Raw genomic sequence first — 121896 nt, forward strand, 5'->3', positions numbered from 1 at the left:
CTGCCTCCTGAGTGCTGGGATTAAAGGGATACACCACCACACTCATACACAGCCCCTTTCTTATTAATGGTCTCTCTCTCTCTCTCTCTCTCTCTCTCTCTTTGTGTGTGTGTGTGTGTGTGTGTGTGTGTGTGTGTGTATCACAGGAGAACTTTCAGGAGTGGGAGAAATAGGACCTCTCCATTGACTCTGTGTGTTCCAGAGATTGACTTTAGACCCTCAATTAACTAAAAATAATTTAATTATTTGAAAATTTCATACATTTTGACCACATTCACTCCTGACTCGTTCCTTAACTCCTCCCAAATCTACTCTCCTCTCCCTAACCCACTAACTTTGTGCCCTCTTTCTATTTCTAAAAAAAGTAACCCATTGTGCTGACCATAAATGCCTTCAGCCATCCACTGGGGCATGGTTAATTTATGAGGATCCACATCCTAAAGAAAACTGACTCCTGCCAGAAGCCAGCCACTGTCCATACCTCCTCAATTAGAGGTGGGAGCTCAGGAACCCTTCCCCTTCCGAGCTAGAATGCTTACTAGCTTCATCACACGTGGCATGTAGCTGCTGTAAATTCATTAAAACAGGGACCTAAATTAACTCTGAAGAGGAGGCAATGGTGTGTCTTTGTTCTAGAAATCTCTCTAGATGGTAATTCTGTGGCCTTCCGGGTAGTTCAGAATGCCAGCTCTGCACTCAGGCCAGAGATCCCATTCTGTAGAGTCGCTATCTGAGACTTGAGGTTTCAGCACTTGGCTTTACAAGCTTCGGCTTGGAGTGAGTGACCTACAAGCCTGGGAGGTTATCTAACAAGACTTTAATTTTAAACATTTATTGATTGCAGGTGTGCATAATGGGGACAGGCAGATGTGCCACAACATGTGTGGAGGTCAGAGGACAACATTGCAGAGTGGATTCTCTCCTTCCACTTTTAGCATGGATTCCCCTGAACAACCTCAAGCCACCAGGCTTTTACAGTAGGCATCTTTACTTGATAAGGCATATTGATGATCTAAATAAAAAAAAAAAAAAACTTAAGCCAGGCACGGTAGTACAAGCCTTTAGTCCCATGGCTTAAGATGCAGAGGCAGGCGGATCTCTGAGTTCAAGATCAACTTGGTGTACATATAACAAGTTTCAGGCAAGCTATAGCTACATAGTGAGACCCTGATTCAAAAGATGTAAAACAGCAGCAGCAGCAGCAACAGACACACACCAAGTTTTAAATTCTTAATTGACAAGTAATAATTATATTTTCAATGTGTATATGTACATTGTGTGTGTGTGTGTTGTGAAGGTCAGAGAACAACTTGTGAGAATCCATTGTCTGTTCTTTCTTTCCACTATGTGGGTTTTGGGAATTGAACTCAGGTTGTCAGGCTTGGTTGTTAAATACTTTGACCTTCTGAGCCATCTCACAAGCCCTCCTCATTTTTTTTTTTAATTTATTTATTATATGTAAGTACACTGTAGCTGTCTTCAGACACTCCAGAAGAGGGTGCCAGATTTCATTACAGATGGTTGTGAGCCACCATGTGGTTGCTGGGATTTGAACTCTGGACCTTTGGAAGAGCAGTCGGGTGCTCTTACCCACTGAGCCATCTCACCAGCCTGCCTCCTCATTTTTTTAAAGATGAAAACATCTCACTGAACTTAGAACTGAGCTGGGCAGTAAGACACAGAAATCTTGACGCTGCCTCTCCAGTGCTGGGATTACCGTGGACCACCATACCTGGGTTCTTACATGGTTGCTGAGATCAGAACTAAAGTCCTCTTGCTTGTGTGGCAGGCACTTTCTTGATTGAGCTCTCTCTCTAGCCCCAGTGTTTTAATATGTGCATTCATTGTGGAACAATTTAAAAAACACAGTTAACATACTTGACATCTTGTAGGGGCTGGGTCTGATGCTCTTGATGGGGAATCTGCATGGGAACACTGAAGGTCCTGTTCCCCAATTGGTTCTTGATCGATCAATAAACATGCTGGTAACTGATGGCTGGGCAGATTAGGTGGGACTTCCAGTTTTCCTTCAGGCAGACTAGCAGACACAAGGGAAGAGAAAAGATTCACCATGCTTCAGAGGAAGAAAGAGATACCAGCCATGTGAGATCTAGGGTGGAGTGGCCACTGGCCGCTTCCCTGACTGGGCCTGGGGTAGCAGGTGGGATATTAGAAACATAATTAAGCTGAGGGTAGATTTAGAAGTCTTGTGCTGAGAGTGAAAAGAAGAGAGTGCTAGCCGAGGAAGGCTTAGAAGAGCCTGGTCATTGAGCTAAAGCATATCAAAAATAAGTTAATGTGTGTGTTTCTTTCATCCAAGCATCCAAGGGAACCCGGACGGGGTTGGCAGTGGGGTCTGCCTGGAGCTTAAAGCACAGTTGTAGGAACAACAGGCTACATCATCTCATAGTGTTGTGTGTGTGCTGAGAATATTTGATTGTTTTTCTCTTACCAACTTTGGAATGTACTTAATAGTGGGCTGAACATGGTGGTGTACATTTTTAATCTTTCAGGAGGCAGAGTCAGGCAGATATCTGTGAGTTCAAGGCCAGGCTCATCTACAGAGCAAGTCCCAGGACAGTTAGGACTACACAAAGAAATCTTGTCTCGAAAAACAAAACAAAACAAAACAAAACAAAAAGATATTATACTTAATAGGACTGGAAAGACAGCTCAGTGCTTATGAACATTCCAGAGGATCCAAATTAAATTCCTATCACCTACATTGAGGGGTTCACAACCACCTGTAACTTCAGCTCCAAGGAAAACCTGATGCTTCTGTCTTCCACAGGCACCTGCACTCATATGTGCACACACACACACACACACACACACACACACAAATAAAATAAACAAAAATAATGTACAGACAACGTCACAGCCTCCCCTTTCTGTGCAATAGATCACAAACATGATTCACCCCTTATGTCAGAAATGGACACTTTGATCTGTAACTCCCTAGTCCCTCTTACCCTGCCCCCCTCTAGCCTTTGGTCATTACTACATTTTTGGCTCTATAGGTTTAACTTTTTGAGATTATAAAGTAAGTGAAATCATTAAGTGTCTTCCTGTAACTGTTTTTTTGTTTTTGTTTTTTAAGGGACCATTCTACAGTTAGATGTTACTATCTTGAATATCAGATAGGAATTCTGAGTAGAGAGAGAAGGGGAGGATTTCCTTCCTCCCCCAGGAGATACTGGAGACAGCTCCTGGCTGACCCTGTGGGGAGCCTGACAGCTGGAGAATAGGCCTTCTCTCTGCTTGGGCTTTATCCAGTACTCAGGTCCTTTTAGGGGAGTCCCTTGGGGCCTGGGTGGGCAGCTGCTTTGCTTTGGTGCCACTTTCTGGGCAAAAGATTCAGTGTTTGGATTTTTATTAGCAATAAAGTTAAGGGGAAATGCTGGGGGGAAAAAATCCAAGCACACTGTTGTTACTCTTATGAATGAGTAACACAGCTCGCAACTAGACTATTAATGTCTAAATGGGTTTTCTGTGCTCCAAGCCAAAACACATTTCATAAAGTTACACAGAGATGGACTGCATCCCAGTTAATAAAAACAGTCGTGTGCAGAGGATGCCTGGGCCAACCAGAGGGGTGCTGGCTGCCAGAAGTTTGCAACAGTTACTGTTCCAACTGTGATTTGGTTTAACTTTTCAAAAACAAAAGATTTCATTAAATACTTGAACTTATTGTGCAAGTTATTGGAAATATATAGATGGGGTGTTTTTTGTTTTTGTGTTTTTGTTTTTGTTTTAAATGAATTACTTTAACTCTTTCCCAAGCAGGCCTCTAATTCTCTATGAACAGAGGATGATTTTGAACTTCTGGGCTTCCTATCTCTACTTACCAAGTTCTGGGATCACAAGAAGTGCCACCATGCCCAGTTTATGTGGTACCGGGATCAAACCCAGCAAGCACCCTCCCAAATGAGCAATAGCCCACCCCAATTTTCAATATTTCAATATTGTAAAATCAATCACAACCACATATTTGTAAATAGAGATATTTCTTTTTTCCCTTGTGCCCCCCACTCCTTTCTTTCTTTCTTTTTTTGGCAGGGTCTCACTGTGTATAGCTTTAGTTTGCCTACAACTCTTTTTGTAGACCAGGCTGGCCTTGAATTCAGAGATCCACCTGCCTCTGCCTTCTGAGAGCTGGGATTAAAGGCGAGTGCCACTAGGTGGATTTCTGTATATATATTTTTAATTTTGGAACTGAGGTAGGAAGATCCTTTGAGGCCAGCAGTTCAAGAGCACCCTAGACAGCATAACATGGCCCTATCTCAAAATAAAGAAATAAAATAAAAAAATAAGTAAATAACTAGTGGGGCCAAGGCTGCATATTTGTCTGTTTTGGGACTAATAACTACATTTTTCCTTCTTAGTTTTGCCTTTTGAAATAGGAATGTCTACCTAATGCTGCTTGCTCATTGTGTTTCAAAAGCAGATCATTTATTTCCCGGTTTCACAGATCCTCAGATGGAGAAAGATTTTGTCCAGGATATACTATGTCCTAAATCTCAGCCATCCTGATTTAGAGGATAAAGTTGAAAACTTTCTGAGTTGATATTTACATGAACTTGCAGTGGATATTGAAATAGCTTAAAAGACCTTGAGGAGAGGTGAATGTGTTCTGAGGGCAGGGGAATGGGGGAATTCTGCCTTTGTTTGTTTGGGTTTTTTTGTCTTTTGTTTTTGTTTTTGAGACAGATTTTCTTTGTGTAGCCTTGGCTGTCCTAGCACTCACTGATAGACCTGACTGGGTTTGAACTAAGGGATCCCCTTGTCTCTGCCTCGCTGATGCTGGTGTTAAAGGTGTATGCCATCACTGGCCTGCTTCTGCCTCTTCTAAGTACATCTATTCCAATTATTCATCTTGGGACTGGGAAATGACCACAGGATGAGTTTGGGGACCTACTGGACCTACTGTGAGTTGAATCTCAGCCAAAACTCCATTAATCACCTGACCTGAATAATCTGCAACCCCATATTAGCTGGAGGGCTACAATGCTTCTTGGGAGTCTCCTGGAATCAGTGTCAATTCTGAACCAGTATCCATTAGACCCAGAATATCTAACTGTTTCCTTTTCCCCAGTGTACAGTCACCCTTGTAAAAGGCTGTAGGATTCTCTGGGGGAAGGACTAGAGGAAGGCTAACAGCAAAACTCTTAGGCACTTATCAAAGTCCTTCTTCAAGAGGACCTGGAATTCCCTTAATTCAAGGGGCTCTGAATCTGAAAACTGGCTCAAGCCCCCTAGGAAACCAATATAGCTTTTATTTCATTCATCTGAGAACTTTTCATACACATATCAAACAAGAATGCAGTAGGCTTCTTATCTATTTCATGCCTAGAAACACCATCTCAGCTGGTACTAAGGGGCTATACAAGTCATACCACGATAAACATCAGTTTCCCTGTGCTGACCATTACAGGTCAGAGCATTACGGACATTGCTTTGTCTATGCTTCCCATTATTATAACTACAATCACCTTGTCTCTGTCAATTCAATGCTGTCACCTGACCACTGCTACTTTGGGGTCCAATTAAACTCATTCCGTTTAATTCATGCAACTGAGCAGTAACATCACCAACCCTAAAAGGTCTAGCACAAGGAAAGGGGCATGAACAAAACTCTTCAAGTGTGCTGGTGACCCTCTTACAGGATTGGTGAAGGGCATGACTTCAGGGTCTTCCCATTGTGGAGGATTAGGTTTTACAAAACATATCCACTCTAACACTGCAATTTCCCTGAGCCTCAAAATCTCTTCATCAACACTAAAACAAAGGATACTAGGCGTCTCCTTTTCAATAGGCCATCTTTAGGTAAATGCTTTAGCTAGCCATTCAAACAAACTTTTCACATCTGTCTGTCTATCTGTCTGTCTGTCTGTCTGTCTGTCTCTAACTGTGCAAGCTTCCATGTTAAACCTAGAATCTCCACTGAGCGGGTCTATGTTAATCAACTCAGCCTGGTCCAGCTTTATGTTTCTCCCACTGTTATACCCTGAAAATCCATCCCCACACACATTCCCCAGACTTCTGCTCAAATGAATTAGCAACCTCATTCAGCTTTATAGTGGTGTGGTGTACCTCCTCATGGACCACACTCTCTACCTCCGCTCTAAGAGCCTACTTAGCCTTATAGGTCTAGAGGCAACTATTGTTGGACCCTGAGGGACATCGCTATTGTCTTGCCTGACATTTTCTTTAGGTGGAGAGACCACTTCCTAAGTCAAGATAAACCCTTGAGGACCCAAGGGTTCAAAGCTCTCAGCCTTATTAGAGTCCTCCCACACACCTCCATCCTAAGTAACAGGACACCCAATTAATAGCCTTACTTTAGCCACTGACATCCTGAGGCTGGGACTTGAATTTTAGCTACAATTCAACCAACCTTATAATGAGGACTTCTGTTTGATTTTCTGCAACTTGAGCTCTGTGACTGCTGGAGAGGAGACTCTCTTCCAGGGCACACTCAGAAGGTTTTAGAATGTTTGTGTGCATCTGGAGCTGGCCAATGTTATCACTGAAGTCATTACTGTCCTTCACCATATTATGAGATGCAAGAAGTTGTTTAATTCTATTATGGAGCTCATTCTTTTCCTTATTCAGTTTATCCAGAGATGCTAGGAGTAACCAACCAGCAGCAGCATTTTCCTTATTTTTCTACAAACTGTCACAAATTTGATATACAGAATCATAAAGTTCCTTTCCTCTCATAATTGGTGAATCATGATAATCAAATGCATTGTCTTGATAAATTTGTGAAATATCTCATGCTATGGGCTTGCACTACTCTCCAAGCTTGAAGGAGAGACTTTAATAATTGTAGGTGTCAGCAGATTGTCAAACCTACTCCAAATACCTAAAAATAAAGAAAAAGTAAACTCGTCCTATACTTCTTTTATTCCAACCCCACGCCAATTACCAAAATCTGCATTAATCAGGGTTTTCCAGAGGAATAAACTGAAGGACAGATAAATATAAATAAATATCTATCTAGATACATAAAGGGGATTTATTAAAGTGGCTTTAAGGCTGTGGTCCTGATAGTCCAACAATAAAAGTCTACCGGTGGAGAGTCCTTTGTTGTTTAAGAATATAGTAGTTGTTCAGTCCACAAAATCACTATTAATAGATCTTTTGACTAGGAGACATGTCTGTTCCTGACAGTATCACCTTGACAGTTCAAAGAAGATATTGAGCATCATAACCTCATATAGAATTAATTGCTCCAATTGTGGCAAGGTAGCCTCTGGGCAAGAATTGCCCTAATTCATCTGCAATTAAAAAAAATACTGTCCAGGAAAAGACACAGAATGCAGGATAGTCGACATCTTAGCTCTGCCAAGACACAATAAGCTAGTCCTTCACAGTTCCTGCTTTACTTAGGGTCTGTTAGATGATTCTGGGCCAGAAGGCTGAACAGATGATCCAACATTTCAGGAATACTGGGACTGTCCAGGCAGTCAGTTTTCTCTACAAATTGTTTAAGTTTTAAAAGCTATGTTCAGGTTATATTTAATTCATTCTTGGATCTCTGATGGGGTTGAAGACTAGTTATAGTCTCATAATCAAACTTAAGTTGTTTTGCATTAAGGAAGATGATCTAGATCTGAAAGAATAGTTTTCAGATTGTAATATGGGTTAAAATCAAAACATAATTCAGGTATAGAATTGTAAACTTTTAAAGTTAGGATCAATGTTAGAATAATGTACCTAAATTGGCAAAATTGATGGACTGGACATCATTGGTGTATATCATACCTTACAGTTTACATAACTGCTATAACTATGTTCAATGTACATCTGAGAGAAAAAGGCCTTCTTAATGGACAAAAGGGTGAAATGTTGTGGATTTGATCTAATGCTTGTATTATGTTAATTGAATCCCCCAAATTGCATGAGAATCCACACATAAAACACTGAAGGTCCCTGCCCCCCAGTTGGTTTTGATTGGCAAATAAAGTTACTGGCAGCCAATGGCTGGGCAGGGAGACAGAGGCAGGACTTTTAGGATTCCTGGACAAGGGATGGGGGAGAAGGAAGGATTTAGCTGGGGAAGAAGAAGACACCAGGCCTGAGAGGTGCAGAAGAAAGAACATAGAAGTCATGTAAGAGTCAAGGATCCTGGCCCAGGAGGGCTACAGGTCTGGGCCCGGGGCAGCCAATATAAAATATAGGTTTTAGTGAGTGATAAATTGAGATTAACAAAAAGTACAGGAGGCTAGGAAGTGGCCTGGCCATTGAGCTGTCTAAGGCATATTAAAATATAAGGCTGCATGCGTGTCTTTTATTCAGGAACTCAAAACATTAGGGCGAGTAATGAGGAATGCTGCCACTACCAGGGTCGATTTGAGCAGTGGCTATTTGGGTTCTACTACACACAGGGCTGGATGTCTTTCCTGGTCTTCAGTATATAGTGGAATCTCAAAGAAGTACGCTCTAAGGACAACGAGGGAATGACTTGTCATTGAACACAATGGCAAGCAGGCAGAGACGAGCTTCCTTCTTCCATGTCCTTGCCACCAGAAAGTGTGACTCAGATTAAAGTTGGATCTTCCCACCTCAAAAGATCCAGATTAAAGGACGGTCTTCCCATTTCAAATGATTTAATTAAGAAATGATCCCAGACCAGTGATAGTGGCACACTGCTTTAATCCCAGCACTTGGGAGGCCGAGTCAGGTGGAAAAGTTCAGGTTGGAAAGCTCAAACTAGGGACAGGGTATGACAGATAGGGACTGAGGGATTCTGGGTGTGATGGTTTATATATGCTTGGTCCAGGGAGTGGCCCGATTTGGGTGTGGCCTTGTTGGAGTAGGTGTGTCACTGTGGGTGTGGGCTTTAATCCCCTTGTCCTAGCTACCTGGGAGTCAATATTCTCCTACTAGCCTTCAGATGAAGATGTAGAACTCTCAGCTCCTCCAGAGCCATGACTTCAGAGACACTACCATGCACCCACCTTGATGATACTGGACTGAACCTCTGAACCAGAAAGCCAGCCCCAATTAAATATTGTCTTTATAAGAGTTGCCTTGGTTCTGGTGTCTGTTCACAGCAGTAAAACTCTAACTAAGATGCTGGGAAAACCTGGAGGTCCGGTCTGCTTTGATATGTAAAGTATGCATCTCTGTCCTTTGTCCCAGGTTCCTAAACCAAACGTAGATGTGCTAGTGGATTGAAGTGCTCTATACACTAAAAAAGCACAGACACCGAAACACATAGATAAAAGGCCAACATTGAAAAAACCTTTCAAAATATTGTATTTTTACTCTTTATTCTTGGGTATGTGTGTGTGTGTGTTATGTGTAAGTGTGGTCTGGTGTGTGCAGATGCCTGAGGAGGCCAGGAGAGGGCATTAGATTCCTTGGAGCTGGAATTACAGGATTGTAATCTGCCAGATGTGGACACTGGGCTATGTCTTGCAAGAGCAGGACATGCTCTTAATTGCTGAGCCATCTCTCCAGTCCCTAATAAATTAATATTACTTTTTATTAATTTATTAAAATTGCTTACTTATACAAGAAAAGTCTTGAGAAGTATAATGTTGTATATCTTGTTTACTTGTTTGTATGTTTTTAAGACAATATCTGGCTATGTGGTTCAGGCTAGCCTGGAATTCACTGCTGCCAAGGCTGATCTGGAAGTCAAGGTGAGTGTCTTAGTTAAGGTTTCCCTTGCTGTGAAGAGACACCATGACCAAGAACATATAGTCGGGGCTGGCACACAGGTTCAGAAGTTCAATCCATTATCACCATGGCAGTGTCCAGGCAGGCATGGTGCTGGAGGAGCTGGGGGTTCTACATCTTGATCCAAAGGCACTGAGGAGAGACTGATTTCCAGGAAGTTAGGAGAAAGTTCTCAAAGATCACCCTGATAGTGATACTTTTTCTCCAACAAGGCCACACCTACTCCAACAAGGTCATACCTCCTAATAGTGTCACTCCCTGGGCCAAGCCTATTCAAACCACCACAGTGAGCCTTCTATTTCAGCCTTCCTTGTACTGTTATCATGGTGTGTGTGTGTGTGTGTGTGTGTGTGTGTGTGTGTGTGTGTGTTACAGGAGACCATTATGTGCCATTTTAAAATAACCTTTTCATTCTGGAATAACTTTACATTTATAGAAAAACTGCAAAGATAATACAGAGAGCTCTCTAGAGCCCTCCCTGCTGTGGGTGGGGCAGATGGCGCCTCCCCGCCACACAGACAGCTGTGATTCTGAGGAGAGAGTCCTGACTCTCTCTCCACTTAGATGGCAGAATGTCTGATTGATGATCTCCTACAGCCTTCTTTCCGCCTCAGTTTCTCATTTGAAAACAGGAACAAAATCATTGTGAAGATGGAGTAAGTTCTTGCCCTGTCCGGTGAGAGCTAACTAGCCCTGAAAAGACATTCAACTCTTAGAACACAGGCTCCTCATTGGTGAGGAGAGCAATGCCTTCCCTGGGAGGTCCGAGGGAAAGGGGAGTTGCTCCGGGCTTGGCTTTTGCATTTTCTGCTTTTCCTTTATTTACCTCTCTGCCATGTTTCCTTATGCTGAATTTTATTTGAGGTGTGCAAACAGTAGGTCAAATATCTGCATGGTGTGTGCAAATGTTCCACTAGAACTCGCTCACAGTTCCTGGCCTTGTGGGGGTGTGGAGGGGGGGGGATGGGCAGGGGGGAAAGGGGAAGAGAGAAAAGGGAAGGGTGAGAAGGAGGAGGGGTAAGAGCAATGATTGGTGACCCTTAAGCACTCCACAACCTTGAGATCCTCAGCATTCAGAGAAACAATATAAGCTGAATACTTTTCTGCTAGTTGTCCCTCGCTGTTTCTGGAAATTTCCAGGAGGCGGCTTCTCCAGTACATATGTCTGAGAAGAGCCGATTTGTTCTAAAACGAGCCAGTGTGTGGGTTGCTGCGCACCGCTGCTCTCAGCACTCTCCTGTCGCCTCCACTCCTCCCAGCCTGCTTCTTGCTCCTCGGGCAGTTTAGGGACTGCCACCGCTGCCTTCCCCAGGCTTCCTGGGACCTTTTCTTCTCCAGTTCCGTGATGGCAGAGACCATGGGGCACCGGTTTTAGAGCTGGGTTTCCCAGTCTTGTCTACACTTTACTTTACAATCTCTCCGGGGAGAGCTGAAATCCTTAGAAGTCCTGGTTGCTTTGAGACAGGCTAACATTGTGTATACCAAGCTGGCCTTGAACTTGCCACAGTCTTGGTGCGGGGATTACAGGCACTGCACTACCAAATCCAGCTAGCAAGTCTGATTTAATTGACCCAGAAAATACCAAAGCTTTTTTGAGAAGAGCTTTCCTGGGGATTCAAAAGTCCTAACCAGGATTGAGAACGACAGCTCTCAGCCACAGGCTTCCAGATCACTTCAGACAGAAGGCAGGAGTATCAACGCTTCCCCCAGCAGTACAGATATTTCTTGGATGAGTGAGCAGATTTGCTCATCAGAGCTCTAGAGAGGCCCTTGCAAGCTATGGAAGGTTGGAGAAAGATATCATCAATTTTAGAACTCTAGGCCCCATCTCTAGTTCTACTGGATCAGCTCCTGTTTATCTGTTAATATATATTATTATGAGGATGTTTGCTTGTTTGTTTGTTTTGTAATTTTTATTTACTTCTTTTTCAAGACAGGTTTTCTCTGTGTAGCCTTGGCTGTCCTAGAACTGGCTCTGTAGACCAGGCTGGCCTCAAACTCAAAGATCTGCCTACCTCTGCCTCCTGAGTGTTGGGATCAAAGGTGTGCAACCTCACCACCACTCAACTCTGTTAATATGATTTTAAATTAATTCCAAGTAAGATGTGTGCTATACTCTGGATCAAATATAGATGCATTTATTAATCGCAAGGTCCCCAGGTGATGTTTCTGGGAAGCTCTGATGCCTGTAAGAAGTCAGGGCCTGGTGTTGGTGCGATCTTTCTTTAGCCAGGGAGGAATGTGCTTTCGGGGGTGGGGGTGGGGGGTGGGGGTGGGGTGTCTGTCATTTCCTCTTCTCTTTCTCCTCACCAGAAGAGGTTAGCAGATTGCCATGCCACAGGCTTCCTGTCACTGTGGCAGGCACCCCTCCAGAGGTCTGCATGCAATGGGGCTGCCTGAGAATGGATCAGAATCTCCAAAACTATGTGCCCAGATAACACTTTTTTGTTGTTCTAGGGGCAGGAGCCACTGATGCTGACAGGAGGCTGAGCTCCATCAGCAAGGAAGGGATGTTTCTTCTCATATGCTACAGCAGCCCTAAAGAGTCAGGGAAAACTTCAACACATACTAATTACCAAGTCAGGTTGGGATTTGCTTGCTTGCTTGCTCTTTGATTTTTGAGAAAGGGGCGTGCTCTTTCCAGTGTAGCACTGGACTGCCTTGGAACTCTATTTGGGGACCAGGCAGGCCTTGAAATCACACAGCTCTTCCTGCCTCTGCCTCCTGACTGCTGGGATGAAAGGTATTTGCCACCATGCCTGGCCCACAAGTTAAAGTTTGCAATTCAGGAATGATTTTGGAGGGCTAGAGAGATGGCTTACTGGTTAAGAGCACTGGCTGCTCTTCCAGGGGCCCTGGGTTTGATTCCCAAATGACTGCTCACAAACTTAGCAACCCAGCCCCGTCTTCTGACCCGTAAGCACCAGGTGTGCATGTGGTACTCAGATATACAGGCAAGCAGAGACACTCCTGGATGAAAACAGACCTTAAAAAAATAATTCGGATAGTAATCTCTGAATTTGGGAGGCTGAGGTAGGATTGCTGTGAGTTCTGAGCTAACCTGGGTTACATCGTGTCTGCCAGCCCAGACTTCAAAAGCACCAGCAAAGAAAAGGGAATGCCTACATATATAAAATTATGGATTCAGTGAACCTTTTAGCCATGCCTATTCTCCCAGCAGACTTTATTTTTGGAAATTTTTAAATTTATAGACAAATTATGAAGACGGTTAAGGGACTTTCCACATATCCTGTCCTCAGTTTGCTCCTATCACAGAGGGCACGTCAGTGACAAACACATGTCAAAACTGATGAATCAGCACAGATACCCTAACCGAAGTCTGTACTTGTTGTTAGAGACACGGTCTGTACTCTCCTTGTCTTCTTCTTTTTTTTTTTTTTTAAGATTTATTTATTTATTATATGTGAGTACACTGTAGCTGTCTTAAGACACACCAGAAGAGGGCATCAGATCTCGTTACGGATGGTTGTGAGCCACCATGTGGTTGCTGGGATTTGAACTCTGGACCTTTGGAAGAGCACTCGGGTGCTCTTACCCACTGAGCCATCTCACCAGCCCTCTCCTTGTCTTCTTTTCCAGAAGCCTACAGTCATGGGTCCAAAGGCTCTTCTGCTTCCCCACCTTTCTCTCGTCTCCCCCTCTTTGTGACAAAGTTTGACCCTGTTAGTCCAGGTTGGCCTTGAACTTGGAATCGCCAGCCAGCATGTGGAACTATACCTGGCTCTCCTCCACTCCTTCCCCTGTTCCTTCTCACCCCATCATCCCTCCTGAGCCAGTTCTGTAAGTACGGTCCTCGGGTGGTTTTCCTGTGGGCTACAGTGCACTGCTCTTGAATGCCCGCTGCCTTCGCTGTGTTGGTGTTGGTGAGTGGGGACACTGCCGGTGGAGTTGCCATGTTCTGGAAAGGTTGCCACTCCCACCTCCTAGCTCACTGCCAATGCAAGATGGCACACATCCATCATAAGGATTTTATGCTACAGATATAACTGTTTAGAAAGACATTATTTTTTCTCAGAATAATTGAAGATTTAAAACAGTTATTGGAGAGGTGTATTAGGCTACTGGGGTTTGGCCAGCTTAAAAACTTTGTAAGTTTTTGTCATTCACTTTCTCTGTTAAAATAAATAACTATTTTATATTCAATCTAGTATTCATGACTCGGAATAATTTTCTTTAATAGAGTCTGCCCAACTGTAAAAGCATTAGGCCTTTAACTTTTCCCTTGGTGAGTCCCCAGTTTCCCCTGGCTGCATATGTAAGTTGAAATATGAAGTCTAGGTCTTCAATAGTGAATTGAGACAAAGGCAAAATTGGAGCAAAATGAAAGTCAGGCCATCAAGATGACCCAGTGGACAAAGGTGCCTGCTGCCAAGTGTGGTGACCCAAGTTTGCATCTCCTGCCCTACAGAGCAGAAGAAGACAACTGTCGAAAGTTCTCCTCTGACCTCTACACTTTCTCTGTGGTGTGTGCACTGACACACACACACACACACACACATGCATGAAGACTTGAACATACACACACTCTTGAACACACATACATACATACACACACTCAAATTCTTGAACACATACATACACTGAAATTCTGAACATACACACACACTCACACTCATGAACACACATACATACATACACACTCACACTCTTGAACATTCACACATATATATACATACACACACACACTCAAATTCTTGAATACATACACATTCTTCTTTTTTGTTGTTGTTTTTTGTTTTGTTTTGTTTTGTTTTGAGACAGGGTTTCTCTGTGTAGCCCTGGCTGTCCTGGAACTCACTCTGTAGACCAGGCTGGCCTCGAACTCAGAAATCAACCTGCCTCTGCCTCCCAAGTGCTGGGATTAAAGGCGTGCGCCACCACTGCCTGGCACACACACACACATACACATATACACTCAAACTCATGAACACACATACATACATAATACACACACACACAAGAAAGAAATTCATCAATCAATCAATGAAAATTTAACCATCTAGCTCAGTGCATGAGTCGGGACTTCTGATACTGATCCTTTGTAAACAGACCTTTGCCAAAAGTGTAGCTTCAGTTGTTATATGTCTTAGTCAGGGTTTCTATTCCTGCACAAATATCATGACCAAGAAGCAAGTTGAGAGGAAAGGGTTTATTTGGCTTACACTTCCATACTGCTGTTCATCACCAAGGAAGTCAGGACTGGAACTCAAGCAGGTCAGAAAGCAGGAGCTGATGCAGAAGGCATTGAGGGATGTTCTTTATTGGCTTGCCTCCCCTGGCTTGCTCAGCCTGCTCTCTTATAGAACCCAAGATTACCAGCCCAGAGTGATCCCACCCACAAGGGGCCTTTCCCCCTTGATCTCTAATTAAGAAAATGCCTTACAGTTGGATCTCATGGAGGCATTTCCTCAACTGAAGCTCCTTTCTCTGTGATAACTCCAGCTGTGTCAAGTTGACACAAAACTAGCCAGTACAATTGACCCCTTGTCAACTTGACACACAAACACATCACTAGTAAGCCTCAACCCTTACATTCTTATTCATCCCCAAGGTCTAAATAACTTTAAATGTCCCACAGTCTATATACATATTCTTAAAATTTCAATCTCTTTAAAATATCCATTTCTTTTAAAATCCAAAGTCTTTTTACAATTAAAAGTCTCTTAACTGTGGGCTCAACTAAAATAGTTTCTTCCTTCAAGAGGGAAAATATCAGGGCACAGTCACAATCAAAAGCAAAAATCAATCTCCAACCATCCAATGTCTGGGATCCAACTCACGATCTTCTGGGCTCCTCCAAGGGCTTGGGTCACTTCTCCAGACATGCCCTTTGTAGCACACGCGTCGTCCTCTAGGCTCCAGATGCCTGTACACCACTGCTACTGCTGCTCTTGGTGGTCATCTCATGGTACTGGCATCTCCAAAACACTGCATGACCCCTTCAGTCCTGGGCCGTTAATTACAACTGAGGCTGCACCTTCACCAATGGCCTTCCATGGCCTCTCACACTGCCGAGCCTCAGCTGCTCTTCATGACCCCTTCATGCCTTCAAAACCAGCACCACCTGGGTGACCCTTACATATTACCAAGTCCCGCAGCAGCAGGAGTACAACCTTGGCTATCTCTGGAACACAGCCTCTTTGTGCTTTCAGAAAACACTTCCCAGAAGATGTCACCTCAACGATGCTGGTCTCTTCTTAATCACCGCTAATTTCCTAGCTCCAGCTAACCAACATCAATAGTCCCAGTAATGCAAAGTTTTTGCTTTCGCAGTTCTGGTATCTTGTTAATCACAGCTGATTCTTCAGCCCCAGCTAACCAGAACCACAGAATCTTAACAATCAAAACAGCAATAGCCCTGAAAAGAGTCTTTAATTTTCCCTCTGAAATTTCACAAGCCAGACCTCCATCTTCTGCACTGTTCTCAACATTATCTTCCAAGTTCCTACACAACATCTGACAGAGTTCTTAACAACGAATGGATCTTCAAGCCCAAAGTTCCAAGGTCCTTCCACAGTCTTCCCCAAAACATGGTCAGGTTGTCACAGGAATACCCCACTATGCTGGTACCAATTTGTCTTAGTCAGGGTTTCTATTCCTGCACAAACATCATGACCAAGAAGCAAGTTGAGAGGAAAGGGTTTATTTAGCTTACACTTCTATACTGCTGTTCATCACCAAAGGAAGTCAGGACTGGAACTCAAGCGGGTAAGAAAGCAGGAGCTGATGCAGAGGCCATGGAGGGATGTTCTTTACTGGCTTGCTTCTCCTGGCTTGCTCAGCTTGCTTTCTTATAGAACCAAGATTACCAGCCCAGAGATGGTCTCACCCACAAGGGGCCTTTTCCCCTTGATCTCTAATTAAGAAAATGCCTTACAGTTGGATCTCATGGAGGCATTTCCTCAACTGAAGCTCCTTTCTCTGTGGTAACTCCAGCTGTGTCAAGTTGACACAAAACTAGCCAGTACATTATATTTATTTATTTTTAAAGATTTAAAAAATGTATGTGTATGAGTGTTTGCCTGCATGTATACATATGTACGATGTATGTACCGAGTGTCTTCAGAGGCCAAGAGAGTGCATCTTATCCCCTGGGACTGAGGTACAGTCAGCTGTAAGACATCACCATGTGGGCGCTGGAACCAAACCCAGGTCCTTTGCAAAAGCAGCCAGTGCTCTTAACAGCTGAGCCATCTCTCTAGATCCTTCCATTGTTTTATTTAGTATTTCAATAAGCACATGTTGTTGGTAGTTCCATCTGCGTGCTCAGTCACAGTGTTCTACATTATATTCATATTCCTGAGCACAGCTGGAAATAAAGCAAAACAAAGTCCCCAGCTCCAAGAAGCCTATGGTGAGGAGGGGCGTAAGTTAGGGTGACACAAATGGAGCGAGCGTGGCAGGACTCTGGGTCATTCTTCAGGAGCCTCAGGGGACCAGCACAGAGCAAAGGGGTACTTAAATTAAATCCTGACAGAGAAGTAGATGTTTGCAACACTGAGGAAGGATTGTGGTGGGGTAGGGAGTGGGGTGGGGCTCCATGAGGCAGGCTTAGGGTTGTAAAATGTCTTGAGGCAACCCTAGTTGTGAGGAACCCTAGGGAGGTCAAGGAACTCAAATTGTAACTAGGTTTACTTCACCATCCTTCCTTAGACTGTCCTTCCTGTCAGATTCCTGTCTGTCTGTGCAGTTCATAGCACATTTGGAATGAGCTTACGAGCATTTGCTGAGTTAAAGAGAGAAAGCACACACCCCTATTTTAATCTGACTTCTTCAAGTTATGGGAGTTTTTAAAGATGTAATTTTATTTATGTGTTTGTGAGCGCATCTCTGCATGTGCGTGCCGTCCGTGTGCAGGTGCCATTGAAGGCCAGCAGAGAGAGTCGGATCCCCTGGAGCTAGAGCTGGAGGCAGTTGTGAGCCCCCTGGGTGGATGCTGAGATCTGAACTCAGGTGCCTTAGAGGTGCAGCAGGGGCTCTTCCCTGCTAAACCATCTCTCCAGCACAAGTTATATGAATATTTGGACATGGAAATGCCCTCATAAAATTGCATATGATAGCAAAAGTCTCCAAAGAACTTAAGTATCCAACAAACATAGAATGGCTAGAAAGAACATTGTACATTTACTACTAAAGCCAAATTATTAATAATGATAAAGATTATTGTTATGAATTTATAAAGATTATATTGTAGTGTGACATGAGGAAATTACAAGACTAATTATGTAAAACATGAGGCATTTATGAATTGCACATAGACATACATATGAAATAGCTGGAGGGATTTTTACAAATAAGTTATGGGTTACTTCAATTTTATCCTTTTTTGACTATTTTTACTTTCCCCAATTTGTTCATCTATATGAAATGCACAACAGTAGAAATGTTTTTAGAAGACAAAAATTTTGTGTAAAGGTGTTTACTGAAAAGCAAAGTAATCAAATAGAGTTCCCTATCAGAATAGAAGTACCTCCTGTGTGAGTGTGTGTGAGACTGTGTGTGAGTGTGTGCATGTGAGCATGTGGGTGAGTATATGTGTAAGTGTGTGTATGAGTGTGTTGGGCACCGGGCATGGGGGAATAAAGGGAGTGGGAAGAAACCCGTGTCCTGTCAGAGTTCCGATGCTCTGGGCGGGTGGATGCAGGAGGACTGCTGCCCACTTTCCACGCGGCCCGGGTGGGTGTCTGGCTGTGGGAAGTCACGGAACCCAGCCTGTCAGGGGATGAATGAGGGGCAGCGTGAGGCCCAGAGATAACAGGTTCTCAGTATTGGGCATCTCAGATGCAGCTGGGTACCATGGAATTGCTGAGAACAAAATGGAGACCCCGGGGGCTGCTCAGTCATCCTCAGGGCCGAAGGGAGGAGAAGGCAGGGGGAGAGGGGGCACTGGGTGGTTCCTATGTGGGTGAGAGTCCTTGGTCTGATCCATGACTGGAGCACAGGAAGGCCTTCTGGAGGGAGGTTACACGGAGCTCTTTAGGGGAAAGCCTATCCCATCATTCAAGCACAGTGGGCCTTGATGAGCAGAGACAGTCTATGGTTTAGAGCTTTATTGTAGAAAGGTAGAGAGAAAGAGAGAAGGTAAAAGAAAGAGAGAGGCCGGCCATGGCCATATGGAGAGAAGGGGGAAGGGAGGGAGAGAGAAGGAGAGCTAGAGATGACAGTAAGAAAGGTGAGAGCTTAAAAAGAGAGGGGAGGAGCCAAGCAGCTCCTTTTATAGTGGGCTGGGCTACCTTGCTGTTGCTAGGTAACTGTGGGGCGAAGCATACCTGGCTATAGTCAGGTAACTGTGGGGGTGGAGTCTAGCCAGAATATCAGGAGCTTGGGGCTTTTTCTGCATGACTGATAGGCATAGTATTATGGAGTTGGGGGCTCTGCTATGTCAGGCACCTGTCTCTGAGAATGTGGCTCACATTCCGTCCCTTGTAGAGTTTTCTACTGGGTCTCCAGAACAAGCCTCATTCAACCAAAACAGGCTGCCTTTCATGGCCCCACATGAGTGTATGTGAGTGTGTGTGTCAGTGTGTCTGTGAGCATGTGAGTGAGTATGTGAATATATGTGTAAGTGTGTGTGAGTGTGTGTGTCTGTGTGTATGTATGTGTGTGTGTATATGTGAGACTGTGTGAGTGTATGTGTGTGTATCTGTGTATATGTGTGTGTACATATATGTGTGTGTATGTGTGTGTCTATACAGGCATGAGCATATGATACAGTCTATAGATATTTTAGTGCTTTATTGCTTCATATCAAGTGATTGTTTTCTAATTACCTCCTTTAACTCTCACGACGGTCCTAGAACATAAGAGAAAGAAGCATTTGAATATTGCGATCTGCGGCCCAGCACCCAAGTTCACACGAGGTCACTGGCCGGAGCCTGAAGTCATCCGAGGCCTCTGCACGCACTTCACGGACCAGAGTATTTTTCTTTCCTATCCTAGAGATTATCCTAAGGGAGGCAGACAGCCATAATAACATTTCAGGGCTTTTTCCTGACACCATAGCCTTTGGAGATGATAGCCCAAATGTCTACACAAATCCTTAAGTTAAAAAAAAAAAAGTGTGTTACAGAAGTCTGAATAATGTCAGTAAAAACTCATTGTCTGCATAAAAACATGCAAAGCACATGCACTGGGATGCATTGCCAAGCACAGAGCCACTCTTTGTAGTAAAGTCAGAATTTGTGTCTTCTTAGAAGCTCATGGGCCAGTGAGTCTGTAGTACACACAGTGAACCAGAAACAACAGGAGGACCCTGCCTCAAAACGAGGCAGAAAGAGAGCACTGACTTCAGAAAGTTGTCCCCTAACCACTGTGGCACAAGCATGTTTGTACACACATGCACACACATGTGCAAGCACACGTGCACACACACTCAAGCACACATGCTCACCACTCATGCACACACATACAATTAAAAGCTTTGGTTTTCTTAAGGGAATAAATTTGGGGCTGGCGATCGCTCAGTGGTTAAGGGAACTCTGTACTCTTTCAAAGGGCCCCAGCTCTGTTCCCAGCACTCACACTGAATGGCTCACAGCCATCTGTATCTGACACATGAGCCTCTACCAACACTTGCACTCTTGTACACACACCCATGTGTAGTAACATACACCTACATATAATTAAAACCAATACAAACTAAGATGGTGGTGGCAGCACATGTTATTTGTCCCAGTACATGGGAGGCAGAGGCAGGTGGATCCCTGCGTTTGAGGTAAGCCTGGCCTTCAGAGTGAGTTCCAGGACAGCCAGGGCTACACAGAGAGATTGTGTGTCAAAAAAAAAAAAAACCAAAATAAACAAACAAATAATTAAATGTAAACTAATAAAAACTGGATGTGGTGGTGCGTGGCTTCAAACCCAGAACTCAGGAGGCAGAGGCTTGTGGATTTCTGTGAGTTTAAGACCAGCCTGGTCTACTTAGAGGGTTTCAGACCAATCAGGCCCACGTCTCAAAACACACAAATAAACAAAAATAAGGAAAGTAAATCTATTATTATTATTAATAATTTGTATTTCAAGACAGGGTCTCAGTGTGTAGCCCTGGCTGGTCTGGAACTCACTAAGATAGACCAGGCTGACCTTGAACTCATAGAGATCTGCCTGCCTCTGCTTGCCCAAGTGCTGAAAATGAAGGCATGTGTCACTAGACCTAACTTTAAAAGTTTTTTTAAAGAAAAGAATTTGTGCCGGGTGGTAGTGGCACATACCTTCAGTTCCAGCACTTGGGAGTTAGAGGCAGGTGGATGCTTGAGTTTCGGGACAGGCTGGTCTACTGAGCAAGTTCCAGGACAGCCAGGGCTACATATGGAAACCCTCTCTCAGAAAAAAAGAAAACCACACATATACACAAAGGAGAGGAGGGGAGGGGAGGGGAGGGGAGGGGAGGGGAGGGGAGGGGAGGGGAGAGAGAGAGAGAGAGAGAGAGAGAGAGAGAGAGAGAGAGAGAGAGAGAGAGAGAGAATACTTGAGAAGCTGAGCTGAGGCAGAAAACTGAGTTTAAATCAAACCAGGGGCCCTAGAACGAAACTGTCTCAAACAAACAAACAAACATCTAATATTGGTCTAAACCCTAAAACTAAAACACGTTAAAATCTAATAAATATAACAAAATGCTCATTTTTGGGGGGCCAGTAAAGAACCAGGAGCACTTATCCCTTTCCTTTGGCACATCTGTATATTCTCAGGGTTTCACACATATAAGAAAGGAGTTATTTTGAAACAACTTTCAAGCACATTAGAGTCTTTCTATTTGTGGTTAGAAATTGTTGACTGAAATTTCCGAAGGGTTCCAGGACATCTTGTAGGCCCCTGTAAAAAGAAGCCCGGATTTCACCTGAAACTTGACTGCAGCTGCCTGCCAAGCTGCAGAGAGGCATTCTGGACCTGGTTTCCATTCCCACAATTCCCTCTGGAATTACAGTCGGCACACCACCCCACTCTAAACTGAAATCTGGTTTCCCATTTGAGGGCCATTCCTCTTCTGCCTCAGGCAGATCAGATAATGCATTTAAAACAAACAAACAAACAACAACTTGGGACACATCTACTTTAAAGGAAATGGAAGGAGTTCAAAGCCAAAGTCCAGAGTTACTCTCTGGGCTTTTAGCTCTTGAGTGGCTGTGAATTTAATGTATTTTTAACTCAATCCAAGCGCTTTTCCCTCGGGAGATGCTTGCCCGGTTTCTGGGCCGAGGTGCCTCGCGTTGTATCCGTGAAGTTTGGCTGGGTGTTTGTTGACACATTTTCTGGGCAAGGCTATTTGAGAAAAGCTGACATTTGCCTAACTTCCTCTCCAAGCAGAAGCTGGGTTTGTCTCCCGGGCCCCACTGGGGTTTCAGTCTCTTTCTTGGAAGGGAAGAGTCTGCTTTCGTGCTCACAAGCACGTTCCAATTTCTCCTTCCTTTATTTTCCTCTCCTGATTTGACTCAGCCCCGACGCTTCCAGCTATGCTGTCTCCCTGGGCATCGACTTCTCTGTACTCCCATCAGAAAAGGACCGCAGGGATCTTTTTAGTGGGTGAATCAGGAGTCATCTTTGTCACGTGATCACCCAACAGCTTCGTCTTCATTTTTCCCGTTTGTCAGTTTTCCATTCATTCATGAGGAAAGCAATTTTTTAAAACTTTTATTCTTCTTTCACACATTTTATAACGACCAGTTTCTCCTCCCTCCCCAACTTCTAGTCCCGCCCCTCCCCCCCTCAACAAACAAATAATTAGAACAGGTCTCCTGGGGATACCCACCAAACATGATACAGTAAGTAAGACTGGGCACAAACCCTCATATCAGGGCTGCAGGTAGTAACACAGTAGGAGGAAAAGCCATGCTCCTGGAACATTCTATCAAGGGCAGGCGCTCTATCCCCAGCCCCCAGTCCCTGTTTCTCTCTTCTGTCAGCCTTACTCTCCTGATTAAGTTCTTTCTTCAACCTGTTTTTCACTGGTATTCATAACGCTGAAGTTTCTCTCATTAAAAAGCCAAAACCTGACTCTTCTTTATCCTTAAATATTTCAAAGTATTTCTTAAAGATTTTAAAAGATTACCTGTATATGTGTTTGTCTGTGTGTGAGTATGTGCACATGAATCCAGAGGTATCAGATTCCATGGAAGTGGAGTTACTACAAAGGGTTGTGAGCCACCCCCGCCCCTCCCCCCTCTCCCTTTCGCCCTATGCCCTTCATGGGTCTGGAAAAGGAACTGGGGTCCTCTGCAAGGGCAGCAGGTGCTCTTAACCACCTAGCAAGCCTAGCCATCTCTTCAGTCCTGTCCCCCATAAGTGATCAGAATTAAGGAACTTTTTGTTAATATAATATTATCCACCCACAGAAGACTATAAATGGCTTATGAATTTTTCCAATAAGATCATTTATAGCAAAGAAATATTCTGGATCATGCTTTGTGTTTGGCTGTCATGTTCTAGTTTTTAATTTAAAACAGACCTTAGCTTACTTTATATTTCCTGTTTCTCTCTGTCTGTCTGTCTCTCTTCTTTTTTTCTCTGGTCATCTTCCTCCTCCTCATTCTTCTTCCTTTTTTTCCGAGACAAGGTTTCTCTGTATGGCCTTGGGTGTCTTGGAACTTGTTCTGTAAACCACACTGGCCTGACAGAGATCCACAGAGATCACACAGAAATCTACCTGCCTTTGCCTCCCTAGAGATGGGATTAAAGTTATGGGCTACCACTGCCCTACTAATTTCTTAACATTGACTTTGTTACAGAATAGAGGCCAAGTTGGCTTTGAACTCAGGATACTTTCTGCTTCAGCTTCTATGAGCCCAGTGTTTCTTTTTCTTTTCATTTCTTTCCTTCTCCCCCACCCCCTTCATTCTTCCCTCAGTTGGAGTGTGCCTGATGTTTTCTCATGAGAGGAAAATGTAATTTGACTTCAGTTTAGTAGAGTTGGGGAACTATACTATGTTTTCCTCAGTGCTTGTGTTAGGAGGTACCAGATGTTCATTTGTCTTATTAACTGTTAGTGTTATGAATTGAATACTCCCTGCACCTTTCATGTAGACATCCTAACAATCTCTGGTGGTTTGAATGAAAATGACCTCATAAACTTGTAGAGAGTGGCACTATTAGGAGGTGTGGCCTTGTTGGAGGAAGTATGTCACTATGGGGGTAGGCTTTGAAGTCCAGGCCTAGTGTCTCTCTTTTTCCTGCTGCCTGCAGATCAAGGTATAAAACTCTCAGTTACCTCTCCAGCACCATGCTGCCTGCATGCTTCCTGCAATGATGCAATGGACTAAACCTTTGAAACTATAAGCAAGCCACCAATTAAATGTTGTCCTTTATAAGAGTTGCTGTGGTCATGGTGTCTCTTCACAGCAATAAAAACCCTAACTAAGATAGAATTTGATACCAGGAGTAGGGTATTGTTTTGATAGGCCTGACCATGCTTTTGTTTGGAGGACTGTGGATTTTGGAACTTTGGATTTGGAAAGTAGTAGAATGCTTTAGATGGAGCTTAATGGGCCATCCTAGTAGGAATATGGAAAACATTGGTGCTGAGGGTGACTTGAACTCTGGGATCAAGATGTTTCAAAGAAGAATTTAGTATGTTGCCTAGAAATTATTCTTGTGATATTTTGGTGAAGAATGTGGCTGCTTTTTTGTCCTTGTCTGAAGAGTCTGCCTAAAGCTAAGGTAAAGAATTTTAGATTAATTGCAATCACAAAGAAAGTTTCAAAAAAGCCTAGTTTAGACTCTGTCCTGTGATTCACTCTTATGAAGAGTGTTTTGATCAAGCATAGCAAGCTTAGAAAGGAAAAATACAAAATGTATGGTTCAAAGAATAAAGGGGCACCAGAAAGTGTAATGGAGCTAAACCCTATTGTTTATGCCTTTGCAGTTGAATAAGGGTTAGCTATATCATGGTGCTTATTATGACCTGGTTATTGTTTTCATTTGGACATAAGGAAATACGATTCTGTATCAAATTGACTAGGGATGGATTATCATGGCTATTCTTGGTTGTCAGCATTACTATATCAGGAATGAACTACAATCCAGAACTTGTAAAGATTTTGGTAAAATGGTAAAAAGCTTAGGTACATTTCTTTAATCTCAGTATTCAGGAGATGGAGACATACAGATCTCTGAGTTCAAGATCTGTTTACAGAACAAGTTCCAGGACAGCCAAGCTTAGGCAGTGAAGGAGTTGGGAAACAGAAAGCTGGTAATGATGTAATAGAACAAGGGGGCCATGTTCCAGCCCCATCAAGCAGCAGAATTTGGCAGCTTCAGCCATGTGGCTCTGGATGTAGAGTTAAGAATAGAAGAGACTACTGGAACTTGATGCTGGTTAGCTGGAGCTAAGAAATTAGAGGTGATTAAGAAGAGACCAGCATCACTAAGGCAAAATCTTCTAGGAAGTGTATTCTGAGAGCACAAGAAGCTGTGTTCCAGAGATAGATATCATGCCAGACTTCAAAATGTATAAGAATCACTCAGGTGGTACTGGTTTTGAAGGTGTCATAGAGAGCAGCTGGGACTTGGCATTGTGAGAGACCAGAAAGGTCAGTTGCAGTTGATGGCCTAGGACTGAAGGGGCCATGCAAAGTAGTTGAGGCTTGGCACCATGACGAGAGCCTATGAGAGGCTATTAGAGAATCCCAGTTGCAACAGAAAACCCCAGCATATTGGAGATGTCAGTACCATGGGATGACCACCAAAAACAGCAGCAACAGTGAAGTAGAGTCAACCAGAGCCCAGAGTTCTACAGAGGGCAGAGCTGAAGATGTGATTCAAGCCCTTTGGAGGAACCTAGATCATTTTGGATCCCAGACATTGGAACCAGAAGCTATGTGGCTGAAGTTGCCTTGGATACCCCAAGATGTTAGAGATGACAGAGCTGAGGGATACCTGTTGTGGAAAGCTACTAACAGGGAGTAGAACAAGTCCAAGAGAAAGAAATGTGTTGCAGTCAACAAGTTGAAAGTAGTTGGACATCAGACATGGAGATGCAGAGTTTAGAGATTGCCCAGCTCATTTTTGGTCTTGTTTTGATCGTGTATTTCCTCAGAATGACATTTTACAGTAGTAATGTATATCCTGTGATGTTGGAACTATGTAATCTGTTTTTAAATTTTGATTGTATAGAAATTACAGTTAAGAGATTCCATGAGGGGCTGGAGAGATGGCTCAGTGGTTAAGAGCACTGACTGCTTTTCTGAAGGTCCTGAGTTCAAAGCCCAGCAACCACATGGTGGCTCACAACCATCTGTAATGAGATCTGACATCCTCTTCTGGTGTGTCTGAAGACAGCTACAGTGTACTTAGATATAATAATAAATAAATCTTTAAAAAAAGAGAGAGATTCCATAAATCTTAGAAGAGACTTTGAACTTTTAACATTTTTGAGACTGTCACATGCAGACTTTTTAAGTTGGACTAAATGTATTTTTCATTATGCTTGAATAAACCTATGGGGTCCAGGGAATAGAATGTGGTGGTTTGAATATGTTTTGTCCACAGGGAGTGACACTATTTATTAGGAGGTGTCTCCTTGTTGGAATAGGTGTTGCCTTGTTGGAGGAAGTATGTCATGGTGGGAATAGACTTTGAGGTCTATTAATACTCAAGTTTCACCCAGTGTGGAAGGGACCCTCTTCCTCGCTGCCTGTGGAAGCCAGTCTCCTTATCGCTGCCTTTGAGTCAAGATGCAGAACTCTCAGTTCCTCCAGAGCTGTGTCTGCCTGTCTGCTGCCATGCTTCCTGCAATGATGATAATGGACCGAACCTCGGAAACTCTAAGCCTGACCCAATTAAATGTTTGTGTTTATAAGAGTCAACTTAGTCATGGTGTCTCTTCATAGCAATGGAACTCTAAGTAAGACAGTCTTCTTCAGGACAACACAGGAAGAAGCCTTCCGAACACCACCATGGTGTACCCTGATCTCATACTTTCAAATTCCAGAATTACATAAATGTCAGCTTTCCATAATCTACCCAGGCCATAGTGTTTTGTTATAGAAACCAAGACAACCAGTGATCTTACACTACTTATGGCTGGCTCGATTTCCTACTATAAACATACCTCCGTGTCCATCATAACTAGTGAAGATGTTTGCTGAGTGACTTGTTAGAGTTTCTGTTACTGCAATGAAACACTATGACCAAAATGCAAGTTGGGGAGGAAAGGGTTTATTTAGCTTACACTTTTACAGAGCTGTTCATCCCAGGACAGGAACTCAAGCAGGGCAGGAACCTGGAGGCCTATGCAGAAGTCATGGAAGGTGCCACTTAATGGCTTGTTTCTTCATCTCTTGCTCAGCCTGCTTGCTTACTTGCTTTCCTTTTTTCTCTTCTCTTCTCTTCTCTTCTCTTCTCTTCTCTTCTCTTCTCTTCTCTTCTCTTCTCTTCTCTTCTCTCCTCTCTTCTCCTCTCTTCTCCTCTCCTCTCCTCTCCTCTCCTCTCCTCTCCTCTCCTCTCCTCTCCTCTCCTCTCCTCTCCTCTCCTCTCCTCTCCTCTCCTCTCCTCTCCTCTCCTCTCCTCTCCTCTCCTCTTTTCTTCCTTCCTTCCTTTCTTCCTTTCTTTCTTTCTTTTTCTTTCTTTCTTTCTTTCTTTCTTTCTTTCTTTCTTTCTTTCTTTCTTTCTTTCTTTCTTCCTTCCTTCCTTCCTTCCTTTCTTTCTTTCTTTCTTTCTTTCTTTCTTTCTTTCTTTCTTTCTCTCACTCCCCCCTCTCTCTCTCCCTCCCTCCCTCCCTCCTTCCCTCCCTTCTTCCCTTCCCTCCCTCTATCCCTCCCTCCTCTCTCTCTCTCTCTCTCTCCCTCTCTCTCTCTTTTTTTTTTTTTTTTTTTTTGATACAGGGTTTCTCTGTATAGTCCTGGCTGTCCTGGAACTCACTTTATAGACCAGGCTGGCCTTGAACTCAGAAATCCACCTGCCTCTGCCTCCCAAGTGCTGGGATTAAAGGCATGCCCCACCACTGCCCACCTCAGCCTGCTTTCTTATAGAACCTAGCACTAACAGCTCAAGAATGGGACCTCCCACAATGGTCGGGGTCCTCCCCAGTTAATCATTAATTGAGAACATGCTTTAACTGAGAAAAGGCATTTCCTCAACTGAGGCTCCTTCCTCTCTGATGACTGTAACTTGTGTCAAGTTGACACACAAAAGCATCTAGTACCAAGTTATTCTGAGACTTTAAAAATATCCTGTCAGCCCTCAAATTTTTCACTCAGTGTCTACTGACGATTCTTACTTTGGGTTAATTCTGCTATAATGGTGACTTTAAATCCTCATCCATTCTATGTTTATTTGTGATTTATTTACAAATACTTCACAATATTTATTTTATGTGCACAAGTATTTTGCCTGTATGCCTGTATGTGCACCATATATCAGTAGAGGTCAGAAAAGGGTAGGTGTCTCCTAAACTGGAGTTACAGACAGTATCCAGTTATCATGTGTGTGCTGGGAATAGAATCTGGGTCTTCAGGAAGAGCAGCCAGTACTCTTAACTGCTTATTAGTGACTTCAATATTTGTTCTCTAAATTTAAATGCTTTTTTAGCATCTAAAAAAAGGATGATATTATGTTCCCATTGATTTACGTATTCACTTTAGGCTGGCATATAAAGTAATAGATTCATCTCCCATACACATGCCACCCCACCCCAGCCCTCTACCCACTCCTTTGATTCCCTTTCTTTTCCAATTTAGCCCCCACCCCCTCTGCTTTCTTATGATATGTATTTTATGGCCTTGTTTCCCTCTCCTTTTAAGGTCTCTCCTTTCCTCCCACAGTCACCTTTCTGGTGTTCTAGTTTTGTGAGCTACAGGCACCTATGGTTAGGTGTTTTTATAGAACCTGGGGTTCAGGTATTCTATAGGTAGAGTTTGGTATTTGTCTTTCTGAGACTGGCTTATTTTACTGAAGATAATGATTGTGAGTTCTCTCCATTTTCCTGCATATGTCATGGTTTCATTTTTCTTTAGGGCTACATAACTGGGTTTTCTTCCTTCTTTATTATCAACATGTAAATTAGGATATGGAATGAATGTGATGCAGACTCTGGCTTCACTCCCTAGCCCACAATCTTAGCCCTTTAAATGACTTAAGAGATGTTTAAACATCTTAATGGACTAATCCATTGTAGCAGACATCTGTTGGGTTTGCCTCTTACCTCCCATCCCGTTCTGCATTTTAGTCCAAAGTGTCCTTGTGCAGATCTTCTTACACTCGCTCCCAAAACTGGAATTATAGGTGTGTGCCACCACACCCTGCTCAAGTCTTGCCTTAACAGCACCTCTTCTTTTGCCTTGGGTCAAACTACTCAGCCTATAGGGTCAGTTTGGAACTAACTCCACTTCTGTTTCAGTCTGGGCATGCAAATAAACACTGGGGGATCATTTTCCTAACCACAGCGATTGGTTTAGGGGTGGGCTGTAAGTCAAGTTAAGCCAATCAAGGAGCCTTAGCTCTAACACCTTTACTGCCATATTTCAGAAGAGGTAGTCTTTTTCTGTGGGATTTGGAGCTGTGAAAGTGTGAGCCCATGTTTTCTGGACCTATTGCTATGTATAACTCAGGCAGACACCGGTACAGTGAGACGCAGAGACTTCTGTGGTGGAGACACTAAGTTCTGGTAGTTATCTAAGCCTCTGCTGCTGAGACTGTCTCTCACCTCGAGCAATATGTCCTTCTCCCAAGAAGACTCCGAAAGACAAGCCACGCCCCCACAAGCCCTAAGCTAATTATTTGAAATAATGCTTTTGTTATAGGTAACATTCTGAGGTGAGTTTGTCTTTGCAGTACCAGCTGACAACACTGCTGTCCAGTGCTGTAATGAAATGTTCTTCAGGCAGAATGTATCAGGGGCTGATAAAAATGATCAGGTGATATTTAGTTGGGGAATGGGCTTTTTATTAAGCCCATGGGAGGAAAGTTATTTTATTCATTTATTTTTGCTATTTTTAGAAGTGGTCAGAAAAAACCAGTTCGTCTGCATGGGTATGGTGCGCTGTCTCAGCACGTTAATATCCTGTGTGTGACTCAGGCTGCGGAGGCTGACGGTTGGCTCCAACATTTAACATGTCTTTGCGATTTGAATGTTCAAAAATCTTCTTCTAGCTATTTTAAATAGCTGTAGTGCTTGTGACTAGAGTCACTGTTCTGTGGGGTAGAACACCAGAATGTTCCCCTTCTCTGACTACAATTTTGCATGTGTTTAACACTTAACCTGCCCTCACTGGCCTCTGGTAGATACCATTTCACCCTCTGTATCCATGAGTTCACTTTCTCAGAGTTCACATTATTAGTGAAAATCCTGTGTCATTTGGCTTTCTGTCTTGGGCTAATTCAGGTAACATTGTGATTTCCAGGTCCTACCAGTTAGAAAAAAAAAATACAAAATTTCATTTTTTTTAAAGAATGGCTGGAGCTGGTCAGGTGACCCAGAGGGTAAAGGTGCCTGCTACCAAGCTTGATGGCCAGGGTTTGATGCCTGGGACCCACGTGATAGAGATAACCAGCTCCTACAAGTTGTCTGACCTCTACACACACACACACACACACACACACACACACACACACACACACACGTACAAACAAATACACACACAAGAAATAGTTGAAAACCTGGTTAGATGGTGTTACATTATCTATTTATATCACACTTAAAAAACCTGTTCACCTGTCTCTGGACACCTCAGTTGAATTGATAGGAACAGGTACTTATAAAAACCAAAAAGAAGGTCAGCATTCACAATAGTGATGCCATCTGTATCTGTTGGAGTGGGGTGATGGGAAGCACGCCCCAACAGTTCTGTAGTATCCCCAACAAAGAATGCTGACCCTGAATCTAAGCATGAGAGTGTATCAGACAAGCCTAGCATAAGACTGGGAGTCTTAGCAACAGTAAGCCTGGGAGCGTCTTCCCCTGTGGGAGGCGAACCTCAGCAGAGTGTTTATGAGTGGTCGTCCTGCTACTTCTTCTGCTTCTCAGGGGCTTGAAGTTGTTACAACAAGAAGCCTGTAAGCAAAACGAAATATCCTTTATTCCTGCACTCAAAGTCCATGCTAGATGACATATCGCGTGATCACACACACAGTTACAACCCTTTCTATCAGTTCATATTAGGAAATATTTGTTATAATGACAGTTGAGAGTCATTTCAGATTATAATAAGATTCTGCACCTCCTATTAACAAAAAATAAGATTATATGCTAGCTGCTTGGCTAGATAATTTCAACAGTATATACCTTTCTTTTTCATTAAATGCATGGAAATTTAATTACAATGTCTGATGAAATTAAAAGGCTATTTTGGCTTTTTAAATGAATAACTTCATTGCATTATTCCCAAAAGCTCATCACCAAAATTCACAAGCCATGGGAACACCCATCAGTCAGAGAGATACCTTCCCTTTGGCCTCACCAGCCACATTAATAATTACTCATAGTCCAAAAGGCTGGAGATACAGATCAGGCTAAGTTCTCTGACTGTTCTTCCAGAAGACTAGGGTTCAAATCCCAGCCGTTATATATAGCTCACAACTGTATGCAGCTCCGATTCTAAAGGATCCGCTATATTTTGCTGACCACTGAAGTCAAAACACCCATACACATGAAATAAATTTTAAAAAATATAAAAAAATAATAACCCCCAATCCCAGCCCTTGGGAGGCAGAGGCAGGTGGATTTCTGAGTTTGAGGCCAGCCTGGTCTACAGAGTGAGTTCCAGGACAGCCAGGGTTATACAGAGAAACCCTGTCTCGAAAAACAAAAACAAAACAAAACAAAAACAACAACAACAACAAAAACCCCACAGCTTGAGGTTTTACAGTTTGGATAATTGTAATGAGTGCCCCCCACCCCCCGCATTGTTATCTTGTGTTGGAAACTTGATAGATCAATTATATTCCATCTGAATGGGGTTTGCCTGCTTTAGTAGTTTTATTTATTTCTAATATCTAACTGTGTGTTCTCTGAGCTCATTTGTGATCCTTCTGCCTCCTCTGTGTCCTGAATGCTGGTGTTACGTCAGTGCATGACAGTGTCCCACTCTTTTATAATATTTCCTGTGACAGATGATACAAAGTACACCATCCCACCTGACAACTCTACCCTCAGCTCCCTCTTTCTCCATCTCCTTGTTGCATGCTTTCCTCTGCCTGTAGGGCTCTCTCTAACTGGTCTTCCTCTGCCTGTAGGGCTCTCTCTAACTGGTCTTCCTGCTTACCCAGAAGCACCTCCTCTCTCACACACTTTTCCAGGCACTTCAAGAGCCAAGTTACCCCCTCTTTCCCTCAGAGAAATTCTTCGAGTTTGTGAGGGGGCCAGAGGTAACCTGCCCACCCCATGGGTAAACATCCCCTTCACCGTGTCTCACCTACTCTAAAACACAAATGTTGTGGGTTCAGCCTGCCACCAATAGACCATCCAGTCTCCTATCCAGCTCATTCCACTGGACACTCATTTCCCTTTGAGTCTCAGGAAAAGCAGCCATTGGCTGTCTAGAGCCAACCCTGAGCTAACATATAGAGTTTCATCTCTATGTCTTTCCTTTCCTTTTGTAAAACAATACACAGTCCAAGGCCATTCATTACCAGAGACTCTTGTGGAAATTTAACAGTGGAACTCTCAGACTCTTGTCTCTCTCTCTCTCTCTCTCTCTCTCTCTCTCTCTCTCTCTCTCTCTCTCTCTCACACACACACACACACACACACACACACACACACACACTAAAAGAAACTTTTAAAAAAAAATCCAAGAGGTGCCGGGTGGCGCATGCTTTTAATCCCAGCACTTGCAAGGCAGAGGCAGGCGGATTTCTGAGTTTGAGGCCAGCTTGGTCTACAGAGTGAGTTCCAGGACAGCCAAAGCTATACAGAGAAACCCTGTCTCTAAAAAACAAAAACAAAAACAAAAAAAAATTCAAGGGTCAGGGAAATCTGCTTAAGACACTAAGACAGGAACATAACAGTTTGACGATATGAGCAAGCCATCTTAGGTTATCGTAAGTATAATTTAGATGCAACTTTTAAAAGAAGATGATAAATTTGCTGTGTCTGTCTTACTATTTATCTGTCTCCTTAAAAAGCAGGAGGAAGGAAAGAGAGATTGGTAGGATGTGAGGATGTATTTTCAGTAAGAAATCTTAGAAGGACTATGCTGGGGCCTAGCAAACACAGAAGTGGATGCTCACAGTCAGCTATTGGATGGATCACAGGGCCCCCAATGGAGGAGCTAGAGAAAGTACCCAAGGAGCTAAAGGGGTCTGCAACCCTGTAGGTGCAACAACATTATGAACTAACCAGTACCCCGGAGCTCTTGTCTCTAGCTGCATATGTATCAAAAGATGGCCTAGTCGGCCATCAGTGGAAAGAGAGGCCCATTGGTCATGCAAACTTTATATGTCTCAGTACAGGGGAACTCCAGGGCCAAAAAGTGGGAGTGGGTGGGTAGGGGAGGTGGGGGGGGAGTATAGGGGACTTTTGGGATAGCATTGGAAATGTAAATGAGGAAAATACCTAATAAAAAATATTTAAAAAGAAAAAAAAAAAAAGAAAGCTTAGAAGGAAAGGATTTCATGGTACTGCATGCCTTTAGTCCTAGCCCTCATGAGGCAGAAGCAATGGATTCAGATGCGATTACAAGTCAGACAAAGCTGTGGTGAGAGCCTGAAAAAGAATAAACAATAAAGAAAGAAAGGAAAAGAAGGAGGGAAGGAAAAAGGGAGGAAGGAAGGAAGGAAGGAAGGAAGGAAGGAAGGAAGGAAGGAAGGAAGGAAGGAAAGAAAGAAAGAAGGAAGGAAAGAAGGAAGGAAGGAAGGAAGGAAGGAAGGAAGGAAGGAAGGAAGGAAGGAAGGAAGGAAGGAAGGAAGGACAACTATGCAGTAAAATTGATTTCTATCTTTAGGTGACTGATTTTTTGGCTCCCCTGCCCCCTCCCACCTCCCAGTGGGAAAGTAAAGATGGTGACAAACCGGAAGTCTCAGCACATCACAGGGTTGCAAAGGTAAAGCTTGGGCATGAGTAAAGATGACTAAAATCCCTAAGGTCAAATTCAGCTGGAGGTTATAAATCTAAAATCTAATTCTCTCTCTCTCTCTCTTGTGGTTTTTTGAGACAGGGTTTCTCTGTGTAGCCCTGGCTGTCCTGGAACTCACTCTGTAGACCAGGCTGGCCTCGAACTCAGAAATCTGCCTGCCTCTGCCTCCCGAGTGCTGGGATTAAAGGCATGCGCCACCACTGCCCGGCCCCAGAATTACAGTTTTTTGTTTCAACAGAAATGATGGGGGCTGGAGAGATGGCTCAGAGGTTAAGAGCACTGAGTGTTCTTCCAAAGGTCCTAAATTCAAATCCCAGTAACCACATGGTGGCTGACAACCATTTGTAATGAGATCTGACACCCTCTTCTGGGATGTCTGAAGACAGCTACAGTGTACTTACATATAATAAATAAATAAATAAATAAATAAATCTTTTTAAAAAATTAAAAAAAAAAACAAAATAAATGATGGAGGATCTAAGAGTTAAGAAATGGTACATTACTAAAAACAGTCTCTGAGGCTAGAGATACAGGTCAGTAACAGAGCACTTGTCCAATATGTGTGAAGTTTGGTTCCATCCCTACGACTAAGTAAACAATAAAAAATGTGTATGTGAATGTTGGCACATAACTTGAGGAGACATCCAATTCTGGAGTAGCATTACTGCTAAGCATATACACAGTGGGGCCGAAGAGATGGTTGGCTTAGTAGCTAAGAGCACTGGTTGCTGTCCCCGAGGATCTGGGTGCACTTCTCAGTACCCAGATGTTGCCTCACAACTGTAATCCTAGTTAAAGGGGATCTGATGTCCTCTTCTGACCTCTCTAGGCACCAGGTCCACAGACATACGTGAAGGCACCACACCACACGCACACGCACACGCACCACACACACACACACACACACACACACACACACACACAAGGAATGACACTATTGGGGGGTATGGCCTTGTTAGAATAGGTATAGCCTTGTTGGAAGAAATGTATCACTGTGGTGGTAGGCTTTAAGCCAATGCTTAAGCTCTACCGAGGGCAGAAGTGCCAGCCTGCTCCTAGCTGTCTTTGGATCAAGATGTAGAATACTCAGTTCCTCCCTTAACATGCTTACCTGGATGCTTCCGTGCTCCTGCCTTGAGGACAATGGAAACCCTAACTGAGAGAGAGAGAGAGAGAGAGAGAGAGAGAGAGAGAGAGAGAGAGAGAGAGAGAGAGAGAGAGAGATCTTTATGTCCCTTAGTAGTTATTTAACTGTGTTAGATAGGGTGAGCTGAACTGCTGTTATTTCTTAATTAGCCCTTGAGCATGTGGTGAATGAGAGGCCCAGACTTCTTCCATCTCAGAGCTCCACCACACTTGGGGTCTAGCCATCATCTATGGCCAAATGGAAAGACATATGGAGGAAGCACTCTTGCATCTTAATAACCCTCTACCATAGATAACACATCTTGTTTTTGCTTATCTTTAATTAGAGAGACGTGGATAACATGACCACTGTATCCATCTGGGTCCAAACTGGAGAAACCACAAAGTAACTTTCATGGATAAAGTTTCCATTTTGTTTTGTCTTCCAAGACAGGGTTTCTCTGTGTAGCCCTGGCTGTCCTGGAACTCACTCTGTAGACCAGGCTGGCCTCAAACTCAGAAGTCTGCCTGCCTCTGCCTCCCAAGTGCTGGGATTAAAGGCATGCACCACCACTGTCTGGCTATGGATAAAGTTTCATATGAAGACCTCCTAAGCTCCCAGAGACCTGAGAAGCAGAAGTGGCAGTCCCCAAGGCTAGGGGAAGCGGGGCTCAGAAGAGTTGCTGCAGCAGGGTGCTTGAGAAAAGTCTCCATATTGTTTTTCAAGACCCAGACTTTATTGGAGACATATATTTGAGGGTTAAAGGTCACCACTAGGTTCTGTGATTTATGAGAACGACTCAAAAAAACAAAACAAAACAAAGCAAAACAAAACAAAACAAAACAAAAAAGTTCTGTAACAGGCAGGGTTGGGCTTATTGAACTAAAAAGATACAGACTGAAGTTAGCAAAGGGGACAGGCAGATAGCACAATGTCTTGGGGACCAAGTACAAGGTTCCATTTGTCCTCTCCCTGTGGGGTCAAACAGCATTTAACTTTTTCAGCAATGATGTGTAGAAATGCTAATGAAGGGCTGCCCACCACAGAAATCTAGTGAGACACAATGTTCTGCCAGAGATTGGACTTAATCACATAGACATGGCTGGTTGTCCACATAACTGGCCTTAGCTATTGGTCTCTAGCTCCTCCAGAGACTGATTCTTGCCACCCCAGGAATCATACTGTCAGTAGAGATTCTTTGGTGCAGCCCAAGGTCTCCCGTGACTAAAGCCTATCTTATCACACAGGATATCCCAGGGGCTTAAAGGTTATTTTCCAGGAGCCAGGTAGGGGCTGAACCTTTGTGGAATGTGCCATGTTTAGACAATGCAGGATGAGTTAATCCTTTACTGCCAAGAGGGCAGGACTGAAGGCTAGAAGTGCTTTGCTAGTGGAATTTGCTAGCAGTCCACCATGTTGGGCATTGGGGGAAGCTGATCAATGAACTCTTGTTCTATAACTGCCAGGGAGGGAAGATTTGGGAGTTTCCAGACACTGCGCATGGCAGGAGCAGGCACTTGAGAGGCTGTGAGCTCTGCAGGAGTCAGAAGTACTGCGCTGCTCAAAATCTGTTGCTTTCTGAGCTCTGCAGCCGCCAGGCCTTGGAGAAGCTGGGCTACTTACTGCAGGCTCATGCACATAGGAAGTAAATCCCTTTTCTCTAATATCACTCTGGCATCTTATGCTGACAGAGACAGTCACTAGAGGAAAATGTTTGGAGGACTCAGAACAGTTTCAGAGATGAAAAAAAAAAAAAGATGGCGAATTTGAGTTGAGAAGTCATATATTAATAATAGGCACAGCTGCATTGTAAAGGATGCTGGGAAGTATACTGCAGTCATGTATCTGGCCACAGACCTACTACTAAAAGAACATAAGAAAATTAATCATGGTAGAGGCTATCTCCCTTTGGATATTTTCATGACTTACTCAAAATTCCTAATAGGAGCAGAGCTGACACTGAGTCCAGCTTCACCCTTGCAACAGACGAATGAAGAATTAACTCTCCCATTAATCTCACTGAAAGATTCATTTATGAAATTGTTTGTCAGAGTTGGTTATATATTTGAGTTTTTTGTTTTTGTTTTTTTTTTTTTGGTAAGTACAAATATATGGTCACAATCACTCAATACAACAGGATTTTTAAAATATAAAGCCTTGTCAAATAAATATATTTAATTTTAAAAAGATTTACTTTAAAAAATGTTATTCATGTGTGTAAGTGTACATATGGGACATGTGTTCAGGTGCTTGATGAAACCAGAAGAGGCAAAGCCCCTGAATTCCTCAACATCTCTGTGAACAATGATACACATTTACCAGGTTCACCAAGTTAGATATTTTGAAAAATATCTTTGAACGTTTTATTTATTTAATGAGTATATGGGGAATTTGCCTGCATCTCTGTGTGTGTGTGTGTGTGTGTGTGTGTGTGTGTGTGTGATGTATGTGCAGAATAGAGGGTCAAACCCCTGGGACTGGAGTTGCAGACAGTTGTGGGTGTTGGGAGTTGAACCCAACCAAGCCCTCTGCAAGAGCAGCAAGTGCTCTTACCAGTGGAGTCATCTCTTCAGCCCCTCAATTAGGAATTTCTGTTTTAGAGATAACACAGTTAGCCAGACAGATAAGTTCTGCTTTCATGGAGTTTATTCTCTGTTGGGAAAAACAATCAGCCAATCTTGCAAATGGGTGAATAATTAAACAGTGAGGCCCTCTACTTTAAAAAGCAGTAACTATGGAAAGCAGCAAACATGGGGTTGATTAATAAGTGTTCGAAAGAGTCATGGAATATCTTTTGTGGGTGAGGTGTGGTCACATGGAGGTTATGAGGGTTGAGGGTCAGGGATGGAGGTATCGTAACACTGCAGGGCCAAGGAGTGTCCAAGCTGGGGCAGGACAGTTAAGACAGACTTTGGGGCTTAGTTCAGTGAATGTTGATAGTGAGCGTGTAACAATTACCCAAATTAGAATTTGGACCATTATCCTACAGCACCATTGTGGCTTTCTGATTTCTATCATTATGCCCTAGTTGCATCTATTTGAGATTTCACACAAATAGAATTACACAATATTGTTGCCATTTATGTCTTTAGCTCAACTCTATTTTTAAGATTGACATGGTCCTCGGCGTGGTCTCTACCCACACTCTGTAGACTGAGCATCATTTGGCTGGGCAACCAGAACTTTTCTGTCCATGGGGATGCCATGAGCTTGAAAAAAAAATAATCACTTAGTACATTTTGGAAAGGAGGTTGGGGTGGGGCAAGAGAGGAGGAGATGAGGCCTACGTGCTGGCCCTAATAGCCCAGGGGGCTGAGTAACCAGACTGACTATGGAGACAGATCTGAGAGATTCTCAGGAGGTAAAATTAACAGATGTTGGTTCCTGTTCCTTTGTCTTGGCAGATGTCGTACCTGGCTTCATTTTGTGGTACCTTTATTCCCCAGGAAGTGTGGCAACTCCTTAAACATGGTCTGTGGAATAGCATGCAGTCATTAAAAATGGTATTGTGTAGCAATATTCTTTAAATCTAATTTTTAAAAATTTATTTATTTACTCTATGTATATGAGTGCTCTATCTGCATGTACATTTGCATGCCAGAAGAGGGCATCGATAACATGGTTGTGAGCTTATGGTTGCTAGGAACGGAACTAAGGGCCACTGGAAGAACAGCCAGTGCTCTTAACCACTGAGCCATCTCTCCAGCCCCATACTTTAAGTCTTTACATGTATGTATATATGTATTTATAGGTGTGTGCACAAGGGCACATGTGTCGAAGCACATCTATAGAAATCAAAGGATACCCTTGAGTGTTGGTTCAAACCTCTACCTTGCTGTGACTATCTTATCCTGCCCACCCTGTCCCCTGGCTTTTATGTCAGCTTTGCTGGGCCATGAGCTTCCAGAGATTTCCTCGTCTCTGCTGAGATTACAGAAGTATGTGATTCCATCCCCAACTTTTCATGATTTCTGGGAATTTGAACTCAGGTCTCAAGATTGTATGACAGATTTACCCACTGAGTCATCGCCCCGCCTATATTTTTGATATAGAAGGATTTTAAAATATTTTATTTAAGAAATGAATGAGCCACAAAACTATGTACAATGTAGTAATGGCCAATTTTTATGTTTTAAGAAGTTAACCAATGTGCCAATGTGGCGGTGATCACAGTCCACAGCGCACAGTGGAGGAGACAGTGAGAGCTTCTAGCCCAGGTGGGTTTTGGGAATTAACTCAGGCCATCAGGCTTGGCAGCAAGCGCCTTTCCTCCCCTGAGCCATCCTGCCAGCCCAAATTTGTGTATTTTAAAAATGGCACCTAGAAAGAAGCACACGGGTGTTAAATGCAACCCCTAATTTAAATATTCAAAGTAGTTTTCAATTTCAGTTCTAGATTTTTCAAAATTTCCACAATGAACATACGCTAATTCTAAAATACGAAGGTAATTAAAAAACATTTAATGTTCCTGTGATGGTTTGTATATCCTTGGACCAGGGAGTGGCATCATCTGGAGGTGTGGCCTTGTTGGAATAGGTGTGACCTGGTTGGAATGGGTGTGTCACTGTGGGTGTGGGCATAAGATCCTCACCCTAGTTGCCTGGAAGTCAGTCTTCCAGCCTTTGGAGGAAGATGTAGAACTCTCAGCTCTGCCTGCGCCATGCCTGCCAGGATACTGTCATGCTCCCGCCTTGATGATAATGGACAGAACTTCTGACTGAGCCTGTAAGCCAGCCCCAAGTAAATGTTGTTTTTATAAGACTTGCCTTGGTCATGGTGTCTGTTCACAGCAGTAAAACTCTAACTAAGACAGTTCCCAAAATAAGAATGTATCTTAAGAAAATAAAACAAGCATAAACATAACCCCAAAGCAGTGGGAAGGGGCTAGTGACAGCACCCACCCCTTCTTCCTTGGCAGTTTTTTTACTCTGAATTTGTGAGAATCTGACCGATCATTCGGATGTTATGCCTGGAGGGCAGGGTTTGCAAGAGGCTGAGTTCCTTTCAAGCCAAGATTTTGAAATCCATGGGGCTTCCTCTGGTCTTAAGTCCAACTTCGAATCCCCGCAGTCCTGAGCGGTTAGGTCTGCCATCCCATGCAAGTTAGCCCAGACTATTCTTGATACTCCAGTCCAGGGTCACACCGGAAGCATGTGGAGAACAGACCCCACCTTCCTCCGCCTCCCACACTTCCCAGGCCCTATTTCTCCAGTCTCCTTTGCGGATTCTTGTTTCTCCAATGTCTTGGAGTCATAGAGCAATTAAAGGTCCAGATCTCTACCCATGTTCCTTCCCCTGTGATTTCATTTCACCTCAGCTCTTTTTCTTCCAACAAATATATTTTTACTGGGTTATTTGGGAATTTCATATAATGCACCCCGATCATACATCCCTGGGCTCGCAGGTCTACTCTCTACCTTTGTGACGTCCCTCCCCTATCCCTCACAGGAGAGAGAGAGAGAGACCACATGTCCAGTTTGCATTGCCCAGCTAGAGCATGGTTAAACTCCCAGTGTCAGCCCCTTAAAGAGAACTGAGTCCTTCCCTACCCACACTCCTTCTAGAAGCCATCAACTGTTAGGGCTACACCTCTGCATCCCTATCACAGTTTTTGAGAGTTCTCTTCAATGGCTTCCTGTCTAGGCTGTTACATTTTTGAGGGGTAGGGGATTGGTACAGAAGCCTTCTATGACTCTATTTCTCAACTGTGAGTCTGCAGTCATAAATACCATGGCAAAAGTAGCTTCCTTGGCTTCTACAGGCAGTGAACGCATAGATCATGGACTTCTACATGGTTTCTGGGAAAAGCATGGATCACAGACATTCATATGGTCTCCAGCCTCAGTACATGGCAGTCTTAGCGATTAATACTCCCCCCCCACACACACACTTCCTCCTCCCTCCCTTTCTCTTCTCCTCTTCTTCTTCTTCTGGTTTTTCAAGACAGTTTCTCTGTGTAGCTAGCCCTGGCTGTCCTGGAACTCATTCTGTAGACCAGGCTGGCCTTGAACTCACAGAGACCTGCTGCCTCTGCCTCCTGAGTGCTGGGATTAAAGCTGTGTGCCACCACATCTGGCTTAGACTTCAAATTTCTATCCCCAGTTTGGAGTTCCCCTAAACTCCAGACCCAGCATCCCAGCTGATATTTTTTTCTAATTTAATTAGTTTATGTGTATGACTATTTTGCTTCTTTCTCTCTCCCTCTCCCTGTGTGTGTGTGTGTGTGTGTGTGTTTGTGTGTAAACTATGTGCATGCCTGGTGCCAGCCCCTTGCAACTGGAGTTGGAGACAGTTGCTAGGCACCACGTGAGTGCTGGGAATCGAACTCAAGTGCTGTGCAAGAGCAACAAGTGCGCTTCACCACGGAGCCAGCTCTGCAGTTCCCCACTGGATTTCTAACAGTTGCATAAGTAAAATATGCCTTGGGTGAAGGCCTGGTTTTCCCGTCACAAATCATTTCTCTTCTCGTTTCTTTGTTTCAGTTCACAGCAATGTCAACTTTCCTTGGCCCCAAACCTTGCAGCTGTAATTAAATCCTCTTTGCCCCAACAACTGCCCAAAGTTTATTAGGTCTGACTTAGCCCTGCCGCCTGGACTTTTGCAGCAGCCTAGGTTTGGTTTTCTTGCTTCCTTCCTTGCCCTCTCCTGTTCCTTTCACTTTTAGAAGTCAAAAGAACACTGTTTGCAGTGCACGACAGATGAGGTCACCTCTCAGCTCAGAAAAGTTAACCAGAACAAAGCAGACCCTGGGTCCCGAGAGCCTGTTCTGCCTAAGGTGGCATTGTCCTTGATCTCTCTGTTGTCCTAGCCCTTCCACAGATGCCCAGCCAGCTTCAGTTAAGCCGGTTTCAGACTCTAGTTTCTGATAAGTTATTTCTCCACTAGTGAAATAAGCCAATTCAAGTCAGGTTTGTGTGTGTGTGCATGTGCGTGTAGGTTTATTGGGAAGCTGTTCTCTGAGAAGTTCACTGGCCCAAAGGATAGAGGCCAGGGAAGTTGGGAAAGGGGGAGGAGGAGGGGGAGAGGAGGAGGTGAGAGGGGGAGGAAAGAGGGAGAGGGGGAGGGGGAGAGGGAGGGGAAGGGGGAGCTCATTCAGGGCATGGCGTCTTCTGTGTTGGCCACTAACACTGAGCAGACCTCTTCTGGGAGTCCTGATTCCATTCTGAAGGGGATACATCTCGGTCCCATCACTCAGTCAGGTGTCAGTTGTCACTTATGCGAAAGACAATTTGGCTGTGGGGAGAATCACAATGGAACCCACCCAGTCCCTAGGCAGCTCTCAGGCTACTGACAAAACATTTCTCTAGACTAGACACATAACACACTAACTGTCACCATCTGGCAAGAAACGGCATTCCATGGCAGGTGCTGCTCTGGGATGTGTGGCTGAGGGAAAGAAAGCCAATACAAATCTTTATGCTGTGGACCTTATGTGGCAGAAGGGACCAAAAGAACAAAAGGGTGGCATTTGCCAGAAGATGCTAGCTACTGTGGAAGGAGTGTGTGTGTGTGTGTCTGTGTGTGTGTGGGGGTTAGGGGTGCAGCTTTAAATCTTGAGGTTAAAGAAGGTCTCACAGTTGAGCCAGTTAAGCAAAGACTTGAAACTCTTGGTGCCACATGACTGGCAACCATCTTTGTTACGGGAAAGTTGTACCTTCACCGCAACTTCAACTTTATCCTTCTAAATTTTGTCTGTCTGTTTCAAATTATGAATGTGAAGTAGTCACTCCATGCTTGTTTCTATCTTAAGTACGTGAAAAATAAAAATGCTGTTTTGTTCTCCTGCCACCAGCTGCCTAGACTGAAAATTTACCTTTGGGCTTTCTAGCCACTAGATTTATTTAATGAGTTATCAAAACCACACCCCCATGTGTTCATGCTAAAAAAAAATTAAAAATATAGTATATTTAATAATCAACATATATATTTTCAAGGTTAAGCCTAGGTGCGTACCCTCTCTCTCCTCCTTCTTTCTTTGCACAAGCTCTCTTTTTCTCTTTTTCTTTCCCTTTCTCTCTCCATGGCAACTTCCCTGGCCTCTGTCCTTGGGGCCAGTGAACTTGTCAGAGAGCAGCTTCCCAATAAACCTGCACATGCATGCACATTCCATCCCCTGGGAACTATCCCCTGCCTTCTAGGCGTTCTAGGAAGTGGCACCTTACCTCATTGACCTAGGATGCTCTTCAAGATCCCATAGCTGGGGTCACAACCCACACACCCAACCTCCCAGAGTCCAGCTTGATTTTGTATGGTAGCCACTATGAACATTCTGAAGAGTAATTTTGGAGGCTGAGAGTCCTATTTTCATATTTGATTTCAACCAAGTGTTCCCATTTCAGAAAACTGTAAAGTGCTATCAAATGGTTAGCTGAGGACCACTGCCAAGGTCAACCGACTGAAGTCTGGCTGTCAGAGCCAGCTCTTCAACTGGAAGGACTACCGGAAGGCTAGACACTCAAGGGTCCCTTTCTAAATAGGGTCTATGTGTTTGTCAGAACCAGGATACAGCTGCTTGTCCACGTCCCACCATGGATCCCTCTATATGAAGCACAATATATTTACCAGAGAGAAGCAGTATTGCTTTTTAGCACTATATTGGATTTTCAGGACTCTTGCCACCCGACTTGGCTTGCATTTTTGAGACACAATATGCTCTACCTACCTGACTGCTTAGCAAATTACCTTTCCCAAAGCTCAACTGTCTTGAGTGTTTTTCTCCCACACTACCCAAGTCCCAGATGCATTACAATTTAGACTGTGAGCTCTGGCTTTCAAACCCGCTGTCTTTTCTCCTCATACATTTTCTTTGTCATCTAACAGCTGAATGGACATTGTTCCCCTAACCTGGCTCGTGAAAGAGGATACCATGAAGACACTTAACATTCTCTGGCTTCCTTACCCCAGCATCCAATACTAGCCAGGCCACAGTGTCAGGGGACCTCTGTCACGAGGCTAATGATCTGGGTCTGAGCCTAGGCTAGATAATGAGCCCGAGGAGAATAGTTTTATCGTAGTCAGGCACCCGAGGAGAGCCCCTTTGTCCCACACACCCTGCCTCTTTTCCCTGAGCAGCTTTTCTTCATCTGTCAAAGCTAATGGAGTTTTATGTGGCATTCATTCATCTCCCACGTCTCCATTCGAGCGGCTGTGTACCAATTCAGTCTTGGATGTTTCTACACTTTGGAACTTGTAGAACAGTGAGAGAAAGAGCAGATACCTTACAGAAAGCCTTCTGTTCCAGGCCCTACAAGGCTCCACTTTGTTTCTCTTCTGCAATAGGAGTCTCGAAAGCCCCAAGTTAAAGTGTGTAACAGGGATGAAACAGGAGCCCAGCACACAGGATGCTGCGCAACTCTGCCAAAGACTTCCATGTATCCGTTACATGGGATATATCCCCCCCCAGGAGCGGTGGACGCGGAGGGTAGATTATCTACTGCTACAGGCCCAGAAATAAAAAAAAAAAAAAAAAAAGAAACAAAGAAAAAGAGAGTCGGGCAGTAGTGGCGCACGCCTTTAATCCCAGCATTTGGGAGCCAGAGGCAGGCAGATTTCTGAGTTCGAGGTCAGCCTGGTCTAGAGTGAGTTCCAGGACAGCTAAGGCTACACAAAGAAATCCTGTCTCACAAAAGAAAGAAAGAAAGAAAGAAAGAAAGAAAGAAAGAAAGAAAGAAAGAAAGAAAGAAAGAAAGAAAGAAAAAAAGAAACAAACAAACTTGCTCTTTTGAGGAACCATCAAAAAAATATTTTCACTTGTCTAAAGCAAAACCTATTAGGAGAAAAACTCGGAAATGATCTTTGTGTTTAGCAGTTTTAAAATTATCAACCAAAGGGGCTGAGTTAGAAGAAAAGGAATCAAAAAAAGGTCTTGCCTAGTTAATCTTTTCACAGAATCCAAGGTTCAAGCAAAATCCTGCTTTAAGGGAGGCAGGGGTGGGGTTGGGGTGGAGTGGCTAGTAGTGGATCAGATGTTCAGCCTTAACTTAACTCTATCGTCCAATAAGGTTCAATAGCTGAAGGTGGGGGCAGGAGTTGGGGGAAAGCCCAGTTGCTTCTTGCTTACTTGAAAATTAAAACACCGAGTGCAAGAAAGAGGCAGGCTGCAGGAATGCGTAAGGAAAGCAATCTTCTTTATTGTACACAGTACAGAATATACGCAGCTCGGCAGGGTGCACGCGGCCCTGTGCAGGGGGACGTGGTTCAAATCCACACTCTGGAAAAGAAGCAAATGCATGAAAGAAGCCCCACACCTTGACGGGGACGGCTCTGCGGGAGGTACATGAGTCCGGTGGGAATGCAAAGTGGCGCTACTGTCCCGTGTCCCTTGACTGGCACATGTGCCGTCAAAACGGGAGGGACAGCTCAGGCTACGGAAGATTCTTCTCAATCCACCCCCAAAACAGCATAAATTCACTAAAGAAAACTAAAACAAACCCCACACCAGTATAAGTGAAGAGAGGAAGAACAACAAAAAAGAACCCCAAAATCTATACAGCATTTACAACAAATAAATCTCCTGTAGCCAGTTGGGGTAAAATATGCATCTATGTGTAGACTGTGTATAGATTAGAAAGCTATAAATATGCTTATGAAAGAGTCCTTTCATCAGAGTACAACGCTAATTAAGGCCCAAGCTTGAGGTTTGATGCCTCTGTGGGCTGACTAGGTTCTCATAGCTCTAAAACATACCCCTCGTTCCTGTGAACCTCCTTCACACGTCATGAGAAGGCTGTGGAGTGTCCCATGCTCAGTCAGCTCTGTGTCCCATCCTGCACGTGTGGAGTGCCAAGGACAGCAAACTCCTGTCAACCAGGAGTCAGGCAGCAAAGCACTGGCGTTTCCTGCTGACTTCCCCACCACTCCAAACCCAATCTGTACACAGCTTTAGTTTGGTTGTTTAGAACATTCCCAATATAATACAGCAATCAGAATAAAAAATTTAAAAAAAACAAACAAAAAGTAGCAGGAAGCCAGTAATGCTGGCTTGCACTGCTCTACCTGTGTGTGACAGGTAAGTTTCAGACCCCGGGGAACCACTGTGCAGGGTCCAAAGTCCAAAACTGAAAGAAAAAGGAAAACAAGGCAGATGCCTGGGTCCCCAGCAGGTGACCAGTCGTTAAATGGACATGACATGTATGTACTATATGACATGTGTGTAGTACATGACATGTATGTAGTATGTGACATGTATGTAGTATGTACATCTGCTTCCCAGAGAAAGAGAGTTAGTGAGCATGGAGAACTATACACATATAACGCTAAGCTGTGTCCAGGCTGCCCTGCACACTTTAAAAAATGTACAGATCAGGTTATATGCCTCAACAGGTTGTCTGGTGCAGAAAGCACCAAGCGGCTTCTGTGTGGCGAAGGGGAAGCCCCAGCAGATCCCCTCGCAGGCTGCAGCATCTTCCAAAGTAGGCACCGCCCCACCTGAGGGATGCAGTGCAGGTACCAAAAGGGGTTTGTTTTTTGTTTGTTTTTGCTTTAAATACCAAAACTACAAAAATCAGTTTATATAAACTGTTTTTTTCCCCAAAACAACCACCAAAAGCAAGATGAACCCCTCCCCCCCAAAATCAAAGCAAAACAAAATACTGTCATGTTCATCATCTTTTTAAAACAAGCCGTCTGCGCTCAGCCGTGTGACTGCGAGGAAGGGGACTTGATTTACTTATGGTGACGGCTCGGCTGGAAGGAAGGCCGAAGAAGAAAGCGGTCTGAGAACCATGGAGTGAGTAACAGCTCTCCTGGCCTCCCCAGTTCTGGACTACAGGGGAAAGATTTCAGAATGAGCTACAAGAGTTTTGCAATTTCAAGCCTCAATGGTCTGAGCCTCCCCGACCCAGCCTTATCGACTGTCCTATGGGTGTGCAGTTTCTTCCCAAAGAATTGTGCAAGTCAAAGCCTCCTGTGTGAAGGCATTTTAGTAGTCCATGATCAACGCAGATTGTCATACACATCGGTCCCCTTTCATGGGCGCTAACCCTGAACACACTGCAGTACTGCTTCTGCACATACTGGCCATGGTGGCAAGGAGGACGGTTTCCATGTCTCCCCAGGAAGTGGTGGTTTCTGTCTCTCCCTGTTCCCACTCCTCCCGAGCCAAGGTATTTGTCTTAAAGGGTGTCGAATCCAGAGACAGCTTGGGTTCTCCTGATAATACTCAAAGGGCAAGCTTTAGGAACAGCCAAGAACACAAACAAAACCACTGCCCTCGTTTGCCTGGATGAGGACTGCTAGCTCTAGGGTGTGGCTACTCGGCCATTCAGAAACTTAGTAAGCGAAGCCTTCGGCGTAGGGGAGGCTGCTGCAGCGATCCATGTCCAGGAGGTAAGCAGGGTTGTCTTCAAAGTGAGTCAGAGGCAGCGTGTCCTCCTCATTGAGGGGGCATTCGGATTCTGCCTTCAGGAACGGGCGCTGATTGTCCGGGAAGGCCATAGAGAAAAGTGCATCCGGGTCACACACAAATTTGTAGACGTAGCGTTCCCCAGCCACCTGCGTGAGAAGACAGATCACACGAGACTCAGCTGGAGCATGGCACGGGGGAGGGGGGTGTCCAGTGAAGAAAATGAGAACTTCTAAGATGCCAACCTCTCAGGGGGCCAAGCACCAAAGGGGCTGATTAGTCCAATCGCATCTTAGGGACCTATTCCCCCGCCAAGGGTTTTGTTGACACCACAGCTCAGTATTTTAAAAGACAGCATTTGAATTTTTGGATTCCAAATGCATGCCGGGGCAGGCTCCTTGAGCAGTAAAGGAAGCCTTATTCTGCCTGTACTGACAGGGGCTGGTGTAGTACTTAAGTCACAATGCAGATGCCAGACCACATTTCCAGTGACCTCCAGAGCTTATGGTTTTCCCAGGATGGATGTGCGATTTCGAAGGGCTCAGAGCCCCGTTTTCTTCGAAGGCACGTGACCAAGATCAAGAATCTTCCATCACTGTTTCACCTTTGAGGCAGGAACCCTTCTGTCAAGCCTAGAATCGGCTGAAATAGTTTTCGGGGTTGAATCACCTGACTTCCCAGGCTGGAATGACCTGGGTTCTGGGGATCTGAATTCCAGCCCTCTTGCATGGAAGGAGCTTTAACCACTGAGCAATCTCCCAAGCTCCCCAGTTAAGAATATGATTAAGCCAGCTTCTGTGGAACTTCAGTCTGTTGCAGGCCCCAGACTCCACCTTGGCCACACCTGTCACTTTAGTGTATGGGTCTGTTGAATTGGAACTCACTATGTAGCTCAGGTTAGCCCTGAACTTAAAATCCTCAAGCCTCAATGGTCTGAACCTCCCAACCCAGCCTATGGACTTTCCTATAGGTGTGTGGTTTCTTCCCAAAGAATTGTGCAAGTCAAAGCCTCCTGTGTGAAGGCATTTAGTGGAGGGAGGCATTTAGTGACTTTGGCTTGGCACCAATCCAAGGGCAGCATGGCTTCTAGTATTGACATCATCACTAGGTTTTCTCTGTTCGATTTAGGGACTCAGGGCATGAACCACCTTTGACATGGCAGGCTATTTTCCCTATAACCATCTCTTTCAGCCACGGTCACAATAAAGCAACGGGTATCACATTAGTGTTACTTGGACATTTTCAGATGTATTGCCAGGACTACAACAGAGGACTGCATTTGCTCTGTAAGGGATAGAAGAGGTCACATGACTGACCAGCAGGCTACCAAATGAGAATGTTAAGATCTGAACCCACTCCAGTCACAGTTCTCAAGTCTTCCTATGCTCATCAATTGAGTCAGTAAGAAGGATAGCCCTTTCTCCTTAGTCCCGCGCCTCTGCGCCTTGAACTGTATTCTTTCACGTTTGACCTGGGTCTGGGAGAAACACAGGGTCGATGCCCAATAATCTCAGGGCATTTGAACACTTAAGTCTGCAGTTAGTGGCTATGTTTGCGGAGGCTTAGGGGATGTGGCCTTGTTGCAGCGTGGGGGTGGGGTGGGGCAGTGTGTGTGGGGGTGTCACATCTGGGGAAGGGCTTTGAGGCTTCAACACCTCATGCCAGCTCCAGTTTAAATGTCTCAGTTTCCTGAGTATGGTTCGGGATGTGAGTTCTCAGCATCCATTTCTGCTGCCATGCCTGCCTCTTCCTGCCAGAACACTTAAACCCTCCAGAATGTGCGCCTACCCACCCACATGAACCTTTCATTTTATACGCTGCTTTGGTCATGGTGCTTTAATCAGTGCAACAGAATCACAAATGACAAAACACTTCTTCCTGCGTTTGAGATTTGGTCTGAGGATATCAAGTGGGTTAGAGGGAAAATGGGAATGAATGCTAATGGATATAGGTTGGGTTTTGTTTTAGGTTTTGTTTTATTTTTGAGGGGAGAAGTGGTGGTAGTGGACAAAATACCGTAAAATTAACTACTAAAGTCTATGTAAATCCTCCAAAAAATGAGATAATTTTCAAAATATTAAATGCTTCTTGTCCCAAGCATTCTAGGGAAACACAACCTGTGCACGTAGCTCCCCCACTGTGTAAATGCTAGTCTGGGGAGATGCATAACATATGTGATATTTAAGAAAGGTGCGGGGCTGGTGAGATGGCTCAGTAGGTAAGAGCACCCGACTGCTCTTCCGAAGGTCCGAAGTTCAAATCCCAGCAGCCACATGGTGGCTCACAACCACTTGTAATGAGATCTGATGCCCTCTTCTGGTACATCTGAAGACAGCTACAGTGTACTTACATATAATAAATAAAAATAAATCTTTAAAAAAAAAAAAAAAATAAGAGCGGCAATGCCAGGCGGTGGTGGCACACTCCTTTAATCCCAGCACTTGGGAGGCAGAGGCAGGCAGATTTCTGAGTTCGAGGCCAGCCTGGTCTACAAAGTGAGTTCCAGGACAGCCAGGGCTACACAGAGAAACCCTGTCTCGAAAAACCAAAATCAAAAAAAAAAAAAAAAAAAAAAAAAGAAAGGTGCGTTCAGTCCCATCTTCCACATATCAATGGGATTTTAAAGGTTGAAGTCCCTTAACACCTTACTCTAATAAGGACTCTATAGTGGCTTTTTCAAAAATATTTTATCTTCTATTCTGCAAAGAAAAACCTCTTACTGAATGAGATGGCTACTATTTGTTAAACTGAGGGTCTCTTAAGTTCTAGGCTGTATAGGTTTAAAAGAGAAACAGGTTTTCCTTATTCTTCTAACTCGTTGAGATGGTATCCCACTGAATGACAAGTGCAGATGCTGTGCCCTAAATGTTTTCACAACTAAAGGTTTCAAGCTGTGTGGAATGGAATATTGAATGTTGATTTCTTCATGTCTTGCTTTGCACAATAGAAGCGGACCTAAAGCCTTTAGGTCTTTTTGTAACTGGAGGCAGCTTTCGAAAAGCAGAAGCCAATTTCTTCTTGTTTTCCACAGCAACTTCTGTCCGTATGTACTCGACAACATTAAAAGCACTTTTTAAAAAAAAGCTTTTTTTGTAATATGTACATGTATGAGCCCGAGTGTATTTTTGCGTGTCATGTGTGTACAGTGTCTGCGGAGGCAAGGACAGCATCAGACCCCAGGAGCTGAAGTTACAGAAGGCTGTGAGCTACCTGACGTGGGTGTTGAGACCTGGAGTCAGGTCTTGGGAGAGAGGCCAGTGCTCTTTAACGTTGAGCCAGCCACTTCTTCAGTCCTAAAGGTACTTTAAATATCCATGTGCCTCCTTTTTACTTCAAGTTTTAGGAGACAGGAGCTTATGTAGCATGGCTGACCTAGACTGTGATATACAGGTGAAGACAGGCCTTGGCTTCCTGACCCTCAGTTTCTACCTTGCCAGGGCTAGCACTACAGGTGTGCCACAGTCTCATTCTCATTGCTTCTCATTGTTATGGTTCCCGGGTTCTTTCCTACCGTAGACTCACTGATGAGGCTCAAGTTTTCTCCTAGTGATTGTAAATGACCTTATCACTGAGGTTAGGGACACGCTCCTTGAAGGCGGCAGAGCGTTCCGAGCATGTGTAGGCGCTTACCTTCTGCATGATGCCCTTTTCATAGTAATAGCGGAGAGAGCGGCTCAGCTTGTCATAGTTCATGGCTGGCCGATTCTTCTGGATACCCCAACGACGAGCAACCTGGAAGGACGAGACAGCCCAGATCTAAACACGTCCCCAGGATATTCTGGAACTCAATGGCTCTGGCTAACGATCACTCTCTCTAACTTGGAAAGGAAAGCGTTTAACTCTCTCAAGACCAAATATTAAGTAAAGGTGATGATTGGGCCACAGTGCCTAGGAGGAGAGACCTGGGGTAGCCGTGTAACACTGTAAGACTAGCGGACTTGTTGGCATCCCAGAGGAACTGGCTCTCCACGGTTTCTCCATTTATGAATTATTGACCAATACTCACGGACCATTAACATATTGCCATTAAGTGCTATGGTTTCTGTAGCAGTCAATAAGGAATAATTAGAATGGTCATTCCTGAAACATTAGGAACATGCTAGCGAGCTGCTAATGGGCCTTCAGAGCAGAAGTTCAATTCTAATAAGATTGGAGAGGGGCTGGGAGATGTTTACTTATTGCGGCTCTCGGACTGAGGGGGATTCAGATCATTATAGCTACTGCCATCAGCTCTTGGCTCCCAGCAGACCCACAGAATGGACAGTAAAGCACACAGCACCATTATCCATTTAATGAAAAATTAACAGGGCTTCTCCCACAGTTCTAAAGTGCATTGTAGTAACCTGGTCCACTTGAGGGGCAGGGATGAGGAGATGTAATTGGAGCTTTGGGCAAAAAAGCATTATAGTTGGGAGATTTCCTACTAGAGAGTTAGATTATCAGGACAGCCGATCAAGTTCTGTTCCCAGCAGGTAAACATTCGTGTTCCTGCTTGAGAGTGAGTGACTGTCAGGGTGGATCCACTGTGGAAATGTAAGCTGTCTGAGGTCTTCATTTTAGTCAACTTTAGAAACTTTGGCTGGACACAGTCACACACGCCTTTAATCCAAGCACACAAAGAGGCAGAGGCAGGTGGACCTCCTGAGTCTAAGGCCAGCCTGGTCCTCAGAGAGTTCCAGGACAGCCACGACTACACAGAGAAAACCCTGTCTCAAAAACCAAACCAATAGATAATCAAAATCAAAACAAACGAACAACCCCGCCCAAACAAAACACCAATAACAAAAACCCACCACACTTCAAAAAAGCCAACCTAACCACATCCTTTTGCTGTTCTTCTACATTTTGTGTTATTCAGAGACAGGATCTCTCTAGCCCAGGCTTGCTTCATACTCGCAATCTTCCCACCTCTGCTTCCAGGTGTTTGATCATATGCACCATCAAGCCCAACTCGCTCTTTTGAGACGCACGCATGCACACACATGCACACAAATGCACACTGCCAAAAACAAAAGCCAAAGGTTAAACATGGAGGTATGTGGAAAGACAACAGCAGTCCACATCAACTATTTAGGTGCAGTGACAGAAATGCCTCCTGATTTCAGGACTCTTGAAGGACCTCTACCAAATACCAGAGACAACCTGAGATGGAGAACTCATCTGGCCTCATCATACCAGAGCAGCCCTCTAGCCAGGCTTCTACTACTCTACCCTCTGAGAAATCCTATGCAACTTTAATTTCCACTTTCTTTTAAAGTGTGTCTCGTGTAACCACAAATCTTGGGTCTCCCAGAGTTCCATCCTTCATCGTTCAAGTCTATCTTCAAGAAAAGCCCAAAAGGCAAAACCTAGCAAAACCGAAATCCTGGTTAGAGGTCATTTTTATTTGAGACAGGGTCTTATTGTGTAGTTGTATTGGTAGCTGGCCTGGAACATCCTATGTAGCCCAGGCTGGTTTCAGGTAGCCCAGTCTTACCCTCTGGGGTGCTGGGATTAAAGGTGTGTGCCAACGTGCCCCTCGAAGGTAAATATTTTTTAAAGAGGACTTTTATCATAAAGGGATATTAGATTTTGTCACAGGCCCTTCCTATAGCTAATTAAATGATCATGTGGTTTCTGTCTTTGAGTCTATTCATGTGATAAGTTATATTTATTGATTTATTTGTGTTGAACCATTTCTGGAATGGTTCTTCATAGTAGTGGGTAATCTTTTTGATGTTTTCTTTTTCTTTTTAAAATAGATTTACTTATTATTTTATCTAAGTACACCACTGTAGCTGTCTTCAGACACACCAAAAGAGGGTGGTTGTGAGCTACCATGTGGTTGCTGGGATTTGAACTCAAGACTTCTGGAAGAGCAGTCAGTGCTCTTAACCATTGAGCCATCTCTCCAGCCCCAAAGGTAAATATTTTAAATCAATGGAAATATATTGCTAATAAGAAAAACCTGCAGCCAGGGTGGTCAGCAACCACAATCTGAAACTCACTGCCAACTAGTCTGCCCCTGAGCGACAGGAACGTCACGGCAGCTGCCAGTCTCTTTACTCCACTCTGTGGTAGAAAACAATTTTGCCTAGTCTTCGGCTTGAGTAGTGACCTCTCCGCTGTCAGTGCTTACTGGAGAGGTTTTGTGTATGTGCAGATCTCAAAGCTGCTCTGGTAGCTATGGTTACTGACTCATCCACCAGGCCGGTGCCCTATGATTCAGTGGCCTCGCCACAGCGCTCCCTCTATAGCAACGTGTGATGAGCTGGAGATTCAGGCAGTCCCTATTTGGTGGTAGGAGGAGCAGGCAAGAGAGCACACTGCCAGCTCACTCCTTTCCGCTTCCGAAGTTAGAGAATGTACATTTTGGGAGCTGAGGCTAGAGGGGGAGGGGATGAGGGAGGGACAACAGGGGACTCACCTATTCCTTTTCAAAGAGCAAGCACACAGTCACAGAACAAGGAGAGGCTCTTTCTAGCAACACCAGCTTTTAAAACCTCCTATGGCATCACTGATCTGCCACACGTTCAACATACAACCCTGTCCCCCTCTCCCCCCAATATTCACATTGATGCCGACTCACAGTTAAAATGGCTCCAGATTAAAGCCGAGTCAGTCATAATTGAGAGGGTGCGAAGCTGGATGACTATCAAAAGACATTTGATTAGGGGGCCTGCCAAAACGCAGTTCTAAAACCACAATTTCCATGCACAGTGTAATGGATATTATGGATAATTACCCAGAGTGCACTACTCAGCCACACAGCTGCCTACAATTACATCCCCAACAGCTTCCTCCTCTGCTTCACCCTTTAAGTTCCCCCACGACAACTTCTTAACAGCTTTTCCCCAGGAGTTGGTGGTATCTTTCTGACATGAACAAGGACAGGGTCCACACCGCTATACAAAGAACAGCAGGAGAAAATGCACACATTGCACAGGCCAAGGCTAAGGGCTCCAAAGACTGCAAAGCACCCCATATGAAGCTCAAAAATGAATCTCAGTGTCCAGAGGAGGGAAAAAAAAAAAAAAAAAAAAGCAGCCACTAAAGAAACAAGGCTGGTGGAAGGGAGGATGGCTCAGTGGGCAGAGGCACCAGGAGGCATCTCCTGGACCATGATAGGAAGAGAGAATTCACTCCTGTGGGTTGCAACACGTGCAGACTTACTGAGCCATCCCCACAATGAAAATGCAATAGTGATGATGACGATGATAACAGCCATAATAACGCTACTCAATCAACAGAGAGAGAGAGAGGCTCAGGGCCATCATAGGCTTCACATGTGACTTGAAGCCACTTGGTATTTAGGAGCATTCTGCGTTAATAGTAGCTCCTTCATTAAGTAAGAAAGCAGGAGCCCTCTGCCATATGTTCACCCTTTCCCTTACCGCTGGCAGGAGGGTGGAAGATTCAATAACAGCCTTACAGAGGCTCATAACCAGGTTTACCTGCAGCTAGACAGCCTGCGCTCAGGCCCCAGGCGGTGGCAATAAAGTCATAAAAGCTCCTGTTTGTGGAATGAGATCAATCAATAAGGGCTGCCCACAAAACAGGCTTACTTTCCTTTCAAAAGGCCTCCATGAGTCAAGCAAGGTGCTGTTCTATCGCTGAGCCTCACGTGGTAAACCAGGCCATGTTACTAGGAAGCCAGTGAGGGAGGAATGGGCCTACGTGGGAGTCTTCTCCGTGACAGGAGGCTGAGCCTCTCTATCTCTACACAACTGAGCACAATCAGAGGCTGTCTGCAGCATTCCACGCTGACAGTATTTTCGTAAGTAAACAGGCCACAGGGAATATCACATTTATATGTGCACACAAGTATGTATGCGCTGTTATGTTCATTCAGAGGCCAGAGAGACAAGCTGGGTATCTTCCTCAGCTGTCCCCTACTTTATTCTTTGAGATCAGTCCTCTCTCTAGACCTGGACCTCATCTATTTGATTAGGCTGGACAACCAATGAGCTCCAGGGATCTGCCTGTCTTGAATCCCTGACTGTTGGCATCACAGATATGGGTGTTGGAGATACACGCTGCAGCCTTCACTCTTGTTGTGGCTGGCATTTTTACTGAGCCTTCCCCCAGCCCCCACTCTCTGTATGATTTTTACCACTTTAAATGAGGCCTGCCATGTTGAACCAGTGCAAGGTCATCCTCCCCACCCCCACCTCGTTTCTAATCCACTTTTTTCTCTTTCTCCCTATCAGCTTTCAGACCATGTCCTTCCAAACAGAGTGTCTGGGTGTCACCTCCTGCTGCTAACTCTACAGACCTTAATGGAGTGCTTCCCAGGAGTGCAGTTCCCATTTTTACAGTACCCAACTCCGGGACAGCGGTTGTCTGACCACACACTATTAAAAGGATAGGTCTGCCAGTGAGAGTGGGGATGTGTGTGCATCTTCTCCATCTTTAACTTTTTAAACTCTAAGCCAAATAGAAATGAAAGCTGCTCCCTTTGAAATGGGTTACACTAACAACCTGCTTACATGCTCTATGCTGAATGTGTTCAGGAGAGAGGGCCTACAGTAGCACCTTTTTCACTGACAAGAAGCTAGTTCTGTCTTAGGGCTTTCTGTTAATAGCGCTGGGCAAAAAAGATGGCAACGAAGTTTCTTTTTCTATTAAATAATAACGGAAGTTCATGTCCTTCCTTTAACTACTGGTGTGCTGTCTCGTTTTATGTCAACTTTACACCAGATAGTCATGGAGGAGGAGAGATGGAGAAAATGCCTCCATCAAAGCCGGGCTGCAGGCAAGCTTGCTGAATAGTGACTCTCAACCTTGTGGACGACCCTTTCACTGGGGTCCCCTAAGACCATCGACATATTGGATAGTGACATTACGATTCATTAGAGAAGCAAAATTATAGTTATGAAGTAGCAACAAAAAATAATTTTATGGGGGCTGGTGCGATGGCTCAGCAGGTAAGAGCACCCGACTGCTCTTCCAAAGGTCCTGAGTTCAAATCCCAGCAACCACATGGTGGCTCACAACCATCCGTAATGAGATCTGGTGCCCTCTTCTGGAGTGTCTGAAGATAGCTACAGTATACTTACATATAATAAATAAATAAACCTTTAAAAAAAAATTATGGCCAGGGTCACCACAACAGGAGGTATGGGGGGGGGGGGTTGCAGCATTTAGAAGGTTGAGGACCGCTGCTGTACAGCATTTTCTTAATTGGCGTGGGAGAACCCATTCTATGGTGGGTGGGGACCCCCTTGGCTTTTATAAGTAGGCTGAGCAAGTTAGGGGGAGCAAGCCATTAAGCAACACTTCTTCGTGGCTTCTGTGTCAGCTCTTGCTTCCAGGTTCCTGCACTGTTTAAGCTCCTGCCCTGAGCTTGGTTGATGAACAATGATGTGAAGTATAAACCAAAACCAAACCAGAAACAAACAGCCCCAATATCCTTTGATCATGGTGCTTTACCACAGCAACGCAGACTAGTAACACTCACTCCAACAACCAGCATCCTACAAAGAGATGGCTAGAAAGATGGCTCAGCAGTTAAATAAAAGCTCTCTGCTCTTGCAGAAGACCCATGTTAGGTTCCCAGCACCCACAGAGTAAAACCACCACCTGCAACTCCAGGGGATCCAATGCCGTTTCCTGGCTTCCATGGGCACTGTACACACACAACACACCTACATACGGGCCAGGTATCCGCACATAAGCACACACAAAATAAATACTTTAAAATTTAAAACTGAGCCGGGCGTGGTGGCGCACGCCTTTAATCCCAGCACTCGGGAGGCAGAGGCAGGCGGATTTCTGAGTTCGAGGCCAGCCTGGGCTACAAAGTGAGTTCCAGGACAGCCAGGGCTATACAGAGAAACCCTGTCTCGAAAAAACCAAAAAAAAAAAAAAAAAAATTTAAAACTGAAACTGTAAGCCATAATACATCAACAGGAAAGTAATGGAGATACCCGGACTCACCTCTTCCGGTTCTATGAGCTTAAATTCCATGCCTCGGCCAGTCCAGGCAATGAAGTGGGCATTGGCTGGGTCATCCAGGAGGGTGACGAGGAACTGCCACAGCTGCAGAGAGCCTCGTCTCTGATAAGGGGGCCCCTCTCGATACATGGTGGGCTCCTGCTTGACTTTGCCTGTGTGGGACAGGGGTGCGCATGCAATTATTTCGGCTGAGGACTTGCAAGGGAAGCAGTGGCTACTGGTCATTGAACGTGGTGGGACTGACTGAGGCTCTCTGACATCGCCAACCCTCTCACTTAGCATGGACCCTCAGATGGGCGGGCGTCTTACCTTCCAGTCTCTCAGGCACCACGCAAGTATCATCAAAGTACAGCCTGGGGTCCTTTTCATACGGGAATCCTGAAAGAGTTTATAGACAGAGACCATACTGATCAACAGATGCTGTGCTGTACGAAAAACTAAAGACTGTAGGAGCATTCTTTTACTTAAATAAAAACCAACAATGTTTTATTTTTATCCTGTGTGCACAATGTGTTCAAGGGCACATACGTGTGGAGGTCAGAGGATAGCTCTCTGGGGTCATTTCTCTTTTCCCTTTCACAGGGGCTCAGGGAACCTGAACTCAGGATGTAAGGTGCGTTTCCTGTGAACGGCTCTCACTGGCCCAGACTGTTTAATTTTTGGTTCCATAGTCTTACTGTTGTGCCGACGCCAGGCTGAATTTTCAGAGACTTCCAAAGGACTCACGTATTTGAGTTCTAACGTCACTACCTTGTCCTCTGCGAGGGCAGAATCAGTGCCTACTAAAAGGGCTCTGGCAGAAGGAACCAATGAATCACAGTAGGCTCCCTCACATCTTATACAGTTTGCAGGGGCCAGTGTCTGCTCTGGTCAGCCTAGCTTGCTAGCGTTGTTCCATTCGTGTAGAGTGCTGGCCTTTTCCTCTCAGCTAATATTAACTCAACCTTCCTCACAGACTTGTCTCTCTACACACTCCATGGGCTACAGCAGAAGCACAGAAGGAGAAGAAAACGGGCAAAGACACAGGTCCACAGAAGATTAAGAGCAGCACACACCAAACAAGTTGGAGCACTGTCCCCAAACACAGCAGAAAGAATCAAAGAATCACTCATGGGACAGTGAAGGGGTCAAAAATTGGAACCGAGGCTGGGCAGTGGTATGTACGCCTTTACTCCCAGTATTGGGGAACCAGGCAGGTGGATCTCTGAGTTTGAGGACAGCCAGGAATACACAGAGAAACACTGTCTTATAAAACCAGAGTAGGTGAGAGAGGGAAAGAGAAAAGAAAAAGTGGGAACCAGATGGTCCAAGACACATAAAACTAAATGGCTAAAGAACAAGGTTAACAGGCCAGGAGAAAGGATGGCCATACACCCACCACATATGAGCTGCCAGCAGCTGTGACTGTGGGCTATCAGCTGGTCAGCCTCCCACTCCTCAACAGATTAGTGGTTCACGCCCAAGGCAGCCAACAGGTCCCTGATGGGGATTTCCCTGCCTCAGAGTTATCAATACAGTCCTTCATCCCTGGGCTCTCTTCTCTGGCTTAGTCCCTGGTTGACACCTGGCTGGATATGCAGAGGGGATAGGGGACTCAGTGACATGAAAACCTCACAAGTCAGCATGCCCAGATGTGATCCCTCTCTTGCTATCCCAGGCTTCTTCAAAATCAGGCCTGGCACCTTCTGAATATGTCGGGGCCTCGAAAACTTGGTGCAATGGGGGAGGCAGACTCTTTTGATGTCATTCGTCTTTCTGTCTCTAGTCCCAGGCATGGTTTTTCTGTTTAAATTAACTACATCATATATGGGCTGGAGAAATGGCTCAATTGTCAAGAGCACTGGCTACTGTACCAGAGGACCCGGGTGTAATTCCCAGTCCCCACATGGTGGCTCAGCAACTGTCTGTAACTAATTCCTGGGGAATCCACGTTCCTCTTCTGGCTTCTGCGTGCACTGTGTGCACACAGCCATGTATACAGGCAAAGCACCCAGACACACACACACAATTTGACAAGTCTATTTAATTGATACTTTTTTCTTTTTTTCTTTCTTTTTTTGGTTTTTCAAGACAGGGTTTCTCTGTATAGCCCTGGCTGTCCTGGAACTCACTTTGTAGACCAGGCTGGCCTCGAACTCAGAAATCCGCCTGCCTCTGCCTCCCGAGTGCTGGGATTAAAGGCGTGCGCCACCACGCCCGGCTCTGACACTTTTTTCTTATCGAGTCCAGTAAATATTTTGTGCCAGTGTGTGTAGATAAGATAGGACCTTGTTTTTATGAGTGTACATCTCAACTTAAAGAAGGAAGCTAATAATAATAATAATACTAATAATAATAAAACTAATGACAGTTTAGCATTGGAATTAAGGAGTGTGGGCTGAGCCAGGCAGGTCGACCCCATTAGTTGTGTGGCTTGGAACAGCTGAATCCCAGTGTTCGGCTCTCCTCATTGATACTGTTGTAAGGATTTAATGAGTTACTGTGCAGTCTGTTCTATTGATCCGCAGCTCCCTCTTCACGACAGAGTGTAAGGATGGCTTTTGGAACAAGTGTGTAATAAATAACACTTAGAGAAAAAAACAATCACAGATTGAGAGCAAGCAGTGTTAAAGCAGCTGAATGAGCCACCCACCCAGGCCAGCACTCGGCAGGCAGAGGCAGACCCGTCCCGGCCAGCACTCGGCAGGCAGAGGCAGACAGAGCTGAGCTCCAGGCAGCCTCATTCACACAGGAGCAGGAATAGTGAGACCATGCCTCAAAACCAACCAACCAAGCCCAATGAGTCTGAGAACTGTAATCTTGACATGTGCCTGCCACAGAGCAGGACTTCTCAAGGATAAGAAGGGCCACACCCTAAGCATCTTAGTGTTCTCTCAACACCTTACATGTATGCTTATTGTAATAAGCATTCAATTAGCACCTGACAACTGAGGCAAACAATGTTGACATTTTTTCCCCTTTAAGACAGGGTGTCATGTAGCATAGGCTACCCTGAACTCCCCATATACTTAAGGAGGACCTTAAACTCCCCACCTTCCTGCCCCCCGCCTCCCAAGTGTTAGGACCATATAGGTGTGTGCACAACACCTGGCAAACTGACTTTTATGACAACCTGGTGCACTTCACATTATCAGCAAGACATAATTCATTCTGCGTCACGCTCTGGAGCCTTCGCTGCCAGGAGGTGATCTATTTCCCACCTTCCATATGGGTTTTGATATTCCAGTACTGTTTTAATCAGTCTTGTTATAAAGTCATTGTGAGTGAACATCGGCCACGATTTAAAGTTTACACACCTGTCAACTGTGTCGTGTTAACTTTCATCGGCCCCCCTCCTGGCCCCCACTAAGGTAAAGATAATTCATCCAATAACCACACAAGACTAGATTAAATTCTTGCTTTGGTTTTCAAAGGATCATAAGGAACATTTTGTAGTTTCTAGTTGCTGTCGTCCTCTACAACACCTGGAAGAGGTTTCTGGTAACCAGTCAGCTGAGTTTGCATCAACAGTTATTTCTGTTGTGGCCACACACCATCTGCTTGCTCAAACAAAGGTGTAGGAAGGAAGGGCGAAGTGAAACGCAAACATGCAAAATATCGCACAAGGATTCCAGGTGAGGACCCGCGGCGGGACGGCTATCTGAGCAATCAGAGATGCCAATCAGAAACACTTGTTTTGATAACTGTTTCCTAGGCATCTGTGGTTCAAGACTGTAAAGGAAGGAGAGAAAAACCAGGCCGAGATAATTTAGAGCAGTTTAAAAACGCTGGCTTCTTTGAAATTTACTTTTTCAGTGTGCGGTCAACTGGGCAAAGGAATAGGTTGGAGGGCGGAGGTGACTTCACAAGATGGTCTCTATGTAGTCAGCAACCCAAAATCTTGCTAAAAATATTTCCCTTAAGAGCATGCTCTTTGCTAAATGTTGTAATTATACGGCATGTTTGCCTCCCTCTCTGCTCTGCTCCCTCCTCATGTGCCTGCTGCACAGACACCATCAACTGCCTCTCCAGAGACAGCGTGGAATCCGGACGCAGCCCTGCACAGCTGTGTCTACACAGCCAGCAGTTCAGCAGACAGCCCGCCTGCTCACGTCTGGACACTCTGAGAATATCGCAGGGCACACGGTGGCGGGGTAAGCCGCCCTGGTCTAATGCAGCTGGGGGCAGCTGCCTACTCAAGAAAGCCCTCTGGACAACTCGTCACTCGTAAGGAACACCCGATGCTTGAGCACTAATGCCTAAAACACTGCAGTCAGGTGCTTTCAGCCCCAGGTACACAGGAATTTGGGACTCTAGCCACTTCTGGCAGTGGCTCTCATCCTGAGAGGCCCGACCTTTCCGGGGTTGTTCACAGGGCTCACCTGAGCTCATCAGGAAAAAGATATTTACATTACAAATCATAACAGTAGCAAAATCACTGTTACGAAGAAATAACAAAAATAATTTTCTGGAGGGTGGGGGTAGGTCACCGTAACATGAGGAAGTGTATTGAAAGCATTAGGAAGGTCGGGAACCTCGGTCTTAGGGTGAAGTCTCAGCATCAGAACTTTAGAAAGCTCCCTCGGGTCTAGTAAGTACACCTGAGATCGAGGGTGATTTTCCAACTTGAAAACTGAGACTGCTGGACTCCACGTTGGAGCGTTATATCCAGTAGCTCTTGAGAATCTGTTGATCCAAGTTCCCAGAGAAGTCTGTGCCACTGGTCTGGGGGAGTCGGACTGATGGTAAGACACTGATGTGGACAGATAGGTTCAGAAAGCAAAACCAATTTCTGGGATCCACTCTAAGGAAAGGCACACTTCCCAGTCTCAGTGTTGGGAAAGGCCATCCTGACCCTACCACACTGCCTGGCAGAGAGTCTACCTCTCAAGGCTTTGCAGATCACAAACATCTTCTGAGATCCCAAAAGGCTCTTGCCCATCAAATAGACTGACTGCTTCGCCAATATCATCCATTCACGTAGGGGCTATCTATGTGTTCTGCAAATGCTCTCTGCAGCTTTGACGGCTCAACTCTTCTCTTCCCACACCATGTGAATCCTGATGATCATACTCCTGTGGGCAGGTCTGGCAAAACCTTTAACTTCTAAACCATCCTGCTAACTGTTACTCTGTTTTTGATAGGGTGTGAAGTATCCCAGGCAAGGTTTAAAGTCACAATGTAGCAAAAGATGGCCTTGACTTCCTGCTCACCCCGCCTCCACCTCCTGAGCCCTAAGGTTATAGGCACTTAGCCTCAGTGCCTGGTTATGTGCTGTACTGAGACAGCTATCCCAGGGTTTCCTGATTGGCAGGCAAGCTCCACCCCTAGCCCAGCACTGTGGCTGTTTTAAATTACTCTTAGTCCAATTAGGTTAGTGTTAGGATCCTCCTGCCTTTCTTCCAGTGCTGTGATTACACAAGTGCTGCCATGATTAACTTTTCCCCTAGTGTAGGAATCTGAAGTCAGAAGCCCATCAGTATAATACTGATATATAAATACTTTAATATAAAGAATTATAACACTTTATAATACTGAGCCTTCTCGTCTATCCCTAGAGCTTTTTTTGTGGTTCCCAGCCTTTCTAATGCTATGACCCTCATGTTGTATTGAACCCTAACCATAACATTCTCTCACTACTTTATAACTGCAATCTTGCTACTGTTACGAGTCCTGATGTAAATATATCCTCTATGCAGGATATCTGCTATGGGGCACCCTTGGGGGTCACGACCCACAGATTGAGAACCTCTGCCTTTTGTATACATTCATTAAACATCAAGGCATTAATTAATGCTCGTGGGCAGATCACCTTGTATTCTTCCTCATAGCTGTTCATAGTTTCTATGATTAGAAAACGCTGTCTGTCACTGTCACACCCTGTACTGTTTTGTGAGCGGCTCACCTCTGCATAGCTTTACCGACCTTCCTATGCCTACCAGCCCTTCACTAGCCGCCCCCCTCTTCAAGCACTCTCAAGGCCAAGGAAGAACTCCAGAGAGCCTTTCCTCTCGCTTTAACCTGACATCCACCCATTACATAATCATTACAATGAAGCGCTACCCACCCAGATTAAGTGAAATTCAAAAACTCGGCCATAGGGCTGGAGAACTGGCTCAGCAGTTAAGAGCACTGACCGCTCTTCCTGAGGTCCCAAGTTCAAATCCCAGCAACCACATGGTGGCTCACAACCATCTGTCATAGGATATGATGCCCTCTTATGGTGTGTCTGAAGACGGCTACAGTGTACTTGTATAAGTATAATAAATAAATAAATCTTAAAAAAAAAAAAAAAAAAACCTCGGCCATAATTTCTTTCCTAAAATGTCCCTGGACCCACTTAAACTTTCCTGACGTAAGCCCTAAGGACCAGTTTAGGCTGACGTAGCTGGAAGTGTAACAGCAAGTTCCCCTTTTCTTCATGTTGTCCTGTGAACTCTGCTAAGTCAGGGTCATTGCCATTGAAAATGATGAGTGCGTTTCTCAGTGCTTAAAAGTCTTGACTCAAAGCCCACATACAAAGTAACTCACTTAGCTCTCATAGCATGCACTATGGAAAGTCTAACCACTGAGACCTTACAGCTCAGCTTAGAAATGGTAATCCTCAATTAAACATGTGTATTATCAAAAAATAATAAATAAATAAAAAGAGGAAGGAGGAAATCCTTCCATGTGTGCTGCACTTTCATTTTGGCCCTGCTCCCCAGATAAATTCATTTTAAAAGAACAAAGCAAGCTCCTTACCTTCATGGCTGCTGGAGAAATACCCGCCTCTCATGTAGGATGACTGGCAGTTAGGCACTTCTGAAAGGAAAACACAGCACTCTTAGCAACGGTCCCTACAGAACAGCAGAGACGATGCTGGAAACAGCAGAGAGCACACACGCTGGCGCTGGCAGCCAAGGCCCGAAACCTCACAGCTACGGATGTGCACCAAGTTCTCGTCAACCTGACAGAAGTCTGAGTTACTTGGGAAGAGGGACCGTCCACCAAGCAAGATGGGCTGGTGGGCACATGTGTGGCGCATTTTACTGACTGATCGATCACTGTAAGGGTCGGGTCCTGGCCTACTGTGGGAAGTGTCTGCCTAAGGCAGGTGGTCCTGGAGTGTGTGTGAACGTAGGCTGGGTAAGCCAGAGGAAAAGCCAAGCCAGTACATGGCACTCCTCCGTGGTCTCTGCAACAGCTCTTGCCTTGGCATCCATCCCTCGATGATGATGGTGCGTCATCCCTACGCCAAATCCTCCAGTCCCACTCCCTACACCACCAGGTTGCTTTTGATGAGTGTTTATGACAGCAACTAAGAATCAGCCTAAGACAAAGGTCAAGTGTTTTAAGGCCTTGGTCTGTGGAAATGGACCAAGCTAATAAACAATATGGTAAACACCACAAACCACCAGGACCCTTCTCATCAAGAGGCACAGGACAAAGAGATAAAAGCTCCGTCTCATCTCAGAACCCGTTATCAATGCACTTGGTGGGCAAGCTGACAGGAACACAAGAAACTGCCCGTCAAAGAGGCTTCCAGATGGGGAGGGGAAGAGCCTTAGCTCTTTCTCAATCTGCTCCTCTGGTCACTGAAGGCCACATCCAATTCTGTTGCCTGGAGTGAGGGTATTTAAGGCCAGAGGGATTAGTGGAGCTAAAGCTCTGCAGCCAGGATGACAACTGGCAGGGTGGGTGCTGTAGTTTGGTAAGCATGTTTTCACCCCCATTGGATCTGTTGCTTTTCCTCAAGTGAATGGGAGGAGATGAAAAATGGCTGGCCAAATTAAAATGTCAACGCCAGCAGGCTGGAGAGGGCTCAGTGGTTAAAAGAATGAACATAGTGCTCTTCAAGAGGACCTAAGCTTCAATTCCTAACACCCACACCAGCAGCTCACAACCATCTTTAGCTCCAGTTGGGGGGTTGAGAGGAACGGGGACGGGGCCTGGGGCACTCACATATACATACACTGACACACACACATAACTAAGCGAATAGTATATAATATATATTATACATATACTAAAGTCAATTCCAGTCCTAAAAAAAAAAAAATATGGCCATCATATCATGACTTCCAAGAAATATGTTTCAAAGTCTTCAAAAGGAATTCAGTGATAATTTATTTGTGTAACCTATCAGCAGTCTCCACTGGCCTACTTTCTCAGATTGCCCAAAACTAGTTTCTCTCTAAATCATGGTGTTATCTCAGAGACCAAGAGCAGACTCTATATCCCACCGCACCCACAAGAGCCATTCAGCTCTGACTGCTCCAACCTTCCAAAGGGGCTTAAGAAAAGTCCACAGTGAACGGCAGAAAACCCACCAACTACTCCCAGGTCATTTTAGTCCTGACTGTAAGGTAAGAGTGGGAATGCTTACACTCTCCCTGGTCGGCTTTCCTCCAGGGTCTGGTCCACAAGACACAGAGGAAGGAGATCAAACAGCCTCAACTTAATACGCTGAAGCTCCTAGGCAAACAGCAGGTACCATCACAGGTTACACATCTCCCTGTGCAGACTAGTAGCCTCTGCAGGACATAGCACCAGCCCAATGGAAACAGCGCCTCAGAGAATCTGGGAGCACTCAGCACATCTGTGGGACAGCAGCAGGTGCTTCTTAGAAGGTTTATTTCAATCACAGGACTGTGTCTGAGAGGTGACCTCTTTTCTCATGATTATACTGCGTCTGCTGTATTGAAAACAAAGCCCCAAAGCTAAAACACCCAAATTGTGTTTCTTATGCCCGGTACACTTAAGGGTAGGGCACCACCCAAATGTGGGCTCAGCAGGCTTCAGATTCGCCTTAGGTGTATCTTACACACTTCTGAATACAATTAACTAATTCATTAAGCTCTTTGAGGGTTGTTTATTTGGTTTTAGAAGTGCTGGGCATGAACCCCAGGATATTGTGTTGCTACAATCTTCAGTCCCTAAAGGCAATTCTTAGATGATTTCCTCAGATCCTCGTAGACAGCAGATCAACGCTCATCAGACAGCCAAATGAGAATATAGACGCCAATGTAGTGAGTTTAAGCTAACCTGAGTCAGCACAGTAATCTCGGGGCTCCTGCTTGATTCCCATGGGTGACTGGAATCCATGTGCTGGAGGACCAGGCATCCCAGGGACCCCGTGTTCATACAGTGGGTCATGGTATTCCTGCTTGAATCCCTGAAGGGGTGGCGGAGCTGCGGGGACAATGGGCTCTGACATCTGCCGGTGGTAGCTGGGGCGACTATCTCCAGGAACTCCTGACTGAGGAGGGAAGGGATGGCTGGGCTCAGACAGCTGTCGCTGAAATCTGTAAGGAAAAAAAGCATATTGTTTAATACCATATGAACACTGACTATGATTCAGCATTAGGGATTAGCCACCACATCTGGTTTTTAAAAGATAAATTAATTCCTAAATGAAAAAGTTCTTACTAATGTAAAATGTTGTTTATTATCAATGTGTGTGCCATGGCTCACGTGTGACAGCCTGAGAAACTCTGTGGATTCAGTTCTCTCTTGCACTTCCATCTCACTGGCCCACAAACTACTTTTGAAAAGAACCAAGGACTTACTTGGTATTGATACATTATCATAAAATGACCATAATTATAAGAAATGAAAAGTTGATTGGTAGATCAAAGAAACTGAATTTAAAAAAAAAAAAAAATCAAGAACTCTTAATCCTTTTATTACCTGTTAAAACATTTCAGATGTGTAGGGAGGGTTAGGTTCCATTTTACACTACATGCTAACATAAATGTTATGGATGAAAGACTTCACATTATGAAGCAAATGTATATGAGAACTTATGTACAATTTCAGGGGTGGGAGAAGACGTTTATAAATTACCTCACTAAGAGTAGAAACCATCAAGATATACAAGGGCAGAATCAAAGTGGGAGGGAAACCAGAATTTGTAATAACCAGAGAATGCCGGAAGCAGAATCCAGTAAAAATGGCGATGTGGTGGCGACCGACCTGCCTTTTATTTTTATTTGAGTGAGGCGCACTATGACTGCAGATCTTCCTTGTAAATGCTAGGATTGAAGGTGAGTATATCTAAGCCTTTCAAGAGTAACTGAAGGTCAGCATTTTAGTGTGGCAATTTGAATAAGAATGGCCCTCACAGATTCCCAGATTTGAATGCTTAGTCACCAGGGAGTGGCAATGGCTCGGTCTGGAAGATTAAAAGGATTAAGAGGTGTGGCCTCAGATGGGTCTGGGTGGGGGATGCCTTTAATCCCAGCACTGGGGAGCCTGGAACAGGTGGCCTCTGTAAGGCCAGCCTGGTCTACAGAGTGAGTTGTAGGACAGAGAAACCCTGTCTGGAAAAACAAAAACAGACAAACAAGCAAACAAAGAAAAGCAAAAGCCTTGTTGGAGGAAGTATGTCATTGGGGGGGGGGGGTGGGCTCTGAGGTTTCACAAGCCCAGAGTAAACCCAGTCTCTCCAGGCCTATGGGTCAGGATGCAGCTCTCAGCTACTTCTCTAGAAAAGTGTGCTTGCCGCCAGGCTCTCTGCCACAAGGACAATGCACCTCTGAAACGAAAAGCAAGCCCCAATTAAATGCTTTGCTTCATCAGAGTCTCCTTGGTTATGCTGTCTCTTCACATACAGAACAATGACTACGACAAACAGGAAAAACAGTGAAGAAAAATACTAACATATGTACTAGTAAACATAAAACGTCTGCTTTCAAGTTAGACATAGCTGTAAGAACCAAAAGCCAGCATGTTAATAGAATAAAAACAGACACATTTATCAATGGAGGACCCTAGATTAAGTCCCTGTTCCTATAATACCTGAAATTTGACAAATATTAAAAAAAAAAAAAAAAAAGCTGGGCGTGGTGGCACAAGCCTTTGATCCCAGCACTCGGGAGGCAGAGGCAGGGGGATTTCGGGAGTTCGAGGCCAGCCTGGTCTACAGAGTGAGTTTCAGGACAGCCAGGGCTATACAGAGAAGCCCTGTCACGGAAGAAAAAACAAAAACAAAACACACACACACACACACACACACACACACACACAGAAGAAAAGACAACATCTTTAACAAATAAACAGCGTTGGTCAAACCAGACAGCTCCATATAGAACGTTTCCCTTCCCTCTCACCCTGTACCCAAATCAAATGGATCCTCGATCTCAAGGTCAGACCCCAAACTCTAGAAGAAAAAGTAGGGAGTACAGGTCTGGATTCAGGCTTAGGTAAGGATTTTCTGAATAGGACTCGAGTGATCCAGGAAATCAGGCCATCAATCAAAGTGGGACTCCAGGAAATTCAAGTTTCTGCACTGCAGGAAGCTATTGTTGACTGAAGAGGCCACCTGCTAGGTGGTACCTGCCAGAGGATTAGTATATAGAATATACTAAGAGCAAATACTAAACAAAACACCAAGAAAACAAATGATCCCATTAAATGTGGACTAGAATAACTACATGCATCTAAGAGAGCTACAAGGCGTCCTCTCTCTCCTTAGCTACAAAGACAAACTACATTACTGTAAAATTCTACCTCACCCATCAGAATTGCTAAGATTAAAAAAACAAAAGACACACTTCTTTTTAATAGATTTAACCAAGTAGTTGGATTTGAATCAATCTGTGTCATTAGGTGCTAACAGATTTCTAGAACATGGAGACTTAAACCAGAGATCTGGGCACAGATAAAACTGCCGAGATCAGCTTGCAGCATGAACTGCTCCTGGGTGAGGTTTTACTATCCTCCTGCAAGATACACCATAAAAATCACTACAACGCAACACGATCCCCGAGCAATTTGATACATGGGTGTCCTTTTGTCCAAGATACAAAAGCATTTCACTTGCCAGCCCAACATTCTGAACACATCCCACCACAGTGAATGTCTTAGCTAGTGCAGCCCTATCACTTCAGCAGACACCTGAGTTTAAAGTCGCTGCCATTTCAAGTGACCAACTTTCAAGGGTCTCTCGACAAGTATACATTTGCAACATAGGCTTGGGCTTGACATTCCAAATACAGGCATCAGCCACAGGCTCACAATCTGAAAGAGAATCTTCCAGAAAAGCACAGAGATACCGCAGAGGCTTTATTCTTATCAGCTGCCCATACCCCTGTGCCACCATGTTAGCACCTTCAAAGGTGACCTGTACCACTCAGTACTGTAACAAGAGCCTTGGCAGCTGGATGGACCAATGGTCTCCTGCTTCCTGTTCGTGTTTGCCGTCTCACCTTCCAGAATGTCGGCCTGGGATGGCCTCTTTAGGAAAGGATACTTATACAGGAGCCCTAGCCAGCAAAGAACCTCCCCATCTCACCCCCCTTGCCCCCAACTCCCCAGTGTCCTCTCTACTGCACAGTGAGACCCAGGATTCATGAAGCCAAAGCCTGGATGAGTCTCAAAGACCAGGACAGACTCTTTAACTGGCTTTACTCTGCACTGCACGCTGGAGAATGGCAAAGGAGATCCTGGGTAGGTCACAAGACCAACCTACCTGGGAAAAAGAATGGCTCAGAGCCTGCTGCTGTGTTTGCTATTTGCAGAGATTAATAAAGTAATTCAGCACTTGTCCTCAAAATACATCCTGTGAACTTTACTCATAGGCCTTCAACTGAACCTCGTTCCCCTCTCAGCAATCTTTTTGAAGTATCAACGAATGTGTTGTCCACATAAAACCACCACCACCAAGATGCTGCTGGGACCATTCCCAAAAGAGCAGCAGCTCAAGTTGACCAGTCTCTCTTCCTCCACCTCACCCCGCAACCCCAGTGCAGCTCATTAGTAAGGAACTCACATTTGGCGAGCAAGGGGAGACAGACTACGGAGCAAGGCTTCCAAGAGCCAGTTTATTTAAAGGAAAAATTATTTATTTATCTGTCAGATTTATATAGCTAGCGCCTTTCCTCTCAAGAGCACACCCACGCCACCAACATTTGGTTTACGTTATGAAAACTGTTATGATTCTTTTTCTGCATTTCCTTTCTGGCCTCAGCTGCCAACACACAGCGTAAACACAATGGTAACAGAAATAAAAGGGGGGAAGGGAGAGATTCAAGGCAGGGCACGCGGTGTGTATGCCTGGCAGGTCAAACTGTGATAGTTCAGAGGAGTCCTTCGAGCCGATCCCTCAGATTCAACGAGAACCACACCACACACTTAAATCTCACTGTTAAGAGAACCTGACGCAAACCAGAGAAACAGCAGAGGCAAATCCAGAGCCTGGCTCTGAGATCAGAACAAGCCAAGGCAAAAGCTGGTCTTCTTTACCACTGACTTCCCGCGTGACTTTTACATAATGGCTCGGAGCCTTCGTTTTCCTCATTGGCAGAATGCATATGAGCAGGACGCCTGCCCCAAAGGTCTGTTACAGCACGTCAAGTTCTCAATACACAAGGACTGTCGGTCTCCCAGCTAAAGTCCCAAGGTGCGCAATGATAAAGACCCCCTGGGGTCAGGAGATTACCATATGCACTAATCAAAATAAGGTCCCTGAGCCAAGAGACAGATTATTGGGTTTTATTCTTGAGTGACTCAGCCATGCCTGCCTGGAAGGTGCTGCAACCCTTAGCAGGAGGCAAGGACACCAGCTAGGACAGCATTCACAAACAAGCCTAAGTCAGACCAACAGTAAAGGGACAGGAAGGCCAGTAAACTGTAAACCTGGTAAAAAGAAGCAACTGGAATTTCTTTTTCTTTTTTTAAGATTTACTTATTTTATGTACCTGAGTCCATTGACAAATCAGAAGATCACTTTAGATTCCATTACAGATAGTTGTGAACCACCACGTGGGTGCTGGGAATTGAACTCGGGATCTGTGCAAGAAGAGCCATCGCTCTTAACCGCTGAGCCATCTCTCCAGCCCACAACTGAAGTTTCTAAGTTATGTTTTTAAAAATCACTCTTTATTACGTGGGTATGTTACAATGGGGTGGGATTGCAGGAGCAGAGCTCAGAGGACAAATTTTAGGACCTACTTCAGCCTTTCTCATGGCTTCCAAGGACAGACGCTCAGGTTCTGAGGCTTGGGTAGCTAGAACACACTTGATATTTCGAAGTTAAACTGCAGTCAGTGAAATGGTCTAACAGAACATACAGACATCTGCCGAGTGTGACCAGCGGAATTTGTTCTCCAGGACCCACCCGGTAGGAGAGGCCTAACTGTTGGCGTCTGATATACAGAAACACCCCCTCCCTCACCTCCCCAAAATAAAATGTAAAAAGTGTGAAGGAAAGAAATGGTAAGTAAAATACAGCTAGGCATGGTGATACGGCCTGTGGAACTGTGACACACAGGAAGTACCCACCTGATGTCTAGCACTCCTCACCCCTAAATAGCAGAATTGGGGTTCAACTTCAGGGCTTCTTTAGTCTGTGTATGAGTCACAAGCCTAGAGTTTAATATATATAATATATATATTATATATATATATATATACACACATACATACATAGTTAGTATTTTTACTTGTGTGTAGGTGCCACTGTAGGCTGCAAGAGGGCACCAGATCCCCGTGGAGCTGGAGTTCTGGCAATTATGAGCTGCCTGTCTTGAGTACTGGGATGAGAACTCTGGTCTTCTGGAGAACAGCAACCACACAGCCATCTATCTCTCCTGCCTCCCTAAACCGTACCTACAACCACCACCTTTCAATACTCTACTGATGACACCTAAGTACAAATTATACTAGTTAGTCCACGTACCCAACAAATCCTGGTTTTAGAAACTAAAAAAAACTTTAAAGCTATGATAGTAAACACTTAAAATAACAAAAACGTCACAAACCATAACTCAGGCAAGACATCTCCAGGAGGGTTGTGTAAGTAATTGGGACTGAGGTGGCTGGCTGTCTAAATGGGTGGACATTTACAGAAAACAGAGCCATGCGGGCCAGAAGGAGTGAAACTAAGACAGAGCTGGTTCTGGAGGGTAGACGTTACTCACTAGGGCTTCCGCAGTGTCTGCCAAGGCTTCGGCGTTCTAAACAGTCCCAGTATAAAGACACCCTCTACTCATCTGATGAACACATCCTCAATGCGAACCCAACGCAAGAAAACCACCTCATTCTCAATCGCCAATTTGATGCAGCGGTCTTAAGTAAGTCAGAGAAAGTAAGTTCAACAATGCAGATGACTGGCCATAGAGCCAGGGCAGGGCTCAGGGGGCAAAGAGCACCCACCAAGCCTGACAATTTCAATCGACCCCTCCTCATGGTGGAAGGAGCCCACTGACTTTTTCAAGTTGGCCTCTGACCTACCTCCATATACATTCTGTGTCACACAAGCACATTAAAAATGAACAAAAAATAAGATACTAAGCAACAAACAATGTCAGAAGAATACATGGGTAATTTCACTTAAATTAGCGTAATATACATTATTTTTTTATTTTATTTTATTTATTTATTTATTTATTTTTGGTTTTTCGAGACAGGGTTTCTCTGTGTAGCCTTGGCTGTCCTGGAACTCACTTTGTAGACCAGGCTTGGCCTCGAACCAAGCGCCACCACGCCCGGCTGTAATATACATTATTAAAGGAAAAATAATTTGATCATTTTTTTTTCATTAGGTAAAAGCATTGTCTGATAATTTTCAACACTGATAACTTTTCATGAAGGGCAGAGGAGATCTCCATTAGTTTGACAGAGGAAATACAGACAGACAGGCAGATAGACAGACAGACAGTGAAATACTGGAAACTAGCTTTCAGAGTAAACTATCAGGAGAAAGTTACCTAGTCTGTCAAAGAAAGTTTCATTAAGAATCCAAGCAATTTGGCTTTAGACCCCAAAATGAACCCACACAAAGCATGCTATTAGCCAGACCCACGATGAGGATGCGCACAGTCAATCTTCCAAGCTGAGTTAGATTGTGACTCAGTCAACCCTTTCCTGTAACAACACAAGACCTGGAGGGCAATGGTGAATATATGACAGTTTGTCCGGGATGGACTCCAAGAGGAAGTCGGTCTTGTAACCTATCAAATATCATAGTTTCTGTGCTATCGAAGTTCCAGAAAACAGCTCAAACCAGGCTTTAGAGGCCCAGACCACACAGCAGGAGACTGCTCTCAGTGAGTTGGTCCTTTCCTCAAGTCCTGACTAACATGGCCGTGCTGGCAGTTCATCCTGTGGTTGACCTATGCCTGGGTACTTCATTCCACCGGTGACTGAACATCATAATATGGATGTTCTTGCGTACCACCCAAGAGCAGTTTTGTTTTGGTTTTCTACTATAGGGACAAAAACAAAAACAAAACACGTATAACCATCAAGATTGGTCTGGCCAAAGGAAAAACAGAACTCTCATGGAGTATAAATGGAACACGCTGTAGCACGCCAAATACATGATCCCCTCCCACACCACGTGGGAGGAACCACCAATATAAATCACTGCTTTCAAATGCAGTATTTATCTTCCAAAAATAAACTGAGTTGTTAAGAGTTATATAGGCAGATTACATGAAACACCAAGAATATACTCTGACTATGGTTATTTTAGCTGTTTAAAGCAGGGCCACAGCAAATGGCCACCACCATCAACAAACACAGTGAAGGCGATTAATCCCGTCTAAGGAAAAAGATGAAGACTTTGAACAGGTCAGGCCTACCCTGAACAAAACAAAAGACCTCTTGTCCCATGGGCTTAGAGGAAATAATGCTGAGCTCCACAGACATTGCCATTTCAGACGGGAGCAAAGTTCAAGGACCAAGAGCACTCAGCTTGCCAGGGATCCTCGTGGACATTTGCAATTCAGAGACAATCAAATAGTATTTCAGGCTTGGCTCTCACTGTAAAATTAAAATACAAGGACAACAACAAACTTCTGCTTTGGCTGGAGAGCAGGTATTCCCTTTATCCTGCAAAATAACCTACATTAACAAGGGCATTAACAAGGTGAGGGAGAGAAGAGCCTTCCTCATAGCACATCTAAGTGACAAATGATAGTCACACCCAAGCTCCACCAAGGCAGACTCCAGTGGAACTAAGGACCTACGAACACGTGCGCTTGCTTGCACGCACGCACGCACGCGCACACACACACACACACACACACACACACACACACACACACACACGCACTCGGACATCGTGTGAGCGGACACAGAAGGTCAACTTCAGGCGTTGTCCTTCAGGCTCTGTCCACTTTGGTTTTTGAGGCCGGGTCTCTGACTGGACCTGGACCTCCTGAAGCAGGCTAGGCTGCCTGACGAGCCCCAGGGATCTGCTGGTCACTGCCTCCTCAGCACCCCATGACAGGCAGGAAGCTCCATTCCTAGCCTTTTCACAGGGAATCTGCGAATCCAACTTTCACAGCAGGTACTTTTCAAACGGAGCAACCCCTCCCCACTGGAGTCTGCATTTCTACCTCCACGTCCTGCGGGGTGTGTGTGTGTGTGTGTGTGTGTGTGTGCGCGCGCGCGCGCGCACGCACGCGCACTTGTGCACAGTGCTCTAGGGAAGCCCCAAGTACCCCAGTACTGCTCTTAGTCTGTCGTTTTAAAAGCCTACGCGCTACCTCACCTTTCACCCCAGGTTTCTAGAGTCTCTGTCACCTCCTAAGGTCTTGAACCATCATACTACAGGCCAAGGGAAAAGAAACAGGAAGCTGGAGACGGATAGGCCACTTCACAAAAGACTCATCTGGAAAAGATACCTATGTGCTTTCCCTCTGGACCTGAGGGCAGACAGTCATAAATCCTGGGGACCTGAATCTCCTCCTTTCTCCAGGGTAGGCAGCCAGGAGGCTTGTCTGTTCTACAACTGATAGTCGGTCTCCTCTATCTGCCAGTGTTAGTTACAGTGTTACAAGACAAGGAGGCCGGCAAGATAGTTCTCCCTCAACCCAGGACCAATTCATATAAGATGCCACACTGCTCAGGATAAGAACCAAGGGTTGAGAGGAAAGAAGTGCTAATCAAACAGATTAAACAAAGCAACTTCCCTATGCCTACATTTGCCAGGCATTTCAAATACTGAACTGAAAATTCGCTACAGCATCCTCCCCTCCCCCATCAAGAACCCGTACAGGAAATCAGTGACATGCCCTTTAAAAGCCAAACTAGTAAAACAAAACACCCAAACTAGTAAAAGAAAAATGGCAAAAGCCCACCAACTTTTGAACCCAAAATCTTGGTGGGGTTTTTTTTCCCATAAAAATATCAATTCTCTTGAAAAAGAACAAGGTTATGAATATATATGATACTGCCAAAGCCTAGTGGCAGCTGTTTGTTTTTTTTTTTTTCCAGATGCGCCCTCAGTGGCAAGAGGAACTCATGAACCAGTGTCCCTGCCACGTTACAAATCTCAGATACCCCCAAAATGGTGATCACCTCTGGGGACCTATATAGCACACTTGCTGTTCTGTGGTTCTTGGATTGACTGTGGAAAAGACCACAAGCCAGCTATATCATGCAGGTTAGATGAAGTGGGGACAGGACCATAACCAAGCAAAATAACCTCTAGACAGACCCTGGGTAGAACCATCTGCCCCTTCTCTTCTCCAGGCCCCGACTCCCACCTACAGAGCGGTGGTTCCCATCCTACCGTCCTCACTAACACCATGATCAGTCACCATATCTCACTATCACACAGATGAGGAGCAGCTGACACGCAATGAGTAAGTCCACACCTGGCCGCATTTCCAGAGTATCACAATGAACATAGAAAACCGAATCCCTCTCTACCTTTACTTTTGATGAAGGAGGACTCCAGATAACCACGATGTTTCAACTGTTAGAAATATAAACCAACCTACAGGGAAACCGGGAAGTTTCTACCCTCCAAAATGGTGATCACCTCTGGGGCCCTATTTAACACAATTGTTGTTCTGTGGTTCTTGGCTTGACTGTGGAAAAGACCATGAGCCAGCTATATCATGCAGGTTAGAAGAAGTGGGGACAGGCCCATAACCAAGCAAAACAACCTCTAGACAGATGTTATTACTAACATCCTTAGTTCACTATGCTAAAATGTGAATAATAATGGCTCCCGTAACTCAGACTCTTCCCAGAATGCAAATAGAATAATAATAATACCATGATTAGGAGCAGCCTAAACTAAAGTTCAGTTTTACAGGCTGCATCTCATGAGGAGCCCAGAAACTGGTGGGTTGATTGTGCATCTGGGCAAGCCATCCCTCCACCCAGGCTTCCTAAGGAGGTTACAATCCTCGAAACCATTCTGAGAACCTCCGGAACAGGGTGCTATATAAGCAGCCCATACCCACAGTACATCTGTAGTCTTACTTCACTGATCCGTCAGTGGAGTGAGTGGAGTAAGAACGTTCTAGGTACCTGGCCAACATGACTAACTGCTTCTCTCTCCCGATGAGAAAAGGACATGAGAGAGGAAGTTAACGTTAGTTCAGAGTGGTACCCACCTCTGTTCTGATGGATACTGGCTTTCAGGCATCATCTTTGGCATTTGCAGGGGCTGATGTGGTGGCCGGGGGACCGCAAATGTTTGTTGCTGTGATCCAGGTTCTGGAAGTGAGTGAGGAGTCGGGGCAGGACCCACCCCTTGAACTGGGCCAGCTCCAGGGGTGAGACCTGAGGTGGGCAGAGTTGCCTGAGGTGGGGGAAATAGGGAATTCTGATGGGTGGGTGACAGAGGAGTGGCGGGCGGGGTTAATGGCTTGAACCCAGAGGGAGGCTTCCTATCGTAGGCACTGTAAAGAGACAAACAGAGGATCCATTAAACTCCAGGGAGGCATTTGCATAGTAACCAGGCCCAGCAGAAAACCAGTTTGCAGCCCATTGTTGCCAGGAAATGACGTCATTAACACGGTGAAATCGCTACAGCCCAGGGGAATATTTGTACCTCTGTAATGTGACAAACGCGGGGCGTCAAAGGACTTGTTTAACACTTCGTGTGATTTTTCTCCAAGATAATTTTAGCTTCTGCTTCCGGTTTCCTTTTTCCCTCCTCCTTCTAAAAGATCTCTCTCTCTCTCTCTCTGTGCAGGGGTGTATGGGTGAGGCTGGGAATTTATGGGCCTTCTCTGGTCCCCTCTCCAAAATATTCCAGGGTTCCCATAAATTGGTCAAAAATCTTTGTGGAAGGTAACAGTGCTTAAATGAAACAAGCCTTCGCTGGTTCCAGGGAGATCTGTGTTTACCTTTAAGTGCAAAGAATGATTAAAATTAAAGCCTCATTCCTGAGGCCTGGATAGTCTTAAGTAAAGGGCACAAGCGTGGGGGCCTTTTTTGTTTATTCTGATTTTAAGATTATTTCCTTGCCGCTTAAAAGTTCACATTAACATATATGATAGACGGGAAGGCTGTATATCACCTGCCTCAAAGCCACAGATCAGATGGTCCAGCGTTCCAGGCTCTTGCCTTAGCCAGTATGTCTATGGCTCCCTGTGGAGCCACGGCATTTTAATGAAACTTTTGCCTTTCATGCATAGCATATAATGGGCCCAGTGGAATGGGCTACACCTAGAAGCTTACACCACAGGGCAGCGACGCTCTGCCCTAGGGCATGATAGATACTTCTGATGCTGTACCCAGAGCCTCTCTGCAAGGCTCTCCATGCCACCCACCCCTGCCGCCCTAGGTCCCCACTCCAATCCTTACCAATAGTTGTAGAGGCACTTTTCTCCATACTTAGCACCAAGAGCCTGCTCGTGGCTACAGGACGACAACTCGGAGGAGGGGCTGTGCAGCTCCCGTTTGATCTTGGTGGGAGGTGGAGCATGAAGCACCACTGAAATCAGAAGGGGGGTGGGGGGGGGACAGCATTTATTCACTAAATCACTCTTTCTTCCCACAAACTTCCCCAGCAGGTAGCTCTTACAGCTCAAGGTCAAGAAAACCCGCCCCACCTAAATATGCAACCTTTTGTTAAAAAGAGATTAAGGTCCCTCAGCCAGGCAAGGCGATGCACACTTGCAACCTCAGCGCTTAGGGTGAGCTTGTGGCTAGCCTGGGATACATAGTGAACTCCTCAGAAATCACCCCTAGACATTTTAAATGAGGGCCCTCCCAGCCCCATTTCTTTAATCATGGGTCTTGTTTCCCAGTTTCTGAAGACTTGAAAAATCCCAAACGTGCCAGGCAGTGGTGGCGCGCGCCTTTAATCCCTGCACTTGGGAGGCAGAGGCAGGTGGATTTCTCTGAGTGTGAGACTAGCCTGGTCTATAAAGTGAGTTCTAGAACAGCCAGGGCTATGAGGAAAAACCCTGTCTTTGGGTTGGGGGTGGGGCAAAGAGAAAAGTGTTGCCACAGCCATTTGAAGTCTGCCACCACAGCTTGGGCTGTTTTCTCCTTTTGGAGACAGGATTCTGGGTGTCCACACTTCTTAGGGCTCTGTTGTCTTTTATTTCATCAACATCTTTGGGATTTTTGTTTTGTTTTGTTTGTTTTTGGTTTTTCGAGACAGGGTTTCTCTGTATAGCCCTGGCTATCCTCACACTCAGATATCTGCCTGCCTCTGCCTCCCAAGTGCCGTACTAAAACGTGCGCCGCCACCATACCACACCACATCACACCACCTAGCTGCAATATGTGCCTTATACAGAAGCATCTTTCCAAGTTAAATATGATTTTCAAAGTCTTTTCTCAAGTGTCACTAAATAGTAGTTCTGCGTAAGGACCACGCAGGCTTAGGGGAATTACAAAACACTTGAAAGGGAAAAACAAAACCAACTTGGTGGCCCTCTGGGCCTAGGCTGACCACCTAGGAAGTTTGTGCGGAACTTTGTGTCCACAGTATCTGCTCCCAACAGCCTATCAGGAAGGGCGGGCTTCCATAAGAAGTCGTGGTACCCAGTGATGGTTTGTTCCCCTTGAAACTATGTTTCCCAACGTAACCACAGTGAAGGGAGGTGTCTGGGTCATGAAGGGACTAAGCTTAGTCTCCACTTTGTTTTTTTTAATTTCATGTGCATTGATGTTCTGACCGATTGTCTGTATGAGGGTGTCAGACCCCCATGAAACTGGAATTGCAGACATCTTAAGCTGCCACCTGGGTGCCGGGAATTGAACTCGGGACCTCTGGAAGAGCAGCCAGTGCTCTTAACCACTAAGCTATCTCTCCGGTGTGCTTTAGAGTCTCATCTCTTCCCATGCACTCCCCGTTCCCTCTGCTTTGCATAAAGACTTCAGCAGATGCTCCTCAGTGTCCAGAACCAGAACCAAAATAAACTTTACAAACTACACATGGACAGACTTCTAGTCACACACTATTTATGTATATTTATGTACTCTTCATAAATTACCCAGGCTGGGTTATCCTGTTACAGCAACGAAAATGGACTAAGACAATGCTAATGGCTACTCCTGAATTCATGAGGTAAGTCCACATGGCTGGGCCATGTGCTTAGACGCCCACTACAGATTCTGCATAGGATTAGTCTGAGAGGGCAGAAAAACAAGACTTCTCAAAATGAAGGATTTACAGTGCCTCCACACTCCGGAGTACAGAAAGCTAAATCTGCCCTTACCTAGATACTAAATTGCTTCAAAGAGGCCCTTTCCCCAAAGTAGAACAAACCCTAACACAGACACTGTAGCATGAGGGCTGTCCCTTCTGGCAAGAATATTGAAATGGCGACTTTCTGCCTATCTACCTGCAGGGTGTAGGGTAACTTCTCTGAGCACTACTTAACCACCTTATGGCAAGACTCAGGGCATAACCAGAGGAGACAGTGCTCTGGCTAAACCCCTCAGATCTTCTTTAATTTATTGTTTACTCCTACTACTTACTTGTAAGATTCTGGCTTAGATCTGATGATTTTACTAGTCAGACTTATCTACATAGGCATCCTTTTCTATCTAGGAAGACTGAACAGTCTTCCAGACAACTGGTTTCTCTTATAGCTTCAAATAAATCTGATGAACTGAATCTGACCCCCAAATCCCATGGTAAATGAGATCTGACTTCGGAAAGCCCCACCCCCACCACACACACAAATGCCATTATACACAGGCACACACATGTATTCACACCCTGTGTGTGTACCCCAAGCCCCCACCATTTGTATGCACCCCACACATGTGTTCAGTCTACCTCCACCCCATATACATAAAGAAAAGGCTGTCTTGCCAACAGACTGGAGAAGACTGGTTTTCATAATTCCTTTCTTACATAACACCAACTGTGTTTTCCTGAATCCATGAAATAAGTTGAGAACTAGCAGATTATATTTAGAAGTCTAATATTAGAGTCTCTGTCATGAGTTTTTGATGGTGACATCATGGCAGCCGGGAGTCAATTGTTATCAAATGTTTTCAGATACAAAAAGAAGCTAAGCCTCTGCATTTGCATTTTGTTAGTGAGAAATTCCAGGATGGCCCCTTGGTCACGACCTCTCCTTTTATTACTTTCCTGCTGTCAAAAGTTTCTACCAAATCAGAACAGTATCCAAACTCCACTTTAAATAAAAATTATGTATAGCCTGCCTTTAAAGCCTAACTTGTCTTTGTATAAAAGTTGTCATTTATAATCATTGCTTTACCTAAATTTGGAAAAGTAAATGATAAGGGTGATATTCAATTTTCTCACTTCAGGTTTCCTCTTTACAATCTTATTATTAAAATTATCAGTTTTCCTGACAAGGCCAACTAATCTATGCCACTTGCTGTCTCTACCTCAGTCAGTGGCTTCTACACCTGGTTTGCCTTGTAATGGAATCAAACTTTATCTAGAAATTTCAAGAAACTTGATAAATAGCCAGGCATGGTGGCACACTCAGGTTCAGGTAGGAGGATCAGAAGTTTGTGCCCAGATTGGGTTACATGACAAAACCTCTCAAAAACAAAACACCCCCCACCTCAAATCAAAAACCATACCACCACCACCATAATAAAGTATAAATTGATTATATTACAAACCAGCTTTTAACACAAAGGCATGGTCCACATTCACTCTTTAATTCTAGGTACAGTTTAGCTGTAAATGCCCACCCCCCATCAGTCATCTGGAGAAATCACAGATCTGGGCTGACAGCAGAGCTGTGAGGCCTGAGAGCTGAGCCAGGAGAAGCAGCCCATTCCCCAGTTCTGCTGGGTATCAATCACAGAGGAGTTCCGAAGCCAAGGAATGCACCTTGCTTTTGTGTTTCCTCATATGTAAAATGAAGCATGCCGTGCTGCCCCAAGAGCAGAACCCCAATGGAGGGAAGGAAGACGCTGCACAATTTTAACAGAATGCTTGACTTCCCCCAGTGGACTACGTAAACAATGGCAGACATATGTGGCTGGCTGTAAAGGTTAGAAGTGGATTTGACTCAGGATCTCGAACCCCAGAAGTCTAAAATGTTCAAAGGGCTGCCTATTTGAGCTGATAAGCACCTACCCTTAGAAAACTCTGTGTTCAGAGGATAAAGAGGGGCCCACAAAGTCAGTCACCTTGACAACAACTCCCGCCTTCACCATCACCAATACCTCAATTCCTGCCTTCCCTTCTTGGACCTTGTGAGACCATATTCTCTCAGCGCTAACAAGTTAGGTCGACAGGAAGGTCACATCCTCTGGTACACACACAGTAGTTAGATTTGACTTTCATCGTGTTTTTCTCAGAGAAGCAGTGGTGTTGGGTCCTTGGCCCACTTTGTTCAATGCCCTATGCATAGAACCCTGAGACCCTAAGGAGTTGAGGGTATGGCTCGGAGTCTTAGAGTCTCTGGGAAAGGGAGAGACTTGGAGTCTCTCCAAGTCACTGTTGGACATCCCAAGCATCTACTTTGCCCGTTAGAAACAGAGGGCATACTTTTTTTTTCAACCTAAAAACAATAAAAATCACATTATACCTGGCTGAAAGGACTTGTGTGTGTGCGCGTTCACACATGTGTTCCGTGTGCACCTGAGTGTGTGGGCACACGTGGAGAGCAGGGGAAAGGACATTAGGCTTCCAGCTCAGTCACCCCTGGGGTTACAGGCACACAGTCACAAGCGGCTTTTTCTTGGGTGCTGCAAGTTTGCATTTGGGTCCACAAGCTTGCTCAGAAGTGCTGAGTCATCTCCCCCCTGGCCCCCAATGTACTCTTGAACAAAGGAAAAGAGACAGGAGGAAACAGTAATTCTGGAAAAGAATAAAGGAGACAGATCAAGAAAGAGACAACCAGGCAGGCTCTTCGTCCTCCTCTGTGGTAAATAGATGCCTGCACTCACTTCATTTCCTTCAGTCTTTCCAATGGAAAATATTATTTGCACTCGTTCCATTTAGATAGGAAAACAAAGCTCTGGAGCTTGCTACACTCTCTCAGCTAGTAAGTTTCCAGGACTTCTAACCAAGCAGTTCTTAAGCATCCTATTAAGAGTCTCAGAGGTGATCAGAGAGAAAACAGACTCTGGAGCTGGGCATAGTGGCTCCCATGTGTAATACCAGCAGTTATGAGATAGAAGCAGGAAGACTAATAAGAGTTCAAGGCCAGCCTCAGTCACATAGCAAGTTTGAGACCAGCTTGGGCTGTATGAAGAGAGAGACAGAGACAATTGCTAGTGACGAAAGCCCATCGCGTAGTCAGCCATGGTGGCAATGTGCCTGTCGTCACAGCACTCAGGTCAGGCGGATAGGGTTCAAGGTCATCATGGGCTGAAAAGCAAGATCCAATTTCCCAAGAGGCAGATGGAAAAGGAAGCCACACCAGAAAACATGAAAAAAGTTATTTACCAAATCTCAAGGCTGCTGCCTCATGTTTACCATGCAGTTTCCAGGTAGGGCACACCTGACACCCAACCCACTAGGGGACAGACACCTTCCTCTGCCACTGCCACACAAAACGTCCAGGATCCTCCTTCGCACCTATTGGCAGCTAAGCTTCCTCACTCCCACGGTCTTCGTTCTCTGCAATCCATGCCTTCTGTTCTAGAGTTCCTCCTACAGGGTCTCATTCTCCCTCCTACAGTCCAGTTGGCCAAAGCCTTCTGCTCATTTAGATACCTGCCAACACACTGGAAGATGTGTATCTCAACACCCCTCTCTTAAAGCCACCTCTGAGGCGAGAACAGAGCCTATGCTCCAGCTTTCTGCTTCACTCTAAGAACTCACTATGCCCAAGCACAGATAAAAATGAGATGGTGACATTTAATTAAGCCCACACCTGGGCATACATTATAATTATAGCTCAGCATCCTTGAGTCCAGCAGAACCCCATTTTAAATTTAAATACCGTGTTTACCTATCAACCAACTTAACCTCATAGCTTTTTGTCCTACCAGACTCGGAAATTCCTTGCAAGGGACACAGGGTTCACAAACCAGCTGGTCCTCAACAACAGAGGAAAGGAAAACAAAAGCCACGCACGCAGAGGGATCAGAGAAGAATTAAACTGTCATTCTTCACAGATAAGTAGATGAGCACACAGACAATATAAACACACAAAGAACAAAGTGTGATGGGCTCACCAGGCAGGGTCATTTGTTACGAGCTGAATATACAGAAAGAACCGTTTCTGCATCCAGCATCCAAAGCAATATGAAATATGAAATAAGAAAATATACTTAGGGGACTGGGGAGAGACGGCTCTGCTGTTAGGAACACTTGTCCCTTCCTCCTGCAGAGGACCTGGGTTTGATTCCCAGCACCCACATGGTGGTTCACAAACCTCTGTAACTCCTGCTTCAGTGGATCTCAGACCCTCTTCTGCTCCTCGAGGGCACCAAGCACACATGTGGTATGCATACATACAGGCAAGTAAAATGTACACAAAAAGGAATAAAATTAATTAAAAAGTAAAGAAAATATATTTTGGGCCAATGAAAAAGCTCACTGGGCAAAGTTGCCAGCCAACTAGTCTGAAACTCTCAATTTGATCCCTGAAAGCCATATGGTAGGAGAGACCTGACTCTGCAAATTGTCACATGTGTGTTATAGCACATGTGCCCTCCCCACACACAATTAAGATGCAATGAAATTTTCAATAGCAATAGAAATATCAATTACTTAAATACAATCTAATGAAAGATTTTCATAAGCAGCTAGCAAAAATTAAAGAATAAATGAAAGGATGTATCATGGACTGAAAAGCTTAATATTATAAAGACATCAATTCTCAAATTTATCTATGCATTCAATGTAACCCTAGGCAAAACCTTAGCTATGTACAGAGATTAGAATGAATAAATAACAATTACATTTATTGACAGAGATGAATCTCACAAATATGCTAACAAAATAACCCTGGCATAAAGGCAGACACACTGTCAATCTACATACAAATAACGTTAGAAGACAATGCTAACCCATGTAGCCTTCATGTTTACAAGGCATCATAAGCATACCTTACCTCTAACTCCCCTGCCACCATCCCAGCCCCCTCTCAACGTATGCCTCTCACATCTTCATGTTTTGCTCCCATGAAATCCTGTTACTGCTTCCTGTGTGAGGGTCTGTACCCTATCAGCAGCTCCACCTCCAAAGGAAATCTCTCCCCCTGCCAAAGATCCCCGGGCAGCAGAGAGGCCTCATGAGCCCCTCCCTCCCTTATCCAAGCCAGAACTACTGACTGCCTGGCTTAGGTAGACATCCAAAGCTGTTGTGAGGTCCAGAGTACAATGGCTATCCATAACACACACTAACATCACCTCTACACACTTTGTGTTGGCTTCAGCAGCACCAGTGGATGGTAGAGACAGTGGACCACACCTTGCATTGGAAGATGAGCTAAGGAGACAGGTTCTGTTACTTGAAGAGGATATTTGGAAAAGGAGGCACCTAAGAGTCTCAAATCCAGTAAAAGGGATTTTAGATGGGCAGAGTGGCTGATACCCATTTTATCTGGCAACTGTCTGAAAAAATAAAAGCCAAGGGCATTATCAATTACAGTTAGGGAGCACAGAGTCCCAAGAGCAGAACTGGAGGACATATAGGGGAGTAGATCATTTCCATATCTAATCTAGCTAACTTCTGTAAGAATAAACCCTCAACTTTAACATAGCGAAGCCAGTTACTGGGTGAGCTACGCTAAACTTAAACTTTTAAAAATTGATTTTGGTTTCTTTTTTTTTTTTTTTAAGATTTATTTATTTATTATATGTAAGTACATTGTAGCTGTCTTCAGACATCCCAGAACAGGGCATCAGATCTCATTACGAATGGTTGTGAGCCACCAAGTGGTTGCTGGGATTTGAATTCAGGTCCTCTGGAAGAGCAGTCAGTGCTCTTAATCACTGAGCCATCTCTCCAGCCCCGATTTTGTTGATTTCTTATGTATGTGTGATATATATGCACGTGCGTATACAGAATCAGTAACAGGGAAGCTAGAGATGGACACAGGGGTCCTGCTCTGTTACTCTTCACCTTATTCCTTTGAGACAGACTCTCACTGTCTGGAGCCCAGCCACCCTCTATCTCAAGGCCGGGGTTACAGGCACGCGTGCTCACACCTGGCTTTTTACGTGGGAGCTGGAGATTTGACTTCAGGTCCTCATGCTCTTCCCACAGCAAGCTGGGCAATGGCCTCAGTCTTGTGCTGAAATCTGTCATGAGTTTCCCAAAAGCCCTCTCCTCAAGCATGCACAAGCTCTTTCTCATGGCATTACCAACATCGAATGCTATCCTTCTAAGTTCACCACAGTAACTAGAGTGCGAGTGAACGGATCAACGGTATAGGAGATTTCCAGACCCAAGAGGAGCATGTCCACAGGCTGCTTTCAGTTCTATACACTCTTTTTAAATAGACCGGTAACCGGGTCAGCAATTCTAAAGCAACTTAAACCACAGTGCCAACTCAGAAGCAGTGTCAATCTTGGGGACAACTGGGGAGTTTGGAACAGGCCATTGCTTTCCTTGGATTATAGGGAAGAATTTCCCTAATTTTTGGAAATGACTAAAGTAGTTGGAGGGGAAATGTCAGTTTTTACAAACTGCTTCTAAACAATTCAAAATGAGGGGGGACAGAAAGGGAGAGAGCAAACGCATGCAATTAAACAAATGTAAAAATGGAGTGATCTGCCTTTAAAAATAAACCAAGAAAACAAGCATCTTTTTTTTCCCCCAAAGAAAGGGACAGAGCCAATCTTTTATCTGTGGTTGACTAACAGGCCAAGAGTTAAGAACTTCAAAGCTGGAGACAGGGAGAAGCTCACTAGGTAAAAATGCTTGCTGTGCCACTGTGAGGACCTGAGTTGAGATCCCCCAGCACCCACGTAAAAGCCAGGCGTGGCAGTACGCACCTGCAGTCCCGGCTCTAGCCAACCGGTGAGGTCCAGCTTCGTCAGAGAGAGAGCCTGTCTCAAGAAAAATAAATAAATAAGGTGCCAAGCAATAGAGCATGACAGGCCATGCTGAAGTCTGTTTTTCCACTGATGTTATGTGTGGACGTCCACATCTGCATGCACAACACAGATCCACAACCACGTCCACACAGAGAGGAAACAACAACAACAAAAAACCCTTGAAGCCCACGCATTTACACGTGAAGAAGACCAACCTTGGTGTGTTACCAAATCAGAAGCATAGGGTCAACCTTAGGAATCTAAAATCATACAAGAACAAATGTTGATCGTTGTCTAATGCTTAAGACTGTGGTTCTCAATTATTTTGTTGGCTTCGACCTACTTAGAAAAAGAGTAAGGAAGATATCCTAGGGAGGACAAGCTGAAAACTGCCACTGTCACCACTACTCTCTGCTGCCCTGGTGCAAAGTATAGAATGACTGAAATAAACCTATGGGTAATTTCATACACATATGGAACCACAGAGAGCAAGAACTAAAGCATATGTCCAACTCAGAAGCACAAGCACTCACAAGCACCCCCTCCCTCTCCTTGTGAAGATATATAGACAACAGATTTCCACCACCGCCAGACCAGCTGGACAGCTCATTATATTTCATGTCCACAGTCCAAGAGCGCAAAGCAGCCACCACCAGCCTGTGATAATTAGAAAGACTTCAAAAACTCAGACTCTCTTCCTTGAAGTTCTCCTCAACGCTTTCCAAATAGCTGCTTTGGCCCCTTCTGCTCATAAAGGCTGAACAGGGCCAGGACCAGAAGAAGAGCAGGGAGATGGGGCTCTAGTCAAGAGCATTACTAATGGGTTATTTGTCCTGTCTGTCATTTCAGCACGGACCACAGGACTCACTATCAACTCCTGCTATGGTTCAGGATCTCATGATATAGGATTAGTCACAAGGAAGCACAATTCATCGATGAATAACTGCAGAAGACCCTGTAATATGGACCCTCCGTATGATAAATAACCTAAGAGCCAAATCAAGAACCTGGAACATTTGACTGACTCTGCGAGTCAGCTTTCTCTGCTGCAGAGAAAACACTGAAGTCAGCAGAAGCAGCTTCAGGAATTCGTGTACGGAGAGAAAACAAATATGATGTTGCAGGGTGGTTGGTGGCACATGTCTTTATCCCAGCACTGCGGATGGGTTTGGGGGGGGAAGAGGTAGGCAGATCTCTGAGTTCAAGGCCAGCCTGGTCTACAGAGCAAGTTCCAGGAGAGCCAGGATTACACAGAGAAACCCTATCTTGGAACAAGACAAAACAGTGGAAGACCAAAAAAATGTCAGGATTCAGACCTGGAAACCAGGCAATAAAAATCAGCTAAAGAAAGGCTTTGAATGTAAAAGCATAAAAAGGCAACAAATAGAGCCTAGGCTACATATGATACAGGAACAGGACCCAGCTAAGACTGAGGAGGTCAGCCAGAGGGAAATACCCAGAGCCTCTAGAGCCAGATCCTGCTACAGGAGGAATGGAATGAGAACACAGTCTCTGTCCATAAGAGCATGTGGGGCTAGACCACATTTTTGGAAATTTAAGAGCCAGGGCCTTTGGGGGCAGAATTTTGGGGATAAAACCCTAGGAATCTTGGTGCACTACCTAAAATTGCTGGGCACCTTCAAAGATTCTGGGGAGATGTGGGAGTGGCATAGAGAAGTTACTCTGATTATAAGTGGGATGCCAGAAACACACCAAGTGTCTGGACAGTGCGAGACTGCTTTAGCATTCTGAAATGGACACCTGATGTCTCCTGATACACGAGTTTGAACTCTGATGAAGAAAAAAAACTGAGCTGATAAAAGAACTGAGCCAGCCCCATTGAGTCAGCAGAAGAGTCTCAAACAGTCCCGTGAAGCTGCCTGGGGGCTCTCTTCTAAGACACAGGAATTGACAGCTGATAGACCTTCCTCCTCCTGGCTGGTAAGTCAACCAATACCATAGGTAGGTTAAGAGCAAGACATTAGGCTGCATAAACCTTCCTCTCATTGTCTGCTTATCTCTGACAATCTTTGATTTAGGCCATGGACTCCAGGAAACAACACAGTGGTCCTAAGCTGTAACATGCATGATGTGTTAGGCTCACCAGACATGCTTTCTCTGGGAATGCACTGGATGGGTATGGAGTTAAGCTTCAGTGACAAAAGGCTGTAGCATGTGCACGGGCCGGTGACAGCTTTGCTTTTCTTTCTTTCTCTCTTTCTTTCTTTTTAAAAAAGATTTATTTATTTTATGTCTACGATTACACCATTGTTCTCCTCAGACACACCAGAAGAGGGCATCGGATCGGTCATGAGACACCATCCCTCCAGCCCTGGGACAGCTTTTCTAACTTTGGTTTTTAAGGACCTCATGTTATATACTATTCTGTGCTCTTACTGCCTCCTGAAGTATGGACAATTACACAGGCACAGACAGACTCAACAGAGATGTCCAGTGTGAAGATGCAGAAGCGCATGGAAGCCAGGGTGCTGTGAGTTGGGGCTGGCATCTGGCTCCCAGAACAACTTTCTGGCTATGATGAAAGCAGGAAAAGATAGAAATGGGGGCTTTACAGTCACTGGCAGACAAGGGCATTAGATGTGTACTGGTGCCTGCCAGGACCTTTAATTTTAGCTCATGGCTACATATAAATGGGCGGGGTGGGGGGCAGCTTAGAGGTTTGTTTCTGGTAGGCTCAGCTCAACAATTTAATATCTTGCAGGAAATTCTCCCACCTCTCCCTCATCTCCAGCCATGGTGGCAGCTGGCTGGAGCACTTAACTTACTATAACTAAATCAACTCAGAAGGTAGAAACAAAATGCTGTCCATGAAAGTAAACTTGGGAGGCCACTGTAATGATGTGTAACCCATTAGAAGGGACAGTAGTATGCAGGCTGACCAGCAAAAACGTGGTGGCTCCAGGATTTCCCCAACCCCTTTATTGAGAGAGAGAGAGAGAGAGAGAGAGAGAGAGAGAGAGAGGAGGGGGAAGGGGAGGGGGAGGGGGAGGGGGAAGGGGAAGGAATGTGCACGAGGAGATGTGGCCAGGCTGGAGAGATGGCTCAGCAGTTAAGAGCACTGGCTGATCTTCCAGAGGTCCTGAGTTCAATTCTCAGCCACCATATGGTGGCTCACAACCATCTATCTAATAGGGGGAACTGATGTCCTCCTCAGGCAGGCAAATGTCTATGCAGCAGAGCTCTCATACATTAAATAAAAATAATTTTTTTAAAAAAGGAAATGTGGCCGGGCGTGGTGGCGCACGCCTTTAATCCCAGCACTTGGGAGGCAGAGGCAGGCGGATTTCTGAGTTCGAGGCCAGCCTGGTCTACAAAGTGAGTGCCAGGACAGCCAAGGCTACACAGAGAAACCCTGTCTCGAAAAACCAAAAAAAAAAAAAAGGAAATGTGGCCAAGGACAGCGACTCCCATGTTCTGAAGAACACACAAGGAAAAGCGCAGTTAGGAATGATGACAATGGTCCTCAGAGCTATCTACCTCATCTACTGCATGAGACGATCCCTCCAAGGGGTGAGGATGGCTCAGAGAAGAATTGGGATAAATGTGCCATGTTATAGGGAAGCACAGACTGGCCTATCTTAGACCTTCGTTCAAAGCAAAAGTCTTCAAAGGGAAGGGTTTGATGGCATGCACCTGTGGTCCCACAACAAAGGAGTTTGAGACAGGAGGATCACATGAGTTTACTAGCTCCAGATCAGCCTGGAGACTCCATCTGATGGGGTGGGGGGGGGGGGGCAGTCTTGAATTAGGGGCTAAGCTATAGCTCAGGGATAGGGGACTTAGCATGTGTGAGACGCTGGTTCAGTAGTGCAGCAGCCGTGGTAGAGAACCTGGCCGTCTAGTAGTTGCTGTGAATCAGGGAACACTGGCTCTGTCCTCTCTTTGACTTGATCAGAACTAACAAAAACAACACAGATTTTCCATGAAAGCCCATCGTATTAATTAATGTTTCCTCTCTTCTCTTCCTCTCAGTTGGTCTCAGAAGTGAGAGGAGCCCACCTTGGGTACAGGCACCAAATCACGCACCTCTGGACTCATAGGCCATAGCGGTCAACACCAAACGGCTGCCTCTGGCTCTTGGTTATCAAATTGCATCATTTATAACTCCAAGAGAACCTGTGATCAAATAAGGAAGGAACTGAATGACAACGGCTACAATTGTCCAAGCCAGGGATAGCTGGACCCAGATGAACTAGTTGTGGATTCTGTCCTCTATCAGCAGGGTTTAGCATCACTCTCAGGATAGCATGGACCTGTGAGGTTCCTTTTCTTCAAAGGATGTGTTGACGCCAATGATGTAGAACTAGTGCTCTCGTGGTCTAAAAATGGGAACCCAGGGACCTCAAATTTGAAAGTCACACTTGAAGAAAGGAAAGTGAGCAGGCCACAGACTTGGATTGAGGCAGGGACCACACATGAGGGAGATTCCCGGTCTATAGGCTGGAGAGATGGCTCAGTGGTTAAGAGAGCTTGCTCTTCACCTAAGTCAGGACTCGCACAACCACACCCCCCACACCCCCCACCACAAACTAAAAAATACTTTAGGAAATACTTTGTGCAGCTAAATATTATCTACTAGAATGTATTGGCCAAAAAACAAACAAACAAACAACCCCAAAGCACTTGAACAGTGAAGGAAAGGCAAGCAAAGGTTTTGTCGTAAAGCGTCTGAACCTAGGGCATGGCCCTGGCATCAATGTGACTTGGGTTTCATCAGCTAAGATGGATCTGAGTGGCCTTTAGACTACTTTAGTACTTTCCGTCAGCAACTATGATCTGCATTTTCATACTCAACCTCTACCAGTATGAGAGACAACAGAAAAAGAGGCCTAAGGAGCAGCCTGTTCTTCAGGCCCTGATGTGGCTGCGTCAGAGTCAGTGCAGAGAGTGTGGCCGCACTGACCACAGCAAGCGCCTCACTTTCTCCCCAGCAGGGTCAAGGCATCAAGTCGGAGGCTCAAAGGGAACCTTTAGCTTGAAACTTAAGCTTTATTGTCTCAATCATTTTCTCTCAATTTATATAGTTCTTACCTAAATTGACATAAAGTGAAGTGTCAGAAATATTAAAATTAGGCTATGTGGAGAAACCTTGTCTCGATAAACCAAAAAAAAAAAAAAAAAAGTTAAAAGTATTTGAAATGCATTAACTAAGACCTGTGTAAAGTCTTTGACTTTGTATTTAAGTTCACTGTTAGGAAAGTGGTCTCTCCCCAGAGCCACTCCTTTGTGTCAACTGGCACTTTCTCCCCCAGGCAGGGAGGGCATCTAGGCACCATGCAAGGCCTCCCTTACCAACAGATGCAGATTTTCTGAGAGCCAGGCTAAATCTCACTGCCTGAATCCAAAAGAAGACACAAAGAAAGAGAGAGAGAGAAAAAGACTTCATTCCTTTTTTCCTAAGGTCATCACCGGAACGCAGATTTTGGGAGCATCTAAGTTACTGCCTCTGTGAGGAGGCCACATTGGAAGGAGGGGCCAGGAGGGAATGGAGTGGAGACTCTTGCTTGAGTGCCAAGTGCTTGACCAGGTACCACTGACCAGCAGAGTACAGGTCTGCAGTCTGTGGCTGCAGAACAAATCAAGAAACACTACTACAGTACGTCTCTGCTGTGGGAGGCACGAAGACTAGAGGGAATTCTAGTTTAAACAGGAATGGGAAATGGGAAGAAGGGGCTGAGATTAATATTCATAAAATTAAAGGACAAGTTAACCCCCTACCCACACACTGTTTTCCCAACATCTCTAAAGAACTAAAATTAAAATTCTACAGCTGGTGAGGGAGGAAAGGGATGACAAAGGGCCTGAGGATAATGGGAAAATGTCAGGATATCCAGGTAACACAGGGGTCATTATTGCCACTCAACTGCCTTCCATTAAGATTCAGATCAGGAAAGCTGGGCAGGCTCCAGAATCTGGTCTTCAATACAGGGGACTTAGTACCAGAGACACCCATCCTCTCTTTGCTATATATGTTATATACATACACACACACATACATATACTGCATATAGTATATATTTGTACTTATATATGACTATATGTGTGTACTTATATTTATTACTGTTATATATAATATATACTTAATATATAAATGTGTGTATATATGTTTGTGGATATACATATACATTTATACATATATACACACATATACACATACACATACATACATACACACATATATATATCCATCCTTGGGCTCATCAGGATGTATTCACAGGCCTGCAGCTGAATTGTTGATGTCCACAGCAGCCTACTCAGCCTGCAGGGAGTCAGTCACCTTCTGAAAGGTTTCAACTCTATCCATCTAGCAACAACAATCTACCCAAGTCTATCCTTCTGGGAGAAAGAAGATACCCTACAGGGCCAACTGCCAGGGAAGCACCTGGGGTAAAGAGCCCTAACAAAACACAAAGAACTTTATTTTGGTTTTGAGGACAAAAAGGCAAATGCTTAGCTGAGCATTTTAAAATCCTGAGGAGACCACATTGATCATCACTAGTGAGGTTTTGCCCTTTAACTGTGTGCTCTACAACGCTAAGCTTACGCTTTGGAGGTGTCCTAGGAGCCGGCTGTTAGCCAAGATGCTAGACGATATTTAAGGGTGCATAGGATTGACCTAAAGCCCTGAGTACTTCCTACTCGAGGAGGTTTCTCTGGCTTCAGAGTTTTTCCACGTCTGAGTTCTTTCTGGTACTTCCTGGGGTACTCTGGGGAGGCCATTCCTCTCCATGGTGGTGTTTGGGAAGCAGGGAGGCCACAGTGAGGGTAGCCTGTAGGGTGCTGAAGTATGGGAAACAACATTTTAAAGCAATACCTTCTGAGCATAGACAAGAATGAAAGAGGCCAAGGGGTAGAAAGAAGTACATTTTTATTGGCTCCTGGGAAAAAACTTAGCAAGATATACCTGCTTGTGGCTTGCCAACACCTACCCTTCACACCTGGAATAAAGAATTGGGTCTGGAAGAACTAGCTGGCAGCCATTTTGGAGTGGAGTGGAGGCAGGGTGGATGGGGGTGGGGGGACAGGTTGCGACACTGACTACACAGCTAAAGTAACAGCACCAGAGGAAATAAAAAGATGAAATCCTTAAATCCAGTCTCTCTGGAGATGCTAGCCTGCCCTTGACACTACCACCACAGCTAGACCAGAAAATGGCAGGCAAAGCAAGGAGGGAGAGGACCCACAGTAACCAGTACTCTCTCTCAGCCCAGGTTATCAGCCCGGTAGGGAGAGAGTTAAAATCCAGCCCTTAAAAGAAAACTCATACCCCATTAGGCTCAGGCTTGGAGAGCATGGAGCAGTTAGGAAGCCAAAGGAAACTAATTCTGGAGGCTCTCCAAGCTGCCAATCACACGCAGATTTCTAACAGTCACAGCCTTGTTGGAGTTGGTTGTTTTTCCACAGGCTGCACAATGGGGTCTGGTTATTCATTGAAAAAGTCTGCCAGTGGGCCCCGCCCTCCATTCACAACCAATTTGGAATGCACCATTCAGGCAAGAGGGGGAGTCAGTCTGCAGCCCAGCTAACTGGGACAGACCTACTACTGGTGCCCAGGGCTCAGCTGGGGCCACGGAGAAGCTGGCTCGCCCAGTATGCTGTATTTATGTAAGAAATTCAGACGCGGTAGGGGGCGCTGGCTGGGTATGCACCCTTCTGGGGACACAAACAGCTAGGATTATTGCTGCAACATGCAAGGTTGGGCGAATCTGTGAGAGAAGAGGCGCAGGGAAGTGCCCTCAGGCAAAAGAGTAAAGGAATAAACGGACTACTGAGCTGAATCGCGGTAGCTTCCAGGGGATAATTCCTATTTCTGCTGCCCTGGTAAACTGGTTTGGATTAAGGAGCAGCAGCTCTCTCTGTCTGAGAGCTGGCCCGGTCAAGACTTCTTCCCCATCCCCCACCCCCATTTATTCCTGGTAGCCAACACGGAGAGCCCAATGGTTTCCTCCGCAGGGCAGAGGGACTTAGGAGACACTAGGAATGTCAACAATTTCTTGGCTTCTGAGTGGCCCCGAAGCGGTTAGCATATCCTCCAGGACGTCCAGGCAGCCCAAGGGAAGAACGTGCCGCACGCTCTGACCTGGGAGGATAAAATCTCTCCAGACTTCACAGGGTACAAGGCTAAAAACTGGTTTGGTGTCTTTGGCTTTTTCTCCCCAAACACTCAGTAATTACCCTGAGGGTGAGTGAACGGAACCTGTCTGACAACCAAACTTGATTTCAAGGAAAAGTATATTTCAGGAAATTTGAGTAAGATAATTTTGAGCTTGTAGACTGTTTTTCTTCAAAGCAGATGTATACATCTCATGTTTACTGCTTTTCACTGCCTGTCCCAACTTCTTTTGAGATCTTTCTGGGTTTCAAATTCACAAACCACCCCTGGCCCGTTTTGGGAGGCTGGAACTCCTGGTCTCAATCTTAGCCTAGCTGGACATCCTCTCCCCTGTGCAGCAATCAATCCTCCTTTTAAGCAGAAAGAGCAATCTATTTGGTGGGCAGGGCCTTTGGGGTGGGGGTAAAGCCTGACCCCCCAATCCACCCTAGGTGCCTGGCCCCGAAATGGACTTGAAGTTAGGATGTGCCTACACCAAGGGCTGTGTAGTGTTTGCCATTCTTTCAAAAGAAGCCTGGAGAAAGGACAATATAGGAACTGACGACCAAAGCCTCTGTTAAGTGAGCTTGATGAGGTTCACAGAATGAATTTTTTAAAAAGCAACCTAATCCGGTAATGGCATCAGCAGGCCTGGCATCCATCCAAGAGTTGGGAGCCGCAACATGACGAGACTCTGAGCTCCCCGGATTCCAAATGGAGAAGCAATGAGTGCCAGGGCACAGATGGGGCCCAAGCTGCTCAAGGGCAGCGTATGCCCAAGAGGGGGATGTCAGTCTGAGGCTGCTTCTTCACTACCATTAAAACTCAAGAAGTACGTGAGGAACAGTCTCTCACACACCCAAACCTACTTCACCCGGAGGGATATTCTTTACTGGGGCCGGTAACATCATAATAATGATAGTATGAGCCAGAAGCAGTAGCAGAGAGATAGCATGAGGTCTCTCTCGGCTTTATAGTCCCTGCCTCTTCATCTTGTAAAGCGGGAGATGCTGGAGAGCAGGGGCTAAATGGCCATTTCTTGATGGATGCCAGGATTTTGTTACTCCTGGCACCTACAGGGCTGATCTGCCTGTCGGGCAGATTAATTCCCACCCCCTTCCAAGGCTTTTTCACCAGATACAAAGGATTGCAAAGGCTTCCGGGCACTACTGGACAAGAGTAAGAAAAAAAACATTGTCTTAAATACCATCTGGCCCTCGTTTAGATCGGTGGTCTTAGGTCACTTAACAGTTCTCCCAATGTTAAAGGCTAGGAAACTAGGAATGACCACTCATCATTTAGGGCCCTGCTGGCAGCAAGGTCTAGCTGGTGAAGCCTCTGCGAAGCCTGGGGGTCAGTCATCTCTCCTCCATGTTTTATGTTTTCCCCTATTCTTATCCATCAGCTTCCTCCTCCCTCCCACCCCTCCTGCCCCCCACCCCCACCCCGCTTCAGTACCACTGCCTCCTAAAAAACACACCAGTCTTGACTCTGCCCAGCGGCCTCTTCCTAGGGCACTCAGTTTCCTTTCTTAAACCTTCTAACAACACATATAAGATTCCTTTTAGCTCCAAAAGGCCTCCTTCCACACAGCAAGAGCTGCCGCCAGCACCCGTCCCCACAGGCCATGACTGTGGTAAGGGCTCCAGTGTCACTTCCCTATCTGCTGTTGAGGCCCTAGGGCTAGCATGAGGGTTAACTCTACTTCCCAGCCATACACAGCACTGGGCTTATGGAAAGCGATGCTTAACAGTTAATTAGCTGGCCCTTAGGAAATTACTTGTACTTGCAAAGTTATATCCCTGCCCCCGTTTTTTAATTCAAGGGGAAAATGGGGTCATCTGAATTTTAATACAAAGTTTGTGAATTTGGTACAGAGCTATGACTCTACAATGAGATTTATCACTCCCTCTCCTTAGCATAAACTATTTCAGTTACTCAAGATGCTGGTTGGTTGTTATTACAAATGCTACTGAAACAAATGAGATGGCTTAAAAAAAAAAAAAAAATCAAACTTGAAACCTGCATTGAAAAAAAAAACCACTCATTAGTACCCAGGAAGTCAGCTCGGAGAAGTAACAGTATCAGCTTCCTGATCTCCACGGCAGAAAACCAAAGTACTCCCTCCCGGTGTCAAGCTTATCTGTCTGTGGCTTTGACTGGATCCTGTGAAAGTCTGTAGGGAACGGGTGGAGAGGTCTACAGAGACTCCAGAGCTCATGGGGTGGTGTAATATGTGCTCTGTCACATACTATTTTACACACACACACACACACACACACCTTTCCATATACTAAGGCACCTTTAAGGAACTGTGTCAGTTTTAACAATGTTTCTGTTTTGTATCTCTTCCAAGCCCTGAATAGAAAAAAACCTCTTGTCATCTGGGCAACAGCCTTCTCTGAAGTGAGAGCAGGATGGCCAGTGGTCTCCCCAGTGGCTTCCCTGAAACCCACCTCCTAGACCTGAAACTAAACATGACTCCAGCTTGCCTTGAAGACTAGATTATTATTATAAAAACCTTTACTGTTTGCGTCACGGAATTCTTCCATTTTCACCCAAACTACATGTTGGTATTTTCAAACAATCCCTTCAAGGGATCTTCAAGTAACACCTTAGGAACAATGGATTATTATGGGGTGGTGGACACTGCCAGAACTCCCAGGCTCTAGAGCAGCAGTTCTCAACCTGTGGGTCACAACCCCTTTAGGGGGAGATCACATACCACATAGCCTCCATATCAGATATCACATCACAATTCAAGACAGTAGTAAAATTACAGTTACGAAGTAGCAACAAAATGATTGGGGGGGGGGCGGTGTTCACCATAACATGAGGGAGAAACTGCTACAAAATGTGCTTTCTGTCCTCTTGATTTAATTTTTAAATTTTCCAACAAGGAGCTGGCAAGATGGCTCAGAGGATAAAAGTTCTTGTCATCAAGCCTGATGACCAAACACCCCCACCCCAACACACAGGATGGAAAGAGAGAACCAAGCCCTACAAATTATCCTCTAACCGCCGTAAGAAAGCTTACCACGTGGACACGCCACATGCGCACACATTCAGCAAACCAATAAATAAAATATTAGGATGCCTTTCTAGGTAAGGCTTCCTTTACTGAGTGTGTATTCATGAGACAGAGGTAAATTCGGCATAGCTAGAGGTAAGCTCGGCTTTTCTGTAAACTTACAATGAATATATTTCTTTCTTTCTTTTTTTTTTGTTTTTTGTTTTTTGTTTTTTTTTCCAGTCATGGTTTCTCAGTATAGTCCTGGCTGTCCGAGAACTCACTCTGTAGACCAGGCTGGCCTCGAACTCAGAAATCCGCCTGCCTCTGCCTCCCGAGTGCTGGGATTAAAGTCGTGCCCCACCACCGCCCGGCTTGGATCTACTTCTTTAAACCACATTTACAGGTACATGTCTACAGGCATGTGACCCAAATCTGGAAGCGTTAATATCACTTCTTAGACATTTAGCCTACACTGGTCGTTCCCCTCCCCACCAACAGGAACATGGAGTGTGCTCACAGGGAGGCAAGGTATGTAGTTTGACACCTGTGGGCTCTACTAGCTCATCCAGGGGTCCTGCATCAGTCTGAACCTCAACTATAATCAAACACGGCAGCCTGAAAGAAGGGCTCCAGGCCATCCGGGCCATCCAGGGGGTGGGGGCCTCCTGCCTCAAATCTCCAGTCAATGTGACCCCACCCTCCCCCAAGGTCTACCTCAAGAACAGCCAGGGCAGGGAATTACTAAGAGGCGTTTTAAGGCTACTCAACCATCCACTTTATCCTTTAAATAGACAGCTCAACCTTAAGCAGTTACAACCAAAAAAAAAAAAAAAGCAAGCAAATAAAACAAACCAACCAACCAACCCCACCAGGTTTGGTAGGCAGGGACCGCTCCCAAAGCACCTGCATTTAAGGTACAGTATTTTAATTAAAGAGCCTAGCACATTCTATGTGCTGAGCAGGAATTATTTCTAGAGCACCAAGACACATTTATTGATCTCTTCGCTCTCGCCTATTCTCACAGATAAGAATCTCTGCAGATAAAAACTCTCTGCCCGATGACATTTCCCCCCCAACCCCCCACCCCCGCTTGAAGAACAGGCAAGTGTGCAATCAATCTCAGCCCAGCTGTCTCACCTCCCCCTTTAACCCTTGCGGGCCACAGAGAAACAAACAGTGCAATAAAAAAAGCATTTCAAAGAAGTTCTGCCACAAAAGCCACCTCCCCAGCAGGCTGCAGTTTACTGAGGCTCTGGAGAAGAACTGAAAAGGCAGAACTGCCAAGACAGAAACAAGCTGGAGTCCAGATTCGGTCATCATCCAAACACCCGCCACCCTCACCCCCCTCGGCCACGCGGGTTATCACTAGTTTGCCTTTCAATGGCAAGCCAATCACTTGAAAGCAATCAAAGGGCAATAATAAGAATTTCCTTTTGTCCAGACAATCTCCACAGCAAGCCAAGGAAGGTTACAGCTTATTCCATTTTTCAAGTTTCATGGCATTTCTACTTGAACAGGAGGGCTGTCATTACAGAACGCTTAGCTGGTACGTACCTCTGTTCTTTTAGCTAATAGACTTAGATTACCCTGCTTTTAAACAGTCCCAGATACTCCCCTCTCCACACATGCACATATACACCCCAGAGATAAAACAAAGCTGAGAAGAATCTGTTGGTGCAAAATGAGAAATCAAATCTCAGCCTGGCTCAGGTGCTTGCTATTATAAACTATGACTAAGAGACATGAATTTCTCTATGATGCAGCTCTCAAGAGAGGCAGCGTTCTCCAGACCGCTCTTAAACCTGTTCATTCGCCAGTGACTAATGCTCTCTAGAGCAGCTCTGTGCTGCTCCAATTTCATCAGCCAGCTTTGTCCTTGGTAGCTGTGCCTGGACCATAAAGCTCCTGAATGTGTTGAGGAGAGCCCAGAAAGAGCAGAGCAGAGCTAACTACGCCCTGCCAGCCTCACGAGCCATTTGTGGGACTCCTCGATGCACACATTACCTATCTTAAGGAATGAGCACCCAAAGGCGATTCAACAGGAAGGTCCCAACAACCACATGAAAAATGAGAGCAAATCAAGGCACTCAGTGCCCACCCGTTATTAGCATGGAAGACACAATACCGACACGTTAGGTAGAACCACAATTAACACAAATCCTCCAGGAAGTACGTGCTGTACCGTTCAAAGGAAACCAAAAAGTCAGATTCATCACCGGCTCTGCCTTAATGTATAACTCTCCATTTGCAGTGCTAGTGGGCTGGGCCAGGAACACTAGTGGTACATGCTAGGCAGGTTCTATACCACTGAGCTATAACCTCGGCTCAAAGACTTAATTTAGAAAACAAAATGAGAAAAGGATTTGAAGAAAATGTTGGTTTATAAGCACTGGGGGCTGAAGATGGCTCAGTAGTTGAGAATACTTGCTGCTCTGGTTCTAGAGGATCGGAGTTCAGTTTCCAGCACCCAAAGGCTGCTCAGCATCTCCTGCCACTCTAGTTCCTGGGGACCAAACAGCCTCTTCTGAGCTCTGCAAGAACCCCCACCAGTACTGGTTTTGTGTGTGTGTGTGTCCCCTCAACTCAGACACATCTAAAAACAAGCAGATGTTTGATACAGAAATCTTATCTAGTATCCTAATTTAAAATTCCGGAGGTCAAGCTGTTAAGGTAAAAAGAAATTTTACTGAAATTATATTGAGTAAGTCATGCATTCATGAGAGCCAGAAATTATATCAATAAAAAATAAGAGACAAGTCTTCTGGATTAACCCTGAATTATTAAAACGCAGGCACACCATTGTCCAAATCTTCTGGCTATCGCTGTAGAATGAGCATATTCTAGATGGAAATAATCCAAGGCCAAACAATTTCAGAACAAATGTGTCACCAACACAAAGGTACTTACAGTTGTCAGACTGAAAATCTGGGACAAACTGCTCATCATCGGGAACTTGTGCTGGAAAGAGAGCTGTGTTTTAGATCTTTGCATTTTACTAAAAGGCACAGTGAAAAGTTTTACACAGAAAACAGGACAGTCAAGAAACTTGCCTTCAGCTAGCCAAGCCTCCTGCAGTTGGCTAAGATCCTGAAACAACTCTGGAAACAAACAAAAAGAAAGAAAGACTCAAAATGGGGCTATTTCTTGTGCTAAGGAGCATCCAGGAGTCTGCACACCAGTGTTTGTGTGACCTGAGGAAGCCACAGCACACAGGGACAGCTGCACTACCTTCAGAATCGTGAGCCAGATCTGTGTCCACAAACTTCCTCTTTCTGTCAATCAAAGGTCGCCCCCGACAGTCCTCTGATCGAGATTTCTGAAAGAGGCCAAAAAAAAAGGAAGATTCAAATGCAGGAAAGAGGTGAAGAGAGGGTCCACCCACGCCTCCAGGGAGAAGACACACACCACAGAGGTCAAGGACAAATCAGGACAGAAGCCAACTCACCCCCGGGACCATAAAAGGGACTTGCTGATCACAAAACCCATCCATGGTGCTTCCAAAGTCTCCGCTATCACTTTGAAAGGCTTCAGCATTGAGTAGTTTCTTGGGGGTGGTAAAGATACTCCTGTAACATGGATTTGGAAGATTTAAACTGTGGCAGGGGTGGAGTGGCTTAAGTTTATACAATTCTTTCCTTCTTGCCTTCTTACCTCTCTGAGGTCTCTAAATATACTTACACACACACACACACACACACACACACACACACACTTACTTTAGTATTGCCTGCCTGTCTACCACAAAAGCCAAAACCAACCAAAAAATCAAATCCCTCCCTTACTTGCACTGAAAAATGACCTTCTAGGACATTTGTTGCAGGGTTTTTGTTTTGTTTTTTAAGATAAGTTTTAAATTAAGATTTGCCACTTTATGATAGGAACTAGAGAAATTGGGTGTTCCATATTCCAAATGCATGGTGTGTCTCAAGTGCATTTTGTAGGTATATGGTAAAAATACTAAGTACAGTTCCAGGAACAAGCTGATCAAAAGTATACTTTCTTCACACACACAATTCTTTATTTAAACCCAAACCGTCTGTCCAAACAGGTGTGTATACCTGAAATGACACAGCATCTCCATGGCAACCTACAAAGATTAGCTGCCATCTACTCAATTTCTAAAATAAAACATCTATAAAAATGAGAGATAAAGGAAATTCATTTCCACTGCACATATTTAAACATTTCTACCAAAAGGCAAAAAAAAAAAAAAAAAAAAAAAAAAAAAAAAAAAGGAAAAGAAACAAAAAAACAGAACAACAAACACCGTCATTAAAATCTTTCAATGCAAAAATATCCATGAAAAGAAAACTCCCTGTTCTACAATGACCTCAAATCTTCAACAAAAACAGTCAACCACTGGTAAGAGCTGGGCTTGGAACTAAATCAAGAGGGGAGACACTTTTCTAGCGTGGGAGGAATTACCTAGCAAGTTTAGGTGTCACCTTCCTAAACACTTAATTTTCCAAATAAAAACTCAGGTCAAAATAATGGGGGCATAAGAGGTATTTATTCACCTCAGGTCTGAATAACAGACAGGCCTACCTAGCATTTTCTTTTAAGTTGTACACAAACTAGGGAACACTTTTCACAGTAACCATTTCCATCTGACTTGTTTTTCACGCTGTGAGCACCATATCAAATTTTCATAAGTGAGCAGGATACAAGAAAACCCTTCACAGCCAGCACTTGGCCCAAGTAATCAGATATTTTCAAAGTCAAAGGAAAGAGAGTTTGCAACTTCCTAGAAAAACACTTCTGCCAGCTTGCCTTCCTTCCACACAGTGCAAACATCGTTCAGAATGAGGCCTCTCTTGAATGTCACCAACCAGTACCCAAATCTGAGAAATCTTTAGTAGACTGGAGAAGAAAGAATTCTGTGTTGTATTTTTTAAATTTTTGACTAAGTTGTGGCCTCAGAAATTCTTAAATGTCTGTTGTGGGTTAAGAGAACAACGTGTAGGAAAACCAGAGGATAAAATATTTTTAGAAGCTCATGATGCGCAAAAAATATCCTTTGAAAAAAATCGGTAAAAAGAAACTGCCCTAAGAGATTCCAAAAGCAGCAGCAAGGATCTTCTAAGCAGCCCTTCGAGTTCAAGAGCTGGAAACGTCGTGTTCAAAGTATCTTTTAAAAGCCTGCAGGGAAGGCTTCGGTTCATCCTGGAGTTTAAACCACTTCCTTTGTGTCGTCGTAGTCGCTCCCCCCACCCCAGCCCCCAAATCCAGGGTGCCCCCAGGAAAACTTTAACTGGGCGCAGCGACCGGATCGAGGCCCCTCCCCGTGGCGCGCAGCGAGCCTGGTTTTATGAATGGGAGATGGAGCCGCGGCCGCCACCGCAGGTAGAGGCTGTAACTGGATCCCTCGCGCCCGGCCCCATTCACAAAACAAGACACACTTCCACCCAATTCCCAGCCTTCCCATTCATGAAAACTCCTTCAGCTGCGCCCCCGCCCCCACTCCCAAAGCACGCTTAGCCTCCGACGCAGGCCCCTCACCCCAGCGTTTTAGGAAGAAAGCTCAATGCTTCATTCACAAAAAAAGGGAGAAAAAAAAAAAAAAGCCTCAGAGCTCAGAGCCCAAGAAAGAAACCTGCTTCATTCATAAAGTCACCCACATTCAGAAAACGAGGTGCAGCGCTGGCCGATACCAGCAGCCTCATTTGCTCCTGATCCCACATGCCGCCTCCCCTCATCACCCCCTACTTAATCAGTACCCCCTTTGCGAGGGAGACCCCGAATCATTCACGAGGTTCCAGCACACTCTCCGCAGCCTCGGAACCGGTTCTCTCTTCCCCCAGGCCGTGGCTCAGGCGGCCCCAGTACCCTCAGCCCTAAGAGGAGGGAGTGGGGGGCTGCGGGCCCGCTGCCCAGTCTCCAACTTGCCAGGCCTGCAGAAGTTCGGGCAGATCCTGCACCCGCAGGCTGCACATGTCGGTGTCATTTAACTCTCGGGGTTCTGAAGCAGAACCCCTGGAACTGCTGCTCGCCTCCCCCCACCCCCCATATTAAGAGTCGCGGAGCGTTTCTTCTCGCGAGCCTCCCAGGGCCCTCGGGGGCCCACAACTTCGCGCCCCGCACCCCGTTCTTGCACCCCGCTTCCGTAGCCTGAGCCGGGCACCCCGTTCCCTGCACCCGCTCCAGCACCCCGGGTGCCTCCTCCGCGGCGTGCGGAAACCCGTTCTCCGCTCGCTCCGGAACCGCTAGCCGCCCCCGCCCGATGCCTCCCAGGAACCGAACCGAACCGGGCCTCGGGGGGAGGGGGCGGCTAGCTCCGGGAGTCACCCCAAGCACGCCCTACTGAGGACCCAGAACCAGTCCGCACCTGAGCGGCCACTCCGCGCGCCCGCCTGCGCGCCTCCGTGGCGGGCTGGGCCGCAGCGATCGGGGATGAAGACCGCTCCGCGCGCCGGCCTCCGGACTCTGCGCCGCCCTGCAACCCGCTGCAGCACTGGCCCGGCCCACGCCGGCTCCGCCCGCCGCCATTGGCCCGCAGCCCAGAGCACACACGTCCCCATTGGTCGGTGGCCATCCCCGCGGCTGCCCATCACCTCTTGTTTACCCTGTCTTCAGGCAAATCCAGCTGGGCCGCCCCATCATCTGCGGCGCCCATTGGCTAACGGTCGGCCTCCCTCAACGCCCTCAGAGGTCTGTTTTACATAATTTATGCGCTGGGCGCCATTGACCAATCAGCACCGGCTTGTTTATATAATGAATGTAAGGACGTTTTTCATTCATAAAAAACGCGACCTGAGGGGGAGCTTAGCTGAGTCAGTGGAGCTCTTAAAGGGGCCACTCGCGAAGTTCCCCCTGGCCTCGGCCTGCACCGCTCCTCCCGCCACCCCCGCGCGGGGCCGCTTGGCGCCAGGCGTTCGCAGCTGCAGCAGCGAGCTAAGTTATCATTTTAGAACTCAGGCGAGAGGAATTCGTCATTCCACACACAGAAACTCGCTGACCCGCCTGGGCGTTCGGCCCATAGAAACACAAAAAACGGAAGCCGAGCCCTCTAATCTTAGCTACCTTGAAGAGAAGCCTTAATTTTTTTTTTAAACCAGGTTTCCAGTGGAAAGAATAAGTAGTTATCTTCCTTTAAAAACCTGAGCTTTTCCAGATCTTAGTGATGTTTCATGTTGCCGAAGCCTAAGGCCCGACCCGATCGCGTCTTCTCGGGCTAATAATTGCCTCTGAGCTCTGCAGGCAAGAGGCTACAGCCAGAAACCCGGTTCGTGGACCGCACCGGGCCGGTAGAGGGCCTTGGAAGCACAAATCCCTTTGAAACGTGCGTGCAGTTAGACCGCTTGCTTCTCTCCCGGGCTGCTTGTTTTCCATTTAAGTGTTGAATGCAAGATGGTGTGTTTGCGAATTAGATCCCGTGCAGCTGGGAACCGGGAGAAGCAGTGTTGCTTGCCAAAGGATCGGGCATTGACTGCAGTTGTTGAGATTCTTAACAGGGTGTTCCAGGAAACAAATAAAACAATCCTCTGCCCCTTCCAACTCCTCATCCTGCTCCTGCCACCGACAATGGCCGTTCTCTTCTTTTCCCAAGGATGCTAGGGTGCTTGTGAGCGAGTTCTGTTCTCTACTAACCCGGCAGCAAGGTGTCAACGTTTGGAGAGCCTCAGCAAAGCGGGTCCCAAGTTGTTATCCTACGGGTGCCCAGTTCCCCACAGTGGAACACGCGGTGTGGATTTCTAGTCCGCGGCCTTCCCCCTCCACCCCTGCCCCCCAAGCTTGTGGATCAGAGCTGGTACTTGGTGTGTTGATTACAGTCCTTGACCAGTTTGAATGCTGGGATGAGACCTGCACCCAGGTTCAGTGGGCTGAGTTATCGGTTTTGCCGGAGACTGGGAAGGGCACCAGTTGAAGTGTGGGCAGGTGCTTTGAACTTTTAACGAGCAGTTCCTTGATATTTAATTTCCTGCCTGAGCACAGAGCTTCCCTTAGCTCCTATTCTAGTTGGTGGCTGTAGAGTTTGTCCTCTTGTACCCGTGTTCCCAGCTTGTTTCTGACGTCCTGAAGGCTTTCAATTCAGCTTCTTGCAAGGCCCACACTAGTTCCAGATCCTCTCTCACCGGCTTGGTCCCATCACCGCCATCCCTCCCTGTTCTCATCCCAGGCCAACCTCCTGCCTGGTTGAAATTTCTTCAAGAATTTCCTACTCCCCTTTGCTTAATTGTCTCGGGTCCCAGTCCTCTAAAAGTTCTGTGGCTTGCTGTATCAGCTCCAGTGCAGGCCTCTTCACAGTGGTCCCTTCACATTCCTTACACTCCATGCCTGGAGTGTGGCTCTAGTGACCTCTGCCTCAGACCGAAGCTCTCCATTCCTCCTTGAGAAGAGAAATTTGAAAGTGTGTAGCAATAAACAGGGGCTAACTGGAATGAGGGAAAGTATTGTGTGTCATACTTGATTTATTTATTTGTTACTCTTTGAGACAGGACCTTGCTACGCAGCCAGCCGGTTTGGCCTGGAACTCACTATGTAACCCAAAGTCACATCCAGCTAGTTGTCTATTCTTCCCCTCCTCCTAGGTGTTGAGAAGGCAGTCATGTGCCCAGTAGTCCTGGGTAGTTATGGTAGTTTGGGAAGATCATTGAGAACTTGCCTAGAAGGCACAAAGTCCTGGGTTATAGACCCAGCACCACAGAAAAGAGAGAAGTTGATAGCCACAGTATCATATGTGGGGAATCATGCTTCATTAAAGCTATTGGTAACTAATAACTTAGTCATCCAGCAAACATTTAGGATGTACCAGATATTCAGCCAGATCCTGTGCTGGGCCATAAATAAATAAATAAATAAATAAATAACTTATAGAGATGAATGAGCTCCAGGGGTTGCCTTGGGCAGCCCGTAGTCACACAGTCCTCCACAGTCTAGCTATTTCCCCACAGTGAGGCAGTGAAAACTATTAATATCTCCATTCTACAAATGAGAAACTGAGGTGCGACAGGAGTCCCACCTGTGACTGTGTTAAGCTAGCCACCCGGCAAGGACATCCGAACAGAGTCCAGAGGCCAAAATGGCTTCCACTCCTCTCTTGCTTCTCTATCCCCATTCACATCCCACTGTCTTTCTCTTGTTATCTCTGCCAGATAGGAGAGTTAAGGGTAATAAGAGAAGTTTCTAGTCTAATGCCTGGATCTCGGCTCCTAAGAACATATTTACATAGGGGATTTGTAGAACAAGTGCTCTAATTATCATTCCTTCCCCTCCAGGAGAGAAACAGTTTTGGAAAAGGAAACAAAAAGAGGCCCACCCCCTGGGACATTCTTCTTGTGTCAATCTAGCCTTTGTCCTTGGGCAGTAGCAAAACTCGGTCACAATGAGAAACTAGACGCCTGTTCTTCACCACGTTCAGTTTGCAGCGTCAGTTAGAGGAGGCAATGAGGGTGAGGGGAAGGGAGGAGAGGAGGCCCCAAGCCTGGCTGCTTGCCTCCTTTTACAGGTCTGCTTTCTACATGGTCCCTACAAAATGCCAAAGCAAGCTAGAGTGTAAGGCCCCAAGCCACCTTTAAGCTGGTATCCAAACTGACGGACGTGCTCCGGTTGTCCCCGTATCGCCTTGTGCCTCCTGTTTCACTATGGCAAGTGTGGCCCTGGGGTGAGGGCACATAACCAAGGATGTGAAGACAAACACTAAATGGGACAGAGATGTTTTCTTCAAGGGAAAGGTCAAGAATTCAGTCTTATTTTCTAAGATTTAGGAAGAAGTGCCCGAGGCCTGAAAGAAGAAAAGAAAATATTCCACCGTCTGTGTCTCTTTAAACAAATCGGTGTCCTGTTGCTCCTTCCAGCCAGGGGACAGTGAGGTCCCACCTTTACTAGGAACTTCCTCTGTTCAGTTCCACATAAGCAGCATTATTTCAGCCTGTACCCCTCTGCGGGTGCACCATAACGATCACCTCTGTAGGTGAAGAAACTGAGGCACAGAGATATCACAGAGCAGGAGAGGGTTATGGTCCAAGTGATGTGTGTCTTAACAAGGGTCTCAGCTAGTGGTTCTATTTTGAGGGCAGCAAAATGTTTAGGAGGTGGTAGAATTGGGTCCTGGGGGACAGGCTTTTAAAGGTTGCAGAGTAGACCCTGGCTTCAGAGCATCCTCGCCAGCCACTTCTCGGTATTTGTTCCTCCTCAGCCATGGTCAGAGCTGCCCTTCCTGCTCAGCCAGACCAGAACTCGCTAAGCCAAAGGCCAAAATAAATCTTCCTTGCGTTCAGTTGTTTCAGTTGAGGTACCTGGCCACAGCGACTCCAAAATTAACTAATACAGAGAGTGTATCACAGGGTTTCCCCAGAGCCTGCTATTTAATCACAAGGCTGAGCAGTGCAGCCCATTAGAAGCTGTACCCTTGAAGACAAAAGCCTGCTTTGGAAAAGCCAGGCTCTATTTGGAGACTTTGCTTAAATTAACCCGCTTGATCCTTCTATCAACCCTATGATCTGTATCCCATCAGTCTCCTGTTTGCTAGATGTGGTAAGTAAGGCACAAAGGTTTTGGGAAATTTTTTTCAAGGGCATGTAACTAGTCAGAGAGAGACTCGGGAGGGAGCCGAAAGTAGATCTTAAACAAGGCCTTGCTCTCTGGCACTCTCCTGCGTTAGTTCCCATCTGAGGTTCCAACTCTTCATGTGCTGCTCTCACAAGAGTAGTTCTCAGGAAATTTGCTCCAGAAATCCCACCTAGACTTCGTCGGAATTATCCTGGGCCAGCAAGGATACACCTTCATGAAACCCACATCAGAAAAAGAAATTGTATTTCCTGAGCATCTTCCATGTCTTAGACACTCCACATGCAGTGCCTCACTCAGCGTCCCCAACCCCTCTCACAAGCAGCACTAAAACACAATTTGCTGCTGGAAAACTAAGATTCAGTGATGAATGTCTTCTAGTCTCCACACATGCACACACAATTGCACCCACACTGGAACACGCACACATGCATGTCTGTGATGTCTCATGTGAAGCAGCATGCCAGCTGGAATGCATTGTTCCTGATGCTATGACTGGAAGGCTGGGAGGAGCCCATATCCCTCTCCTGGCTTTATTTCCTGACATAGTCTCCCTCCTGTCCTCTGCTAATACTCCAGTCTAGATGTTACGAAACAATCGCTTTCAGGGAAATCTGAAGGAACATGAGAAATTAAGACTTCTGAGAGGGGGAGGATGTCTTCCTTAAGCCCCATCCCTCCACCAATACATACACACATACATACCCACACACATACATTCATAAAAACATAAATGGCTTCACATTGCCTTTCATAACCAGGTCCCACTCTGAAACAGCTCCGGCAGATCAGTAATTCCATGAGTTTCTTTTGAGCCCATCCCCCACCTCTAGCTACAGACATGACTACTTGTGGAACCAGTCACATGCCAAGCTTCTCTCTCTCTCTCTCTCTCTCTCTCTCTCTCTCTCACGCTTGTTCCTTCTCCCTCCTTCCCCCCCCCCCCAGTAGAATTGCCTGCCCCACATGAAAGACCCTCAGGCTACGGGGCTTTGAAGGGAACCTGTGTCTCCTCTGTTTTGCAGCTCCTTCTCCACCTCCTACTGACAACCAGAACTTGTAGTTAAAAGCGGGAAGTCTCCAGTCCCTTGGTGCCTTATGTCCATCTTAGTTTTCTTCCTCTGATCTGGCAGCCTAGAAACCCCAAACCAAGCCAGGCATGGTAGTTCATGCTTGCAACCCCCCGGCCCTTTGCCAGCCCTTTGGAAACCTTCAAAACAAACGAAGTTTGAAGTGGGCGTGGAGAAGGGCTCCATGGGTTCAGAGCAAGGCCTGATGTGCCTGCCCCAGTGATTCTGTAGAGGAACTTGATGTGTGGACTCGGCAGATTCTATTTTGACTGACTAGAGTCCGCTTTTTGCTTCCTTTTATGCCCTTGGTGGTGAGTTTCATATGAGCAGAAGTTGGGCCTTGCTGTGACCTTTTCAGACTTTATTCTCAACTCAAGAGCAGGGTATCTCATGCTTGTTCGTTGGTTGGTTGGTTGGTTGGTTGGTTGGTTGGTTGGTTGGTTGATTTTTTGTCTGCCTGGCGCTATGAACGGTCTTGCGTTAGCATCTCCCAACAGCACTACTGGAAGACCGGAGCTAAGGGATAAAGGAGCTGGCCTGCTTTTTTGTTGCAGCTGAAGCACAGATGGCATGATTGTCTGGCCTTTGGCTTTTGGCTTGGTCTGTAGGCACTCACCTACACTGAGGTTCTACGGGATCTACTGAGTGGGGTGTGTGTATTTTGAGTTGAACAATGGAGAAATAATCAATGGTGACTGGTAGTGGGTGAGATACTCCATCCATGGACTTGATTACTTGAGCTGACATGGCACATCCAGCCTGACATTTTAGCCTGAGCCAGGCTCCTTATCTATTGCCACGTGAGAGCAAACCACCATAGTAAGTATTAGAAACAAATGAACATCTTCCCCCACTGTCTCTTCCTAACTTCCTGTCTGGTGTGCTTTGGCTCTGGGGAGAAGGTAGCATTGATTAAGACGGGGACCATCCCAAGGTCTCCTTTCTTTTTGTTCCTGCCCCTCCTAGGTATCCATTCCCATCAAGAAGTTACACCAGGCCTGGTGTGGCTCACACCTTTAGTCCCCGCATTTGGCAAGCAAGGACAGGCAGATCTCTGTGAGTCTGAGGCCAGCCCAGGCCTAAAGACTCAAAACATTAGAAAAATCCACCCTGGGCCAGCCCTGCTAGGGCGGGGAGGTAAGTCAGTAAAGTTTTGTTTCATAGTCTGCTGTCTCAGTTAGATTTTGTTTTGTTTTGTTTGTTAACATGATGCAATCTAGAGTCATCTGGGAAGAGGAACCTCAACTGAGAAAATGCCTCCATCAGACTGGCCTGTAGGCAGGTCTGTAGGACATGTTCTTGATTGACCACTGATGTGAGAAGGTTCACTGGGTGGTACCACCCCTCGGAAGGAGGTCCTAGGCGGTATAAGAAAGTTGGCTGAGCAAGCCAGGGGAGCAAGTCAATAAGGACGGTTCTTTTGTGGCCCCTGCTTCTGTTCCTGCCTTGAGTTCCTACCTTGGCTTCCCTCAGTGCAATATGACTCAGGATTTGTAAGTCAAACAAGTGTTTCCCTCCCTGTGTTGATTGGGGCCATGGAGTTTTATCTCAGTAATAGAAACCTACCTACCTAAGACATGTGGAGAATGCAGACACAGAGGTCCCTACTTTGTGAAAACGTACATCGCCCACACTTAACAATCCATGCACTTTTCTGTACATGCTCTACATAATAAAAAAGTATATAGGTCAAACAGGCCACCTCTGAAATGTCCAAACCTGATCTGAAAATCCCAGCTGGGAGTCAGATGCCAACCATTTAGCCTCCCAGCCATGGGATGCAGCAAGCACACAGTTCCTGCCATGAGACACAGCCAGGAGAACAGGAAAAAGGGACGGGCTGAGCACACGTAGGCTTGCCAATAGTCGCTATGTCCCAGGCTGCCAACCGATTGCTCTTACATGTCTAACTAGTAAGATAGTAGGGCTAGAAGGAGCCACAGCTGAGGCAGGGCTAGATGGGAGTGGAGGGCAGTCATCAGATGTCTTGGATGGTCATTGACAGGACAATCGTTCACATTTTAAAATAATGGTTACATCTCATAGGTAAAAACAGTCACCAAAACCCAGAAATGGCTCTAAATACATCCTCTGTCATGCTTCTGATTAAACTATAGATCACAGCATCCACACAGCCATCCATGGTGCTTGTGGCACACATTCCTCCAATAGGGACCCTCTTAAAATTTTGTCTGAACTGCGCAACTCCATCATGCAGTACTTGGCGGGTGGTCACTAAAGACTGACTTTATGAATGGCCAAGTGATTTCTGCTACAACAAAGCACTGTCCCCAAGAAAGGAGACAGTGGCCGCCCTTGGAGGACCTGCGTTTGGCATGTGCCTTTCTGTTCTGCCCACATAGTGGAAAAGGAAGGATCAAGGTACTGGTAATGGGGCCTTTCAAAAGCTCAATATTTGTACCCAGGGAACCACTTTCCTTCCTAGCAGCAAGATCTGGGTCCTGAGAAAGTGTAATTCATTTTGGTCACAACTTAGGTGACATGGAGCTTGGTAAGACTATAAAGCCCCCCCTCAGCCTATGGTCGCGTAGGAGAATCCGTATCACACCTGAGTGCTGTTTCGAAGGACTGGTGCAGTTTCCTGGTGGAGTCACCCACCCTGTGTCTCCCAACTCCTCCTACAGAGCTGCTCCCCATCCAGGGCTTGGCAAAAGTGAAAATGTAGGACAACCACTCTCCAGTGTTCTTATCTGGAGAGAGTAGGAGGCTGTGGGGGCTCCTGGCTTGCCTGGTCTTCACCCATGTCTCTTGTTTCCTTCAGATGAGCATCCCAAGATATTCCATCTCACCCGTCAAGTTACATCTTGGTTGGGAGAATTCTACACACACTCTGCCTGGAGCTCCCTCTGGCTCTTCCTCCATGTTCCTTCCATAACCTAATTGTTCTGTATATTTATCTGAGTTTTATCTTAACTTTTCCTCTTAGGTATGTTTACCTTGAATGTGGAGGCTGACCTCAGGGCCTGCTCTGACAGAGCCTGCCTGTGTCATGATAGGATATAAATGCTAAATATGGCTTCCCCTTCCTCCCTACATCTTACACTGCTTTTAATGATGAGATGTAGTTTTTCATTACAAGATCCATGTTTTACCTGTTCTGGCCCACGCATTCCTGACTAGAACGTGGGTAGCGTTCGCTAACACCCATGTGTACACCTTGTAAATGTGAATGGTAACTAGGTAATCCATATGGCAGTGTGGTGATAGCTCCAGACTGGAGGAAGGCACCTGTGTTGCGTGCTGTCCTTCTCAGTGCGATGAGACACTTCCTGTAGAAAGCGTTATCTCAGTGTTTTTCCCTCCTAATGCTTTGTGCCTTCTTCATCCTCACAGACTGCCAAAGAAATGCAAAGGGTTCGGTAGGATCCACACAGAAACAGAAGACTCTCAGAGCGATGAAATCCTGCTGGATGCTGGAGTGTTCTTGGCAGGAGGGAGCATGGTGACAGGGGCAGAATGTGTGATAAAGGGCACAACTGTGCATTAGTGTGTGACATGATGTGGGGAAAGGGTCTGACACAATTGTTGTCATGGCTTTGGCTCACAGCGATCATGCTTTTCTAAGCAGAGCACCATGGTGTGTGTTTGTTTGCTTGCTTTTTAAGATTATCACTGAGGGCTGGAGAGATGACTTAAGAGCATTTGCTGTTCTTCCAGAGGTCCGGAGCAGTTCAGTTCCCAGCACCCACATCAGTCAGCTTAACTGCCTATACTTCCAGCTCCAGGCAGGGATCTGATAACCTCCTCTGGCCTCTGCAGGCAGGCAGCTAAGCATACATGCTGTACTCTCTCTCTCTCTCACACACATGCAAGTAAAGTTAAATGTTCTAAAAAGAAATAAAAGACTATCCTGAAAGTATGTGGCACGTATTACATGAATCAAGACAACTGAATTAGTAGAAAATGGGAATGTATATGGGCCTAAAAGGCCACAACCACGCACACATATTTATGAAATGCATGAGCTGTGGAGGGGCATGTGCTGGGCTGTCCCCAAGGCTTTCCGAGATTAGCCACTCAGGACTTGTTCACGTCTCACCTGTGAGTTCTCCCAGGAGATAGGCAAAGCTGCTGGTAACAAAAATTTAACAAAAATTATTGGGGAAAAAACCTTAACATTGAGAAAATTGTATTTTTGTGCACAGCTTGGACTAGATTCCATCGTTATTCTATTTTAGGGAAGGAACTTTTCTTTTCAGCCTAGGGGACTTGTAAGGGCCACTCAAGAACTATCTGCTGGACCAGGAGGGCTGGGTTGGCTGCTGCTGGGTAACAGAGGTAGGCTGGGATAGTAGGACAGGTAGGGGAAGGGGTGCCGGACAAGCTGCAAGACTGAGATCCCTCTGAGCAAAGAGTCTCGGGAAGTTCTGGAGCAGTGACAAGTGAGAGGGGATTCTGCCACAGTGGGGAAGACATGTCCACTGACTGTGAAGGGTGTTCAGTACCTCAGAGCAGAGTGAGGAGCCAGGAGCACAGAATTTGACTTGGATGGAGACATGGGCAGACAGAGAAACCACTCTGTCCCAGAACTCAGTCTGTAAACCAGGCTGGTTTCAGACTCAGAGATCTGCCTGCCTCTGCCTCCTGAGTGATGAGATTAAAGACATTGTTACATCCAGGGTGTCAACAACAGAGGAACCACTCTTAAGTGGTCTCCTAGACCTAGGCCAGGACTGGGCCCAAAAGAGGAACAGAGGGGCCTGTCTAGGCCTGGTAGGGCGTGAAACTGGTCCAGCAGATTCCATCGATGCCTCTTTGCTAGTTCTCTAGGACAGAAACAACAGGACTTTCAAATGCCTGGTGAACCTAGGGGGAGCTCCAGAGGGGTGGGGTGGGGTGAGCAGAGCCCAGAGTTGCTCCTCCCATGGTCCCCAGTAGGGATTCTTGAAGAGTCCTTTATTAGGACTAGTTGTGAATGGCAGACACCCATTCAAGCCATTCTGAGCCAGAGCCTGAATCCAAGTCCACACAGACTAGTAACTGAGTCCTGCAGGCTGTTGGCTATTTAACAAGCTCTGATGTGTATCTTGCAGGGGTGTGAGAGCTGAAGCAAAGAATGTTCCTTCAGCTGGCATTCTACTTACCGATGAGGACGCTATAATTTGTTTTAATTCATGGCCTAATCCCAAATCTCACTTTTTAAGATGGGAGATAATTCCAAAACTATTTGTTCTTGTCAGATTTATATATTTACCTTGCAGTACTGGATCTTGGACGAAAGGCCATGGGTGTGGTAGGCAAGCTCAGACCATGTTATTTTGTTTATCCAATCTTCTTAACCCAGTCAGGGCATCTGTCTTTGAAAAGCTTTAAAACAGTTCATAGTACAAAACACAATTTCCAATATAAATACAAATTATAATACAATGGTAATTACAAAATACATATGTATTGTATACAATTAGGAAGACTTCTTAAAAAGATTAAAAATAAATCAGCAAGCATCCATCATCTTAGAAATGAATACAGTTAACATTTGAACATATTTCCTCCCTTTTTTCAATGCAGCTTTACATAATGGAGACATTTTTTAATGTATATCTTTGCATTTTGCCTCACATTTTATCAGGCACATCTCCAGGATGTTAAACATTCTTTATAAACTTCATTTTAAAGATTTACCTAATATGTCTTCTATTGATTATTTGTCCTCCTACTTTTCTTCCTCATCCACCTCCTTATGTTTTTGTTGTTGTTGTTGTTGTTGTTTTGGGTTTTTTTTTTGGTTTGTTTGTTTGTTTTTCAGACATGGTTTCTCTGTGTAGCCCTGGCTGTCCTGGAACTTGCTTTGTAGACCAGGCTGGACTTGAACTCACAGAGGTCTGCCTGCCTCTGCCTCTGCCTCCTCTGCCTCTGCCTCTGCCTCTGCCTCTCTGCTTCTGCCTCTCTGCTTCTGCCCCTGCCCCTGCCCCTGCCCCCCTGCCCCTGCCCCTGCCCCTGCCCCTGCCCCTGCCCCTGCTGGGATTAAAGGGATGCTTCACCACCATCTGGCTGGTTATATTTTTCTTAACTGTTTTCCAGTGTGGGGGGTTAGCTTTGCTTCCACAGACCTCCCTCTCCCTCTTCTCTCTCTGTACATGTTCATGTATATTAGTATAAACATAGCCAGGGCAGATCTGGCCAGACCTTGTTGCCCATTTTCAATGAAGGCGAGCTTAACCTCTCACCCATTGTGAATGGATGCTGCCAGTCAAAGAGAAGACTGCACTAGAAACTTCCCATGTGGCTTTGGGAGTGGGGATAGCACAGGGAATAGGAATACTGGGATCCACTAGAGGAGTCTTACTATCCTATGTTGTAATGACAGAATCTAGGAGACCCTCTGTTTTCAGAGAAACATGCTTTCCAGACCACTTATTTATTGTTTATCTATGTATTTATAGTGGGGGAGAGAGAGAGAGAGAGAGAGAGAGAGAGAGAGAGAGAGAGAGAGAGAGAGAGAGAGAGAAACATACCAGTGCAAATGTGGAGGTCAAAGGGCAATGTTCCCGAGTGGATGCTTTCCTTCCAGCTTTCTGCAGGCTGTGGGGATGGAGCTCAGGTCAGCAGGTTTGACATCAAGTGTCCCTTCCTGATGAACTGCCTCACCAGCCTTCAAAAGCTTGTTGAATTGCCCAGATTAGTAGCATTGTAGAATCCTCTGCTAGGGAACAAGCAAAAACCAAAGATTTTCCTAGCTGACTGTTCCTGGGAATCATTTCTTCTCCCTGACTTCTGCAGGCTTTGTTCATGCTTGCTAATGAGCAGACACAGGATGAGGGTACAAGATAGACAGACACCTTAGTGGGAACAGGTAGTTTCTGGTCAGCCTGCAACAAGAAAGGGTTCAGCACACATAGCTCTCTCGCTCTCTCTCTCTCTCTCTCTCTCTCTCTCTCTCTCTGTGTGTGTGTGTGTGTGTGTGTGTGTGTGTGTGTGTGATCAAATTGCAGCTTTGACATTTCTGAGTGTGTAGAATGATAGGAGAAGGGGAGCCTGTGGTGGCCCAGGTCCCAACAGGCTTACGGCAAGCATTAGTTACAATTGGCCAACAGGATGCTTATCATCCAGTCTTCGTTTGCCCTTCTCTCTGAGAAGGAGAGAGGCACATTTGCCTTCCCTACTGCGGACTTTCTATTTCCACAGTTCTTTGAAGTGCCCTCGAGATCTAAGCGGCAGCCTGAAAGCAATGCTGTGTATCTTTGCAACAGATTAGAACATATTCACATTTTGTTTGCTCACAGAGCAAATATTTCCCTTGGAATGAGGCCGAGGTAGCAGAGCAGGACCAGACAAGGCCAGACTTCCAGGATGGCCTCACGGCCCCCAAGGCCTCATGGAGCCATTCTCCTGGATCACTTCATTGAGTCTTGTAGACACGGATGGGTTGACAAACTGAGCCATTCATTTATAGAAATCGATACTGTTCGGTATGTAGATACAGAACACTGTGCAGGGCAAGTAGGGATAAGCATGTTTGGTGTTAATGACTCTAACCAAGGCAGCAGAATCTACAAAACTCAGGACAAAAAGGTGTTTTGAGGTGGATAATAATTCAGTTGGTGTTTGTGGGCATAGTATGAGATGTAATATGGGGTGAATTTGACTCTATGTAGGGGGGTGTGGTAATGTGTTTCTAAAAACAGTAAGTCTTGATGGTGAGAGTGTGTAGTGATGACTGTGGTGCGTGCATGTATATTTGTGTGTGTGTGTGTGTGTGTGTGCATGTCTGGAGTAGCCCAGTTAGAAATGAGGTGGGGGAAATCTTAGTGGTAAAGCTGGGTAAGGATAGCCTGAAAGGTTTGTTATGTGGTGGATACAGGTGTGTGTGTGTGTGTGTGTGTGTGCACATGTGTATGTGCACACACACTAACACGGTGGTGTGGGGACGAGGTATAAAAACCTTGCTGTTGGTGACAGGTAGGTATAGTGCTGGCAGGATGGGAGGAGGACCCAGCAGGCAGAGGAACTATGGCAGCTAAGGCCCACGGGCAAAGGAAAACTCTAGTGGGAATGTCCAAGGGAGGCAGTAAGGCAGAGAAGGGATTTTATTTTGGCAGGTCCTTTCCGAGGAGGACAATGCTCCACCCTCCTGTTTCTCAGGCTCGTGAGAGGACCTCGGTTAACCGGATTTGTCTCTTTCTCTCGAGATCAAAGCCCAGTGTGGAATGGACTGAATGTTTGTACATTTACTAGACCTTTCTCAACCCAGGCTTCTACACCTGGCTTAGTGTGGAGAGCTTCCAGTCTCTATAGCTCTTAGAAAAGCACAGACGCCATTAGACGTGGGGCAGAGACATTCACGTGGCAAAATCTTAGAGGCAGAGGTCAGAAACAGCTCCAGTATGCCTCTCTCTACCTTGCTTAGGTGCTAGGCATGGCTGCCCTGAGTCCATTGGCATGCCATGGAATATGAAAGCAGCTGTCAGGATAGCTCTCTGTCTCCCATTTTGGTTTGCTTTATATGACTAGATCGGCCCAAAACTGTCTCACAATCAAACCTTGGGCATATAAGAATTATTTATTTGGTTTATTAGACAGAGATAGGAAACTACATTTATAGCTGGTATGTTTGCAAGGCACTGAAATGGTTCCTCCATTTCATGTCCAGCTTTGTAGTTTCCTTTAGGAAACATATTGTCTTAACTTTATAAATATAGATATTCAGGCTAAGAGAGATAATGTAGTCAAACCTCTTTAATAACCCTTCCAGCAAATTCTCTATCACTGGTCACTGACTGAAATAGGAACCCAACTCTATTTGTCCTAAAGGTCATGCCCTTTCTTTCCATAAGGCTGTGGGTAATTCAGTACAGGAAAAGAATGGATTTTTATCATCAGTCAGGCTGAGGTTCAGACCAAACTCTGCTCTGTGCTGGCTAAGGGTGTCATGGGACACGGCCTCTTGCCTTGAGAACCTAGAGCCTCTAACAGTCCAGTACATAGTCCCTGTCCTTCAGGGACACTGTGATGGATCATGCAGATGGGAATCACAGGGTGCTGCAAAGTGCTTCGATGAGGAACCCCCTGATGCCAGGGCATCCCCTCTAGGTGACCTCATTCCAACCATGGGCTAGCAATGCAAGCATCAATTCATGCTAGGTTTAAAAGACCTACTACAAACCCAATAATGCCACATCTCACTAACATTTTATATTGGTTACATATTGAAATGACAATATTTAATATATGTTGCCTCAACATTCCTTATAAACACTGATTTTATCTGTTCCAGTTTACTCTTTGTACATGATTATCAGACATTTTTAGATTTACACAGTGGATCATATTATGTTTCCATTAGACAGTGCTGATCCCGAACAATGTAAACATGGTATGATGTAAACATGATACGATGGTGCGATATTCTGTGGTGCACAGACCAAAGACTGTTGATTCTATGACCTCCACAGGAAAATACACAAGAAATACTTAATGTCGTTAAAAAAAAAAAAACTTGTTTCCATTTTCAAAAAGAAAGAAAGAAAAGAAAAAGAAAGAAAGGCTGCGTGTGCAGTAGTTCCTTTCGCTACACACATCATTGCAATGGTTACCGTTGAGAAGACTGAGTGAGCTCCAGCTTTGATACAGTAGAGATGGTATCACTAGAGCCCTATGGTATCTGTAGAGCCCTATGCTCAGGCCTACTGAAAGGTCCTTACTGTCTCGCCCCAGCTTACACTAGGGGATTTTGTCCTTAGTGTAGTAGTGATAAGGCTGTGGCTTCAGAGGTAGGGCCCAGTGGAGGGTGGTTAGAGTGCTGGGCTTGCTGCCGATTGATCAATTGATCACATTTGCAGGATCCTCTACAGAGGAGTCTTCTCCTCCCTGACTATTGAAAAGGGGAACCTCAGAGCCTTGTAAGTTTTGTGAGTGTCCCCAAACTCCTCAATGACATGAGCTCTTGGAGTTTGGTTGCTTCTCTCTTCCCTCCAGGAAGGAGAGCTTCAGTGTAAAGGAAATCATACACTGGGACTCCCAAGAAGAAATTAAGAAAAACCTGGGGCTGGTTTGTTCCTGAGAGGGTTGTTTATACTAGAGGGACCTTGAACCTGGAACTTTTCTCTGAAATCTGTGTCACTAGGTGATGTCCTACCATTGCAATGCCATTGTCTGTGAGATCCAAAGAGAAGCCGGTGGCACACTGTTGGCTATCCAGAACTGTTCGACATCAAAGACCATGTATTTTCTTTTAAGTAGTCAGTTTGAATTTTATCACGGCCATGGAAAATGGATTAAGACATCAGTGACAGTTGTTACTGTTCATAAGAGGCTAAGAGATTTTGTCATCGTCGGATCAAGATGAATCAGGTCTTGTGATTGCTCCAAAAAGCTAACGCAGTGATCCAGGCAGAGAGTACAACTCTGTGCTTGCTCTCGTGTTTCTAGGTTACTCTGTGCTTGCTCACAGGTTTCTAGGGTACCATGTGGTCCTTAGTCCTGAGGTTACTGCAAGAAGGACTTTGACCAACTATCGCTGTTTCAGAAGAAGTTGCAAGAACAACAGACATTGAGATTCATAACATATGAGGCTGGATTTAAGAATCTGGGGGATGTTTCACAGAGGCAAAATACATGCATGCATACATACATACATGTACACATACGTCGTTAGCTATGATGAATAGTACTTTCCAAACATCTGAAAGCTGCCCTGCACAAGGGAAGGGAGATTTAGTCTATGTTCCAATGGTGAGAGTTCCTGGGAGGTTTGGGGTGCAACTGGGTCCTATCTAAGGTTCAGAGGGATGTTTTCAGGGGGATTGCCTGAGAAGGTGGTGAGCTGTCCATCAGCAGGTATAACCAAGCAGAGGCAGCCGCCCATGGGTGGCTGTTTAAGGAAGCCTCCCTTTGGGCGAGAGGTTAGGTTAGTACTTCATTTCCATGGCCACAAGGCGCTCCCTCTGATCTGCCTCTCTCTTTGGCTCCTTTGTTGGCTTTCCCTTCCTTCTACAAATGGCTGTAGGGTTTTTAGATGCAAAATTATTTCCATAATAATTGATAGTTTGATTTAATGGAAGGTAGGAGGGAGGGGAGTTTGAAAACAAAGGCTATTTTGTTGCTTAGAAGGGCACACTGTAACCTGTTCAGAGGGGGGAGGGACGGGAATGTGGTTGTCTGTGTTAGACAGCCGGTGGACAGGCACCATTTGTTCTTGGCTCTAGTTGAAAACGCAAGCACAATAGCTAACAAGCCTTTGTTCTTCAACAGACCATTGTTTCCCATGTTTGCACAGGTTTTGGGTAGCTACAAGGAGTCAAGAAAATTCCCACTTTAACTTTTTTATTTTGAGAGCAAGTTTTCAGATCCCTAATTGAAGCAATTTGGTGAGTTTATGTTAAATTCTGTCCAGGGATTTGACTTCAAAAAGCCATTTTCTGCAGGAGAATATTTTTCACGCATAGGTAGTGTTGTCCCTAGAGAAGACGGTAGCTAAGCCTCTATTGGAATGGGCTGCCTAGTTAATTCTAGCTTCCGGTTTCTGCCGTTGAGTAGTAATTGTGTATCTGTCTCACTGTGAGCCACCTTAGACACCTAGGCTTCGAGGGACAAAATAGAAATGGGCAGCTCCAGGAGGAAGAGGACAGGAATGGGTGTCACAGAATCCTATCTTGGTCAGTGTCCTCGCTCTGTCTGAGGATGACAGAGGGGACATGGAGTAGCCTGAGAATGTAGAGCATGACTTCTGGGCTACGGACCTTTGCTGCTCAGTTGCAGCATCCAGAGCTTGGAGAGACAACTACTGTGGCTCAGTGGATCCTACAGGACTGGTTAGTTAGGCCAGGGAGATGGGGCGGCAGCTACGGAGCATCCATGCCCCGCCCCCGCAACACCCATCAAACTGTTGCTCCACCGCCGAACTGTCCCTATATTTACACCTCCTGTATGACCCCATGCAGGTATGAATCTGAACCTTTTGCTCAGGCCAGCCTCCACCTAGAGATTGAATAGATTTATTCCCAGGTCTGGATTCTGGGGCGAGGGACCAATCAACTCTGAAGAGAAGCCCACAGCTTTGCCCCTCCTCCTCGCTCTGCTTCCATCCCAGCTCTTTATACCTCAGCGAGCTCTTCTACAGGCTCTGGGTGGAGCCACTCTGAAGCCCTCCTGGGCTCTGGTCTGCCCCGGGGCCCTGCCCTCCAGGCTGGGGCAGTGCAGTAGGTCTCCCGGCTTCCAGGAGCGCGGTAGTCCATCTGCAGCTGCAGTTTGTAAACTATCAGATTCCAGAGTTGGGCTCTTGAAGACCGTGAACCAGGAGGTCTGTGTGGGGGCCAGGATCTGGAGTCTAGGTATTTTGGACATAAACAGCACATGGATCACGCTTGGAAAAAAATATTAGTTTCAAGAAAAGAATTGGAAGAATGAGAGATAGAACTATATTACTTCCTGTGTTACTTTTTGATTAATCACTATTTTTGAGCCGTCTGTTTAATTGTCTATAAAATGCTTACCGCTTTCAGAATCAAGTAAATAGTGTGTATAATATGTTTGGCTGGGCATAATAAATAGGGTTTTTGGATTTCTATTCCTCTTTTTCAATATCAGGCAACTGGAAAAACAGAATTTCAATTCCTCCCAGTCCCTTGTATCAGGTACCTTCCCAGCCGTAGGTAACTTCTAAAAGGTTCCAGAAGATTCTAATGGAGACTACATAGTCCCCAGTGCTACATGGCTGATCAGACCACCCAAACTCTTCAGTAGTGACATATAAAGAAACTACCAGAAAGTCATGCTTTAGTCACCTGCTGCCATTTTTATTTGCAATAAACTACAGAGTCAGGACACACACACACACACACACACACACACACACACACACACACAGTCCATTATAGAACAAGTTCCCAGCATTCTACCCTCTTGCTGGAGGGAAAGAGGAAAGAATCGCATGACCAAGACAAGGCAGATACAAGCATGCAGAGACCCAGACTGCCATCAGAGCCCGCAAGAACTGCCAAGGTCACTTGCATAA

General features: G+C 45.3%; 1 protein-coding gene across 2 annotated transcripts; it reads right to left on the reverse strand.

The window, feature by feature from the left end:
• Positions 1 to 44956: 44956 nt before the first annotated feature.
• Positions 44957 to 103768, reverse strand: Etv5 (ETS variant transcription factor 5). Of its 2 annotated transcripts, XM_085832129.1 has the most exons (14): positions 103673 to 103768; positions 100793 to 100913; positions 100576 to 100663; positions 100398 to 100445; positions 100255 to 100305; positions 86180 to 86233; positions 77639 to 77768; positions 76441 to 76728; positions 66128 to 66387; positions 63845 to 63904; positions 57431 to 57499; positions 57104 to 57273; positions 50816 to 50917; positions 44957 to 47334 (listed from the first exon to the last, which is right to left on the reverse strand). In XM_085832129.1, the coding sequence occupies exons 2-14, from the start codon at positions 100835 to 100837 to the stop codon at positions 47113 to 47115; spliced, it is 1587 nt and encodes a 528-aa protein (XP_085688255.1). In that variant the 5' UTR covers positions 100838 to 100913; positions 103673 to 103768; the 3' UTR covers positions 44957 to 47112. The 2 variants fall into 2 exon arrangements, with proteins under 2 accessions (XP_085688255.1, XP_085688254.1); XM_085832128.1 differs by lacking the exons at positions 86180 to 86233; positions 103673 to 103768 and having other exon boundaries at positions 100793 to 100910.
• Between the last annotated feature and the right edge of the window lie 18128 nt (positions 103769 to 121896).

This window comes from Mus caroli, unplaced genomic scaffold (assembly GCF_978045245.1).
Source record: "Mus caroli unplaced genomic scaffold, Mus_caroli_1 scaffold_17, whole genome shotgun sequence".
Lineage (NCBI taxonomy): Eukaryota > Metazoa > Chordata > Mammalia > Rodentia > Muridae > Mus > Mus caroli.

Bases quoted from the DNA above. Each gene is read 5' to 3' on its own strand.
- Etv5 (XM_085832129.1), bottom strand. From the start codon at position 100,837: ATGGATGGGTTTTGTGATCAGCAAGTCCCTTTTATGGTCCCGGGG. The intron at 77,769-86,179 runs GTGCGTACTGCC...TTCTGATTTCAG, and splicing joins GGCTAGAGCCGGGACTGCAG to TGGTGCTTCATGCTCCACCT. The intron at 47,335-50,815 runs GTAAGCGCCTAC...CTTCTCACGCAG, and splicing joins AAAAGGGCATCATGCAGAAG to GTGGCTGGGGAACGCTACGT.